General features: G+C 44.4%; 3 protein-coding genes and 1 pseudogene across 5 annotated transcripts; all 4 read left to right on the top strand.

Annotated features, from left to right (window-relative positions):
• The first annotated feature begins 8,556 nt into the window (after positions 1 to 8,556).
• On the top strand, positions 8,557 to 39,813 carry MTARC2 (mitochondrial amidoxime reducing component 2). Its single transcript, XM_061185327.1, has 8 exons — positions 8,557 to 8,828; positions 14,609 to 14,782; positions 20,992 to 21,154; positions 22,141 to 22,281; positions 34,470 to 34,531; positions 34,605 to 34,676; positions 35,379 to 35,517; positions 39,678 to 39,813. The coding sequence occupies exons 1-7, from the start codon at positions 8,557 to 8,559 to the stop codon at positions 35,503 to 35,505; spliced, it is 1,011 nt and encodes a 336-aa protein (XP_061041310.1). The 3' UTR covers positions 35,506 to 35,517; positions 39,678 to 39,813.
• Positions 39,814 to 45,315: 5,502 nt separating this feature from the next.
• Positions 45,316 to 68,266, top strand: MTARC1 (mitochondrial amidoxime reducing component 1). 3 transcript variants are annotated; one of them, XR_009700440.1, is made up of 8 exons: positions 45,316 to 45,744; positions 48,528 to 48,701; positions 52,227 to 52,389; positions 53,259 to 53,399; positions 59,269 to 59,330; positions 59,424 to 59,495; positions 66,650 to 66,996; positions 67,095 to 68,266. XR_009700440.1 is itself a non-coding variant. In XM_061185328.1 (7 exons), the coding sequence occupies exons 1-7, from the start codon at positions 45,470 to 45,472 to the stop codon at positions 66,777 to 66,779; spliced, it is 1,017 nt and encodes a 338-aa protein (XP_061041311.1). In that variant the 5' UTR covers positions 45,316 to 45,469; the 3' UTR covers positions 66,780 to 68,266. The 3 variants fall into 3 exon arrangements, 1 of the variants encoding a protein (XP_061041311.1); XM_061185328.1 differs by having other exon boundaries at positions 66,650 to 68,266; XR_009700441.1 differs by lacking the exons at positions 59,424 to 59,495; positions 66,650 to 66,996; positions 67,095 to 68,266 and adding an exon at positions 53,863 to 54,077 and having other exon boundaries at positions 59,269 to 59,333.
• An 8,676-nt stretch (positions 68,267 to 76,942) lies between these two features.
• On the top strand, positions 76,943 to 77,058 carry LOC133089322 (U6atac minor spliceosomal RNA; annotated as a pseudogene).
• Positions 77,059 to 122,045: 44,987 nt separating this feature from the next.
• On the top strand, positions 122,046 to 127,670 carry HLX (H2.0 like homeobox). The gene is made up of 4 exons (XM_061185329.1): positions 122,046 to 123,190; positions 123,976 to 124,155; positions 124,889 to 125,073; positions 126,824 to 127,670. The coding sequence occupies exons 1-4, from the start codon at positions 122,599 to 122,601 to the stop codon at positions 127,325 to 127,327; spliced, it is 1,461 nt and encodes a 486-aa protein (XP_061041312.1). The 5' UTR covers positions 122,046 to 122,598; the 3' UTR covers positions 127,328 to 127,670.
• The last annotated feature ends 16,164 nt before the right edge of the window (positions 127,671 to 143,834 follow it).

The raw sequence follows: 143,834 nt of genomic DNA on the forward strand, positions 1-143,834 counted from the left end.
TAAAAGAAGTTGCAATTCTCTTCTGCAACCGTGATAATAATGCTTTCTTATCCATTAAGATTGGAACCAACTATGACCCCATACATTGTATCCCTGGTTTAATTTTTCATCAGATTTTGGGTCTGAGGAGTAGTCAGTGCTCAGTTTATTGCTCCAGACGCTGGACTGGCTAGAATGGTGGTTAGTAATGCAGTACAGCACACGCTTCTCTAAAGAACTTCTAGGCTCAGCCTGGAAGGATTTATTCTATAGTCTCAGCTGAGGAAGGGTAAGTGTGAAACAGAAAAATGGGAAAGGTCTCAACACTCAAAAAAAAAAACAAACAAAAGATTTGGAGGTTGGGGATTGAAGCCTGACTGTATTACGATGGTGCGGTGCGATGGTGGCAGTGTGCAACAAGAAGTTAAGTTGTAGCAATGTCAACATCATATTATCATGCAATGATGCCTAGAAGCTGGGTGGGGAGGAGCCTCCTAATGTTCCATCTTCTAAGGGAACACTGTGGGAGAGGGGAGAGGTCAAAGTGCATGTGGAACAGGTCATCTGTTCTGCGGTGTAGGCCAAATATACCTGTAGCCTGTAATCCACCATTCATTTCTCAGTAGTAGTTAAGACTTGGAAAACAAGGGTTATATTTCTGCTATTATTGGATAAAATAAATAGAAATTAAACAATGACACTCAGAGAATGTTCAGCTTCTTACTCCCCAGCATTAAACTCTAAGAGTGAGGGTTGGGGCTTCCCTGGTGGCTCAGTGGTTAAGAATCCGCCTGCCAACGTAGGGGACTCGGGTTCGAGCCCTGGTCTCGGAAGATCCCACATGCTGCAGAGCAACTAAGCCCGAGCGCCACAACTACTGAGCCTGTGCTCTAGAGCCCGTGAGCCACAACTACTGAGCCCACGTGCTACAACTACTGAAGCCCGCATGCAACGAAGACCTAATGCGGCCACAAATAAATAAATAAATTTATTTAAAAAAAAAAAAAAAGAGTGAGGGTTAATACAGGTTGTGTGCTCTGAGGACACAGGAAGTGGTCATCACTAGGTACCCAGCTCCAGCACTTGCTGGGGCCATTAATGGTCTTCTCAGGATCCCAGCACCGTCCCACCTGTGGGAACAGGGGAGCCAGAATATATCCCTACTAAGTATTTAGTGTTCTTGATCCTGAATGTCTGTGATTTAATTCAGATAACTGGAACAAACTGTGACTGTTTTCCTGAAAGGGAAAATCAGATTCATTAATTTCTGACCTCCAAAGTTTACTAGCTAACATATCTGGACCATTTGTTTAAAAGTTTTCAGATAAGCAAGGGGAAGAGTCTAGAATGATCTATACGCAGTGGATTAGAGTTGGAGACATCAGTATGAACTCATGTTTAGCTTAATAAAGATACAGATAGCTATCTATAGAAATATTTATAGATATGTGCATACATGGGTTTAGTACACACACATGTATTTCCTTGTTCTGTCAGCTGGAAATCTTAAAATTCACTTAGTAGATTCGTTGCTGGTAGTGGTATTGTATAACTTAAATCTATTTTGTGTGCCTTGTAGAATATAATGATGTTGTTGGGGACCAGGTTCTCACTGTGGAAGAAATGGGACAGAATATGGAGTGGAGAAAGATAAGAAATTACCCTGTGGTATAAAGTTTATAATTCCTATTTCTGCCCACTGAATGGGCCTAGAAGCAACCCAATAGCCATGAGAACACCTGTAGTCCAGGTCTTGGTTTCTAAATACCATTCTCTCTAAAAGGAACCAGATCTCCTTGAAGAAAAGGTTAATTCAAGGTTTGGGGTAAGGAATGTTAAAGTGAGCCTACAATATCTTATACTAGAAAACAGAAAGTGCTCAAAGATTAATGAGGTCAAGGATCCATATTGAAAGGTCTTTCATTGGTCAAACTTGGTCAATTTGAGCATCAAAAATATTAATGGAGCTTCAAAAATAATCCATGAATCCATAATGCTACCAGAGATAAACGTGGGGGAGGAGAGCTCTTATTTACAGAAAAATAAAAAAGCCAGGTAATAAGTGTAGAAGTGATAGCATTTTAAAAACCACCATTTTATAACTATAAACACAATAATTGTTACAGGCAAGGATCATCAGTGGATGCTAAAACAATTGAGTGAAGCTTTGTTGTAAAACAAAAAATTCAGATAATCTCAAAATGTCAAGTCACAGATTACTTCTTAATTACAATGGACATCACCTTAATAATGGGACCAAACTTAGCATCATCATAATTGGATTAACTGACATTAGATGTCTCCTCATATGATGCAGTGGAAAGTGCAAAATGTCACCTGTACTTTATTCTTACTAAATGTTTTACCTGAATCTAATCATGAAGGAACAATCACACCAATGTAGATTATGGAACTTTTTACAAGAGAATGATTTGGACTCTTCAAAAACATCAATGTCATAATAGACTTCCACCTGCCCCCCCCCCCCAAAAAAAACGGACAGGGGGAGAGGGAGAGAGACACACACACGCAGAGAGACAGAGAGAGAGACAGAGGAGAAGGTGGTGGTGACTATTCTAGATTAAAGGAGACTAAAGACACATGACAACCAAACGCAGTGTATAATCCATCATTGATCCTGAATTTTAAAAAAAAGCTATAAAAGAGCTCAGTAATAATTGGAGAAAGTTGAATGTGGACTGCATATAAGATAATATTATATTAATGTCAAATTTCTTGGGTGTGATGACGGTTTTGTGTTTATGTAGGAGCATGTTCTTATTCTAAGGAGATATTAGTTAGATACTTCAAAGTGAGCGTCTTGATTTCTGCAATCTACTTTCGACTGTTTCAGGAAATATACACACATAGATGGAGGGGGAGAGAAATAAAGAGAAACAAGTGTGGCAAAAGTTAACCATTTATAAATTTAGATGAAGGAGGTATAGATGTTTATTGCATTATAGTTCTAACTTTTCTGTAGGTTTGAAATATTTATGCATTATAAATTGGAATAAAAAAGACAGAGTGATCACCTGGGTTAGTGCAACTAAGGGAAGAGAGAGAAGTGTCCTCAGGGTGCATGGTGCCTTGGTAAGAAACAGTCCGGGGCATGAGGATGGAAACCAGATTGTGAGGGGTAATAAGTGAGGGTTGAGAAAGTGTTTCTAGACGGTGTCTACAGACAACCCATTTAAAAGTGTGATTGTAAAGAGGAGGAGAAGGGGTAGGTCAGGGAGAGTTTTTAAAAGATGAAAATTACTTTAGTGTGTTTAAATGCTGGAAGGAACTAAGTCAGTGAGAGGAGGTTGAAGCCTCCAGAGGGAAAGGTGATCATGTGTTAGTTGGTGAGTCAGTAGATCCCAGGGCAGGAGCAGGATCCCACGCACCAAAGGCTGAATGAGCCTCGGGCAGCAGGGGAGACGTGTGACCCAATGAACAGGAGGAGCGGAAGACGGGTGCACAAATGGGGTGCGTGAGAGTGTGTACATTTAGGGGCTGGGGATTGAGGGAGTCATGTCTGATGCCTTCTATTGCTCTGTGAATTTGGAGGCCAGGTGAGTCGGGGAGGCAGAGGGAGGAGGATGTGAGTGGAGTGGATAGTGATGAGCCTGAGAAATCACCAAGGAGAAAACATGGTGTCGCTAGTAACCGTTCAGTGACCCTCCTTTCCTGTGTGCGTCTCCCATTTCTAATTTCTCAGGAGATCTAATTGGGTCACTTTGTGGCTATCCAATATGGATTTTTCTTATTAAATAAGGTTTTGAGTCAAGTCACTTCACAGATGGTCGGTTCCCTTATTGTTACTTCTGGTTTCGTAGCCAGGGTAGGAAAGGTGATTCCTTCATCCCAGAAGGCAAGTGTAATAGCACATTTGTACAGAAATAACCCCAAGGGGGCCTTTTCTCAGAAAGGGGCTGTGAGTGTGGCACCAGCAGGGGTAGAGAATACTAGCATCATCATTTTCAAATTCCCTCTTCTTGCTGGGAACAGATAGACTCTACTTCCTCTTGTCCTGAACAGCCTGCACACTCTCAATTCTCTCTACCTCTCTACACACGTGGCTGTGGGATTGGCTTTTGGCTCATGGATGTGAGTAGAAGAATGTGCGCCAATATGAAACCTCCCACGCAAGAGCCTTGCTCACTTTCTCCTCTCACTGACTGAATGGAGGGGAGAGCAACAACCTTGAAGGAGCCCGGGTCCTTGAATGACTGGCTCCATTGTTGGTCTGCACTGAACTGGGATGTAAGTGAGAAATAAACTTTTACTTTGTTAGACTGTTGAGATTTTGAGATGGTTACAACATTTTAGATTTTACACTCATAAGATTTCTTATGTGAGTTGAAGGTTGATTATCATCACATTCTGATAATCTTATTTGTACATCTCCCCAGGAGAGATATACTGCTGAGTGGCCCTAATAATTCTGTTGGTAGTTGGGGACCCACAATCCTGATAAAGGCCTGCCTAAGCAAGAGCAATATTTGCCTTTTAGACTCTTTTTTCCTCTGCTTCCTGTGTTGGTACTCTAATCAACTGAGTTTTATTTAGATATATAAGTGCCTCTAGGCAGACAGTGATGTCTTATGAAGCAGAAGTTGTCCCCAAACTGATGAATTAGGGGGGAAGAGTCAAAACCCTGAGTCACATATGCTAAAAGTGTATTTTTCTAAATTTACAAAAGTCTCTGATCAATCAACAAGAAAAATACAGACAAGACAATCTCTGAACTCAACAGGGAAAAGAAAAGCAAATAGCCAATAAGATTAATAGATCCTCCCCCTCCCATCACCTCTCACAAATTCTAGAAATGAAGATGCTAGGGCTGCTATTGTACACATTACTGCTAAGGAATTTCCCTGCTCCCCTGAAATCACCCCCACCCTGAGCTCTGGTGAAACGGCAATCGGGGCAGGCTAGGTGCTAGGTAATGGTGGGTGAGGGTAGCAGAGACCTGGCATTCACCATGGCAAGGTTCCTCACTTGTTTGTCTGTTGGAGCCAATGCCAGCTAGCATGGATTTAGGAAATACAGAATTTTGAGCTGATATCTTAGAGGTCTATAGCCATTATTTTACAGTTGAGGACATGGAGGCCCAGAGGGTTCAAGTTACCTGTCCAGGTAACTATTTCTTCTTCGATGTCCCACATATAACTCACATTCACTGTACACACCAGAGCTCGTCATCTTTCTCCCCATCAACTTCTTCTCCTGAATTCTTTATCTCAGAGAATGGCACCTCCCACCGGTACCCAGACAGCTACGTCAGAGAGCTGGGAGTCACCGTGGACTCCTTCTCTCCCTCAATCACAGTGTTTGTCTGTCACCATCTCTTGCTAATTGTCTCCTTTCTCTCCTATCCACAGCCCCGACTCCATCTTTTTTTTTGGCTGCGCCGCAAGGCTTGTGGGATCTTAGTTTCCCAATCAGGGATTGAACCCAGGACCCCAGCAGCGGAGGCGCAGAGTCCTAACCACTGGGCCTCCAGTGAAGTCCCCCCCATCTCCATCTCCATTATTGTTTTTCCCTGATTCGGGATTACTTCAGCCTGATCTAGGACATTAGCCTCTCATTTAACCACCGTTGGCATTATTCCTTCCCAGAGCAGCCAAAGTGACCTTCTAACACCCAAGTCTGATCACACCTCACTGCTGTTCTGAATCCTGAGGTGTCTCCACATTAAGATGAGACAGGTGCATCTGTGGTCTGGCCCCGCCCACCTGTCTTGCCTCAACTCCCCCTACGGCTCGCATACACAGGTACGTTCTAATAAAGCTGCATTGCTAGTGGCTGTCCAAACATGTCACAACCTCTTGTTCCTTCAGTCCACGTTGTACGTGCACCTTTGGCCCAGGATCCCCTCCTCGGGCCCCTTCTCAAAGACTGTTTGTTCAAGTCTCAGCTCAAAAGCTCCCTCCTCTGAAGACACCACTGTCCTGAGATTTCCCTGCTTTTTCATCTCACTTGCACGGCAACTTGACCGTGCCTGCCCTCCAACATTATCCTCCCAGTCCGTCTTCCAGGGGCTCTGTAAGCTCCTGAACAACAGGGATGCTTCTTCTAAACACTAAATCCCCAGGGTCAATCTAGGGGGAATGATCAATAAATGTGTGTGGAAAGGAACAGATACTTAATCAACAAGATGTTTCTCCTGTCTGTTCCTCCTTACTGCACGTGAGGAGGATGGGCTTATAAGGACCTCATGCTGATGGTAAACTCATGGGGTCTAGTGTCTGGAGAGGCGAAGGGGTCCAGGTGCAAGTTTAAATACACACCTCATTCACAACACTACACTTGAAAAAGAAGTCCAAGTCTTGGCCGCTGAGTATGATGAGAATGTGTGCTCGTTGAAGAGACAGAAGTCCACTGGCCTGGGATTTCAAACAGGGCCCGTTTGCAGGGAGATTTTGACTTTCACTTTGCACAAGGAGCAGCGGAAGGGAGCTTGGCTCTGGCTTCCTGCCCTCCTCTGCTCTCTTCCCAGCCTGGAGGACGGCCCTCTTCTCCAGAGGATGACCAATCAGGACTGTGGGGCGTGGCCTGCTGGTTGTCTCCGTAAACTCTAGAACCGTGCCGCAGGTTAAGGGACAATCTTTGAAAAATAAACAAAATAAACAAATGACCTCAAACCTTAACTTCTCTAAGAAAATCCACCGTTTACCAAAGAGCTTCTGTGAATGGAGCTGGTAAGGAGAAACAAAGCTGAACTTTAGTAAAAACAGATTTTATGCAGTAACTACTGATGAGCAGGGGAAAGAACTGCGCTCCCTCCCCGTGAATGCAGAGGTGACTGGGTTTTAAAGGGTGAATGAGGCGAGGGGGGGCTCAGGTGAAAACTGACAAGGGTTGGGCAGTGGACCTGGGGTCGGGCCAGCGGTACTGATTACAGTTCAAAGGCATGGCTCTCAGGTCCTTGAGAAAAACACTTCTGATTTGTAGGAGGTTCATACACATCTGGAAGGCACAGAGGGAGGACTCACAATGGTAAACCCTTTTGAGTAAGTGCTCTAAGTGAGACAGGCTGGGACCTGGGACCCTTTGCTGCAGTGCTTGCACCTGGACAAACATCTCCTCCAGCGACAAAATACAAAGAAATTATAAGAGACTAAAAATAACTGCGTGCCTGCGCAATTGGGGCAAATTATGAACAAGATACAAAACGAGCAAAAACCCAGCAAAAGCAGGGGACCGCACATGCCCCCTGCACACAGCACCACCAAGGGGGTGGGCAGATGACCTAAGCCACGCCTCCAGCCCTACCCCCGGACCCGCCCCTACACTCACCCCACTCAGGGAGGAAGCAAGGGAACCTGTTACTTGTTTTTGCTCTCTGGTGCTGCAGCTCAAGTCTCAAGAAAGCCTTGCCCGAATTTCTTGCCTGGCCCCTTAATCAGTTTCTATCGATTAAGGAGGCCAAGAACAAAGGTCCGTAACGGAAGGAAAGGGGGTGAGAGGCCGGTCCTGGCTGTTGGCTGGAACAGTGAAATCTCCCGGCAGCAGGGAGCTTTCTCAGGCAGGCATTTTAATGGGGAGCTAGGGTCATCCTTGGGACTTGGCCTTATGCGGCAAGAAGCCACGTTCATATACGGAATCTTAAAAAAAAAAAAAAAAAAAAGGTACTGATGAACCTAGTGGCAGGGCAGGAATAAAGACGCAGACGTAGAGAATGGACTTGAGGACACGGGGTTGGGGAAGGGTAAGCTGGGGCGAAGTGAGAGTAGCATCGACATATATGCACTACCAAATGTAAAACAGAGAGCTAGTGGGAAGCAGCTGAATAGCACAGGGAGATTAGCTTGGTGCTTTGTGTCCACCTAGAGGGGTGGGATAGGGAGGGTGGGAGGGAGAAGCAAGGGGGAGGAGGTATGGGGATATACAGGTATGCATATGCCTGATTCACTTTGTTGTACAACAGAAACTAACACAGCATTGTGAAGCAATTATATTCCAATAAATACGTATTTAAAAAAAAAAGAAGCCACTCTCGAGTTTGTTTAGAGCGCGTAAGTTTCCACGGAGCAGGTTATGGGCCGAAAGTTCTGCAGTTCTCAGAGCGATCTGCCAGTAGGAGCTCCTAAACATTTAAAATCACCCATTCTGCAATCTACCATCCACTTGCACTGTTCCCTGCGCTCCAATCACGCAACAAAGTGGGCAGTACAGGGAGCGAAGGGGCAGTGGAGAGCCGGGTAGCGCGTGAGGGCGGGCGAGGAGTTACGCTGAGTCGCAGGGCCCCGGGAAGAGGGAGAAGTAAGGCGACAGTGACCGTTCCAGAGAAAGTGGGCAGCCAGGCCTCTGGTGTGGGGCCTCCGGAACCGCCCCCAAGGGCACCTGAGCATCCCAGTTCGCTCTCGGCCTCGCTTCTCTCGGTTACCGCCTGGTCCTTGGCGCCCAGTTAGGCGTCCCCTCCCTGCGCACAGCCAGTCCTTTCGGCGCGCGGAAAGGGTGTCAGGGCCGGTGCCTGGGCCAACTCTGGCTCCTCCCGCTCGCCTGCAGCCTTGAGCGCCCGGGCGCCCTCCCCACGCCAATCGCTGCCTAGTCCGCGCTCAGACCCGCGCCCGCGATCGCTGGGTCATGGGCGCCGCCGGCTCGTCCGCGCTGGCCCACCTGGGCCTTCCCGCATCGCCCCGGCCCCGCTGGCTCGGGGTCGCCGCGCTGGGACTGGCCGCGGTGGCGCTGGGGGCCGTGGTCTGGCGTCGCGCGCGGCCCGGGCGGCGCCGGCGGCTGCAGCAGGTGGGCACCGTGGCAGAGCTCTGGATCTACCCCGTCAAGTCCTGCAAGGGGGTGTCGGTGAAGGCGGCGGAGTGCACGGCCCTGGGGCTGCGCAGCGGTCACCTGCGGGACAGGTAGGGCCGGGCGCGGCGACAGCGCAGGACCTGCTGGGGAGGGAGGGAGTGGGGCGGGGGAGCTGGGGCCTGTCCCAGGGTAGGAGAAGAGAGGTTTGCCACGTGCGTGTCCTGGGCTGCTTGTTGGATCCTCTGCCTTTGATCCTGAAGCTGGAAAGGTGAAGCTCGCGTCTGATGCAGATTTGGAAAGGTAGTGGAGGCAAGATGTTAGCGCAAGTTCCTGTGCCTGAAGACACAGTGAGGCCAAACAAACCGAAAGGTTGGAGTTTGGAGCAGAGAAAGGTTCATTGCAAGTCCGTGCAAGGAGACGGGTGGCTCAGGCCCCCCAAGACCCAGAGCTCCCTGAAAGGTTTTGGCAATGCATTTTTAAAAGCCAGATGAGCGAGGGGGGTGTCACAGGGTATGTGATCAGCCTGTGCACAATTCTCCCATTGGTTGATGGTGAGGTAAGAGGATGGTGTCACAGGGGTTAACATCATCATTCCTTAGGCTCCAGGAGGCCTGAGGCTATGCGCTTTTGGTCATCAAGTAGTTAACATCTTCCATTTGATGGGAGGTTGTCACATCTGTAAAACCATTCAGGAAATGTGCATCAAATACTGTTATCTAGGTACTTCAGAGAGGAGCTAAAGCAGAGGGTATGGGGGAAGGGCCTGTCCTGGGAAGGCCTCAGAGAGTCCTGCTCTGTTACAAAGCCTCTGCCCCTCCCTGGAGGGGACACATGGACACAGAATGGTGCAGCTGGATATCGGGAAAGCACTCTTGACAGAGAAGGATGCTAAACCCTAAAAAGAGTGAACAAGGAAGAACAGAACCTCCTTCTTTGCTTCCTTAGGATGAAGATGCTTTCCTGTTTGGCTTGGATGGATTAGCTGTGGTCCTGTGTCTAGTGGGAGGGAGGTTTGCAAATTGGTCATTCAGGAAGCCTTCTAGACAGGCTGTTTGCTGTCCTGAGTTCACTCCAGGACACGTGTGTTCTCTCTTCTCTGAAGACTGCTGTCCTCTTAAAGAAATGTGGGCTCCCACGGCACTGAAAAACTTCAGCTTGTTGTAGAGAACTGTTGTGTGTGCAGACCATGTAACTCATGGGGCATTTTCCATCCCCTTTCACCTCAGATTTCTGATCCTGGAGAGTTTTTTAAGACTATAATTTCCTGAGATTCCCATCCCAGACCTACGGACTCAGAATCACCAAGAGTGAAGCAAACTCGTGTGGGGGTGTTTAAATCTCCCCAGGTGATTCTGATGCTATCAGGAGAGGGTTTTCTCTGTGACCATTAAGAATAAGAGCATTTTTCGAGCCTATTCAAGTGTGAAGGCTTAGAAAAGCCTTCTGACTGCTGGGAAGACTTCAGGCAGAGTGAAGAGGTAAATTCTCAGGATGCACACCCAGAGAAAATGGACTTGTGCTCCTTCCTTCCTCATGTGAAGGACTGAGGTTATTTCACAGAGAGATTCAGTTCTTATCTGTGTTTCCTCTTTTCATCAGAATAACTATTGCTTTCCCACTGCTCATTGCCACTACTTTGCTGTGACTCTTGCTTCCATGGAAAGAGAATATTTGTCCTTTGCTTTTCTGCTTCTGTGGGCATCTGAAAATAGATGGAACTGTATCGACTTTCCCTTGTTTTGAACAATAAATGCTTGGGATGGGGTGGTGTGGTATGGAGACTGGGATGAGGCAGGGAAAAACAATGGAATAAACTTTTAGTCAATGGTTCATATGCAGCAGATGCTTAACAAAGTCCTTTCAACAGATGATGTAATTTAAGCCTCAAAACAATCTTGTGGGCTAGGTATTGTGTCCACTTTGCAAATAAGGTAACAGTATCAGAAAGAATGAGTATTTCACCCAGGATCACAAGACCATTACGTGCTGGAGGGATTTGAACTCGGATCTCTGAGTGCAGCACTCACGCCCCTCCTGTAAAACCAGCATGTGATTTACAAGGGCAAGGATTGTGCCGAGGATCAGGAGACCTCAGGCAAAGTCACTTAACCTCTCTGAGCCTCATTTTTTTTTTCATTTGCAAAAGAGGGTGAACTTGATGATCTCCAAGACCCTATCAAATCTAGATTTTAGTTATTAAAGGATAATTGAAACTCGAAAGCAAGCTGGAAAGAACTCTGCTAAATGCTGTTATTCTCTCAACTTGAGAGTTCAATCACAAAACTACAAATAGTCTAGAATGCAGGAAAAGCCTGCCTTTATTTATTTCCAATTTGAATCTGTGTCTTTGGAACTGTTCTAAGAAGCCGAGAGCTTCCTCTCTAAGGGCTCTGTGCCTTAAATTTCTAGAGCGATTTTGCTCAAAGCCTTTAGCATATTTGTGCAAATGCTTGGCCTGAGAGCTCTGAGCTTTGAGCTCGTTTCAAGTCCATCCAGCAGAAGGCTAACACTGGCTGATTGGTACAGATGCTGGGAGGGCATGACTGCCCTCCTTGACCTTGTAAACCCTCACTCTCCGCAGCAACCGTGTATGACTCGCCCGTTGATAAACCCAGCCCTTCATTTCTTCTGCATAGACTATTACCTCTTGGAGACATGAGTCTGCTAAGTTTATTATCCCAAGTGTCATACCCTCCTGCCCTTACCCTCCAGCTCTCTGTGGTAGGGCTCCTGTTTTCCACCCTTTTCCAGCTCAGTCATTCCTACTTCCCAGGCCAGTTTGCCAGTTTAGAAATGAGACTTTCCAGCTGTCTTGGACTCTGCCTCCTGAACACAGCTGTTGGTTGTTCAGGGCATTGCTGTTCTTTTGGAGACTCTGAGCTCTGGTCTCTGCACTGCTCTTCAAGCCACATACTCATGTTTTCTGTGTAAAACGAAGGTGCTGGCTTTCAGGGTTGCAGACGAGAAAAAATGGGTCGTGAAAAAATCCACACTCCAGATATATCCTTTCTTTCAGATCGGGCAGAACAGAGGTCATTATTCATTCCCTGGGCATCATTTGTGTGCAAGAGGTGAAAAATATCATCATCCCGGTTACAGGGTGATGGGGGTGGCTGGCTGGGGTATGTTGCCGATGGCACCTTTGCATCTTTTATTGTGGTCTTCGTCCTACCACAGTGTTGGGCTGCTTGCAAGTTGCCACCTGCCCCTTCCATTGCAGGATTAGCACAGAACCTCTAGCCACCACTTCTCCTGCTACGTCCCAGGGCTTAACCCCCAGATGATTATACAATAGGCAGGAGCTGGGGGCGTGGCTTGAGAGCCAGAGTGAAGGGCTAAAGTTGGGGGATGGACGGCAGGTGAGAAGACTCAGCCCAGGGACGGGGCTGACTGTTGGAAATAATGGGCCATGGCGGGGGGTGACTCCTGTCTGGACATGTGTCTGGTCGTGTGCAGCTCTCAGGGCGAGCCTTGTCTCAGAGGGGGACGGGCCATGTTGGAAGTTCAAGTGCAGGCTTTGGTGGAGTTCATCAGAACAGGGTCATCCAGGACTCTGCACCCAAGGATGAGGCTGGAAATAAGGAACAGGGCCCAGGCCCGAGGGAACAGGGCTGTAACAAAGTAGACAGGAAATCCCTGGTCACAGAACCCACCCTCACCCCATAGGTGAACGGGCTAGAGAACCCTGGGAACCAAAGATCCCTAGAAAGAAAAAGGTGGCCTCCTCAGAGGGTCGGAGACCTACGACTGCCCAGCATCCTCAACTCCTGGGAAGAGTAGCCACGACAGTTCCTAAAATGCCTTTGCACTCTCACCATCCCGCCGCTGTACCCTCGCACCAACGCACGTGCCAGTTAGCAGGGCTCAGGACCCAGCCCCTGTCTGCTGGCTTGGTTGCAGGGGAGGGCAGTTATCCAGAAGCTGAACAGGGATAGGTTGCCTGACGGGGAGGTTCCAGAGGGCAGATTACCTGCCAGGGTCAGGAGATGGCTTAGACCTGGTTCCCTGCGCTGTGATGATAGCGGGTGTCCTCACCAGGTTATTGTGAACATTCCATCTGGCTCCAGTCATATTTTGAAATGTCTCCCTCCTTCTGGAAGCGGCTGTCCTTTTTAGCCTGCTCACGTGTGGGAGGCCCCAGTGTTCAGTGGTGGCTCACTCATCAGAGCCCGCAGAGTTCCTCACCCACTGCACTCGCTCTGTCTAAAATATTGATGTTGAAACTCATTTCCCCTAGGGGTGGCACATTTTTCTTTTTTCATCATCAAATCATTTGTGCGATGTCACCCCAAAGACACGCTCTACTATCGATAAGAGCATAGCCAACCTAACCAGGTCAGCCTCCCATTCCATTCTTCAGCTCACCCCACACCCCACTGTCCCCTTGGATGTGATACACAGCGTGTGAAAGCTGAGCCTAGAACGGGGGCAGAGGGAGGTGCTCTCTAGAAGGTGAATGGAGTTCCTATCTAACACATGATTTGCAGGAATTTTTTTCTTCTCCAGCTTTATTGAGGTATAATTGACATATAACATTGTGTGAGTTTCAGGTGTACAATGTGATGATTTGATACACATATATATTGTGAAATGACTCCCATGATAAGGTTAGTGATCACATCCTTCACCTCGCATAGTTTCCGCTTTGTTTTTGTTGTTGTTATGGTGAGAGCATTTGAGACTTTTCTCTCTTAGCAACTTGCAAGTAGACCATACAGCAGAGGTTCCCAACCTTTTTGGCACCAGGGACTGGTTTCGTGGAGGACAGTTTTTCCACTGACGGGGGTTGGGGGGGATGGTTTGGGCGGTAATGCAGTCGACGGGGAGCGATGGGGAGCGATGGGGAGCCGCAGGTGAAGCTTCACTCACTCGCCTGCCACTCACCTCCTGCTGTGCAGCTTGGTTCCCAACAGGCCACAGACTGGTACCAGCCCATGGCCCGGGGGTTGGGGACCCCTGCCGTACAGTATTATTAACTATAGTTGCCATAATGTACATTACGTCTCCAGAACTTTTTCCACTTAGAACCTCTTTTTCCTCTTTGACCACCTTCACCCATTTCCTCCACCCCCAACTCCTGGCAACCACCAATCTACTCTCTGTTTCTAGCAGTTCCCCCCTTTTTATATTTCACTTACAAGTGAGATCATACAGTATTTGTCTTTCTCTGTCTGACTTATTTCTCTTATTGTAACACCCTCAAGTTTCATCTGTGTTGTCACAAATTGCAGGATTTCCTTCTTTTTTATGGTTGAATGATATTCCATTGTATAGATATATTTTCTTTTTTTTTTAAATGGAGGTAATATTGGCTTATAACATTATATAAGTTTTAATGTGTGTGTGAAGAAGAAAGGCTGTTTAGGGGTTTCCTGATCAGGGTCCACATGCCCCAGCAATTTAAACCCAGCAGAGGCTGGATTGCATCCGCTGGAGTCACAAACATTCAAGACCTTTCTCTAGAGTTTCAGTCTGCTTGGGCCATTAGTTGGTCAACCCCATCTTGTTCCACAGCAAAAAGACCTGGAAGACATTCTGCTTCAACCAGAGACAGGCTCAGGGAAGTCTCTGACCAAAGCAAAGACCCAAAGTAAGCAAAGTAGTTGCCCCAGCAGTTGAGAAGGTCCCTATACCAGCCTCACGAGAAGGATTTTCAGGACTGGGGATTTTCATACATTGGCCAGATGTTCTTTCCCAGGGCTGTTTGTACCAAACAGCCAAAGAATTTTGGACCCCCAAAATTTGGCTAGACCTGGATACTGTCTGGAAAAAATTGTTGGGTCCTGAGTTGGGGCAGAGGGAGGGTTTTGATAAAATAGAAAGCTAGAGGGAAGCTATGGAGAAGGTGGTAGAAGATTTTCTGAGTGTGCCCTTGTTTGTTTCTTGGCAGGTTTTGGCTGGTGATTAAGGAAGATGGACACATGGTGACTGCCCGGCAGGAGCCTCGCCTCGTGCTGGTCTCCACTACTTATGAGGATGATTGCCTTATCCTCAGGGCACCAGGCATGGACCAACTGGTTTTGCCAAGCAAGCCACGTTCTTCAAACAAGATCCATGACTGCAGGTGCTCTGCTTGGGGGCCTCTGGGGATCTGTGACAACTGATTTCCCTTTAGGCTCCACCCTGTACTCTGCCTTGCTACACTTTGCATGCTAGATGATGAGACTGGTAAAGGAAATATTTAAGAGAAGTCTAGTCTATGTTGGGATCAAGCCAGTGGTCAGGTATGAGTGGGTGAAGCAGAATATTGCATTAAGGATATTTAGATTTGCTTTCATCAGATATGGCAAGACATGCAGATACAGAAATGACGGTCATGAAGAAAGAAGTTTTTTATATTCACAGATCCCTAGAAACAGGAGGCTCATACCATGCAGGGCCACATGGGGAAATACCAGGTCGGTCAGGAGGCAGAGAGGGCAGGGGAAAATGTGAGCACGAGTCTTTATTCTGGTTTCTACAGGCTCTGGGAAAATTGGCTCCGGGGCAGAGGGGCTGTCCCTAGTTGTCTGGTACCTGGTCCTGGGTGATTAGAGCAGGGGACAGTGGCCAGAGTATAAAAGCACAACAGACGAGGTCGTTGGGGTGAGGGCTCTGGACTGGCTGGTTTGCCTATGAAAGCCTAGTGTTTTACTATCTCTAGGAATTGACTAACTCTGGGAGGGGTAGTTCCTTCAGCATCACCAAGTCCCAAGATGTCAAAGCATCAAAAATATAAAAAGTAAAAAGTCATGATTAATACAAATATAGAGAGGATACAAAGGGCCAATCTTTAGGGTTTGTCTCCTTTTATTCAAGTAAGATGGACTTCTATTCAGAATTGCCAGGCAGGCAAGGGCATTAGTGGAGATGTTACCACCTGTATCTCCTGATTGGAGATTGTGTTCCACCTGATTGGAATTGTATTGAATTGAACTTGAGGCTCAATTAGAGAAAATTGTAATGAATTCATATATTTATTTATTTATTTATTTATTTATTTCAACTGTGCCTGGTTCATCTCAGGCACTTAAATAAATGTTAGTGCTTACATAGTTGATATCATCTTTATTGCATAGAGCCTCCCTATCCATGAACGTGTTGTCTTTCCCCACTTATTTATATCTTTTTTCCCCCATTTATTTATTTATTTATTTATTTGGCTGCATTGGGTCTTCATTGCTGCACGGGGGCTTTCTCTAGTTGCGGCGAGCGGGGGCTACTCTTTGTTGTGGTGCGCGGGCTTCTCATTGTGGTGGCTTCTCCTGTTGCGGAGCATGGCCTCTGGGTGTGCAGGCTTCAGTAGTTGTAGCACGCAGGTTCAGTAGTTGTGGCTCGCGGGCTCTAGAGCGCAGACTCAGTATTTGTGGTGCATGGGTTTAGTTGCTCCACGGCATGTGGGATCTTCCCAGACCAGGGATCGAACCTGTGTCCCCCACATTTGCAGTTGGATTCTTATCCACTGCGCCACCGGCGATGTCTCTATTTATATCTTTTTTTTTAAATGACTAATTTACTGAATTGTAGGCTTTTCTTTTCTTTTCTTTTTTTTTTTTCCAAGCTTTTTATTGAAATCGTTTTCAGCTTGTTAGGAAGAAACATCTTAGTTTCAGATAGAAGTGGCCCACACAGTTGCAAGTTTTTACCTTAAACTGTTTCAGACAGGAACTTTTTAATTTATTTAATTTATTTATTTTGGCTGTGTTGGGTCTTCATTGCTGTGCATGAGCTTTCTCTAATTGCAGCGAGCGGGGGCTACTCTTTGTTGCGGTGTGCGGGCTGCTCATTGTAGTAGCTTCTCTTGTTGCGGAGCATGGGCTCTGGGTGTGCGGGCTTCAGTAGTTGTAGCACGCAGGTTCAGTAGTTGGGGCTTGCAGGCTCTAGAAAACAGGCTCAGTATTTGTGGCGCATGGGCTTAGTTGCTCCGCGGCATGTGGGATCTTCCCGGACCAGGGAATGAACCCGTGTCCCCTGCATTGGCAGGTGGATTGTTAACCACTGCGCCACAGGGGAGCCCCTACCCACCTATTTATATCTTATTTTACTTCTTTAAAAAGTTTTATACCCAATCAAAAAATGGGCAGAAGACCTAAATAGACATTTCTCCAAAGAAAACATACAGATGGCCAACAGGCACATGAAAAGCTGCTCAACATCACTAATTATTAGAGATATGCAGATCAAAACTACAATGAGGTATCACCTCACATGGGTTGGAATGGGCATCATCTGAAAATCTACAGACAACAAATGTTGGAGAGGGTGTGGAGAAAAGGGACACCTCTTGCACTGTTGGTGGGAATGTAAATTGATAGAGCCACTATGGAGAACAGTATGGAGGTTCCTTAAAAAACTAAAAATAGAATTACCATATGACCCAGCAATCCCACTACTGGGCATATACCCAGAGAAAACCAAAATTCAAAAAGACACAAGTACCCCAATGTTCATTGCAGCACTATTTACAATAGCCAGGACATGGAAGCAACCTAAGTGTCCATCAACAGATGAATGGATAAAGAAGATGTGGTACATATATACAATGGAATATTACTCAGCCATAAAAAGGAACGAAATTGGGTCATTTGTAGAGATGTGGATGGATCTAGAGAGTGTCATACAGAGTGAAGTAAGTCAGAAAGAGGAAAACAAATATCAAATATTAACATATATATGTGGAATATAGAAAAATGGTACCGATGAACCAGTTTGCAAGGCAGAAATAGAGACACAGATGTAGAGAACAAACGTATGGACACCAATGGGGAAAGCGGGGCGGGGTGGGGTGGTGGTGGGATGAATTGGGAGATTGGGATTGACATATAAACACTAATATGTATAAAATAGATAGCTAATAAGAACCTGCTGTATAAAAAAATAAAATAAAATTCAAAAATTGAAAAAAAAGTTTTACAATTTTCTCTATAATAGAATTGCACATCTTTTGTTAGATTCAGTCCTAGACATCTTATCTTTTTGTTCCTATTTTAGATGACAATTAAAAAATTTTTTCTGTTTATGTTTGGTAGTATTTATTCTTTGATCATTGGTGGAAATTTCCAGTAAAACTGCCTGGATTTTCTTTATAAAAATCCATTCAGGCTTTTATGTCTTCTTATGTATTTTTATGAAGTTATTTTGCTTTATGACTTAGTAGATTACTAACTAATGTTAGTTCTATTGTACTCACACACGGAGATTCCGTTTTCTTCTATGGGGTGTTGATGATAGAACATTTTGTATCAGAATGTGGAAGAAAGTAGACTTTGCATAAAATTCTGAGAGAACTTTTTTTTCTTTTTTGGCCACATCGCATGGCTTATGACATCTTAGTTCCCTGACCAGGGATTGAACCTGGGCCCACGGCAGTGAAAGTGCTGAGTCCTAACCACTGGACTGCCAGGGAATTCCCAGATTCTGAGAGAATTGAAGAAGGTGGAATGGCAGAGGGATAGATAGAGTCTGCTGCAGGGGTGGGAGGGAGGAAGGATTAGGGGAGGGATAAGTTTCAGGAGTGGGAAGGGACACTGGATAATCAGTTTTCCCTTGCCCCACTGGATGCTTTCTACTTTTCAAAGTGCCCACACTAAGCTTATCTGAGTGGATGGAAGCTGAGGGTAGAAGTGTGCGCACTTATACACGAGGGCTGTGGTGAAGGGGTTGAGGGAAGTGCTCAGCCCAGGAACGGATACTTAAGGAGCTGGTGAACGGTGGGATCAGATCTGTGTGAAATAGTAGACTGGTTGGTTGAGGAGAGTTTTAGGGGAAAGGCTGAAGGCTCTGAGAGAGAGGACCATGAGACGGCAGGGGGACCGAGGCCAAACAGCAGCTCCAAGAAGGGGGTTTAGAGAGAAGGAAAAGGCCAAGAAACATCAGAAGAACAGCATGGAGATTTGACAGTAGGTGAGCTAGGTTGTCAGAGAATGAGGCGTGTGTAGCAGTCAGACCAGGACTATGGGCCTCGGGGAGCACAGGGTTGATTCCTGAGCCTCTCTTGGATTCCCTCACATACATCACCCCAGGAGCCTTCAAGCTGGGAGAAGCACTCACGCAGAGAGGTGCAAACACTTCCTGTGGTACTTGAGGGCAGGTAAGGGAATCAATTTCCAGATCCTCAAATCCCATAGGTTCTCCCTCCAACAGTGATCTTAGCTGCAGGGGGCAAGTTCTCCTCTCCACCTCGCCTTTGTACAGATGAAAGGCTTGCCCACCCCATGTCTTAGTAGGGAGCACTGCTCTGGGAGGGGAAAACCTATGGGGCCCAAACAATAAAATATACTGGTGTTGATAAAGGAGAATGTCTCCAGTGATGGGGTAAAGTCATTCTACAAGACAGTGGTAAAGTCATTCTACAAAGTGGGGTAAAGTCATTCTACAAAGACAAAGTCTTTGTCTTACGCTAAAATTAAGGAGCCTCTAATCAAATTTGCTGATAAATTATTAAAAAACACTTTTTGATGAATGATTATTAAGTGCCAAAGATCACAGAAGGGTTCAGAGGATGAGTGAAATTATTATAACTCAACTTCTTCCATTCCATCTATTAACACAGTGGATCCTTAGAGTTCTCATTACAAGGAAAAAAAACTTTAAAAAACTATGAGATGATGACTGCTAACTGAACTTGTAATCATTTCACAGTATATGGAAGTCAAGGCGTTACGCTTTACACCCCAAACTTACGTACGTCAATCATGTCTCAATAAAACTGGGAAAAAAGTTAAAAATAATTTTTAAAATGTGAACCATAAAAGAAACCCTTAATCATTTATTTTTAAAAATAGATTGTTTTTAAAAATAGATATCAAAGTAGCCTGGCATTTGGAATCCATTGCATGCTTTTAAAAGCATAATTTTATTTTAATATAATTTATATATATTTATAATATTAAGACATAGTATATAAATTATGATATAATTTTATTTTAAATGTTAATATTTATAATTCAATGGAAATTTAATCTTTCATAACAAATTAAACTTATAAAAAACATGGACAGACCTAGAGAATATCATACTAAGTGAAGTAAGTCAGACAGAAAGACAAATATTATATGCTAACACGTATGTGTGAAATCTAAAAAATAATACAAAGGAATCTATATACAAAACAGAAACAGATTCACAGGCATAGAAAACAAACATTGTTACCAAAGGGGAAAGTGAGGGGGAGAGGGAAAAATTAGGAGCGTGGGATTAATAGATACAAACTACGGTACATAAAATTGATAAGCAACAAGGATTTACTGTACAGCACAGGGAACTATATTCAGTATCTTGTATAGGGACTTCCCTGGTAGTCCAGTGGTAAAGAATCCGCCTTACAATGCAGGGGACTCGGGTTCGATCCCTGGTCAGGGAACTAAGATCCCACAGGCCACAGGGCAACTAAGCCCACGTGCCACAACTACTGAGCTCAGGCGTGCTGGAGCCTGCGTGCCACAGCTAGAGAGTAGCGCGCACCACAACGCAACTAAGACCCGACGCAGCCAAAAATAAAAAAATAAATTAAATAAAAAAATAATAAATAAATCTTAAAAGAAATTTTGTATAAACTATAATGGAAAATCTGAAAAAGTATATATAAAATGGAATCACTTGCTGTACATCTGAAACTAACACAGTATTGTCAATCAACTATATTTCAACTTAAAAAAAGAAAAAAGTTGACATGCCAACTTGCAATTCTGTGAGGGGTACATAGCTTTTATCTTTTGGGGGCACTCAAGCAAAAAATCCTTGAAGACCATTTTGTTATCTGGTGGAATCTGTGTCCACCGTGTGAGGCAGGTGGTATATTATTATCTCCAATTTACAACTGGAGGCAGAAGGTCAGAAGAGTTTAATGATTTGCTAAAAGTCACAGACTAGAGATGGCAGAGTTCCAGTTTTAGCCGGGTCTTGCCAGACTCCAAGCTCAGGGCGCCTTTACCACACCACCGTTCTTCTCCCCTTCTGAAAGTATCCTAAATCCTTGCTACTCAAAGTGTGGTCCGTGGACCAGCAGCCTAGGCATCCTGAAGCTTGTTAGGAATGCAGAACCTCAGGCTCCAGCCCAACCTCCTGAACCAGAATCTGCATTTCAAGGAGATCTGTGTGAGTTACAAGCCTATTAGGGTTTGACAAGCTCTTCCCTGCTCCCTCCCCCTCTGTTTCTGCCCAGCTTTGGCCCACAGACCACTTACTGGTCTTCTGGGAGAGTCAGGTCCCAGCAGCACAGCTGTTCCCTCTTGACCCCATCACTCAGTGTGTTGATGAAGAAGGTAACCCCACTGCTCTCTGTGACCCTTCCAGGGTGTTTGGTCTTGACATCCAGGGCAGGGATTGTGGTAACGAGGCTGCTCAGTGGTTCACCAACTTCTTGAAAACAGAAGCTTTCAGGCTGGTTCAGTTTGAAAAGAACATGAAGGGAAGACCATCAAGAAAAATTTTCCCTTCTGTTGGCCAGAATTACCAGGTGAGCTTGCAAAGAGCTGCCCTTCACTTCAGGCTTCCTTCTGGGCCCCCAAAGAGCCTCTCTTGGGGCCTCAGTTAGGAAAGTGTAGTGATGGTCCAGGGGAGTGGTACTGAGGGTGTTCCCTGGGCAGGTATCAGGGATGGAGAGGGAAGTGGATGAGAGCCTGGTGGGCTCTCCAGGATGCGTGGAGGATGGAATATGGGAGGAGCTGTGGAGGGAGAAGCCAGGGGTGACTCCCGGGGAGATGGGGACTCAGGAGAGGATGGACTGGGAGGCAAAAGTGAAGTTTGATTGGGACTAAATTCAGGTTTCCTAAAAGCACAGAAGCAGACTTTCTCCAAGTCCTCCCTTCGCAGCCAGTGGGGTGTGGTTGTTTCGGGGGCTGAGAAGTCACCTCCTCCTGTGTCAGCTACAGCCCCCAAACCAAAGCCTTTCATTCTGCCGTGAGATGAGATTCAAAATGCACCTCGGGGAGTCTCTCCTCATGATCCCTGGACAAAAATTTCCTTGAATGCAGGGGTTTTTATCTGCTGTGTTCACTGCTATTTCCCCACCTAGAACAGTGCCTAATATACAGTTGGTGTTTAATAAATGCATGTGAGTGAACGGTGCTGCTGAAGGAAATCATGGCTAGGGTATAGCTGATTGGCAGGAGACCCTTGCCCTGTCCGGTGATGTTGATGATGTGGCAAGGGGCTCACTGCTGGGCGCCTGAAGGAAGAACAAGAGATGTGGCTGGAGGGTAACATTGGACCTGAGCCCGGCTGCTGCCTTCAGTGTGTGGATGGGGAGCCCCACCTGTGTCCAGGGTGGGCAGGAACCCTGACTTGGCCGTTTCTAAGCCCTCAGTGTCACTTATCCTTCCTGAACACCACTCTCCCCTTCTGCGCTCAGGTGGTTTTGCTTCTGGATTTTGCTTAGTTGTGCAGTTGGTCTGAGCCATTCCACGGGCAGTGAGGCATGATCATGCTGTGTCCTTGGCACAGGTGGCCTACCCGGACTGCAGCCCCATCATGATCCTCTCAGAAGCTTCCCTGGCAGATCTGAATACCAGGCTGGAGAAGAAAGTGAAAATGGACAATTTCAGGCCAAATATCGTGGTGGCAGGCAGCAATGCTTTTGAGGAGGTAAGCCGCTTGCTGGTTTTATGCTTGATGCCCAGATGTGCTCCTTAGGCAGTGCCAAGTCAGACCCTCCGAGGTTGGCAGCTGGGGAGGCTCTCCTCCTCCAAGGATCACCTTCGCCTTGTGTGGAGTTGTTCACTTATTACAGCTGTCATCACCTCGCTGGCCTCAGGGGGCTGCTGTTCACTCTCTTCAGTGCTCAGGCCCCAAAGCAAGCAATGGCAACTCCAAATTGTAGCAAGTCTGGGACAAGGCTAGAATGTCTAATCATAGCTCAGAGATAACTAATGGGAAAAAAAAAGATGAAGAGAACAGCCATCTCTCCCTTTCCTGTAGCATCCAGGGGTGCTCAAAGATTTGAGGCTTCTGGAAGCCCCAGACCCCAAAGTGGAGGCCAGGAGGATATAGGAGATCTGCCTGTGAACCAGGACCTGGGGACATTCCATGCTTGGCCTGAGTTCTCTCCCAGAGGACCCATATACTCCCCTATGTAGTTGAAACTAGAAATTTCCACCCTCCAAAGACTCAGCCCCTTGTAGCCGTAAAAGGACAGCCACATCAGAACCCAGCTGTAACCTGTGATCTGTACAAGAAATACATATAGCTGGGCATTGCTCTGTAATAAGAAGGACCAGGAATCATATTAAACATTGGGAGTCAACTCAACTTTGTAAGCACAGGAAAGAACAACAACAAATACCATTTGTTGGGTGTTTACTGGGTGTCAGGCACAGAACCAATGAATGGCTTCATGCAAATTACTTAATTCGATCCTTAGGATCAAAGCCTACAGTCTGTGAAGTCTGTACTATTTTCTCCTTTTTAATAAGGAAGCAGAAGCTTGCAGGTGTTACACAACTTGTCAGGCGTGGAAGTGGTGGCTTTGGATGAGAACCCAAGACTTGCAACTCCAGCTTCTGAGGAGCGGAGGTCATGGTTCCAGTCTAGAGATTCCAAGTAGTTAACTCTGAGGGGAGAGGCTCTTGAATACCTTATCAATTCTTTGCTCCCTTGGGTGACCACACGTTTTTTTGTGTGAGTGAAATGTGCCCCTATTTGCTGGTAAAGGTTGCCTTTTAGGGTAAACCTTTGCATGGAGGCTAGTATAAATCCGTGCACATGGAGGTACTTCATATTACTTGATAATGAAAAAAATAGCAACGTATACAGAAGTTGTCTACTTGTTGATATTATCCTGTTGTTTGTTATCTAATTTCTTTAATTTCTCTCTACATTTTAAAAAAATGTTTCTTAATTGATCATCTATCATGGACCAGGCACTGTGGTCCATAATAAGGGCCCTGGATACAGAGATAAAAAGATACAGATCCTGCCCTTCAGAATTTCCCAACAGGAGAAGAATGGCCAGGAGGCAATGACAGCCCAGCGTGAGGAGTACTTTAATGCACATGATTAGCAGGTGCCAAGGATGCTTAGAAGTAAGGATGCCTAAATCTGCCTGGAGAAGGGGGGTGTGGGGTCAGAGAGGGGTCAAATCAAGCTACCCAGAAGCCATGCTGTGTAGTTGTGTGTGCTGACGAGCGGGAGTGAGGGTCATGGTGGGTAAAGGAGGCCACCAGTTGGGAGGCCTAAAAGCACGACAGGGCATTACATTAAGGGTGCCTGGGAGCATTTCAGAATCATAGGGACACTGGGGGTAAAGGAGAAGTGGCAGAAGGAGGGTGGACCTGGAGCTGCCTGAAGGCCAGCATGCCGGGGAGTTTGGATTTTATACTGTGGTAATGATTTTGAATGAGGAACTAATTATTGTTTGCATTCATCCAAGAAATATTGCCGAATTGCATGGTATTATGATTTGCACGATATGACTCTGGCCACTCTCTAGAAAGTGCATGGAAAGTTAGGGAAACTGAGGCAGAAATATCAGTGCCGTGCTTCATCCCCAGAGGGAGATTAGCAGGACTTACCTGAAACCTGCATCAGAATCGTGATATGCCTGTGACTGTGTCGGCAGCACCATCCCAGGTGAATCTTGTGCAAACAGTGCCTGAGGAAGCATTGATTTAGGAGAGGTGAGGGGGCAAGGGTTACGGAGGGGGTGGGAGAAAAAGGGGTGCTGACATTCTCAGACCATCAGCTCCTTGAGGGAAGAGACGTGATTTCTCCCCAGGAATAATCTAGATTTGGTGTGACCTGAAGTGGATAAAATTTGAGGGTGGTCTTTAAGAAAAGAAAATATCAAAACCAAAATTAAGTGCAGGGTCTCGAAAGGGTCTGGGGCTTGAGGCTCAAGCCTCATTAACGAAATTCCCAGTAAACCCACCTATTTCTCCCCTGTTCTCCTTTCCCATTCTGATGAACAGAGGGTACAGAAGTATGGAGTCATTAGACACTTGTTAAACACCGAATGAAATTAGCCTCAGTGTTAATAATGCAAGTTACTAAAGACTGATTAGAAATTAGTCCAGGAAGCAAAAATTCTTGCACAGGACTCCTGTAACTGGCCCATTCTTTTCTGAGAAACTTTCTTTTAGGGAATACAATTTTTCTTGATTTGTCTCCACTGAAGATAATAATTTTAGTTTAAGATCTTGAACCAGAGGAATAAGAAGAAGAGATAATCCTATTCCCGGCTAAAGAATTTTTGCTTTTCTGTAACTTGTCAACTAAGAATTTTTGCTCACCTCTAACCTGTTAAACTGAACCTAAGGCTGATGTAAACCTAACCGTATTCTCTTAGGCAATTTGAGCGGGTGGAGTCTTTTTTTTTTATTTTATTTTTTTAATGTTAAGTGACCTTGTTCTCCCAAGTCCGTTTGTTTAGTCCCGCATTGTGATGGATGGGCTTACAGAAACAGTGCATAAGGTAGAATACTCTTATTTGAATAGAAGAGTCCTCTGGAAATGCACATTAAAAAATCTTTACTATAAAATGATGCTAATGTTGCTGATTTATTCTCCCTTAACTTAAGAAGACAAAGCGTTAAGGGCCTGATGAGTTAACCTGTCTACCTGGCACCATCACACAACTATAACCCTTCCAATTAGTGGGACTCTGTTAAATATTAATGTAAAATGATAATGCAGGTAAATATTTCATAGACCAACTAATAATAAAAACTATAGCAAACCTAAGCATGGTACAAAAATTCAGGCCATTATCTATTGCAGAGTCACAGAGTGATAAGAGGATGCATTGTGCAACATTTACTCTTTGTGACCCAAAACACTTTGTACTTTTACCGTGTAACTCAGAATAGTAAGCAGATTTTAAAAAGCGGCTTCCTTTGGTCCAGTGTAGTGTGTTTGAATTCTGGGAACGTAGAGCAATCAAGTTTGAAAGTAATAAGATTGACCAATGCTTCTTATCTCTAGTTGACCATTTCCCATATACACCCTGCCCTCACACGTGTAGCCTCCCCCATTATCAACATCACTCACTAGAGAGATACATTTTTTTTTTTTTTTACCAAGGATGGACCTATACTGACATCATAATCACCCAAAGTCCATAGTTGACCTTAGGGTTTACTCTCGGTGTTGTACGCATGTGGTGGACTGCAGGGGCTCCCCTCATCCCTTTATGGCATGCCTTTCAAATAAGGGGTCCCTGTTCTCATCTGGGGAGCTTTTCTGACATCCCCACTTTGATAGGAGCCTCAAGCAAGGACCTCAGGTAAATTAGTCCTGATTTAGAAAAGCTAACATGATGAGCACATGGGAGACAGGAGTCCTGGGTGGAGGGAGCAGTAATACAGTCACATTCCTGAAGAATTTGCCAACGGAGTTAGTGCCTTTACTTAAGGAGATCTCCTTATACATTTGCTTTTTTTGTTTCCATCTCAGTAACTCGAAATATTTGCCACAGAGACTTTTAGGGGCTGAGAAAGAGAGAACAGAAGCATGTGAAGCCAAACCCTAGAGAACTTCGGCCCCTCTCATACCAAGGACAAACTGGAGGATGCTTCTTGGGGCTTCTGTACAGCCTCACAGAGCCCTTTCCATCACTGCATCCACACAGTAAATGAAACACCCCTGAAAGCTGCAGCAGGAAGACAAGTGGACTTAGAGTGGGAGGGAATGTGTAGAGATCAGCTTGGGCTGTGGTTCCCACACTGGAACAATCCCCATCCCGGGTCCCAGCTGCAGTCTGGGCAGAGGAGCTTTTTAAAGCCCCCTGGTGACTCTGGCTTGAGCCAGGGCAGAGACCCTCTGGCCTGGGGTTTTCCTTGGGAGCAAGGTGCTAATCAGCAGGAGCTGCACGTGGCTGGAGACCAGGAGGGCCACATGGTCCTTCTGTCTCTGTGAGCTCGACCTTAACCTCCTTGAGCATCATCTTCTGATCTTAAAGTGGAAAAGTTTTACTAAAGGATTTTAAAGGTTCTTTGCAGCCCTAGAGTTGTACAATTTCTGTTGCCTTTTTCTTCTCTCTGTTAATGTGTGAGTGTGAGTGTGAGTGTGTGTGTGTGTGTGTGTGTGTGGTTAAAAAGGCACTTTACCACAAAGGTCTCTCAGACCCCCTCTCTGACATGACCTCTTTTGTTGGCTTTTTTTATTGAAGTATAATTGATTTACAATGTTGTGTTAGTTTCTGGTGTACAGCAAAGTGATTCAGTTATACACATATATATGTATATATATATTCTTTTTCAAGTTCTTTTCCATTATAGTTTATTATAAGATATTGAATATAGTCCCCTGTGCTCTACAGTAGGACCTTGTTGTTTATCTATTTTATACATAGTGGTGTGTATCTGTTAATCCCAAATTCCTAATTTATCCCTCCCTCCCTTTCCCCTTTGGTAATCATAAGTTTGTTTTCTATGTCTGTGAGTTTATTTCTGTTTTGTAAATAAGTCCATTCGTATCATATTTTAGATTCCACATTTAAGTGATATCGTATGATATTTGTCTTTCTCTGTCTGACTTACTTCACTTAAGTATGATAATCTCTAGGTCCATTCATGTTGTTGCAAATGGCATTATTTCATTTGTTTTCATGGCTGAGTAATATTCCATTGCATATATGTATCACATCTTCTTTATCCATTCATCTGTCAATGGACACTTAGGTTGTTTCCATGTCTTGGCTACTGTGAATAGTGCTGCTATGAACATTGGGGTACATGTATCTTTTCTAATTAGAGTTTTTCTGGATATATGTTAGTTGGCTTTTTTTAAAACAAACACTAATGTTGCACATACTATATTCCAACTTTTAAAAAAAAGTAGGTTAACAAACACATTTTAATCTTCCTAACAATTGCATGAGGTCTATTTCTCAAGACTCGCCTCACTGTGCTTTTTCTCGTTTATCCTTGGTCCTGAATGCACAAGCCCTTGAGTATGTAAGATCTTGTTGAACTGAATTCAACAAGGGGCAGGGATGTGACCATTGAATTTTGTTCATCATATCTTACCCACCTCTAAGTATGTTATTTTTCAGATCAAGGAGGAAATAAAAACCTTCGATGACAATAGTACATGGGTATTCCCTTTGAGCAGGTATGATCGCACAGACATACACATTTGAACATCACGAGTAAGGAGTGGCCATTTGCTTTACAAAACAACCCTAGAGATGAGCCCATCGAATACAGATGTTGAAGCAGAGAAGGTATTGTAGAGGCGGGTAGGAGTCATCAGATGGACCCCCCCCCCCCATACACCGAACCCTTTCCCTCCATGTCCTCCAGAAGGCTGTGATTCACACACCTGCACCCAGATGCTGAAGAGCAGCCCAAGCTGCTGCCTTTGGGAATTGGGGCTGGTGGCTGCCTCTCCCAGACTCTGCTGTTGGTGGGTGTGGGACCCCCAGCATCTCAGTCAGAAGCTGAACCCCAAGGGGAGACTAGGATCTCTTATTGTCCATGAAGCACTGGAATCCTCAGGACCCTAACCTCCCTGAGAGGACCCTGGCGTGTGGATGGGACACGAGCAGCCACAACAGCCCCGCAAAGTATCCCTCCGTGAATACACATCAGAGAGAGAGGAAGAGCGACATCTCAAGGTCTCTTCTTTCCTTTTTTGTAGCCTGTTACTGGTGTTCCGAAAAGTAGGTGACCCCTCCAGGGAACGGAAGCTAGCTTTGCTGGCTTTATCCAGCTTTGGGAAGTCCTTCCTTTCTGCCTGGATTTTCCAAGTCCAGGGGTCTCCAAAGATCAACTTCCTCCTGGCACATATATTATGCATTTAGGTTAACAGAAATGTATATCCCGTAATTCTGTAGGAGCATACACCAGCCGCTGTGAGGATGAAGTGGTTTACTTCTTTGCACGGGGTTGCTCAAACACGGGATCAGGAGAAAGGCTTGAGGGCATCTGGAACCAGGGCTGCAGAGAAGTAGAAAGCTTCTTGATGATTTAATTCAAGAATCTTTTTAAGATACAGTTAATTTTTTTCTGATTATAAAAGTAATTTTTTTAAGTACCACATCCTCTGTGTACAGTTAGAAAAATACAGAAAAATTTAAAGGAATAAAAATCCCTCACCATCCTACTGTCAAAAAGTAGCCAGCAATAACATTTTATTGTGTTTCCAATATTGTTTGTATGATATTGTATAGATAATTTTGAATTCCACCATTTTCACTTCATGGCATATGGCAAACATCTCTTATCTTTACAAATTCCTCATCAGCATAGTTTTCATAGTTCCATATTAGTTCATCACAGAACTATGCAATAACTTATTTAGCCATTCCTGTATCATTGGGCATTTAGGCTATTTTCCATTTCCCCTTACATGAATAATGAACAGCTCTGTAAAACAGTCTCTGTCTACATTTCTAAGTTTACTCTTCAGAAATGCTGAATCAGCACTTTAAAGGCGCTCCATATACATTGCCAAATTGCTTTGCAGAAACCCTGCACCAATCTGTATTCCCCCAAGCTCAGTGGAAGTATGCCCTTTTTCTTGTACTCCTGCCAGCATTGATGCCTATAATCTTTACTTATCTGGTAAGTGAAAAGTCACGTCTCATGTAAGTTGGTAATTCTCAGTGTATGGCATCCAGTGTTAGTCAGTCTGTGAAGGAAGTTTGACCATGAGGTAGAGTTTTACTTCGGCTAAGGAAACATTTCCTGCAAGTTCATATCATAACCAAGATTCTGGAACATTCCTGTTGGCAACAAACATTTATTGAGGGCTTCCTGGGTGCTAATCTCTGAGATGGATGCTAAGATTACCAAAGTGACCTCACTGTGTCTGCCTACAAGGGTCTCAGGACGAAGCAGGATGTAGGGCTCAGTAGGGGAAGGGCTGTGGTACTGGGAACATAACCATGTTACGTTTCTCTGGAGCTTTCTCTGGAGCCCAGAGAAAGGAGCACGCAACGCAAGGTATGTGTGTGTATAGGGATCTCGTTGTAGGAAGAATGCCATGGGGTTTCTTTATAGGGAGATTCGAACAGGACATTAAAGAATATCATTTTGCTTGTGTACCTTAAAAATAGAGAAACAGATTTTGGATTGAGATAGCTTAACTGTGCGGTGTAATGGGAAATATCTATTTGGTCTTTGTCCCCTGTTCCTGTCACAGCTCCTAAAACCCTTGGAATTTCCTGACTGACAAGGGTGATAGGAATGTTTTTTGTTAATAACAAGCCCCTTTCAATCACACCTAAGTTTATGGTAATGAGGTGAGTGTCAGGATGGGTGAGGCAGGTCGATAGCTTCAGGAGGGAGCTTGGTCACCAGAAAGACCAAGACATGATTACAGTGTGGAACTTTCAGCCCCACCCCAGACTTCCAGGGAGGGGAGAGGGGCTGGAGGTTGAGTTTAATGATTTAATCAACCATGCCTAAGTAACGAAACCACCATAAAACCCCTAAACGATGGGGTTTGGAGAGCTCCCTGATTGGTGACACATCAGGGTGCTGGGAGGGTGGTGCATTTGGGGATGGCACAGAAGCTCTGCCTGTGCCCTTCCCCCATACCTTGCCCTGTGCATCTCTTCCATTTGACTGTTTCTGAATTGTATTCTTTATAATAAACTGGTAATTGTAAAGCACTTTCCTGAATTCTGTGAGCTCTTCTAGCAAAATATGGAACCTCAGAGGGGGTCATGGGAACCCTTGATTTATAGCTGGTTGGTCAGAAGTATGGGAGACTTGGGACTTGCAGCTGGCGTCTGAAGTGGGGCAGTCTTGTGGGACTGAGCCCTGAACCCATGGGGTCTGTGCTAACTCAGAGCAGTTAGTATCAGAATTGAGTTAAATTGTTGGACAGCAGTTGGTGTCAAAGAATTGCAGAATTGGTGTTGGATAAGACACCATGTATTTGTTGTCAAAAAGAATCTGAGAAACTTTCTAGACTAAAATGATTTTTTAAAATGTGTTGTTGGGATTATAATGCTTCGTATAAAAAGTAAAACGAAAAAAATAAAAGAAACATTTATTATAAAAAGCAAATAATACTATTTAAACTTGAGGAGCCTTCCAAATATATTGCTATAAATATATACACACAGGTATTTATACAGATTTTTTTTACATAGATGGAATCATCCTACATGTAGTATATATATCTAGGTGTGTTTTTTTCCCTCAGCAACATCTTGAACATTATTCAGCGTTAATAAATGTAGATTCACACCCTCCTTTCTAATGCCCAAACAGTAAGTCTGCATGCATATAGCCAGCCTCTAGTAGATGACTTTCTGAGCCTATGGTAATCTTGTCCAGTCATTGATACCAAGCCAGAAAATTACTTAAAGATTTCTAGACAAAAATTTTGTTTATTTACTTATTTATTCCTTCGAATTATCCCAACATAGCTTAAAACTTCTTCTAACAATTGTACGTATGACACAGTATAATGAACTGATAAGTAGCCATTAAAGAATCAGGAGCAGTGGAAGGAAAGCACCGATCATGTATCTGAGATTTGGGGGGGGAAGGGCTCAGGTGATAGTAGGCGAGCAGGGCCTGAGGTGTAGGTGCCCAAAGGCTCTGTAGCTGTTGGTCTGATTAGAACTGCTGATCTGATCTGTGCTCTTTAGGAGAATTCCTTTGTAGACCACTGAACAGCAGACCCACTCAGGCTTTTGCCCTCTGTCTTTCCTTCCTACTCTCAAATGTCTTGTCTGTCTATGGTTAGTTGGTTATTCAAGAGCTCACCTGGGCTTCCATTCTCACCTGGCACTCTCCTCTCTCTCTCTCTATATATATATATATATCCATAGAAAAAGATGGAATATATAGATATATATCTATTTCCTCTCTACAAATATATATGTATATATCCATGTATACATGTGCATGTGTGTGTATGTATAGCCACAAGTATATATGTATATAATCATAGAACGTATATAGAGAGAACCATAACATATATAGAGAATGATGGATAAATATTCTCTCTCTATAGCTATTCCCTCTCTCTAAATATATGTATATAGCTATGTGTGTATAGCCATATGGAAAGAGAGAGAGATTAATCTCCTGGCGTACCTTTAGTGTTTTGCTGGGCACATGCCCATATGCACTCCAGTGAAGGTCTCCAATAAACAGACATCCTCCCCTGTGCTGTTCTGTGTGTTCCTCAGCAACCACTCCAAACCCTTCTTTTATGTCTTTCTCTGGATGCTTCTTGTGATAGGAAACCATGTAGTCTTAATTTAGTGCTTACAAAATGCCTGCAAATTAATAGTAAATTCTCAGGATTCTTCCACAGAGCTGAGCCCTTTATGTATAGTACTTTCCCCTTTCTCCCTGCTTTCTTTCTTCCTTTCCTTTCTTCTTCCATCTCAAAAACTCTGTTTTTTTCTGTTCGCTCTAAGTGGCCTGGATTTTTCCAGACTGCAGAGAGGCTGCTTACCAGCAGGGGGAGCTGTAAGCTCTTGGAGCTGTTTCTGTGCTTAGGGAAGACACCTCGGGTGTCTAGCAGAATGTAATGGAAAATTTAATTTCCTATATTCTTTAAGTTAAATTTATTTTTTCAATAATTTAAAATGCATTATAATTTTCTCTAATAACATAATTAATAATTTCATTTAAATTAATTTGCTTAGTGCATTTTTTTTTTTTTTTTTTTTTTTTTTTTACTGCAAATTAGGCTTAACACCAAAATGCTGACAATCAGATCAGGATGGGTGATGTTATCATATAAACTGACTAATATTTTAGGAGGTAATTAGAACTGGCATTTGGGGGGCTTCATACAATTCATATGAAAACGGGTAATTTGTTATTCTAAACTGGGTACTTCAGTTGTGTAATAGCGTTGAGCACATTAAATGTCTTGTTAAAGTAGGAAACCTAACTGAACTTTTCAGACTTCCTGCTTCATATCACAGACACAAGGCCGACTTTCCACAGATAACGTTGTTTTGAAATATGAAATTGCTCAGCCCTTGTAAAAAGAAATTGAACGTTGGCGGGGGTGGGGGGCTACTTGGAAAGCTGAGGGGGGGCGTGGTTCGGCCCGGACTGCCTGATGAGCTCACGTTCCTGTGGCCGCAGCGCCCTCGTGTGGCGAAGTGCGTCCAGCCTTTTTAGCCGCTTCCAGGCCAGGGTACCACAAGGCCCATCACTTCCCGAGGCAGGAGCTGTTATTACTGGTCATATTCCACCTTCCTCCAGGAGGTTAGCTAGGCACTATGGCTGTCTTGCAGTTTTGCGTTTGAACATTGCTTGTAAAAAGTCCTGGCTAGGCTATAGAGATTCCATTTTACGTGATGTGGGTTTGCCTTTTAGAAGGGTTACACAGTTCACCCCTCAACGGGTTGTTTGGAACGCGGAGTTTATTTCCGCACAGAAACAGTTTCATAAATGATGGTTGGGAACCCAGGGCATTCACAGAGACCTCCTTACTTCAGTCATATCCCGCAGGAGATTTCTGGGTTGGGAAGACCCAGTTAGGTACTGAACTTCCTTTTGTGCCTTGGCTGAATCACCCCTATAGGCCCTGGGGGGTTAGTGTATCCCTGAAGGAGGACCCTAGCATGATTGGAGCCTGGTCATCAGTGGCGAGGGGGAAATGTTACATGAGAGGCCCCACGCCCTGTTCTGCCCTGCTTCCTGCGGGGACAGACTGCTCTCCTCTGCTGTCCCTGGGGGAGTGAGCCCAGCGGGTGAGAGGAATAGATGCCTCATTGCCTCACTTGGAGGCTGATTTCTCACCAAATCCGTTAGACCCATGGTCTCCGAAAACCTCACTTGGGTTGAGATCAGGAAACAATTTTTCAAGGGTCATTTTTTTTTTTTGCATCTAGTTATAAGTACTGTTGGTTTATGGAGCCTGGAGTGAAGCCCCATTCCCCGATGCCTCCCGCCTCCTCCGGCGGCCTGGACAAAGGATTGTCCTGTGAAATGCAAGCTTTGCAGATAGATGGCTTTCCCGTTAGCAAGAGAGACCTGTAACATACCCTCCTCGTATATATATGTGTATATGTGTGTGTATATGAATGTGTATATGTATGTGTATATATGTATATATAATGTAATCTGTATAACCTCCATATATGTGTGTATATATGTATGTATGTGTGTGTGTAGATAGATATATAGACGGGTATAGTTAGAAGCTGGGTGGTTAAAAGTCCTGCTTCAGAATCAGAAAGGTTTTCAAACCTAGCTGCTGGAAACCTGAGAAAATTTTTTAATCTCTCTTTGCCTCCTTATCTTTGTGTAAAAATGGGACCGTAAGAGTACCTCCCTCAAAGTCGTGAGGTTTGATGGAAGCCCTGAGGCAGACGTTGGCAGGACCTACCACAGTTCAAGGGTGGGAAAGCAAAGCAGGGCCGGAGGCCGTGACTGGCCAGAGCCGGGGGCAGGCTGCCGCTCTGCAGAGGTGGAGGTGCTGGATGGATGAGTCTTAGAACTGACTTTTCTTGGGTCATGTCCCACTCATCAAAGAACCATCAGATTGTAACTTGGCTTCCATTGTAGCTTAGCAAAAGGAAAGAGTGGAAAGTCTTGCAAGCTTTCCGCTTCTCATTATATATCATTAACTTGACCTGGAGTTGTTTACGGTCCTCATGGCAAACTACCCCCTAGAGAAGATCTATTTTTGCTGTGCTGAAAGGGGCAGGCTCCTGAGACCAAGTCAAGAGCTGGATCCTGGTCTCACCAACACACTGCCTCCATTTAAGTCCTTTTGGGGGAATACTTCGTGACATCCTCTTGCACTGCTTTCTTCTGCTAGCTTCATAGGACCAGCCAAAGAATAAACTGCTATAAAGACTGTTGAAGCCTTAATTCAAAAAATAGCTTTTCCTTTTCTCCTAGGACACCTGGGGTGAACTCCTCATTGGCGACGTAGAAATGAAAAAGGTCTTGGCTTGTCCCAGGTAAGGACTCTTTGGGGCGCGGCATGCTCAACGGTTCTTAACTGTCCCCTAACCCTTTGTTATTGTGTGACAGGTGCATTATGACCACGGTGGACCCAGATACCGGAGTGATCAACAGGAAGGAGCCGCTGGAAACCCTGAAAAGGTAGAACATCCACGTGTCCAGTGTATTTTTATATTATCCCCATCCTTTGAACCGCTTGTGGCTGTAGGTGCTCTGTCTGGGCAACTTTCTGCTCTCTGCTCGTTTTGTGTCTGTTGTTTAATGTACGTGAGTACTTGTGGCTTTCTCTTTTTTTTCTAGATGGATCTTCGAGTGCTTTGGACAAATTTTTAATTGTATAATCCTACATTTTGCAATTTTTGTCTCTCTCACATCAATTTTTAATAACCTTTACATGTGTATTTCCAAATTAAGACCTCGAGTCATTTTATTTTTATTGCAACTCACATTTATTTGATAGAATCAATATCAAGAATATGAGAATTGTTGAGGAAGCCTGGAGTTCAGGGCAGGTCCATTTTGAGATTGTACGGGCATTTATTTCCATGAGTTGTGAAGCTGGAAGTACACATGCAAACAAAGTATTTATTTTAAGTAACACGTACAAGTTTCTTCTTTTGGGCTCAAAACGAAGCCATAGAAAAGCTGTTTAGACTCTCAGGATACTTCTAGAAAAACCAGGATTATTTGCAGTTTGACTAATTGCCAAGACTTCTCTGTCCACATTTTAGAAAAGGCTTGCTGCTTATTTATACAGAACCTGAGAATGAACGCTTGAATTCCACTGAGAGCACTTAGATTATTTCCTCTGTGTGCCTAAGGGTGAATTTTTGCTTCTTTCAGCTACCGCCTGTGTGATCCTTCCGAGAAGCCAATTTACCAGTCATCCCCACTTTTTGGGATCTATTATTCGGTGGAAAAAATTGGAAGCCTGAAAGTTGGTGACCCCGTGTACCAGATGGTACAGTGACAGATCCACTAGGTAAAGGGCAATCTTTGTTTCTGGAATGCAGTGCCTTGAAGCCATGGCCACATTTTCTTGTGTTGAGATGCTTTTACGTTTTGCTGCTTTAACTCTTGGGAGAATGAACAGTTTGTGCTCTGATCTTTGGAGCTGGAAAATGCCCTTTATTTTTATTCCCCGCAGCAATCAGTATTCTTGCAGCCTCCTCCACCTCACTTTCCCATCCAATTATAAAATGTGGATGCAGGAGCCCCAGCAGAAAGACAGGTTTGGGTCCCAGTTCATTAGGGAATATCATGAAGGAATAAGAAAGTGAAGGTGAGCGGTTCTGGAGAGTTCTGTATTTATTTTTTGTGTCTGTGATAGAAAAGTGAAGGGGAAATGTATAGACTATTCAAAGTCAACTTGGGGGAAATATGTTAAATCAAATGCTTGTTATCAAATGTATTTTTAAAATATGATTTAAAGTGTGAAAAAAATCGGTGCAACAATGTGTCTGGATTCTGAATCTTAAGGAAGAAAATAGTGTTGTCACGTTGAGTTCCTTGGGCCAAATAAAATTCAGACTCCTGGAGCATAAAGCCTACCCCCCAAATTATAGGAATGGGAAAGTCAGTCAGAAGACCTCAAATTGAAGATTATAAGTAACTCTTCTCATAAAATCCATAACCCCGATCTTAAAGTCCCTTCATCTCCAAAACTCTTGACCATTCTTCTCTTTAATTCTGACCTGGCTTTCACACCTTCTTGCCTGACCATCCTTCAGGACAACGTGGCACAGTGGTTTAGACAGTCTAGATCGATCCTTAGGCAGACTTGGGTTTATAATCCTAGCAGTTCCCTTTCCTAACTCTGTTGAGTTATTTAATCCCTCTATCCCTCTAAGCCTCAGTGCTCTTACCTGCAAAGTGGGAGTAAAAATAGTACTCACCAAAACAACCAATACAAGTTATTTTGAGGGTTAATTCATATGAAGTTGTAGCATTGCATGGAAAGTGGTCCATAAATATTAGCTACGATCTTTATTGTCATCATTGCAACAAGTACTCTATGTAGGGCCCAGTCTCAGGTGCCATAGTGAATAGAAAGATGAGACAGGCTGGGCAAAAAAGAAACTTCTCCTGGCTATGGTCAGGCATGTACATAACCATATTACATCTTTCATATTACATCATACATCCATGTTACATATTAGATATTTCATCAGTCTGAGGATGCCTATTTTCCCCACGTTTTAAAACCTCTGAAATCAGAAAGCTTCTTATAACATTTCAGGGTGTCTTCTAGAAAAACCTTGGTGTGCACAGAATAATGTATCTTAGGGTTGATGTATCTTGGATTTGCTGAAATACAGTAAATGCTAGAGAAAAAAATTGTGAAAGTCCCAAGTGCCTACCATTTCTAAAAGCATCTAGGGAAAACGGACCCAAGCCTGAGTCATCTAGCTTGAGTGGAACTGATCCTGTGTCCCTGCTGGTCAGGCCACCGTTCACAGGACCTGGATGGGTACCTGAGCCAATATCTTTCACATGTTGTCTGCATTTGAAGGACCCAGTGGCCTCTGAGGTACCTTAACAGTTAGGGGTCCTCTGTATTGCTCAGTCTCAAACCTCCTCAAAATCAGATCCTGTTATGTTGCAGTGGACGGAGGTGAGGAACACCCGTGTTTCACTCACATTCAGCCGTTTCCAATCGTCTTGGCTCCCAGAGCCCTTGTGTTAGAAAGCCTAAGATAATGTGTTATCTTTTGTAGTCCTTCTAGGGTCTCTGTGAGATAGATGTGATAATCAGCATTTTCAGGGGCAAGAAACAAAGGCTCAGATAGGTCAGCTGACCAAGAGGAGGCTTGAAGCCTATTATAGGTTCTTGAAAGTTAGTTTGCCGGTAAAGGTCACTGTGGAAACTGTATAAGTCCAAATCATGATCAAGACGGTGTTTTGGAAGATCGTCCTGAGAGCCATGTGTGGAATGGACAGGAGACAGGTGAGAGGGGAGGGGAAAGGCCAGGCAGGGGTGACAGCATGTGATTTAAACGGGGTGGAGGTCACGGGCGTGGAGAGGCAGGGTGGCGTGCCCAGAGGCTCAGCATGACGTGGGTGCTGTTTGCCCTTTGGTCCTAAGCTCCTTTTCAGCTTTTTAAAATCACTTTTCAGCTTTTTTATCACCACTCCCCTGCCAAACCCTGAGCGCTTCCCGATGGCTCTCTCCTGCTTCTCTGCTCTGAACTTTCTTCTACCCCATGAGTGCCCTGAGTGCCAGCCCCTCAGAGTCCCATCCGGGGAATGTGGTCATCCTTGCTGCCCGCCCCCCCAGGGCACCGAGAGGTTTCCTCTCTGGTGGGCATTTCTGTTGGGCTTTACAAATAACAACGTTGCTCCCCTACTTTGATTGTGAGTCTATTGTAGTTTCTGATTCTGGAGGGTCTCCTTTATCCAACAGGTTGATTAAAGCCATTAAGAAAAATAGCTGTTAATACTTGCACCAGGGTTACTTGAGTTGTTTTTTTAAATCCATTTAAAATATAATTATACAAAAGTTTATCTGTTCCGTTATAAATGCAATTCATATTCATCACAGCAAATTTAGAAGACACCAGAAATGTAGAAGAAAAAGTCACCCATTGTTACCACTTGTAAATTTTATTTTGGTTTGTTTTTTGTCTGTTTAATGTAGCCATGATCTATAGTATATCATGATCTGTATGATTATATATCATATATAATGCAGATATATATTATATATAATTTATATATATACAAATATGTATCTGTCGACTGAAGAAAAATACACAACCTAAAAGTTGTGAGTTAAGTCTTATTGGGGGATTTTACTGAGGATATAGCCTGGGAGACAGCCTCTGAGCTAGCTCTGAGGAACTGCTCTGAAGAGATAAGGGAGAAGCCAGGATATATATGAGTTTTTTGCTGGGAAAAAAAAAAATGTAGTCGAACTTCAAAAGATGACTGCTAATAACAAAGAGTAGACATCTCAAGTTAATGATTTTAGTGCTTTTCTGCCTGTGGGAAGGTGCAAGAGTCTGGACTCATTGAAATTATTCCTTAGTTATGCACCTTAATGATCTAGGGCCAGTATTCAAAGCACAGAACGCCTCCTGTTTTTCTCCATCCTGAATTCTCCTCAGGGCACACCTTCCTTGGGCTTCTGCAGCTGCTGATGGCTTGATCCTCGTAGACCCAGAATGGTGGGCAACATTTTTTGTTTACTGGAAGGGCAGGCAACATTCCCTACCCACATATCATATGATATATGTACACACACATATATATGTATATTTCTGAACTATGAGCTTATGAATATGTATCTATGAATTACAAACTAGGTATCATAAGCACTTTCATAGTCCTCAAACCTATTAAAATGTCATTTTTTAAAAACTAAATAAATTTATTTATTTATTTATTTTTTAATTTGGCTGCGTTGGGTCTTCATTGCTGCGCGTGGGCTTCCTCTAGTTGCGGCAAGCAGGGGCTAGTCTTCTTTGTGGTGTGTGGGCTTCTCACTGCGGTGGCTTCCCTTGTGGCGGAGCACGGGCTCTAGGCGTGCAGGCTTCAGTAGTTGCGGCACGTGGGCTCCGTAGTTGTGGCTCGCGGGCTCTAGAGCGCAGGCTCAGTAGTTGCGGTGCACGGGCTTAGTTGCTCCGCGGCATGTAGGATCTTCCCGGACCAGGGCTCAAACCCGTGTTCCCTGCATTGGCAGGCAGATTCTTAACCACTGCGCCACCAGGGAAGTCCTAAAATGTCATTTTTGATGGCTTCGTGACACTGTTTAAACACCATTTTACAGTATTTGACACTCGAACTATATCCAATTTTGTTATCAATAATATTCTAGTATATGCCATTATATGCAGAGCATTTTTAAATTGTTTTCCTATAAGTTAGGTTTCTAAAGGTGGAATTATTGCCTCGTGGGGTGTCGGCATATTTTTTAGCATCTTGACCAATTGCTTTCCAAAGGGTTCTTCCCATCTGCACCCCGACCTGTCATATGAGAGAGAGATCCCTAGCTCTGGCCTTTGCCGAGGTAATTTGGTACAGGACATAGTTTATATTTCATGCATTTTAACCTCAATAAGTGACTGGTTTGTGCATGTTTGAGTTATTTATGACTGGTAAGAGAAACAGCCAGATAAGTAGAGATTCTTACAATTTTTTCAGGTTTCAGCATCCCGGAGGTACTGATCCGGATTTTAATGACCACAGCAGCACCACCTGGGCAAATTCTTATTACCCAGCCTGTGACCATCTTCCTCATAGAAATGAATCTCTTTTTGGAGTTAACGGATGCTCTGAGTTGATGCAAGGAAAGTATGAGAGGTGATTTGGGAATAAGAACATATGTAGATTTTAGATAATGAAGACTTTTAAAATAAATAAAATTGCCGATAAAATTAATGTTGTGGTATCTACTGCACTTCTCCAATCCCTGACATTAATATTGAGGAATAAAGAAAGTTTAAAGGACAAAATAATGCCATTTGCAGCAACATGGATACAACTAGAGATCATCATATGAAGTGAAGTAAGTCAGAAAGAGATAGACAAATACCATATGATATCACTTATATGTGGAATCTAAAATATGACACAAATGAACCTATCTAGGAAACAGAAACAGACTATTAGACATAGAGAACAGACTTATGGTTGCCAAGGGGGAGCGAGGAGGGAGAGGGATGGACTGGGAGTTTGGGGTTGGTAGATACAAACTGTTACATTTAGAATGGATAAACAAGGTCTTAATGTATAGCATAAGGAACTGTATTCAATATCCTGTGATAAACCATAATGGAAAATAATATAAAAAAAGAATGTAAAAAAAGAAAAGTTTAAAGAATCAGCTAAAAAGCTACACAATTTTTTTGAATGTTTATATTTTATTACCTATCGTTCTGTGTTTTAGGAGACATGGGAAACAACAGGTTTCCTGATATGCCTTTACATGTTAACATACAAATTCCTATTAGTGACATGTTAACACACAGATTCTTATTGGTTGGTTTTTACATCGCTATTGAGTCCTGTTGACTTTTTGCTTGTGTGGTTTTGACCCCACCATTATGGAATCGGGTTTTATTTGAGAATGGAAATTATTCTGTAGACTTTGTTTCTATATTTGATTATGCCTCTATTAAGCCAGGTAAAAGTAATTGTAACTGACAGATACACCAAGTATGAATTCCAAGTACAATAAAGAAGAGAATGGGATTTGAAAGAGAATGGAATTTTGACAGTAGGAGTAGGAGGATGGAATCACGAACCTATTCTTTTAGATGCCAGTGATTTTTGAACTATTTTGGTATGACTAGAACAAGAATTCTCACTGATATAATATGAGAATGAATGAACTCACTTACAATTTTGTGGTTTCTTTAATATTAATAAATGTGATTCTCAATTGTACTTTTTCTTTGGTATTTCTGAGTCTGCTTCCAGGGCTTTTCTCATTTTGTATTAAAGCTTCAGTCACTGTCATTTGTTGTTCTTTACCCTTTCTGATAGACTAGCAGAGATGCAGTCGGACTCCACAGATGTTACTTCCTGTCATTGGTGGGGTAGGGCCATCATAACCTACACAGATAGCGCGTCTGAGGCGTGATGGCCAGTGACTGCCTTGGTACTGCCTGGAGCCCTGTGAGGAACAGCTGTTCCTTCCTTCTCCACTCTCCTTTGCTGGGTTCTGGGACTGAAATTCACCTCCACTCCCAGTACCCTGTGAGGTAAAAGTGTTAACTTAGCTATATCCCTGGGTGAAGTTTGGAAATGATGAAATTGAAAAATCATGCTCACTTTAAAGTCAACCGTTAGAGTAGAGAAGCAACTTTTTTTCCTGTTAAATTTCCGAAGAGAAATCAGGGAGGGAAGTAAACAGAAGTAAACAAAATTTAGTGCCCCTGAGCTGCCCTTTCTGTGGCGCATATGGGGCTCAAGTCCTGGCCGTCCTGTGCTGTGTTGCTGTTCACTCTGTCCCCCCAACCCGTCCCCCGCCACCCCGCCACTGCTTCCCCTCCGCCCCCCCCCATGGTGCACATCACCACCAGTCAACCTTTCATCTGGGGAAGCTAGATTCATGCAAGACCCTTCTTCCTCCAGCTCATTCCTGAAAGAGGCCAGATCACTGAAGAGCCCTAACACCTGAAGCAGCACTGGCCTCTGTGCTCTGAACTCAGTTCCTGGATTTCACAGGAGTGGGGAGGGAGGGCGTACCTGGGGTGGGAGGAGGAAAGGAAGGACAGATATACTCTGTTTAGGCCTAAATATTTATGGTGGGGAACAATGTCCAAGGACAGATCTTTGCTCAGCACTGAAAGGCCCTGAGGTGTGTTGCCATCTGGGGAAAGAGGATTCACTGTCCTTTGGAAACTGACCCTTCTGTGATGTAAGACACCCTCTATCTGCATGGATGATTTTGATGAGGTCTTGTACCATCCTGGCCCGTGTGCTAAGCTTGAGCCTGAGAACAACTCTCTCCTTGGCCAAACCTTACTCAAGCTCGTCTGGGCCCTCTTCTCGCCTGGGCCTCCACCTTGGCTATAGCCTTGTCAGACCTGCCTAGCCCAGTTTTAACAAGAATCCTGCTAAGCCCAGTTTTCGAGAGAATCCCTACCTTTGATGTCTCCGCTTAGTAATTTTTCAGCCACTCACCCCTTCCCTGTGCTCCTTGGCTATACATCCCCAGATGTCTTTGCTGTATTCAGAGCTGAGCCCTATTGTAAAGACCTCTATTAAAATAGTTTTATTTTTCTAATTGACATATAACATTGTATTGGTTTAAGGTGCACAACATAGTGATTTGATATGTATACATATAAATGAAATGATATGTATACATATAAATGAAATGATATGTGTGTGTATAATTGAAATGATATGTGTATATATAAATGAAATGATATGTGTATGTATAAATGAAATGATATGTGTGTGTATAAATGAAACCACAATAAGTTTAGTGAACATCCATTACCTCATATAGTTACAATATTTTTTCTTGTGATGAGAATTTTTAAGATCTAATATCTTAGCAATTTTTAAATATACAATACAGTATTGTTATATATGATCACCATGCTGTACATCACATCCCCAGGACTTATTTTTCTTATAACTGGAAGTTTGTACTTATTGACCACCTTCACCCATTTTGCACACCCCACCCCTACGTCTGGCAACCACCAATCTGTTCTCTGTATCTATGAGCTTGGTTTTTTAGATTCCAATTATAAGTGAAATCATACTGTATTTGTCTTTCTCTGTCTGACATACTTCACTTAGTATAATGCACTCGAAGTCCACCCATATTGTCACAAATGGCAGGATTTCCTTTTTTTTATGCTTGAATAATATCCCATTGTATATATATACACCACAACTTCTTTCTCCATTCATCAGTCTATGGACACTTAGGTTGTTTACATGTCTTAGTGATTGTAAATAATGCTGCAGTGAACCTGGGGGTGTAGATGTCTTTTCACGATAGTGATTTTGTTTCTTTCAGATGTATACCCAGAAGTGGAATTGCTGGATCATTTGGTAGTTCTATTTAAAAAATTTTTAGGAACCTCCATATTTTTTCTCAAAGTGGCTGTACCAATTTATATTCTCACCAACAGTGCACAAGGGTTCCCTTTCCTTCACTTTCTCCCCAAAACTTATCTCTTGCTTTTATGATCATAGCCACTTTAACAGGTGTAAGTGATATCTCATTGTGGTTTTGATTTGCATTTCCCTGATGATTAGTGATGTTGAGCACCTTTTCATGTACCTGTTGGCCATCTGTATGTATGTCTTCTTTGAAAAAATGTCTATTTAGTTCCTCTGCCCATTTTAAAAATTGGCTTTTTTCTTTTTGCTGTTGAGTTGTATGCGTTCTTTATATATGTTGAATATTAACCCCTCATCAGAGATATGATTTGGAAATATTTTCCCTCATTATATAGGTTGCCTTTTCATTTTGTTAATGGTTTCCTTTGCTGCACAGAAGCTTTTTAGTTTGATGTAATCCCACTTATGTATTTTTGCTTTTGTTGCCCTTGCTTTTGGTGTTAAATCTAAAAATCATTGTCAAGACAGATGTCAAGGAGCTTACTGCCCATGTTTTCTTCTAGGAGTTTTATGGTTTCAGGTTTTATTCAAGTCTTCAATCTATTTTGAATTGATTTTTGTGTATGGTGTAAGATAGGGTGGGAAGAGAAGTTTCAGTTTCATACTTTTCCTAACACAATTTATTGAAAAGACTATCCTATCCATTCCGCATTGTTTATGCTTGGCTCCTTTGTTGAAATTAATTGACCAGATATGTGTGAGTTTATTTCTGGGCTCTCAGTTGAGCAATTCCATTGATCTATGTGTCTGTTTTTATGCCAACTCTATACTATATTAATTACTATAGCTTTGTAATATAGTTTGAAATCAGGAAGTGTGATGTGTCCAGATTTGTTCTTCTTTCTCAAGATTGCTTTGGTTCTTCGGGGTCTATTGTGGCTCCATGCGAATTTTAGGATAGTTTTTTCTATTTCTGTGAAAAATGCCATTGGAATTTTGATAGAGATTCCATTGAATCTGCAGATTGCTTTAGGTAGTATGGTTATTTTAACAATATTAATTCTTCCGATCCATGAGCACAGACCATCTTCCCATTTATTTGTGTCTTCTTCAATGTGTTTTAGTTTTCAAAGTACAAATCTTTCACCTCTTTGGTTAAATTAACTCCTAGGTATTTTACTCTTTTTGGTAAGTTATAAATAGGATTGTTTTCTTAATTTCTCTGATAGCTCATTGTTAGTGTATAGATATGCAACTGATTTTTGTATATTGAGTTCGTGACCTGCAACTTAACTGAATTCATTTATTAATTATAACAGTTTTTTTTTTTTTTTTTTTCTGTGTGGAATCTTTACGGCTTTCTAAGGCAGCTGGGCACTGTGAAGGCCACGTGGTGCCCGCCCGCTCCTAGCTCCAGGAGAGGGATCTGCCCGCTGCCTGATTTCTAATTTCAAAATTATATTTTGTCCTGAGAATTTTTTTTGTTTATTTTAGGTTAAATAAACAACCCACTGATAAATGGAATATTTATAAATGGTATGGAATATTTATAAATGGCATATTTCCTGCCATATCAATAAACAAAGGATGTCACAGTCATCAACGATTGCAACTCTCCAACGTGAACCTGTGAGCCCTGAGGAAACTCAGGGCTGAAGAGGATCCCTGCCATCTAGCAGCCATCAGACTGCAGTCACTCCCTGCGGTGAGCCCTGAGGAAACTCAGGATGTAAAAATACAGGATCCTGGCCCAGATAGCTGAGGTGCATATCAAAGGAATGATTTCAGTGAGCCCAGTCTCCTGCATCTGCCCATACATAGAAAAGGGGTAAATTCCTTAACTTGAGATAACTGGTTTTCTTTAATTAACAATAATCTTATGACGTTCCACACTACCTGCCCTTTGTTGCCAAACTCCTATATATCCTTGGCTGCCCCCTCGCCTCCTCTGAGCAGTTTCCAGAGTTATCTGAACCGCTGTCTCCCGGGCTGCGGTCCTCATTTTACTCCAAATAAAACTTAACTTGCAACTTTCACCTTGTGCATTTTTTTAAGTCAACGCCACAAATACGTAAATAAATAAACTGGTCACTTGTAGCGATCATGGGGGAGGGCACGTCGCCTAGTAGCAAGCAGGCGGCGGAAGTGGAGGCGGCGGCGGGCAGTAGACCGCGTAGAAGCCGAGCCACCACCTCCCACCCGCAGCGCCCCAGGGGCCAGCCCTCAGGAGCAGGACGCGATACTCCGGCCGGAAGGAGATTCGGGAACCGCCCTGTCCTTGGACTCCCGGTTAAGGGCGGCGCCTCCGCCAGCAGCCCCTGGCGGCGGCCGCGCTCCTGCCCGGCTTGCTTGGCGTCCCGGGTGGGCCCCGCTGGAGTCCCCGGCGCGCCCGCGATCGCTGGGTCATGGGCGCCGCTGGCTCGTCCGCGCTGGCCCGCCTGGGCCTCCCCGCGCCACAGCCCCGGCCCCGCTGGCTCGGGGTCGCCGCGCTGGGACTGGCCGCGGTGGCGCTGGGGGCCGTGGCCTGGCGTCGCGCGCGGCCCGGGCGGCGCCGACGGCTGCAGCAGGTGGGCACCGTGGCAGAGCTCTGGATCTACCCCGTCAAGTCCTGCAAGGGGGTGTCGGTGAAGGCGGCGGAGTGCACGGCCCTGGGGCTGCGCAGCGGTCACCTGCGGGACAGGTAGGGCTGAGCCCGGGAGCGGGGGAGGCCTGCGGAGTCCTTCCCTTACAAAGAAAGTGGGAGCTGGCGGGGGTCGGGAGAGCGGCAAGGAAGAAGAGAAAAGGGGGCCGTCACCTCCCAACAGCAGACCCAGGGTCCCGATCTGCCTTCCGGCTATGGTTTGCGCCCCGGAGGAGGTGCGGCATTGGTCCCCACGTGTCAGCCGGTGCGCAAGCAAACTGACTCAATTCCGTCTAGCGGAAGGGGCGAGCTTCACAGGATTGGTCCCCGCCAGTTTATTCTTACTGTCTCTTGAGAACTTGGGGAAACTTGGAGCCACGGATCCAAACCCTCAAAGAGCTCACCAAGGTGGAGCACATAATCGTAATCACGATTAAAGTTTAAGATTCTTGCAGCTTAAAACGTGCTATTGCATACTTTATTTTCCCTAGTTCTCTCTTGCACCCTTTTATGGATAAAGAAACTGAGGTTCAGAGCCACACAGCAGTGGCATCGGGACTCTTGTTTTCTTTAACACACTGGTGCTTTGTAAATAGGGGTTTTATTCATGCCCTACCTGGGTAGTCTCGACCTGTGTGAATTCCTGGGGTTCTGCGAAGATCTCAAAGGCCCAGAGCAAGCAGCTTTGTCCTATTCTGGGTCTGGGCTTGGCCTCAGTGTAAGGCTGCACTTCAGACTCCCTCCCAGACCAGCCCTCAGTTTCTGTAGGTAACACACAGGACTGATGAGGGCTGTAACTTTTCCCCCTTCCAGTTCCCCAGACAGAGGGCAATTCGTGACACAGTGGAACCGTGAGCTGTTTTTGTCAGCATACTATCAAAAAGTGTGATGGAGAGAAGCGAACAAAGGCTTGCAGTCCGAGGTGGTAATTGACTCAATGTGACAAGTGCCAGGGAGCACAGAGGAAGGAGCATGAGAAACTGGGGTGGTCAGGAAGGACTTCATAGCTGGAACTGAAAATGTGGTATATACACACTTTGGAATATTATTCACCCACAAAAAGAAGTTCTAATACATGCTACAGCACAGACAAATCTTGAAAACATTATGTTAAGTGAAATAAGCCGGACACAAAAGGACAAACATTATATAGTTCCAATTATATGAAATACCTAGAACAGGCAAATTCATAGAGATAGAAAGTGGATTAGAGGTTGCCAGGGGCTGGGGAGAGGGGAATGGAATGGGTAGTTATTGCTTCATGGGTTCAGAGTTTCTGTTTGTGATGACGAAAATGTTTTGGAAATACATAGTGGTGATGGTTGCACAACACTATGAAAGTATTTAATGCCACTGAATTGTGCACTTAAAAATGGTTAAAGTCATATTTTTTTCACGTCCATTCTCTGTTGTTGGAAATTTGGGTTGTTTCTACTTTGCGGCATTGTGAATAAGGCTGCTGTGAATATTGGCGCCCAAGTATCTGTTTGAGTCCCTGCTTTCAGTTCTTCTGGGTGTGTACCTAAGAGTATGCCAAGTATTTTATGTTGTGTATATCTTACCGCAATAAAAAAAATTAAAAAGAAAAAGAAAGGCTGGCATGTGTGAGGGCACAGGTGGTAAGACTGGCTGGGAGGGTAGCCGGGTGATGAAGAGCCTTGCCTGCCTTGCTGAAGAGTTAGAGTTTTATTCTGAAAGCAGGAACCACAGGGCAGCGGTGGTGGGATGCGGTTTGCAGAGGGGGGTGACGTGATCAGATTTGTATTTTAGAAATATCAGACTACCATTATTACTAGGAAGGATTACCAGAAAGAATATTCATGTGCTAGTACCAAGGATTTGGGACAGGGCAGAGCTCTGTCTGTATCCAGGATGAAGGGTTGATCAGAGGGAGTTCCTTCGGGAAAAGGCTTACACTAACTTTATTTTTCTAGCATAGCTGAACAACTCAACCACGATGACCTGCCGGAGGTGATGATCTAAAGTATCCGCCATATTTTTTTCTTATGTCTCTGGATTCCCAAAGCACAAGCTCACTTCTATCATTGTAATCATTCCATTCAGTGTGAATGGAAATGACCAAAATGTCAATGTTTAGCTTCCTCAGTAGCTGAAAGGTCCCCTCTACAAACCCATCATTTTTTTACCGGAAACAGTTCTTTCTATTGCTTTTATTTCTCCATTTATCTTTGTTTTGGGAAGTACCTCTAGACCTTGAGTACTGGGCCAAATAATATTGTCCATATTAACAATAGGCCTTTTGGCAAATTGCAAAAGTCACAGCTCTGAATACTGAAACGTTCATTTTTTTTTAAAGTTGGGGGTGGATTTGGCAAAGTGTAAGCGGCATTGTTTGCTGTTCAGCTTGACTCCACCCTCTGAGAACAATACAGCAACATCTTGTTATTTCCACCAGCAGGAATGCCTCCTTGCGCCAGGCACCATGCTTCCTTGTCTTTCTCCGAGATAGATTCCTATCATCTCTTTAGGGCATGTTTATGAAAGTGAGCAGACTTTCTGGCAACTGAGATGGACGTATAATTAACTTCTTTGATTTCTGTGCCATCAAGGAGCTCAAAATGTTCTGCAGATATTTTGTCCGATGCACGAGTGATTATTAAACACTTTGAAATTAACTGACAGATTCAGTCTTGCTGGGCTGATGAGCTGGTGGACAGGCAGACAGACTGACACACACACACACATACACACACGCACACAAACTCACACACACCAGGCTTACAGCAAGGAAATCAAAGATGACAGTGTATCACTGAAACTCCCCCAGAGACTGGCTGCCTGTCATGGTGGGCCATGCATACCTTGTGTTTTGAAAATGGCAGGTTTTGGCTTGTGATCAACAAGGAGGGGAATATGGTTACTGCTCGACAGGAACCCCGCCTGGTCCTGATTTCCCTGGCCTGTGAGGGTGACACCCTGACCCTCAGTGCAGCCTACACGAAGGACCTGCGGCTGCCCATCAAGACACCCACCACAAATGCAGTGCACAAGTGCAGGTAAGGGAAGGATAGCTCTTAACCCTTGCGTGAGTATTTACTCCTGCAGTTTTAGGAAAATGGGAAATGTGGCGGAAATCCGGAGAAACATTGTCAATAATTAACCATTGATTGCGAATGTACCATATGTAGGGTCAAGTCCTCAACGTCGTGATGATCTAAAAGAAGGTGGAAAAGGGGAGCAGCTTCAGAAATGTGTGTTGACGTGGGGCAGAGAAACATAAAAGACTTATGTAGAAAACAATGGGATCAAAGGCATATTGACATGTCAACAAGAGAAAAATAACACCACCAGAGGATAAAGGACAAAAATGGGGTTGGAGTGAGTGGGGAGAGGGTCCTGGAAGAGGTGAGGTTAGATCAATGTATTACCCTAGGATCAATCTCTATGTTGCCTGGAGAGACTGGGAGTCTTCCAAGACTGAGTTATGGCGGGAGTTGCAAATGGCTATATGACCCGTGATATTTAGTTTAATGAAAGGAAGTTCCAAAATAGAAAAGAAGAGCTGCAACCAGAAGAGTGTTCTGACCTGCAGATGCCCAGGGGTCCCTGTAATAGTGAGAGTGGAGATTCAGCCAGGAGACTGCTCTGTACAGTGTCTTTCCTCAACATCAGAAGGCCCTCAAGAGAGCAATTATTCCAGGAAACTAGCTCTGCTTTTAAGAAATCATGTCTAGAGTTCATTTTTTTAATCTTATTTAGGGAAAGTTAAAATATGGTCTAATTATATTCTTGTTACAGTTTCTGCATTTTGAATGAAAATGCCACGTGAATGCTTAATTAGTCCACAGCCTATCATAGAAAATAACATCACATCAAAAAATGCAGTTACTTGAAAAATGTCTAAAGACCCCCAAAAGTTCGTAAAATGCAGAACTAATATGATTTCTGTAATATCAGAATTTTAAACATAATAATATGTTTTCACTTTAATTTGATGGTTTTTCTGATTATAAAAGTAATACATATTCATTGTTGAGAAATTGGAAAATACCAAAAAAGGGAAGAAAACGAAACCCATCTGAGATAACTATAATTCATATTTTGACATATTTTCTTTCTGTCTCTATGGCTAATACTTTAAAAACCAAATTGAAATAGTACCAAAGAACAGTCTTGAATATGGTTTATATACTTAAGTGTACGTTGAGTCTTTTTTCAGATTGTTAAAAAATCTTCAAAAATACCATTTTCATGTTGGCGTAATGTTTCATTCCATGGGTATCCTCGAATGCATTTTAGCACATCCCATGTTTATACATTTGGATTGTTTTCAGTTTTTTCCAGGTATGAAGAAGAATGTGATGGATAACTTGGCATAAATCTCTGTTCATATCTCTTATTATTTCCTTAGGGAAAAAATTTTAGCAGTGGTTTTGCCAGCGATAGGAGTATGGCTCCTATAGACTTTTGATATATGTTGCTCAATTGCTTTGCAGAATGGTTATACCAGCTATATATTCACCAGCAGTTTATAAGCACATCTGTCTCATCTCATTCTGACCATTATGTTGAAAAATATTTTGCCATTTTTGTGTTAAAAACGGTAATTTCTTATTGATTTAATTTGCATCCATCATTGTCTGAGGCAAACTTTTTTTTTTTTTTTAAGAGAGTTTATTTATTTATTTATTTATCTTTATTTTTTATTTATTTTTAAACTTTTTTGGGTTTATTTTTATTTATTTATTTATGGCTGTGTTGGGTCTTCGTTTCTGTGCGAGGGCTTTCTCTAGTTGCGGCGAGCGGGGGCCACCCTTCATCGCGGTGCGCGGGCCTCTCACTATCGCGGCCTCTCTTGTTGCGGAGCACAGGCTTCAGACGCGCAGGCTCAGTAGTTGTGGCGCACGGGCCTAGTTGCTCTGCGGCATGTGGGATCTTCCCGGACCAGGGCTCGAACCCGTGTCCCCTGCATTGGCAGGCAGATTCTCAACCACTGCGCCACCAGGGAAGCCCTGAGGCAAACTTTTTAATATGCCTATTGCAATTTGTATTTCATGTTTCTCCGTATTCTGGTTCCTGTTTGTCTGCCGCGGTTATGTTACCAAACGCACGTCTGTGTGCCCGATGCACAGTGAGGCCAAGCAATACCAAAACGTCGGAGTTTGGAGCAGAGACAGCTTTACTGCAGGGCCATGCAAGGAGACGGGTGGCTCATGCCTTAAAAAGCCCTGAACTCCCTGAAAGCTTTCAGCAAAGCCCCTTTCTAGGAAAGGTGAGGGAGGGCGTGGTTAGTTGTTGCAAACTTCTCGGGGTCACATCCTTTGTTCTTGAGGTCAGGTCACGGTCAGGTCATGATGTTCCTATAAACCTCCACCAAAACAAACGTTAGCAAATACCAATCAGAAACGTGAAAGGGAGAGACTGAAGCCAATAGAAGCTTTTACCGTAATGGCAGTGTGCATATACTCCAGTTGCTGAGGTCTCCATGGAGACGGCTGCAACCATTAGGTCCAAGCCTGGCCCTGACGGTGGGGGGCCGTGGCGGGGGTGCTGGAGCCCTCAGCCTGTCCCCGGTGCCCTCAGCTCACCCACCTGCTGGAGGCTCTAAGGCTTGGAGGGCTCCGGGGAAAAGGAGCAATCCGCCTCCCATCACACCCCCTGCCCCAGGACCGCTCAGTGTCACCCCCATCCCCGAGGCCGGGCGCTAACAGCTGCGGGCCTGCTCTGTCCCTATTTCACGAGTGTGGCGCCTGCAGCCCTCACTGCCAGCAGCTCCAGGGCCTCAGGCCCTCCACGGCCCGCCTGCTGGCTCCTGGGGAAGGAGTGGCAGGGACGGGACGTGGCATCGGACTGACCGCGGGCGGTTACTCAAACCTGCTGGCCCGGCCCGCTGAGCATGCCTGGCCCCTATTACAGTTGGATATATACCCATACTTTCTTGTGGTTAAAATTTTTTAAATTTAATTACTGGTGCACTTGGAATTATGTGGAAACTTTTTTTCATGGTCCCATACAGGCTTTTGGTCCATGCCCCAAAGACTACACAAGGTCACGTTTGGAAATTGCAGAATCAGAGAGCTTAGATTAGGGTAAAGATGCCAAGAGCCCTTGGGACTCAGGTTTCCTTTGACAACCCCCAAACTATTAGAACTAATAAATGAATTCAGCAAGGTTGCAGGATACAATATTAACATACAGAAATCTGTTATGTTTATCAAGTAGATAAGAAACAAGGATTTACTGTATAGCAGAGGGAATTATATCCAATATCTTATAATAACTTGTAATGGAATATAATCTGCAAAAGTACTGAATCGCTATGCTATATACCCGAAACTAATACAATATTGTAAATCAACTATACTTCAAAAAAAATGGGGGGGCGGGGAACAAGGCTTGAAACTGTGTCTTCATTTTGGGCTTCCACATGGTTCAGAGGCAGGGCCAGGCTAAAGTGACGTCTCCTGATAATGAAGGACTTACAGCGACATCATAGCCTGGTGCAGCCTTTTGGATATGTGTAGGACATGGTAGGGTGTCCAGATCTTCAAATGCCTGTTCTTTGCCTCCAACCCCTGCAGAGTGCAGGGCCTGGAGATCGAGGGCAGGGACTGCGGTGAGGCCGCGGCCCAGTGGATAACAAACTTCCTGAAGACGCAGCCGTACCGCCTGGTGCACTTTGAACCTCACATGCAACCGAGAAATTCTCACCAGATAGAAGACCTGTTTCGACCCACAGACCAGGTCAGAGGAGCATCCCTTGGCTTTGGCCTTTGGTGTGTCCTATAGAAGACAGGCTTCCTTGGAAGGGGGAGAGCAGGGCGGCATGTCTGCTGAGCTCAGCTCTTGTCACTTTGCCATTACTTTTGTCACAAGCAATTGCAAAAAGTAAGCCCCTTCCACTAGGAGCACCATCTGTGTTTCTTGATTTAGGTGACTCTTGCATTTTTGCCTGAGAGCAAAAATTCCTATTTACAGAAACCTTCTGGTGCCAGCGCAGCTTCAAAACTGTTCTAGGCCAGTATCTTTCCCACTCCGTTCTGTAATTGCATGTGGAGTCCAACCTTTTTACACTGTGATTGCAATGGTGTGGCAGCTCACAGTTGGGCCGATGAGCGTGGGTATGGAGATCCACAGATTTAAAATGACCAGACTGGCCCTTAAAGAAATAAGGCTGTAAGAATTCATCATGAGAGTAAAACATACAATGCTATGTAGCGCCATTGCCACGGCCATGCTGAACATTGATTTGCAGGTTGCGTGAAAAATAAGTATCTATGGAATCAGTGAATATTTTTTATCACACAAAATGAAGCCATCAAACCTTAACAAAATAAATGTGTGAGAGTTTGGAGGATGAGAAAGGAACAGCTCTAAGATTCTGAGACCATGTTCTCTTCACTCCATCATGTAATTCCTGGTATCTGCAAGACTATTTAAAGCTTCTGAATCGCTGTGACTTTTCTGTAAATAGAACTAGAGAAATACTTAGAAAGATTGTGTGAGGAGGTGGGGTGGGGGAGGGGTGGAAGGTTCCAGGAATCAGACCCACGTGACCTCTGAGAAATGCCTCTGTGTGCCTCACGCTATAACAGCTCCTATTTTCTCATCAGATCCCGTACTCAGACGCCAGCCCCTTCTTGATCCTTTCTGAGGCATCGTTGGCAGATCTCAACTCCAGGCTAGAGAAGAAAGTTAAGGCGACTAACTTCCGGCCCAATATCATAATTTCAGGGTGTGATGTCTATGCAGAGGTAACGCTATACCTTTCTTGCCCCTTTCCTTGGATTTAACTTTTTTTTTTTTAAAGGTATGAGAGTCTTTGATGTTGGATTAGATCATTCAGAAGGATGCATTATGTATTGGCTGTGTATTATGCAATGATTCAAGTTTTCAATTTCTTGAGCATCTGATCAGTACAGACTTCTGTGTGGAGGATACAAATATAAATGAGGCAGAGATGCTGGCGTCAGGGGGCAGTTCAGGGTCTGAGACTTCTAGGGAGAATTCCAAGGAGGCAGGTTAATTTTGAGCCAGGTGTACTTAGCATAGAATACATGATCTGTGTGGGCCACAGAGCAGGATGTGGAAGGTGGCCTTCCTGTGTAGTCGAGGGCTCCCTTGGGAAGACAGTCATTTACAGCAGGGCTGCTGTGGGTGGGTGGTGGAGGGACACTGTCCCCAAGCTGAGATGGCACTTCCCTAAAACTCTTCCAGTGCCACCTTCAACCTGAGTGAGATGGCTCAGCCAAGGGCTACCCCACGGCAAGAACCCAGACTGCACCACAGCCCACAGGAGCTCTGAGCATTCTAGGGGCCGGGCGTTGGGTCAGGACATCTGGATCTGAATCCCCCTGCTTCAATAAGTGGCCGTCTGACCCTGGATAAGTCCTGGAACTTTCTGAGACCTCTGCTTCTTGCGTTTATAAAATGTGAGTAATTTCAGCTGATGCCTCCCCCAAAAGCTCCAAGATGTAGAAAGTGCCCAGAGAGGTGGGCAGTGGTTTCATTGCTATAATCAAAGTAAAGAAGCTTGGTTCAGGCCATCGATCCCTCCCTGACTGTGGCCCCCTTTAAGCTTCCTCCCTTCCTGGCTTTGGTCTTTGTATCACGGTTCACATGGAAGACATTTCCTGCCCCACGGTCTGAGATGGGCAGATGAAGATGGGATAAGTTAAGAGGGGATGGCCCAGAGTAGGACCTCAGATTTAGGAGGTTTCTTTGAACTGACTCTTGTCCTAGAAGGCTTTCTCTCTGACTCTGAGTGTTCCCTAATTGGGATTCTTTCATATTTTAAGTTGGATGTTAATACAACGCTGCGCTGAGCTGGCCTCATTTTCTGGAATAATGTTTCACGCCTCACACAATGGGTTAGTGCCCCTGTGTACTATGCAGTGTGAATAGACCTGTAGGAAAACCAGGATTGAAGAAACAGCTGCTTCTCCGAAGGAGTTCACAGCCCAGGTGATTAGAATGTGAACAGGTAGTTACAGCCACGTAAGACGGGCCAGGAAGGTGGTGAGCCGAGCGTGGTAGGTGACCAGCCACCCAGCTTTTTTTAACACAGACAGGAGAGGGGGGCGACTGGGCAGTATGGGCTCAGGCTCATAAAGAATGGAAATTTATTTCTCACAGTTCTGAAGGCTGGAAAGTCCAAGATCAATGCACCTGCAGATTCGTGCAGGTGTCTGGTGAGGACTTGCTTCCTGGTTCATAGACGGCTGTCTTCACTCTGTGACATCATGTGGTGGAAGGGACAAGGGAGCTGCCTGGAGTCCCCCCCTTTTTTGTTTTTTTTAAAGATTTTTTTTGATGGGGACCATTTTTAAAGTCTTTATTGAATTTGTTGCAATATTGCTTCTGTTTCATGCTTTGGTTTTTTGGCTGCGAGGCATGTGGGATCTTAGCTCCCTGACCAGGGGTCGAACCCACACCCCCTGCATTGCAAGGCAAAGTGTTAACCACTGGACCTCCAGGGAAGTCCCCTGGAGTCCCTCTTATAAGGACACTAATTCCGTTCACAAGGGTACCACCCCCATGACCTCATCACCTCCCAAAGGCCCCCTTCTCCAAATACCAACACACTGGGGATTAGGTTTCAACATGTGAAGGTTGGGAGGACACAGACTCTCAGTCTGTAGCAATCTCTGTCTCTACTCATGCCCTGGTCTGTGTTTTTCAAAACCTTCTCCACACTGAGGACCCCTTGACTAACATCTTTACACCAGCACTCTCCCTCTGCCTTCTCTGTATTTCCACTGGGGTATCTCGTCTCAGATTGAGGATGTCCAACACTGAGGGCTGAATTTCCACTCCCAAGTCTGCTCTGCTCAGCCTTGCACATCTCAGTGTATGGCAGCTCTGACTTCTAGCTGCTCAGGCCCCAAAGTGGGAACCACTCTGTGTTCTTCTCTTCCTTCACCTCCCACATTCAAATAATCAACAAATCTTGGTGGCTCTGGCCTCTTGCCATGCTCCTCCACTTCCTCTCTGGGCCAAGTCGCCACCCTCTCTCGTGTGGTTTGTTGCAATAGCCTCTCTTCACTGGTCTATCCTTGATTGACCCCCACCACCATACAAGGTCTATTCTCATCACAGCTAAGGTCAAAGTCATCCTGTAAATGTAACTCACATCATGTCCTCCTTCTACTCAAAACTCTCTCTGTGTTCTCCATCTCTTTTCAAGTAAAAAATGGGATCCTTATAATTGCTGTCAAGGCCCTGTGTGATGCCACACCCTCCTAGTTCCAGAGCTTTACTTCCTGTCACTCTTCCCTTCTTTGTCTCTCTGTCCCTTCCTCCCCTGGGACCTTTGCTCTTGCTGGTGCCTCTGTCTGGCATGCCTTCCCTCAGGTATCTGTGTGATTCACTCCCTTACCTCTTTCACTTCCCTGTTGAGGTCTTCCCTCCCCTTCAGTGAGGCCCTCCCTGATCACCCTATACCCTGCTTGGCCTGCATGCCCTAGTCCCCCCCAGCACACATCCCCACCTGGCACACCATGTTTACTGGGAGATTTGTTGTCTGTTTCCCCTACACATGCTTTCTGAGGACAGGACTTGACCATTGTTGTCCTCCCAGCTCCTAGAAAAACACCCAGCATGAATTCTTTGCTAAGTGAATGAATGAGCCGAGGTTGGCCAGGTGACGCAGAAGGAAGAAGCACTGAGGGAGGGGGCACAGGAGCAGGGCTGCGCTGGCACGGAGATAACTGCTGTCTTTTACAGCATCGGCGCTCAGGGAGGGGGGTTGAGAGCCAAGGTCCTTGGTGTCAAGGGGTATCCCCTTCGGAGGAAGGGTCTGGAAAGGACTTTAGGCAAGAGAGTGACAGAAACCAATTTGCACTGTGCACGTCTGCCTGCGGCAGGGATCTGGAGACGATTAGGGCAGGTGGTGCCGGGTGCAGTGGGCGAAGCAGACTGTCCAGAAGCTGAGGACCCGCACGGAGGCTCCTGGGAAGTGAACACCCTCCTCATTCCAGAACCTGCCTCTCGTGGTCGTGGTCCTTCTCTGCATCCCTTCACACCCATCATCTGCTCTCCTCACCCTCACTTCTCAAAACTTCACTTCAGCCCGAGGCTGCCCTTCTCCCCTCCCTCATTCAGAGACCTTTTCCTGGTCATCATTGCCCTCCCCTTGGACCAATAGGTACCACTTCTGGAACTTTCTCTCCCTGGCTGCACTGCCCTTGTGCCTTTGCTGTTTCTCCTTGCACTCCTCACTCAGGTAGGGGCTTCCAAAATTTCTGGCCTTGACCCTTCTCTTTCTCTACCTTCCCTTGGTGATGACACCCTCTCCTGTAGCTTCACCATCTGTCACCCTTAGGTGGGTCCTTCCCCAGTGTCCAACCGTGGATTCCCCCTTGCAGTGCTGGGCTCACATTTCTGACTGTCTGCTGGGAGTTTTCATATGTTCTGTGGACCTAGCAAACTTGTCCTTATACGCTCCCCACCCCATACCCCCACCTCCCCAAACTTCTCCTCTTGACTTCACAGCTTCTATCCTGGCTACCATATTCCTTCTTTCACCCTGGCTTAGAGCTTCTAAGTCACCCCTGACTCCTTCTCCCATGTTCCCCTCATCCCCGGCCCCATCGGCTCCCTTTCTGTTCTCAGTCGCCAGCTAGATCACCTTTGTTGTCTCAAGTCTGGACCACTGAGTGGTCCTGGATGTTGTCACAGCCGAGCCTCTCAGAGCACCAGAGTGATCTCTTCTACTCTAAAAGTTTGTGACAGTCAGTGTTGCTGCCTTGCTCAAAAGCCTTCAGTGGCTCCCCAGTTCTCAAAAGTCCCAAACTGCCCACTCTACCATTCTGGTCCCTCCATCAACTTGCCACACTTTGCTTTCCCAGCCTTTACTTCCAGTAAAAGCTCCAAGCTACAGACTGGACTGAGAACCTAATATATTCTCTTATCTCCTGCTCACCCCAAGTCTTGCCTCTTACCCCACTTAGAAACTCCTGGCCTTCTTTAAAAGCCCAGATGAAAAGCCACCTCCCCTGAGAGGTCTGCTCTGATTGCCAGACCTGTAAGAGCTGCTTCTCTTTTCCAAAGCCACACTGTGCTGTGTCTGTGCCTCTCCATATCCAGCTTCTCCTGTTTCAATTTCTTATCACCTCAAGATAACATGTTCTGTAGGACGATTTTCATGGGCCCTTCGCTAACGTTTAATACGGTTCTGGGCCCATAGTGTGCATTCAACATGTAAATAGTTTTCTCCTTTTCCGCCAGTTTGCCAAATAGATACTTTCCTGATGGTGGAATTTTTAACTTATTTATCTGTGACTCAATCCCCAACAGTTTTTATTGCCCATAAAAGGGGCTCTGTAAATATTTCTTTAATTAATAATAAATTAATTTCCTAACCAGAACCTTCATTTCTCTCTCTCCTTTTGGATCTTTTATGTTTTTTGTGACCACAGTGCCTCCTGGTGGAGAAATGTACACAGAGCAGGCTGGGTTGCTCTAATCCCAGGTGTCCAGCTTTTTGGACTGTTGTGAAACATGCCGTGAAGAGACTCATTTTATGATTAAAAAAACAAAAACAAAACCCTGCAATACACATATCAAGAATAATCCACACTGTCAGAGTTAAAATTCTGGGCCTGGAACTTTCTCTCTGGCTTTGATCAACAAAGGACTGGGCAGGTTTGTTTTAACTCATGGATTCCTGTCTTTGGCTCTCAGGCACCTTCTCTGTGAGGTTAGGAAGGTCAGGACCACGATCAAATGTCCTTCCTTCTTGTTATTGCCTGGAGTCCCCTCACCCTTCTTTTGTGCCTCTCAAAGTCTCCACCCTGGAAGACTCAATTCAGATCCTACCTTTACCTTAAAACCTCCCCTGCCCAGAGCAGCCTAAAAATCTCTTCTTTTAAGCCACCGGCACCATGCTTGTCTGCAAAGTTCAACCAGCACACAGGGTGCTGTCTTGTAAAGCTTTTTCTCAAATTTTCTGAAACTTTTAAAAGGAATATTGACCATTCACTTTTCATGTGCGTATGTTCTATCTCCCCTTCTGGATTTGAGGGACACAGTCCATTGATTTGATTTGTCCTGAAAAGTAAGCACCAGTGACCCAGGCCGTAGACAAATGCCCCAGGAGGTTCCTGGGCTGGAGAGCTTTGCGAATGCTCCCGTGGAGATGCAAAGGGAAGTAAAGCTACTGGGCTGCTCTGGGTTTGTTCCTATCCGGCCAGGGGAGCTACAAGGTAAACAGACACAATGATTAAGGAAATTCATCCACCTTAGGCCAGCACGAAGGGATCTGATACAACCTAGGGTAATCCCCCCTCTCCATACCCTCTCCTCTCTTTCACCCGCTCCCTCCATCAGCCCAACCCTGGCCTTCCACACCACCTCCAGTCAAGTGGGGTCAGTCAGGGAGGCTTCCTGAAGGAGATGAGTTTCAATTCCAGCTTTACAAGTGAGAGGAGAGGGAGCATTTCATTTCAGGGGAAAGAATCAACAAATCAAAGGCAGAGGGAGGGAACAGGGAGGCGTGATGTACAGTTGGCCATCTTTGATGGAAGTGGCTTCATCAGCTGTTGAATCACGCGAAGTCCCTACACGGGTGGGTCAGGGCTGGGGATCCAAAGTGCTCACATGAGTTCCGTGCTTCGTCCCCAGGACTCATGGAATGAGCTTCTTGTTGGTGACGTGGGACTGAAAAGGGTGATGGCTTGCTCCAGGTGAGGTGCACGCGCTGCTGTCCAGGAGACGGAGGGGAGGGTGAAGATCGTCTGTTTTGTCCCGTGTATGATGCCCTGTGTGTGTGTGTCCAGGTGCATTTTAACCACAGTGGACCCGGACACGGGCGTCATGAGCAGGAAGGAGCCTCTGGAGACCCTGAAGAGGTAAGACTAAGCGATTTAATATCTCTGCGAGGAAGCAGGGGAACACCACGCAGGTGTATTCTTGAAGTGGAAGGGGGTCCTGGTGACTGGATAATTTGGGAAACATTCCTGGGTGCTTTGGTCCCCAGAATGCCTGCTTGCACAACTAATTTTATTTTTCATTTAGAATTCATGATCCCAACACACCGATTACAACCACAAAACATGGTTTAGATGTTTTGGCAAACTTTATTATGGACTGAGTATTTGGTGACATCACAGATTCATTAGGTGTGATAGGGGCTTCCTGGTGCTATAAGAAATGCCTATATGTTTTAAGAGAAGCATGTTGAAGTATATAGGTGTGAAGTGATGTGATATCTGGGGTGTGCTGTCAATTATTTTAGCAAAAGAACACGTGGAAAAATGTGTCAACTCTTGATAAATAGAATCTGGGTGATAATTATGTGGGGATTCATTGCACCATTTTTTCTACTTTTATGTTTATGTTAAAATTTTCATAATAACAATTTTTTTCTTGGCCGTGCCGCATGGCATGCGGGATCTTAGTTCCCCCACCAGGGATCGAACCGGAGGCCCCTGAGGTGGAAGCGCAGAGTCTTAACCACTGGACTGCCAGGGAAGTCCCATAACAATTTTTTAATGAAAGACAATGACAGACAATAAGTTTAAATTGCATGGAATGATATTTAAGATAAGATTCATTTTAAAAAGCTGATTACAAATTAGCATATATAGTATTGACTTTTTTGTTTATTTGATTTTCCTTTTTAAAATATATAAATGTGCCTGAGTAGCTAAGAGCCTGGCAGGCTGTAAACCGAAACATTCATGGCTCTTTTGGTAATGAAATTATGGAGAAAATATATATTCTGGTATGTAGCCTCTAAACTTTCTATAATCAACCTGCAGTACTTTTGCTAAAACAACAGTTCATGATTCACACACTTCTGTGCTGTTATCTGCCAAATCTATGGCCGGGATATTGCTGAAACCCTGAAATGCTCGTCTTCACTGGTCCCTTCCATGTTGAATGCAGGATCACAGGTGGGGTGTCAGGTCTCATCTCTGCAGCCCCTGAGACCCTCGGCTTTGACCCTGACATGCGTCCTCGGGGTATCACTTGCAGGGGGGAGGGGGAAGGCAGGGAGGATGGTGGCCCCTGCTTTAGGCAAAACCCTGGAAGACTTGAGGAAAGAATGCAGTGGAAGTTTGGTCATCTGACATCAAAGCCCTCATGAAAGAGCACATTAAGGGCTGGTTATGCTTGGGCTTGTGTGACCAAACTTGTTCCCCTGGAATGGGAGTCTCTTTCGTTCCATCTCTCATCAAGCTCATGGCCCTCTTTGGACCAACAATCTAATCTCCCTGGATCAGCACCCACCCCTCTCTGCTAATCCTGCTGTCCCAGAAGCTACTAATCTGGCCCCCTCCCTGGCAGGCTGAAGCCTGGGGCAGGTGGCTCTGTCCCAAACAGCACGTTGCCCCCAGGCATGAAGCCGGCACCTGTGGTCCATGGAGACCAGTGTTGTGCATCAAGGCCAGGCTACAGTGAGGTAAACAGCTGGCCTTCCAGGGGCCAGGCCACATGGCAGAGAGAGGGAGGTCAGGAGCAGGCTCAAACAAGGTGGGTTGGAGGGAGGTTGGGAGGCGAGGTACAGAGAGGAATTCTTGATGTGAAGGGCAAATGGCTGCTTTTTACAAGAGTCCCCACCATGGGTTGTGGATTTGTGGGACTATTCAAAGAGGGGGCTACAGACCAGCTTAAGGCAAATCCCATCATTTTGAGGGATGTTGTGTATATCTCAACACCCAGAACAACATTAATTTTCTGTAAAAAGTTAATACGATGGAACACTTAAGATTTGTACATTTCACTCCGTGTAAATTTTATCCCCTGCCACAAAGTTAAGAAATTTTAACCCTAGGAAATGATTTGCCAGCTGAACTGTTTAGAGGTGAAATTTACTGAAGTCTGCAACTTACTTGGAAATGGAAAAAAAGTTACGATGGACTGATGGATGGATAAATACGTGATAAAGGAAATATAGTAAAATGTTATATGTAGGATCCAAATGGTTGGTAATTGGATGGTCTCTTTAAAATTCTTTGAACTTGTTTGCCTGTTTGAGGATGGTCACAATACAATGTTGGGGAAGAGTTTACTAGATGTGGTGGGACATTCCAGGGAGGAGAGGTTCTGAGAACCGGCAGCGATAGACTAGCGATTCCTCGGAATGTTCTGGCTCACTCACCACGAGAACAAATCAGAATTTGGTCTTCCCACTTTCCTGCGCCCGCAGAGGAGCTACACGGAGGACGAAGGCAGGGTGGACCCGGGAAAGCGTCCTGTCGTGGGTGTTGGGAGCCCTGATTCTACCAGGTGATCCGCAGGCCCCCCCCGGCTCAGGCCCTGGTGGACAGACCTCGATGGTTCTGTGTGCAAACCAGACAGGTGATTTGGGGAATTGACCGTCATCCTTTTTTTTTTTTTTTTTTAAATATTTATTTATTTGATTTACTTGGCTGTGCCAGGCCTTAGTTGCGGCACGTGGGATCTTCGTTGCCGCGTGCGGGATCTTTTTAGTTGTGGCATGTGGGAGGTAGTTCCCTGGCCAGGGATGGAACCTGGCCCCCTGCATTGGGAGCATGGAACCTTAACTACTGGACCACCAAGTCCCCGTCATCCTGTTTTTTTTTTTTTACATCTTGTTCTTTCTCTCTTCCCAACACTGTGCTTGGAGTCTGGCACCTTTCCCTCTGGATTCACAAAGTGCCTGTGTTTGGGCCAGTCCTCTGAATCTTCAGTGCCTCCCCCCAGCCCATCGGGAGTCTGTGTTTATAGAAGGAGGATAATTGAGCCCAACGCAGAGCCAGGGCAGGCAGGCAGGGTCTCCGGGAGCAGCACAGCCCTCCTGGTCTCCTGCAGGCTCTCAGGAACCGTCCCAACCTAATTTCTCCTAATACCCCAGGAGATGGGTGCCAGCCTAGGTGTCTTCTCCTGTATCTTACTGAGATTTAAATTGCCATAGATGCAGTAATTTATGTTCTCCCCAGGACAGGCGGCCATAAGTCGGGAAGAGAAAGGCCCCGGCTGCCTGACATAAATCACGGAAGCGAAGCAAAGTGGTGTCAGGAGAATCCTCTCTGCTCTCCGGCTCTCCGGCTCTCCGGCAGGATGCTGGGAGCCGCACTGCCTTCCCTCTTCCTGGGTCCCCCGTGCCCAGGGCTGTGCTGCTTCGGGAATGCAAGTTCTCAGCAGGGAGACCACTGCTGAATGGCTGTGGGCCTCAGGCCCAGCGGAGCCTTTGTCTGGGAAATACTCACAGCCCGCAGCACGGTGGAGGCTGGTCTGCTGGCTTGAAAATATGAAGAGGGAATTATTCTTTTCTTTCTGAAGGGAGAGTGGCTCCCACACTGATCCCACAGGAGTGGTGAGGGTCTATCGCTGTTGCTTTCAATAGAAAGAATAAAGCTCATTTGTTCTGTGGATGCACTAGTTTTGTTGGATGCAGGAATACTTGGACAATAAGGGCTTTCGCCGCTCTCCGCTTGTGTTAGGCTGTGCTGTGCCGAGCTAAAGACAGAAGGATTTAGTGGTAGTGATGCCGTGGAAGGAGACAACCGCCCCCCAGCCAGTCTGGCTTTATCACCTCCCAGTAACTGTGTGACATTGTCAAGTCAGCTACGTTCTTGATGCTTCAGTTTCTTTATTTGTAAAAACTGGGCTAATAATACATCTCCTGGTTCACACTCCCCCTTGATCAGAATAAAGCAATAAATACTGTTTTTTTAATAGATGATAAAATACATAACGACCATGTAGGCTATGGTTATTGATAGTCTCAGCTTATGAACTTGACACCTTCTGAGAGAAGGAAAATCCTGGAGACACTTCTTTCCATTTTCTGAGGCTGCATTAAATGCAACGCAGCCCCACCTGCTCAGCCTTTGGCTCCTCCTCTCCGTGGTGTCTTCACGGTGCTGTTTTATTCCTGATCTGGCCGTATACATAGCAGGTTGGGAGGTCCCAGAAGTGGCCTGTGCCCCTCGGTGGGGACCCAGCGGTGATCAGAGACCCTGCCTGCAAGTCAGGGTCTGGGCATTGACCAGTAAATGAGTAAACCAAGCAGCCCTCACCGGTGCACAGCACTTTATAGGTAACAGTTTCCACTCACACCGCGCCCTTAAGGATGGAGACCTCTGTTTAAGGTAAACAAAACGTCTTGTGTCTCCCATTAGAGTCAGTCGTTGTTTGCTTCATATTTATTGAAAGAGAAAATGCACTAAGAAAGGCGCTTTTAAATGGCTTTGTAATTTATTAATCCCATCGTCATCAACAGCAAAATATATATATTTGGAGAAAAAAAATCATAGGAGATCCGTGTATGAGGTAATGCCGTGTTTTCCGTCTCGAACAAGGCTGGGTGTGCCCGTGAATTCACAGACCGCTGACAATACCTTCGCAGCCCCACAAGGGGTCGCCGTTGATCTCGTTTGTAGAGTCTCCCCCGTAGCCCTGCAGGGACGCTGTCAGCAGGAGCGCAGGTGGGACGGAGCTGGGGCGGCTGGCAGGACAAGCCGGTCGCCTCTGCGACTGTCACCTGCGTTTGTCCCTGCCCCCCCCCCCCAGCAGGTTAAGGCCCTGGGCTGGGAGGGGCGACGGCTTCTGTGGGTCCTCCGCTCCTAAGTTACCTGGGGTGGGGGGGAGTAAGTGTGTGCCTGCGTGGCTGATGGGAAGGGGCAGGGGAAACCGGCGTGTGGCCGAACGTTCGTGTAGGAGAATAAATATTACCTCCCTCAGCTCTTCTCAGGCCTGTGCGTCTACTCAGGAGGTATAAGGAGGACCAGGGATCACATCCCTGGTGGGAAAAATCCTGACTCTGGAGTGAGCCAGACCTCAGTTCCGGCCCCAGCCTGACCACTTAGATCTGTGATCTTGGGCAAGTCCGTCACTCCTCTGAGAGCCCCCCTGTAAAGTGGGGACGATACGCATTCCCACATAGACTTGTTGTAAGGATTAAGAGATAATCTGTGTGACGTTCTTCATAAACTGTCAGTGTATGATGCACAGAACTCCAACTCTCAGTTCCCTCCCTGAGATAATCAGAGCCTCAGGCTACCGAGCTGGCAGCAAGGAGAAATCCCAAGCCATAAAAGTAGCCGATCTGCCCGGATCCTGAAGGAGTCACCCTCCAACAGACACAGATCCCCAGATGTCCTTGGTATTGCATGCTGACAGAGGAGAGGCAGGCTAGGAGAGGTGCCAGCTTCCCAGGGTCCAAGGTCATTGCAGAGACCTGGCTACAAGACCGGCTGGATCAGCGGTTCATCCAGACTTATTTGGAGTGGCTACAACGTACCAGGTGCTGTACCAGGCTGTAGGCATATAGCAATGACCAAAACCGACATGGTGCCTGCAGCTGGGGAGGAGCTGAGGGTCTCCAGAAAGAAGCTCTAGATTTGACCCTCTCCATTTTCTCACTAGCCACTTCTGATTTGAAGAACAAAAGTAGGACTGATCTGTTGCAATAGTTTTTTTTTTTCCTCAAAGCACAGTAGAATGAAAACAAAATGCTTGCCATCAAAATGTTTTAAATATAAAAGTGATGTAAAATTGGAGTTAGCCTTTGTTATAAAGCAGAAACTAACACACCATCATAAAGCAATTATACTCCAATAAAGATGTTAAAAAAAAAAAATTGGAGTTAGCTTAAATGAGAAACAGAAGGAAAACATTCTCCTGGGGAGGTGGGGTGAGGGAAAATGTTGCCATGTCATTCACACACATCTCATGTACACTCTTCCTGGGGATTCTTGTGTTTTCTGCCCGACAAAGATATGATACTACTTTTAACAGAGGATTTTACTCACCAACACATTCATCTGTTCAACAAATGATTGTGGGTCACCAGTGACATACAGTGCCCAGCACTGGGTGTGAGTAGTACAAGGGAGTTAGTTAGTCACATTTCCTGCTCTCTACGGACTCTCTGTCTTGTACAGTAGAACAGATAGACACGTGCCCTGACACACCAGGACACGGCATGTGAGTGGCAAGGGGCAAGCAGAGAAAATTGAGGATGGGGAAACCACTCCTGGCTGGGGGATCCTGGGCTTCCTTCCTAGGAGAGGTGGCATTTGAGTTGGACCTTGAAGAAAAGGTAGAATTCTAACGTTTGGGTAATGGAGGGAGGGGATCCCACAGAGGAACCACCGAGCCAGGAAAATGCAAAGCAAGGTGAAAGGACATTGAGGAATCCAACAGAGCACTGCAGAGGTGCACAGAAAGGGCAGAGGGTGACAGGTTTTGAAAAAGCTGTCTGGGGCCAGGTCAAGAGCCTTGCATGCCAGGCTGAAGACTTGGAATGTTATTCCTCAGGCACTGGGGATCCACTGAAAGTTTCTGAGCCTCGGAGTGATAAGACCAGAGCAAAATTAAGAAAGTAACGTAGGGTAGTGTTAAGAGTGATTTGAAAGTGGAGGAGGAGAGAATGAGGAAGATTGGTTGGTTAAGAAGTTATTATAGGGGCTTCCCAGGTTCGATCCCTGGTCGGGGAACTAAGATCCCACATGCTGTGCGGTGTGGCCAAAAAAAAAAAAAAAAAAAAAGAAGTTATTATAGTCATCTGAGGATGCTTGAAGGGAGATTGTGACAGTGGGAGAAAAAGTGAGCAAATTCAAAAGATGTGGTACAGGAAGAACCTCAGGACCTGGCAGCTCTGGACAAGCTGTGGAAAGTGAGGGAAAAGGTATAAAGGATGACTCCAGGGCTCTGAGCCTGATGGACCGGTAGGGCTGTGGTTCTGATGATAGACATGGAGAGATGCCAAGGAAAAAGGGAAGTGATAAAGTATGTCTGAGCATATCGAGTCCCTAATCTCTTAATGCTGAAAAAGGGAACATTCCAAGGAGAAAAGAGGTGGGAGTATGGCCATTGGTTTGCCTTGGTAGTTTGTGCATTGGGCGGGCAGTTTACTGTACAACCCCAGGAGGCGCTGTTGTATTAGTCGGGGTGGGAACAGTGCTCGCTGGAGCTGGGCAACCCGGCGGCCTTGTGTGGGGCGGATTCTTCAGCCGAGAAGAAATCACCTGCTGTTTGAGCTCTTGCTTCTGGTTGCCTGTGACTCCTTGTGTTCTTTCTCCTGTTGCAGTTATCGCCTGTGTGACCCTTCTGAACGAAAGTTATATGGAAAATCACCTCTCTTCGGACAATATTTTGTTCTGGAAAACCCAGGGACCATCCAAGTGGGAGACCCTGTGTACCTGCTCGGCCAGGAATAGGAATCATATGTCCTGGAATAGCAGGTGTCTTTAAAAAATGTCCTCAAAAATGCCAACACCTGAAGCACAGTATTTTGGACCTGACACCTCGGCATTTTCTTTCGATCTGTGATCTCCAAGTTTTTCGTCTTTTGGACTCTTCCTTGTGTCTCAGTGCTTCCAGCGTCCCAGTGCACCAAGTGAAGAAAGAGAGTTTTGATAACTTAATAGGACTTCAGTAAGTCACTTAAATGACAAGGCAGGATTCTAAAAATCGCTTGTTTAACTGTGTTTGTGGAATAATTCTTTCTCTTTCTTCTCCATTCACCTACCCAGAGGGCTATCTTCCATCATCTCATTGCTACTCTTTAAGGAAAGAGGAGAGAAGAGAAAGAGTAAGAGTGGGGGAGTGAGAAGAATGTTCTGGAATCTTTTAGTACCCCATGCCCGGGGCATGCAGTGGAAATTAAATAGCTCTCCGAATAAGGCTGGACTGTCACTTCACTCTTCTCCTCAAGCCCTAGACAAGCTTTTAAAAGGGCATAAGGAGCCTGACCTTCAGGAAACACTTAGGATGTTCATTTTCCATAGATCATCTTGGATCTGGCACCGTTGTCTCTCAGACAGTGTCCAAGAGGATTTGACGGATCTTCATAGCATGCAGTACCTCTGGGCTGTAGGACAGCAGAGATGTCAGGGTAGAAAATCAACTCATGAGAGCAGCGTTGCAGTCAGACTCTGATATGCAATATGTGGAAAGCAAGACAAAATCTTCCTTGCCTTGAAACGGAGCATCAAATATATCCCACTGGTGAGCCCAAACTTTTCCCAGTGTATGAGAGTGAACAGTAGCACTAAGTAGGGGAAGCACCCTTGCCTGATGTGGTCTGTTTGATGCTGTTTGATGTTGTTGAGATGCTGTTTGATGTTGCCCAGGGAAACGATGGTGCCCGTCTTAAGAGCAAAAAGAAATAGTCTGAAAAGGACATGATGCCACCTAGTGGCATTGAATGACAGGTCAGCCTTTCTCAGCTTTTCAGCTGTTGAAGAGAGGGAAACTTGTGGATGGGTTTTAGTTTTCTATCCTAGAAAATTTTTTTGAAAGAAAGTGGGGTACCCTCCAGGTACTCTCTGTTTCTCTGCTGTGGGCATTTGGTTCTAAAAGCGTGGCTGTGCTGTCACGGGGTCCTTCTGGATCTCGCTGGTGCTATCAACTCAAGACTGCTTGCTCCTCCTCAAAATCAGGGTGAAAAAGTTCTGAAGTCCATGGATGAGAAGAAACGTGATTGTGTGATTTGAAATAAACGACTTTATTTTAGGTTTTGAATAAAACCTTTCAAAGGTGAAAAAGAAAACATATGCCAATTCACTTAAAAACTAATATCTGATTTTTCTCCTGATCAGATTCTATAACTCTAAGATCTGATGAAGTATATCTGTCGTTGCCATTTTGCCCTTTGACTGTATTAGGAAGCTAAGTCATGAAAAATGTGTTTCAAAACTGTAAATAAATGGAAGTTACTTTGACTACTTTCAGATCGTACTCACTTCTTGGCAGGAAGTCAGACTTTGAAAGCTGACCGATGTGAATGGGCAAAACCAATCACCCTGTCACCTGACACATACACACAGCATCCTCCAGCGAATGCCCGTCTTTGAAGGGCTGTCAAGTAAACATGCTTTTTACCAAAAGCTGTGCATGTTTCACTTCGGTTTTATAAAAGAGGTAGTAATCATTGGAACCAAGCCTAGCTCTGAGGTAAAGTTACAAGGTAACAGGTGCACATATGTATTCTGGTTGGTGAATTATTGCAATTTGTTTTTCACACACTTGGCGTGAAGTGCAATTAGAATAATTAATCAGTTAACCTTGGCCCATCACCTTCCCCAACAGATCCACTTTATGCTGAAGCTACAGATAGATTAAGGCAAAAATAAAGAGTTCAGCAGGTGGCATTACTAATGGGACCTCGTGAACCCATGGCAGAATGCACACAGGATTTAGGAGACCACGTGAACGTCGGTTCTCTGAGAGCAGCCAACAGTTAGGCACTGATGAGACACTCAAGGTTGGTTTGGTGGATACCCCGAGATATTTATAACCAGTGGCAAGCTGAATGCCTTCGACCTGAACTTCTAACCCCTTGTCAATAGTAACAGCCACTTCCCCAGGGGCTCAATCTCTTTCCAAGGCCACACTCACGCAGACCCTGTCCTTCTGTGCACTGCAGGGGACTCCTCCAGTGGAAGGAGACTCTAACCCTAACACCTCCCTCATTTGTCTGGAGTCTCCTGCTACTCAGAGTGTGAGGAAGATTCCAGTTTAGAGACAGAGGTTCCAATGACCTCTAGAATCTCAGAGTAGTTGCCAAGCTTTCTGTCAGTGAGATTTAAAAGCCATTTACTTGTGTTTATTTTATATTTAATGAGTTGGTTAATGCCAAAGGCAGGGCTGATGTCTGGTTTATTTTGGATACTGAACCTCTGCACACAATTCCACTTGAAATATCGGGTCAGGAATATAGACCGTCGCAGGCCCTCAGAAAGGTCTCCTTATAGCTGCAGACGATGGACATTCAGGGTCAGGCCAAAACATCCACCGTCGTTGTGTGTTTCATTCTGGGTGGCAACGTCTCGCTGCAGTCACAGCGGAGAGTTACAAACCCACAGCTGGAGATCTTGCAAAGAACCACGTGGGAAAGAGCCTAGGCAGACTGCTTAAAGGCTCACTTTCCCAGCTGTTCCCCAGAAAACGTGAGAACGTCACAAATGGGAGAGAGAAGCAGCAACTTACACACAAGGGCAAGAAGAAATCGGGAGGGGGGGGGGCCTGATGGAAATTAGGCAGTTGTCCAGCAATGAGAAACACTCTCCTTCTGCCCTTAATGATACGGGGTGAGGAGATGCCCTTGGAGGAGGGCTGCCAGTTTGCTAGAACTGTGTGCAGAGGCCAGGCGAGCTTGACTAGCCAAGCGTGACTTTGAGAAGCCACCTATGAGGCTGTCACCAACAGTGACCGCAGGCAGGTACCCCCAGAACTCTGAGAGTGTGACAAATGCAAGCAATCCGTGGTGGCCGAGAGCAGATATTTTAGTCACTCAAAGATGCCAGAGTGGCTCTCAGACCTGTTGATAACATAACACTGCCCTTCCCTAAGTTTTACTGGTCCAGGGTGTTCTGAAAGTTTGCCTGCAAGGATGCTCCTAAAAAAAGAATTCCATGGACCAATACCTTTGGGAAGTCCTGCACGCCTCACTCCTCCTCCAAAGGCCCAGCAGCCTGTAGAAGGCTCTAGATTGACCTGCAGTGAAGAATTCTATTTGTGTTTAACACTGTCCTCCCTAAAGGTCTATTTCTGGTCATCTTTTGGGAAGCCCTGCATTGATCTCTAGAGGGAGCACCAGCCAGGGGTGAGCGGTCGTGCTTAGCGGGAGAGGTGTGTTCGTGGGAAGCGTGAAGAAGATAAAGGGCTCCTGCCACGTGGAGGAGGCCTCTCTGGTGGTTCCCTGTCATGCTCCTTTACCTTCATTGAGCATCTTAGACGGCTCTTCCCTGTGTCTCCCTCTTAGACGGTTCTTCCCTGTGTCTCGCTCATGAAGCCCACAGCCCCTGATTCTTCCCCTTCATCCTCTTCTCTAACCCCTCTACTAGTCTCTGACCTGTATCTTCAACGGTTCAGACTCCATCCAGTCTTTGTGGAGCTTGGTGGGATCTAAGTCAAGTCCAAGTTCAATGTCTCCCTTTGGCCTTTGCTGGGAGTACTATAAATAAAGTATTGTTGTCATAATTATTTCCGATAAATATTTTTACACCTAATAAAGTCTCAAAGTGGGGGGGGCGTTTACTTGGTCTAGGGGAGGGGCACCTTCCAGATGACTTGCCAGCAATTAAAGCAGCTTGTTAGTCGGAGGCCCAGGACGGCCGAGGACAGCTGGAGAGCTCTTCTTTGCAAGCAGCTCTGGTTAACATCAACCAGGAAAGCTCTTTGTAAACACATGAATAATTGATCGTCCCGCGCTCACATAGCTACCGAGGATCTGAGCCCGTATGACTCATTTGAGAGCCATCCCTGTCGTCTGGATGCCATAACATTGGAGGAATGATGATCGTTTCTTGGAGATTCTTCTGTGGCCAGAGTTGCCAAGACCAAGGCTGTAATGGTTTGTTATGATGACCTTTGTTATTCCATTAGGCTCAATTGCTTTAAAAAATGATGTGTGCATACTTTCGGAACGTTTTTACCCTTTACGTTGACCTGACATCATAGTTTATATTACAGAATGTATTAATGACAGAGGAGTGTTTTCATGTCCCAAGGACAAATTTTAACAACCATAATCTGCCCTTAGTCATCATAAATATAAATGTATTGGTCAAACAGATCTCGTTAATGTGGCCAAGATAAATGCAAGCCTATATTTTAAGGCAGCTGAAGTCCTAGAGAATATATTTGGAGCTTTTTGTGGGGCTAAGAGATCTTGTATAGTGCTATCAGAAGGCTGAGAAAATTAACATGTTTCCCCCTCTAGTTTGGCGTTGGACAGATATTAACGTCTTGGGGATGTCAAGTAAGATTGCTCACATAGTTTCTGGACACCATTAATGCCTGGTGGGGTGAATCTTAGTTCTTAAAGCTGTATTCTCATTATGCTCCCAGGGCTTTTGAAAAGAAAGAAGATACAGATTTCAAGTCTGAACCATGTGTTGCTCAACTGTATTTCCCTGTATCACACTGTGTCTTAAAGTTTTAATTATATTAATCCTCCTGCCCCAACATCTTGTTTCCTGTGGGAGGAGGCCCTTTTCCACAGATGTGTGTCTGACGTTTTGCATATTCCAGTTGGCAATCCATATGTTGGCAGATAATGTTCTGGCTGTGAGCTGTAGGACGGGTCAAATACTTTTCCTCTTCGTTACACTACGTTCAGAAGTGTGGGCCTCTATTGGCAGTATCCATGTTTCAAACTTCTCAGGCAGAAAATAAATGCTTGTTTTAAGAAACCCTTTTTAATCATGTTTTTATTTTGAACCATGAAAATGTGTTTCAGGCAGTAATGTCTCACATGCTACTCTCTGAGCAAGCAGACTGTTTATAGGGGTGAGTTCATCTCCCCCAGATTCGGTAAACATGGTACCATCATTAAACTCCATGTGGATTACAGTCACCTAGCAATGATTGATGAGCACTTCAGATAAAACCATTTACCCTTCTTCCCTTAGAGGAATCTTCTGAGAAGGATCTTCCCTTCTCAATCTGCTATAGCCTTTGGCAAAAGCACATATTGGGCTTTGGAAATGTGATTTTTTGCCTGAAACTTTTCTACAGGGGATTGGATTATTTTCTAAATTTATTGGTGTGAAGACAGTGCCATGATAATCTCCTGTGTGGTCTAAACTTTTTGGTCTTTTTAAAAAGTGAGGCACTTACCCCCATGCTCGTAGCAGCACTATTCTCAACAGCCAAAAGGACGACCGAAGTGTCCATCGACAGACAAATGGGTAAACAAATGTGCTATATCTGTACAATGGAATGTTATTTAGCCTTAAAAAGGAAAAAAATTCTGACACATGCTACAGCATGGATGAACCTTAAGGACATTATGCTAAGTGAAATCAGCTAGTCACAAAAGGACAAATACCGTATGATTCTACGCATATGAGGTATCTAGTGTAGTCAAATTCATAGAAACAGAAAGAAGAATTGTGGTTGCCAGGGGCTGGGGGAGAGGGGATGGTTGTTTAATGGGTGCAGGGTTTCAGTTTTGCAAGATGAAAAGAGTTCTGGAGATGGATGGTGGTGATGGTTGCACAACAATGTGAAAATACTTAATACTACTGAACTGTACACTTAAAAATGGTTAAGAGGGTAAATTTTAAGTTATGCGTATTTTACCACAATTTAAAAATAATAATAAAAAAGAAAAAAAAGTGAGGCACATGAAAGGCTTGGAGTTGAATTAATCCAAACTCTAAGACCCCTTCCTGGAAAGCCAGCCCAGGCTATAGCTGCTGACAGCACCTCAACCCCACCCAGGACATCAAGAACTCTTCTTGCTGAGGCTAAAGAGAATAAGAAATGGAAATGGAATGTCTTTGAACTTGATCTTGATTGAGAGTGAGATAATTTAACTTCAGGCTTTCATTTCTTCTTTTCACTTCTTTGGATCTTGTAAGGGGATTAAATTTTGGACCTGGGACTCCCTGGTAATTTGACACTGAGAAGGTTAAGTTCAAGTGTAGAACATCGTATTGTTGGCATTTCATTTTTGGGGTACTTTTATGATATCGTAAATTATGATATCATGATTTTACTGCCTAACCTCTGATAGGCTATGTTGGTCAATGTAGCTCGAAATAATTTGAGATGGAAAATTGAAGAGAAACTACCTTTTTCTTCTTGACTATAGAAAGGCCTTGAAAAACATAATGTATTTCACTGACCCAACTCAGAAACTTATAGGAGAAAAATCCACACTGCCTGCCCAGGAAGATCTATAGTGGAGCAGTGGCTGGTTTGGGGGTGGAGGTTGATTCCCTCTCTGAAGATGTGGTACCCCTTCTGGTTGACCATAGGCATAATGATTGAGCACAATGGGTTCAAAGTACAAAAAGTTGAGTAATTTGGGGGCAGAGATTGTAACTTCCCTCAGGCTGCTTGAGTATTATAATCGCACTTATCCCCAGTGCATCCAACAAAGGGGCATTAGTTAGTCTTGGCCCCTTCCCACTTCCTCTCATTCTCCTTCTCAGGAGAGAAATGCTTGGTAAATTTGGGGGTAGCAGTTGAATTCTGCTTCTCCTCCCTCTTCCTTCCTGGGATCTGCCTGCCTTCAAGCTGCTGGAACTCAAGTCTCCTTGGTTCAAGTGGTGAGCTTGGCAGAAAAACCCCTGCCCTAGTCGGGAGAGACCCGTAACTGTCCAGTGCTGTCTGAGGCTTGGTGGATAAATTTTAAACTGAGAGAAAAAAAAAAAAGAAATTCCATTGTTTCTATATTCCTAAACCACACCCTCCAGCCTAGCCTTTATCAGTAATAAAACAGATTATTTGACCTCAAAAAAAAAAAAAAAAAGGACTTTTCATCTGAAACTATGTCCACACTCTTAATTGTGCTGTGCCTTTGTCAGGTGCCATGAAGTCTGCAGAGAGAGTTCATCCACTGCACGCTATTTAATCCTCCTGACAATCCAGTGAGGTGGATGGATGGGAAAGCCTTTTGTAAGCTGTTTCAATATTGTAATCACACTTGCCCCTAGTTGCATAACTCAATGTCAGGGAGGTTTGAAAAGGTTAAGTAACTTGCCCACGTTATAGGTGATGGGCTAGAACAGAACTCAAGGCTTTTTGATTTCTGGCAACGTGCTGCTAAAAATCTGTTAGCAAGAATTCATTCAAAGAGCGGTAGTATCTTGAACTGGAACCTGGTTTAATCCTACAGTCTCGTTTTGGTGTATTTGCTTACGACTTAATGAAGGGAACTTTAAGACCGGTGTGTGTAGGCTGCAGTGTGTATGTGAATCACCTAAGAATTTTGCTCAGAGTGACTATTCCTGTATCTGACCCCCTGATATCCCAAAGTGGCAGGTCTGTAGTGGGACCTAGGAATCCTCAGTTTTATAAGGGCCCCAGACTCTTCTAAACTCTTAACTGATTCCCTGCAGGCTAAGTTCTCACTGACACCTTCTCACCCTACCTTAACGTTGGCATTCTCTTAAATGGTGTGTAAAGAAATACTGGAAGGACAAATCCTGGCTCTCCTTGAGAAATGGAACTCACTAGAATGCATTGCGGTTTAACATGACGCACCCACGTTGGGCGATGTGCTCACGCTAATCCAAACACGCATCCCCCAGCCCTCAGAGGACCGCAGAGCACCCACATCTGGATGCCACGGAGGACCACCTGTGCCCTGAAAGAGAGCCGAGCCCTGAAGACACAACCTGGATGGACCTTCGTGCAGCTGGTTAACTCTCCAGGTCAGTAATTAATCCTGAATTAATTAGGCAGGAACCGGCAAGGCTTGGGGCAGAACAATTGTGTACAGACCTGTGACAAATGCCTGCGTGGGAATGTATGCGTGGGGGAATAATAAGAAAGTATGCTTTGTCAGAATATTTGTTTCTTTTAAAAATCAATTTGTGCCTTTTAATGAATCAACGAGTAAGAAGGAAGCCCAAAATACAGCATTAACAGTGCAAAGAACATGGGAGTCAATGGTATGGTTTTTGTGTTTGTTTGTTTGCTTTGTGTTTATTTTGTTTTCATTTGTGAGACAAGGTAAGAATTAGGAATGCTGGTGAGTGATTGCCACATTCTCTAAAAGCTCTGGGAGATTCTGTCAACTGGTTTTCCTCTCCTTCTACCTCCCAGCCAATATTCAGAGGAAACTCTTTTCATGTGAACTGGAAAAGATGAATTTCAAGCTTCATTGAGAGCTTGAAAACCTTAAATCCTTCTTGAAAATAACCTGCCTCTCAGGAATCTTTGGTCCCCAAAATTAGAAACCTTCTTTCTTGGGCTGTGGAATGGCTGCATTATTAACTATGATTATAGAGTCTCTGAATGGAAGGATGTAATAAATCTGAAAGTATTTGTTCTGGTTTGTGACTAAGCAAAACTGTATAATATTAAATCAGATGTTGCTATAAACATATGAAATGGCACATTTTTTTTTTTTTTTTTTCCAGCTTGGGGCATTGTGGCATGAAGCTGCTGGGAATCTAAAACGAAATGTTTTTACATTCTTGGATACTGAGTCTGGTTTCTGCTAGGTTTTCTTCTTTCTGAGCATGAATGCTAAATAAAAGTGTTTCCGTTTAGAGCTCTGTGTTTTCCCAGAGAGTTAGCAAGGCTGAGTAGAGGTGTTCTCACTCTTTTTAGACTGTTCTATGGGGTGGAACGGAAGACCCGGGCTCTGTGTGTGTGTATGTGTATATGTGTCTGTATGTCTGTGTGTGTCTGTTAGGTGGAAGGGATGAACGACATCCTAGTACCCTGGCATGTTTGGGTTGGAAGGAATCTTAGACACAAGCTAGTTCACAAACCTCCTCAAGACTCTGGGGAAAGCTGTGTTGTTGCCTCTGGTAAATGGTCGTACTGGCCTTCAGTTTCCACTTCAAAGTGGTGGTAATACCGCTGTATGGGGCACAAAACGATAAGAAAAAACTACAAAGAAGTCATGACATACGGAGGGTCAAAAAGTGATTATAGTTTTGCTTGTGCTGGTGCTTAGGGGTAATTTTTCTTTCCACAGTTTCCAAGTATATTATTTTTCATAATGAAGAAAATAAATTTGTATTAAAAACAAAACTGTAGCCTCAAAATGTTTTAGTATTTAATAACCACCCTTAAAAAGATGACTTGGCATATTGATAGCATTCTACAAACTGTTTAGAGCCACACCACCTAACACAGTAACCATTAGCCACGTGGGGCTTCTGAAATGTGGCTGGTCCAACGGAGATGTATGGTATGTGGGAGATACACACCTGATTTCAAAGACTTAGTGCAAATGAAAGAGTGCAAGATAGCTCAGCAATCATTTTTATAATGATGACGTGCTGAAATGATAACAGTTTGGAAATATTGGATTAAAGAAGTTATTTTTTAAAATGTATTTTATTGAAGTATAGTTGTTTTATAATGTGTTAATTGATGCTGTACAGCAAAGTGATTCAGTTATACATATATATGTGTCTATATTCTTTTTCATATTCTTTTCCATTATGGTTTATTACAGCATATTGAATCTAGTTCCCTGTGCTATACTTTAGGACCTTGTTGTTTATCCATTCTGTGTATAATAGTTTGTATCTGCTAATCCCAAACTCCCAATCCATCCCTCCCCCACCCCCCAACCCCCTTGGCAACCACAAGTCTGTTCTGTAGATAAGTTCCTTTATGCCATATTTTAGATTCCACATATAAGTGATATCATATGGTACTTGTCTTTCTCTTTCTGACTTGCTTCACTTAGTATGATAATCTCTGGGTCCGTCCATGTTGCAAATGGGAGCAACCTAAATGTCCATCGACAGATGAATGGATACAGAAGGTGTGGTGCAGATATACAACAGAATACTACTCAGCCATAAAAATGGATTAGGTAAATTATTAAAATTACTTTCACCTGTTTCTTTTTACCTTTTTAGCATGGCTACCAGAAAATTTAAAATTACATGTGTGGGTCTTGTATGAGCGAGAGAAGATATGCATTCCTGTTGACAGGACTGGAGGAGGCCTGGACAACACACACATAGTTAAGGCATTGCCACCTACTTGATGGCATCTGAACGTGGTTCCGAGGAAGGAGAGCGACTGCTTAATGAGTATGAGGTGTCCTTTTGGGGTGACACAAAGGTTCTGGATCCATAGAGTGGTGATGGTCGCACAGTATTGTGAATGTACTAAATGTCACTAATGGTAAATTTTGTCATGTATATTTTACCGCACATACACACACACACACACATTACAAATGTGGCTTATGTTATACTTCTGTTTTCAGCGGGTGTTTAAAGTAAAGAGGTGGGGGGTACAGCTTTGCTTAAAATAGCATCTCCAGAAATAGAGAAAAAAGGGAAAAGAGGCAAGGATGGGCTGAAGACGGCTGGGAGCGGTTGGAACTCTTTTCTCTCTCCCTTTGGTGAAAATGTTAGCATGTGTTTCAGTTTCCTGCCATCTTTGTGGTCCCCCTCCCCCTCCCCCCACCCCCCCCCCCGGAGGCCTCAGCTTCATGTGGTCCCTATCTCTTCACAACGCCTTCATCTTATTTATCTCATTCCACTTTTCCTCCACACTTGGCATGCTGCCCACTGCAGGGTTTCTCACTTAGATAACTCCTTCCCTAAAATTCCTCACAGTTATGTGGTGTCAGGGAATTAGGGATCCTGACAGTTGAAAATAAAATAGAACACCCAGAGCAGGCTCGACAAGCCTCCTGCCTCCCAGATATTGTTGATGGAGAAAAATTAAATTCTTGTCTGTGCATCTCTGGAATCCAGCTTCTTAAGTGTAAAACCCATGAGGCAAAACTGATGTGTGGTGTCAGAAGTTGGGATGCTGGTTGCTGGGAGCTGGGGCTGGAGGCGGTAGGCAGCGGCCGGGTCGGGGTATAGGAAGGGGCTTCTGGAGGTGGGAAACCTTCTGATCTGGGTGCTGATGACCTCAGTACGTCGTCCACGTTGTGAAACTTGATTGGGCTGCCGACTGGCGCACTTTTCCGAATGTGCATTACCCATCCATACAAAGTTAAACAAAAAACAAATCACCCTGTGAGGCGGATACTTCTTTGAGTGTTGAGTGAACGGTCCTGGAATGCGTAAACGCAGTGGGGTGGGTGCGTGTTTCACGAGGATGTCTGCCGGGGATGCCGTATCCCCTTCCTGTGGGATCTAGATTGACAAGGCTTGTGATATGATGGGGGCCCAGACGGGGAGGCGTCCGGAGGTCCCGCCCCACGACCCTCGGCCTGGAGGTTTGTGGGTGAGTGAGCCACCTCGGCTAACTCACCTGTGTACCTTATCTCTCGTCTCTGCATTTGAGGAGACCAGGGAGGGACGGGTGTGAGGGTGAGTGATCTTACCAAGAGGCTGGCTCAGCTGTTGGCGTAGGTGAGATGTCTAAGGACGGTCACATTCTTGGGGGGGGGATTGGAATTCTTCCGCGGCTGTAAATAGACCCCCATGAGGGGAGGAGGGACAGCGCCGGAGCCACCAGGCCCTGTGGTTATCACCTACGGAAATCCTGTGTGTGGGTAAATACAGCCTCAGCAAAGCCTGGAGAAGAGATTGCAGGGGGAACCGAGGGGGGCTGAGCAGGCTGATGTGGGAGGTTATTAACCAGATAGTGGCGGGAAACCAGAGGCCAGGGGGATTGAGGCTGGAGGAGCACCAGCGGAAACGAGGGAGGAAAAATAAACAACTGAGAGAAGCAAGCTCATTTGCTTCCTCCACCCTTTTATTTTGTGCCGAGACTGAGGTCTCCTCTTCTGGGGATCACAGGCTGGAGGCTGATTTTGAAAACCAGGCCTGGCTCCTGCCTTCTTGCTCTGTACCCACCGGCCCCTACTCCCCGCCCCGGCAGTGACCTTCCACCCAGAGCCAGCCCGGGGCTGTGTTCCCACACGCTGCCCCCGCCCCCTCCTCTGCAAGTGCAACGTGCCCAGGGCGACACGCCCAGCTGGACGCCCCCATACCCCACACACCAAGGGCACCAGATGCTGGGGCCCTGTCGGCGGACTCCATAACAATGTTGTTGGCCCACGGAGAGGTTTTCCTTTCCTTGATCACAACCGGAGACGATCAGGTTTAATCCCACGCTCAAGGGCTAACGTCCAGGTGCCCCGGCCTGCTGGAAGGCAACACTTCAGTTTCCAACATCAACTGGTTCCCTTGGAAAAACCTCAGCCTTATAAGACAGGCAAGAGGGAACTGCAGGTGGCCGGGACAACAGCCCTTCCAGGCCCCAGCTCTGGCTTGAGCTGGCTGGGTGACCAGGGGCAGGCTTCCTAAACTTTGTGGGCATTCGTTGAAACAGCCATAAAATAGGTATGAGGACGCTAATACCACATACATCATACGATGATGATAATGCCTCATGTATATGCGAGGATCTGATAGCAGGTGTGTAAAAAGTACTTTGCAAACTGCAGAGTTGCCTCCCTGGGGGGTTGTTAGCCAGCGTGCTCTGGGGTGTGTGGACAGAAGGTTGTTACCGAGAACTCACGGAACTTCAGTTTGCAAATGGTTTACTTTTACATTAGAGAATCTTTAAGGAGAATCGACACCCTGGTGAAATCAGCTAACACCCAATACTTGCCCAGAGCTTGGGCTGTCGAGTTACTTAAGAGAGAAGCAGCTCAACAGAGAACCAAGTCCTTGGGATGGCATTTTGGGGTCACATCTGAAATCACTCGGTTCTCAGTTCACTCGTGGGTGGGGCCTTTCTCTCCTTCTTAGACACATGTCCGCACCGGGGAGGGGGTTCCCTCACTGGGCTCACTCCTTGCATGGCAGTCAGTGCCTTTAGAAGTCATTTCTGCGTTGCTTGTTTAGACCCAGTCCAACAAACTCCCTGTCTGCTAGGCCTGCCTCTTTAAGCAGTTTGAAGATGTGATGTGCCAGGGTAGTATCGGGAGGGAGGGGAGGCCAGGAACAGCTGTACTGAAAGCCTCTCTCCTGCTTAGCTGCCCTCTGGACGGTCTCCATAAAGATTATGAGGGATTAGAGACAGGGAAGATGTCCTAAAGCCTTTCGCTAAATACTGATTGAGTGTCTACTATGGGCTCTACACTGTCAGTCATGAGCGAAACAGACACAGACACCGTAGTCATTAGTGGAGCTCACCCTGCAGCAGGAAAGCCCGGCAGAAAGCAACTAATGACACAAATAATTAATTGCAAGTGTGATGCATATTACGATGGGGAAGTTCAGGGTCCCAAGAGAACATTTCAGCTGGGCCCTGAAGGATAACTGCCTCAGCCCATTGAAGGGCGTTGGGATGGTTAGGGTCGGATGTGGGGAAAAGCTTTCCCAGCAAAGGGAACCTACGTATGTACGTATTCTTCCCTGGGAAGGGACACTATGCCACATGTGCCACATATAGTCTACCTCCTCCTCCTCCCGCCAACCGCAAACCCAATCCTACTCATTCTCCTAACACCTTTTTCCTCTGGAGTTCTGCAAATATAGTTTCTTTTTTTCTTTTTTGTATGTCTTGACAGCTTATTTATTTACTTTTAATGAATTTATTTTTAGTGGGGTATAGTTGTTTGACAATGTTGTGTTAGTTTCTACTGTAGAGCGAAGTGAATCTTCACCAGACCCAGAGAGGCTACACTTAATTATGAAATTATCCCAATTTGTACCTTTTCTTATTTTGCTAGTAAAACTTGCCTATTCCTTTTTGCTGCCCCTTCCCTGTCTCTCGCATGACTGCCCAAAAGAGAAATCCTAAGAAAACACACACTCCCAGAGTTTGTTACAGTTATTATGACTCAGACAGCTCTGAAGACTAGAATTTAATGGCGGTTTTCTTAACAGTCCCTGGGGACTCGAAGGACTTTTTTCCCACCAGCCATTGAAGTCGGATTATAAAAACACATTTCTTTCTTGAAAGAAAAGAAGAAACTCTTTGAATTCAAAGTTCTGATTACCCTAAAAGCAGAGCACTGGTTCATATTTTTGTATCTCCTCACACCTGCCTTTTCTCCCTCCTTCTCTTTTTCTTTATTTCTCCGGTGAAGGAATAAGTAAAATAGAGCAGGAGTTGGCCTTGCTCCCAACCTTGCTGTATGATTTTGGCCAAGGCACTTCCCCTCTCTCGGCCTCAGTTTCTTCCAGTGCAAAATGCAGTGGTGAATCACAGGACTCAGGTTCCCTTGGAACTCTAGCAATCCCTACTTCTCCTGAAAGAACCTCAGCAAATGGGCACTACATTTCAGCAGCTCCAAGCCCCGTATGGAAACCCAGGGCTGATTGAAAATCTCCTTTCTCTATATTTAAAATAGATAACCAACAAGGACCTACTGTAGAGCACAGGGAACTCTGTTCAACATTCTGTAATAACCTAAGTGGGAAAAGAATTTGAAAAAGAATAGGTACATGTATATGTAAAACTGAATCACTTTGCTGTACACCTGAAACTAACACAACATTGCTAAGCAACTATACTCCAATATAAAATAAAAATTAAAAATATATACCAAAAAACCTACCACTTGTTAAGTCTGGAGTATAGTATTAAAGAAGGACAGCCGTAATTATCTGAAAAGGCTATTAAAATACTCCCCCCTTTTCTGATTCCATCTCTGTGTGAGTCTATTTTCTTCTTATACTTCAATCAAAACAACGTATCACTATAGACTGAATACAGAAACAAACACCAGCTGTCTTCTATTAAGCTAAACATAAAGATATTTGCAGAAATGTAAGATAATGCCACTCTTATCACTAAAGTTTTTGTTTTAGGAAAAATAAGCATTTTGTAAAAATACGTTTTTCATGTTAACATATAATGAGCTTATTATTGCTTTTTAAATGACTTAATAAGTGTGTTTTTAAATTTTTTTATTTTTATTTTTATTTTTTTTTACAGGAGAAATATGCAGTTTATTCAATTCACAAAGGAATTCTATTTTACATTGTCTTTTCTTTTTTAAAAAGTTTTTATTGGAGTATAATTGCTTTACAATGTTGTGTTAGTTTCTACTGTATAGCAAAGTGAATCATCTGTAAGTATACATGTATCTCCTCTTGTCTGGATTTCCTTCCCGTTTAGGTCACCACAGTAGGTTCTCACTAGTTATCTATTTATACATAGTATCAATAGTGTATATATGTCTGGGATTGACATATATACACTATTGAAACTATGTATAAGATAGATAAATAAATGTATTTTTAATTTCTCAAAAAAAAAAAAAAAAAAAGAAAATCTCCTTTCTCAAGAGGGAAACTAGAGGCATGGCCACCTCATCCTCAGCCATTACCTAGCCAGAGCTCCCACCTTTAGTATTTAGGATCTCCTCCCCCCAGGTCGGCCTCCCTCTCTCCAGCTTCACATGCTGCACTTCCGAGGACCCCTAGAACTCCAGAAATCCTTCCCTGGTTCCCTCAGTTATACCTGCTATTCCCCACACCGTTCTCCACTCCTGTGAATGTCAAGACCCAGAATCAAATGCTTCCAGGAGCCAAGTCGACAACACACGTGAAAGCAGATGTCTGGGTGAGGTGCACAGGCTCACACAGTATGACAGGTGGGGACACGGCCACCTCAGGGCTTGTGCTCAATAGGAAAATGTAGGTCCCACCCAGCGCCAACCAGTCAGTATTCTGGAATAAGTGTGCAGTGTTGCCAGATATTCTGCTGATCTTTGAAGAGAAGTCCAACATCAGTATTTTAAAGTCCAATGTAGTACAAAGTTTTTAAAAATCACGATATGGGCCAGAGACAAAAGTCTGTGTCAGATTGAACCTGTGGCTGCTGATGTGCTACCTGTGTGTGTAGGCAAAGTATTGGATCCTTTATACATTCTACATGGTATTTACAAAACCTGAAATACTTATCTATGCATTCATTCATTTGATAATTATCTGTCACCTCTCGTGAGCTGGTACTACACAGAGAGCTAGGGAAAACAGGTAACTGAGATGCAACATATTCGTAAATAAGGAATGCCAGCATGACGTGGTCCATGCCCGGCTGGGTCTACCTCTCCTCTCCTCCCACAGCCTATCTGTGGATCCTGTGCTCACCTCCATCACGGCACTGAACACACTGGCTGGAAATTCACGGTTTGCTGGGCTGTGTCTTTCTAGCTTCCTGACGTCCTACCTACCTGCTACCTGAACCATATACTTCAGTTCTGTACCCCCAGCATGTAACAGAACTTGACACATCGTAGCAACTCCAGAAAAGCATAATGACTGACAAGTGAGTAAGCAGCCCATTAATTGTGTGTCATTCAGGGTGGTGAAAGCAAAGGATGGTCTCCCTGTACCCAGCTTCTATCTTCCCCCTCAACCCCAGCTTTGGAAACCCTTTTGCCAAAGAAAGCGCAAATGCTAATTGTTCCAAATTAGGCTAATTTACTTCTACCCTTTACCCACCCTCCCCATGCCAAGAAAAAAATAATGTAAAGAAGCAAAAACCATAGAAATCAATAAGAACAAAAGTATTATCTCTGAGAGTCAAGGTCATCATTCATTCAAAAAATGTCAAGATGAGTAACATAACTCCATTGAACAGAGGAGACCCTTAGATGTTAGATTTCAAAAATCATTATTAATGTGAACTCTCAGTGTCATGGGAAAGCCATTGATTTAGGAGGCAGATCACCTGGTTTCTTGTCTACCTCTGCAAATGTGAGATCTGGAGCAAACTACTGACCGCATCTGGGACTCAGTTTCCCTCCCCTGTAAAATGAGAGGTGATCAGAGGATTTCTAGTGTGACTTCTGGCTTTCGTGGTCTCTTCTGAGACCACCTAGCTTGGCAGGAAGAAAAACATAAAGAAATCTGTCAGCCAGACTACGCCTTCCTCCCTCTCCAAGAGTGGCCAGCGCCCTGCTCTCCACAGGACAGAAGAATGAATAATGGTGCAGTGGAATTCTCACCTCCTTCCCTCTTCCTTGAGAACTAAGGGACTGGCTCAAACATATTGAGATGCAACATAAAACACAAACGGACCACACCAGAGCCCTTCTCAAGGTTTTAGCACACTTGGATGCTTGGCATATTTATCTGGATTTTGGTATTTGTGGGCTGAATCTCTGTACCTTTCCACTGACCCTGCAGCATTCTCTAACTGGGGCTTTGGAGATGTCTATCAGGAAAAAGAGCATGGGTGAGCAAGGGGTGTTTGGATGAAGAGCTGGGAAATGCTTCCTCAAGGAAGGGGAAATCTGGCACCGTCAAGAACGTTTAGTCTATAAAATCATTTTCCTCTGGGATTAAAAGCTTGCTTGATGGACTATATTTATCACGCAGTGAATCTCATTGTCTTATTCAGAATTTCCACTTCCTATAGTTGATTTATTTTTGCCCATGACTGTCATATTTCTTATAAGGCTAGTATATTGAATTTTAACCATTAGCACTCATTTATTAAAAACAAAATACAAATAAAATTGCAACCAATCAAACAAAACTTGGGAAATAACAAGCCCATGTTTTCCTCTAAAATTTCTTTAAGATCAGAGAAGTGTTTTAAAAGTTGCTAATGAGGCTTCCACACTTTTTAAAGAAATGTCTTGGAGCAATCCCACAATTTGGAGTTTCCTAAATAAGGTAACAATTAAATACTTTGGAAGCTTCCTATTCCACAAAAGATGGTAAACTAGCAAAGGGTGCCAGCTTCCATTCAGAGCCCAAATTGGAGAAGTGAGAGGAAGTTGATGGATGCCAGAACCTAAGAGAGAAACTGTAGGGACAGACAGGGTGTGATGATTAATTTTACGTGTCAGCTTGATGGGCCATGCAGTACCCAGAAATTTCGCCAAAGATTATCCTGAATGTATCTGTGAGGATGTCTCTGGATTAGATTAATATTTGAATTGGTAGACTGAGTAGCAGATTACCCTCCCCAGTGTGGATGAACCCCATCCAGTCAAAGACCTGAATAGAACAAAAAGGGTGAGTAAGAGGGAATTCCTTCTGCCTGACTGCTGAGCTGGGACATCAGCCTTTTCCAGACTGGAACTGAAACATTAGCTCTTTTTGGGTCTTGAGCCTGCCGGCTTTTGGACTGGAACTTAGACTATTGGCTCTCCAGGTCCTCAGGCCTTCGGACTTGGACTAGAGCTACACATCAGCTCTCCTAGGTCTTTATCTTGCCAACTGCAGATTTTGGGACTTGTTAACCTCCTAATTTCAAGAGTCATTTCCTTATAATATCTATTTATCTATCTATCTTCTATTAGTTTTGTTTCTCTGAGAACCTTAAGGCACTGGGGCTGTGCCTGGAACATGCTTTCCAGTTGGGTTCTTTTCCCTCCTTCATATTTACTTGGATAAATAACTGCCTGCTGCACAGACCTTAGGACAGAAAAATAATCATGAATCTCAAAGGCAGCACAGTGAGATCCTAGATCCTGCCTGGGGTTGGCTAGATAGCCCCCTTTCAGTATTTCTTCACAAAGCATCCCTGTTGATACTTTGGGCTTGGTGATTAACACAGAAAAACAGCTTCTGAAAAGGAGCAGGGCCAGGGTGGAGGTTCTGGGCATTTCCTTGAGGGTCAGGTTTGCACAGATAGTGATTTTAGTGGAATTATAACATCACCCTGAATTGCCTTGAAGTATTCTCCCTCTCCCAACTCACTTGGAAGTCATAAAATCTAGATACAGGCTTTTGGAGTCTCCAGTGGATATGAGTTCAAAAGAAAAATTGACAGCTCCAAGGAACACAAACATCAGGAAAGAAAGGCCAGAACTGGCCAACATATGCCAGAGGAAGCAGAATTAATGAACTGGAAGAACAGGAATGGAAAAAAGCTTGATAAATATCTTCAAAACCCTAATAGAGGATATTGGAAACATGAAACAGGAATAATAACTTATGAATATGAGTCAAATGTACATACTGAATGTGAAAAATATAATAGTTGAAATAAAGAACTCAGTGGTTGGATTGAAAGTACTTTTTTCTCTTAATTTCTTTAAAACATATATGGGGGTTTATAATATAATGACATGTATGTATGTAATATGTATTGACAATAGCACAAAGGTTGAGGGGGGTGGATGAATGGAACTATGCTGTTGCAATGTTCATATATTTAATGCAATATTGATTCTAAGTGACTAGTTAAAAAGCCCTAAAACAACTACTAAACAAAAACAAAAGCAAAAAAAAAAAAAAAAATGCAAAGAGGTAAAGCTAAAAAGCCAGTAGAAGAATGGCATGCTAAAATATATTCAATTAACTGAAAAGAAGACATAAAAGAAAGCATAGAGAAATAAAAAACAAATGGAAGAAATAGAAAGCAAACAGCAAATGGTAGACCTGAATCCAACACATCAATAATTAAACTACATGTAAATGGGTAAATTTAATAGGAAGATTTTGTTAGAGTGGGTAAAAAAGCAAGACCAAAACTATCTACTGTCTACAAGAGAGGTACCTTAAATATAAGAACACAGATGGATTGAAAGTAAAAGAGTGGACAATGATATACAAGGCAAACAAAAAGTATAAGAAAGTTTGAATGGCTATATTAATAACAGGCAAAAATAGACTTCAAGGCAAGACATAGTGTCAGAGATAAGAAAGACATTTCATAATAATAAAATGGTGAATCCATCAGGAAAACATGATGACCTTAGATATGTGTTGTGTGATAACAGAGCTACAAGATACATTGAATGAAAATTGGTAGAACTAAAGGGAGAAGTAAAAAATCCTACAATCAAAATTGGAGATACTTTTACCTCTCTCTCAGAAATTGATAGAACCACTAGACAAAAAACCATTAAGGATACAAAAGATCTGAAAAATATTATCAACACACTTTGATCTAAATGACATACATAGAACATTACAACCAATATCTGTGGACTACACATTCTCTTCAAGTGCATGTGAAACATTTATTAAGATAGATTATATGCGGAACCATATAATACATTTGAATGAACTTGCGGAGTAATTTTCTATCACACCATAATTAGTTTATAAATTATTATCAATTATATAATATGTTATAATTAAATTTCTAATATACATTACAATATGTACATAGTTATAATACATACACTGGGAAAAGACCTAATATAAAACCTAAGTTTTCACTTTATGAAACTAGAAAAAGAAAAGCAAATTAAACCCATAGTAAATGGAAGGAAAGAATAGAGAATAAGAGAAAAAAATCAATGACATAGAAAAAAATAGAAAAAAAAAGAGATTAACAAAACCAAAAATTGGTTCTTTTAAAAGACTGATGAAATGACTTATATGTCCACAAAAAGACTTTTGTAAGACTGTTCATAACACGTTTAATTATAATAGACAGTAACTGGAAAAATCAAATGTCTATGAGTAGAAGAATCGATAGATCATTGTATTATCTTCATACAATGTGATACTGCTGAACAATAAAAAGGAAAGAAGTAGTAACACAAGCAGTAGCATGGAGGAATCTCTCATATATGCTGAGCAAGAAAAGCCAAACATAAAGGAGTAGATGCTATATCATTCCATTTATGTGAGATCAGGAAGGGACGAATAAACAAAAATCTATGGTGAAAAAGAAACCTAAAAAAAATGGTTGCCAGTGGTGGGAAGGTTGTTGTTGACAAGGGAACTTCCTGGGGTGATAGAAATAAATTATATCTTGATAATTGCATGGGTTATCTGGGTGTATTCACTACTCATTGAATTGTACACTTAAGATTTGTACATTTCACTCATGAAAATTTTATATTAAAAAGAATTCTAAATAAATATTAAACCAGTTAGAAAGATTGCTCATTGAAGTGGTTTGGGTTAGCAAATTAGTAAATATATTGAAGATAATGGAAACCAGGTTTCCTGTTTTTTTAAATTGAAGTATAGTTGATTTACAATACTATATTAGTTTCAGGTGTACAACCTAGTAATTCAATATTTATATAGAATATACTCCTTTTAAAGTTATTACAAAATAATGGATATATTTCCCTGTTCTGTACAATATATCCTAGTTGCTTATTTATTTTATACAAAGTAGTTTGTATCTCTTAATCCCATATCCCTGTCTTGTCCCTCCCTGCTTCCCTCTCTCCACTGGTAACTACTAGTTTGTTCTTAACATCTGTGAGTCTGTTTCCATTTTGTTATTTATATTTGTTCTATTTTTTAGATTCTACATATAAGTGATAACATAGAGTATTTGTCTTTCTCTGTCTGACTTATTTCACTAAGCGTAATACTCTCTAGGTCCATTTGCATTGTTGCAAATGGCAGGATTTCATTCATTTTTATGGCTGAGTAGTATTCTATATATATATATACATATATATATATATACACACACACATACATATATATATATATATACACACATACATATATATATATCACATCTTCTTTATTAATTTATCTGTTGGTGGACACTTAGGTTGCTTCCATACCTTGGCTATTGTAAATAGTGCTGCTATGAACATTGGGGTGCATGTATCTTTTTGAATCAGTGTTTCTGTGTTTTTCTTATTTATTGCAGACCTCTCTCTTTTTTTCTTGGTGAGCCCAGTGCAAGATTTATCAAATTTGTTTAGCTTTTCCAAAAATCATCTCTTGATTTCATTGATCTTTTATATTGTTTTTTTATCTCTATTGTATTTATTTCCTCTCGGATCTTTATTTATTTCCTTTCTTCTGCTAACTCTGAACTTTGTTTGTTCTTCTTTTTCTAACTCCTTTAGATGGTAGGTTAGATTTTTTGTTTGAGATTTTTCTTGTTTCTTGAGGTAGGCCTGTATCACTATAAACTTCCCTCTTAGAACTGTTTTTGGTGTCTTCCATAGATTTTGGAGTGTTGTGTTTCCTTTTTCATTTGCCTTGAGGTATTTTCTGATATCCTCTTTGATTGCTTTATTGACACATTGGTGTTTTAGTAGCATGTTGTTTGGTCTCCATGTGTTGTGCTTTTCTCATTTTTCTTCCTGTAATTAATTTCTAGTTTCATACTACTGTGGTCAGAAAAAAATACTTGCTATCATTTCTATCCTCTTAAATTTGTTGAGAATTGTTTTGTGGTCTAGCACGTGATCTATCCTTGAGAATGTTCCATGTGCACTTGAAAAGAATGTGTATTCTGCTGTTTTTGGATGGAATGACCTGTAAATATCTATTAAGTCCAATTGGTCTGTTGTGTCATTTAAGACCACAGTTTCCTTATTGATTTTCTGTCTGGCTTTTTAGGAAATAAAAATAAAAATGTTTAGGGATAAAGGAGCCTGATCATATCTCCAACTTACGCTTAAATGATTAAAAAAATTTACACTTATAAATAAAGATAAATAGATAATGAGAAAGCAAATGGGACAAAATGTAATCAGTTGGTGAATTTGGGCAAACTAATGGCGGTTCTGTGCACTATTCTTTCAACTTTTCTTTAAGTTTCAAATTATATTAAAATTATAGGGGGCGCGGGTTTGATCCCTGGTCCAGGAAGTTCCGCAAGCCACACACAGTGGCCAAAAAGGAAAATAAAAGAGGAAAAAAAAAAAAAAGAGTTCGGTTTCATTATTGCGATGAAGAGTGGCCCCCGCTTGCCACAACTAGAGAAAGCCCTTGCACAGAAACGAAGACCCAACACAGCCATAAATAAATAAAATTAAAAAAAAAAATTATAAGTTATCAACAAAATAAATGGGGAAAGGATTGATTGTTAGTAAGAGTAATTAAAATCGTGGGTAGGTAAAGGCAATCTTATGTCCATTCCTAAGGGAATGGATAAGTGTAAGATCATATACAAAAATAAGGGACTATAATGCAGTAGTCAGAATTAAAAACATATATATACATGTAACAGCATGACTAGATCTTTAAAATATACTATTCCATGGCAAAAGTAAGAAATCTAATGAGATACACATAAATACTAAGTGTAAATTAAACACACATATAAAATAATGCCATGATATTTACAAGTATGCACATAACTAAGAACATAAATTAGATACTCTGGTGTGGGTGCTTATGATGGAGAGAGAAATGGGATTCAGGCTGGAGGAACAGAGGGAAGAAATAATAAATTAGAATTAAAATAAGAAGGGAGCCTTGCAAGGATTGATGATGATGGTATGACATGGACAGAGAAATAGGATTAAATACCTGCTACTGGTGTCCAAAACAAAACAAGGAGTTGATGGAAGAAATGCTGGGTCCTTTCAAGATGCCTCTTAGACTTATGTTCTTATTCATTGATTCATTCATACAACACATACTGACTGTGTATGAAGCACCTTGTTAGATGCTTGGTAAACAGTTTGAATAAGATAGGAACATTTCTTCTCCTCACTTTACAGTTCAGGAAGTGACCTGGAAAAGTGAGTCTTAATCATATGCCACTAGAGAAGGCTATAAGTGGTGTCTGAGATGAAGAAAAGTTCAGAATAACCATTTTTTTCTGAGTTTGCACTATTCATTCTGTTTCTATGAATGGATCACAAGAAGCCACTTTATCATTTCCCCTCAATTTATACTTCCTTGCCATTTGGAGTATTCCCTCCTAATTCCTGGTGTCCATAACGTATTATCAGTTTTGTTTTGATTAATTTGATCTGTTAAACTAGCCCTGTGCACCATTAAGCATGATCTGTAGAAATGTGAGGCCTGAGGGTCTAAAATACACTTGACCTTTACACTCATTTTCCATCCTGTTCATCAGGCCTTTGTTACTATCCTTTACTATAGTCTCTGGTAGACACGTCTGGCCCTTCCTATAAGAATGTGTAGGCTCCTTTTACTCTCCTTACAGTTACAATAATACTCAGTTGTACTGAATTAATATTAATCAAAAATGTGCTAACACTGAGTCTGGAATAATCTAGTTGCAACATCCTGACCCTTGGTTTCTACTGATGCCCTCAGTGAGGTCCAATCAGGGCTATCGTACACAATTTAGAAGAAAAAAGAATTTAAAGTATTTTTACAAACCTTAGCATGAATTACTATGTCGTCATTTTCTCAGTCTTCAGCAGCTCAGGATCCAACTAATGAGAAATATATTTTCCCACAGACAATCTAGGATGCAAAACACATTGTTCAAGCTTTTGAGAAGAAAAACAAATAATAAAAATAAGATATTGTGAGAGCTTTGAAGTGCCTGGGGCACAATGGTAGGTTCCTTTGTTGAACAGCGGATTTTCCTAATGCCACTCAGCTAGATTCTTATCACACATTTCTGAGCAGGAGACAATGAAAATGGCCCAGCATGAATAAAAGAACAGATGAGAAATGTGCTGAGATAAAGGCTGAAAAGGAGGCCTGGCAAGTGCCTGGGTCCTCACTGAAGACAAATAGTGAGGTGGGGAGAGAGGTACACTTTATCTTCGGTGTTCTTTTTATAGCTCTGATCCAGAGTTGTTTTCCCTTGAAAATGAATGGAGTGCTGGGGGAAGCTGCTTGGCCTTGTTCTCTGGCCTTTTCATTGCACCCTGCAGCCATTTTAATGAGTTATTTCTCACAGCCGCCCTACCAGGCAGGTTGTCATCAATATCCCTGCTTTAGAGGCAGAGCTTAAGTGAGGCAAGAGCTGAGGGGTGACTCAGTAATGGGTTTTAACTATGTGAGGGTCATGTGGCTGAGGATGGGGAGCAGCTGTCCTTGGGAATCTCCTGAGTTCAGAGCAGAGGGTGTGAGTAGAACTTCAGCAAGGAGGGACGGATATTAGTTAGAGTGAGAAAGAGTTCCTGGTCTAGGGGAGTAGTGTTCCCTGTCAGATCATGAAGTTTTCTGAGGGAAGGAATCTATCTTCTCCTTCTTGGTTTGCACCACCATAGCATCTACTAGATACATGTGTTCCCAGAAAATTAATGTTCAAATGTCTTAATGTAGAGATCTTTCAACAAAGGCTAGAGACACATTGATCTTGGCTGACTTGCTCTACCAAGAAGGAAGGACCCAATGATCCTACAAGGTCACTACTATTGCTTGGGTTCCATAATTAGCTCTTATCTGATATTGGCTCTGTCCAAGTCAACTGAAAATTCTGTCAAGCCAATATTCTTGATCATCTACTATGTGGAAGGCAATAGGCAAGGCTTTGGGTGGCTTGCAGAAATGAATGTCATGGCTCCTGCCCGCAAAAAGCAAAAGGTAGATTGGGAGGGAAAGAAATGCATACAACTTCTTATAATATGCTTGTTTAAGAATATAAGAAGTGCTATCTTAGAAGTCCATCAAAGCTCATGAGACCACGGAGAAGGAAGTGATGCATTCCAGTTTGGTAATTGGGAGAGGAAAGATAATGAAAACACAAACTAACATTACTGTGTACCATGCAGGTGCTAAGTGCTTTACTTGGATTATTTTATTTAATCCTTACAATAGCAGTATACAATATGGACTAATGTTATTTTCATTTTACTCATGATAATATGGAAACAGAGCAAAGTTAAGTAACTTACTAGCAGGCAGCAGAGGCAGAATCAAAGCTGGCTTTCTGACAGAGCTTAAGCTAAGTATTGTAGAAAATGGACATATTAGCACATGCTAGAGTCCAATCTCTGGGCCAGGTGTTTCATATAGATAATTCACTTACTTCTCATGAAAACTCTGGAAATTATATTATTGTCCCCGTTTTACAAATTTGAGACTCAAAGAGATTAAATGACTTGAACACTTACATGGTTAATAGTCAAAAGAGGCATTCAAACCCAGGCTAGTGTGGTCTCAAAATATATCATTTTTCCCACTATCCACAATGCTACCTCAATAAAAAGAAATGGCCAGTGAATGGTCCCTTAGGGCCTCAGGAACTCAGGAAGGCAGTCATGTCCAACTGAAGGCATTGAGAGATCTCAGGAATGGATCCTGAAAAGCTTTCAGCCCCCTGTAGGTGTGTCCACATAGATGACCTGCCACCGGTAGGCCTGCAGCAATAGCAGACTTCAGGTAGAGCGTCCAGCATTTCAAAACTGGTCAAGTTGTCTGTAGGGCTTTTGTATTAGTCAACTATTGCTGCATAGCAAATTACTACAAATTTAGTGGCTTAAACAATACCATTCCTATCTCACAGTTTCTGTGTGTCAGGAGATTGGACACAGCTTAGCTGGGTCCTTTGCCCAGGGTCTCACAAGGCTACAATCAAACTGTTAGCCTGCTGCATTCTCATCCGGAGCTCAGGATCCACTTCCAAGGTCATTCAGATTGTTGGGAGAATTCAGTTCCCTGCAGCTGTAGGAATCCTCAACTCCTAGACTCTGCCTTCTCCTCAGGAGTTCACAGCAGAACTATTTGCTGCTTTGAGGTCAGTAAGAGAGTATCTCCTGAGGAAGAACCCAACCCCCTTATACGGGCTTTCACTTGAATAAGTCAGATCCACTCAAGATAATCTCCCTTTTGTTTAATCAAAACTAACCAATTTGAGATGTCAATTACAACTGCAAAATCTCTTCATCTTTCCTATATAATGTACCCTAATCACAAGAGCAATATCCCACCGTACTTACAGGTCCTGTCCACACTCAAGGGGAGGGGATTATACAGGACATGTACACCTGAGGAGTGGAATTTGGAGGTCATCTTAGAATTCTGCCTGTCACTTGGAACTCATTCCTGGTGTCCATGGGTGCGCTGGCCTCCCTCTGGTTAAATCAGGACCCCATTATCTAGGTGGGGTCAGAGCAGAGTCTGTCTATGGGTTGCATGTACTCTGAAATTCTTTGTCTCCATTTCCCCTTGTGCAGGGCCCATCTACCACCCTTCAGTCAGTTTTGGCAATGGGTCAGCATTTCTGATGAAAGATTTCATGAGAAAGGGGGGACATTTATGTCAAAAGTTGATTTGGTGATTAGCTTTGGTGAATATTTTTTAATTAGCTCTGCTTCCCCTCTGTCCCATTGTTGACAGTCAAGAGGTAGTTGTACATATTATTTATTAAATGAGCTAAAGAGCAAAACGTCAAGGCTAAGGCCAAATAATTGAAAGGAAGCAACATGTCTGAGGACATCTAAATGTCATTTGATGGAATCAGCTTCTAGACTTGAAGATTTTATCTTTAAGCAGTCTTGGGAAACTGCATTTTAATTCAACCAAAAAACTCTTATGAACGGAATTGGATTGCTTTTTTGACGATTGTCTATTGAGACCCCACCTTAGGTTTTTTTCCTTGGTTTTATTTTGTTCTGTTTACCATTTTCACGCATACACACTTAGCTCCAAAAGGATTGGACAATGATGAAAGCCAAGCCTGTGACACTGAGCAAATTTGTAAGAAAGTAATTTAAGGATTTCCATCTCATTTAAAAATGTCCAACGTTTTAATATCCTTAGTTCATGCCATAGTTCTGCCAAAATAGGGACAACTTTTTCTCCAAAGTCAACCCTGATGGTGAGCCAGCTTTTATGGAACAGAAACAAAAATAAAACCAAACAAACCTCCCCCACCATTGTGATCAAAGGTTGATCTTTACAATGTCCTCAAGACTGAAGAGGCGTTTATTCCTACCATCCTCCACTGCTTCAATGATTGTCTGCTCAGAACACAATCAGCTTACAAAGGCTCAGCTCCTACAGCTCTTGAGTGTGAAAGGCTTTGACTAGACAGCAGGGCAGAGGGATTTTTGTGGGCCCACGTCTGGGCCCAGACTGGGACCAGTGTGAGTCTGGAATATTCTTTCAGTCCCCATTCCCTCCTCGGCACCCACCCATTTCATATAGCCTCAGCCTTGAAGGCCTTGATGACTTGAAATATCTTCCTGGGTCTGTAGTGAAGATGCTTATAAATATTACAAGAGATTTATCACTTCGGTGTGAAATTCTCTGATACCAGCAGGGAGTTTTTAAACACAACTGGCAACAAGAGGCATATGGTCAGAGATTCAAGTTACTGCTTTTTTTTTTTTTTTTTTTATTGTTGTCTGCCAAGGACAATATATTTTTTTCCCTTCTTCAAAATAAACATTGTGCAGGAATGTGCCTCAACAAATGGCTGGGGTTCTATTATATTTCATGCAGCTTTCTAAACAATTTCCAACCCTGGGCTGGCCTGGTGTCAAACAGAAGGCAACCAACAATAGCAAAATCCCATTAAAGCTGAGAAGGTTCCTTCCTGAGGTGAGCCTGGCCAGAAATAGTCATCTTGGCTCATTCTCCAGTTTGGCACCAGGGACTAATAATGCACGGTCTTCTAATGGAAATTATCTAATTTCATCCAAGAGCTCCTCCAGAGAGAGCCGGGCTGACGCACTAACAGTCAATATAACAACATTCTTCTTGAAGTGCTGAACAATGGGTCTTTGGAGAGACTGTGATAAACCACGTCAGACTCCGGACAAACACGAGTGTAAAAATAGGCATCAGAGGCACTGACACAGCCACCTAACTTCTCAGGAGGGAGGCCCACAGAGGAGGGTCTGTTCAGAGTGCTTGTTAGGAAGACTTCATCAGACCTGGCGGGAGAAGCATAGTGGGGAAAGAAAGGAGAGGGCGTGGGAGAAAGAAAAGACAGAACAAGATTAAGAAGGGGGGAGATTAAGAAAGTGATAAATGAAAGAGAGAAGAGTTAATTCTCCATCTGTGGTACAAAGTATTAAGCAACTGTACATGGTCGGTTAACATAAATCATACTTTGGGTATGATTCCCATTAACATCAGGGGGCTGTTTTTCAAATGCTACGTGTAAGGAACGGCCAGCAGGAAACAATGTTCCATTTAAAGATATAAATGCTCCATTTAAAACTAGTAGTTCTACATAAAATATAAAGTGCTAATCCCATTACTTAAATGTTCTTCATTAAAATATTTTTATGCTTCCCAGGTATTAATAAATATTGAAATATATACAGGAAAAAGAAAATTTGAGTTTCATATAAGGAAAAGAGAGATATATTGGAGTTCTGTGAAATATATAGACACACACACACACACATACATATATATATTATATAACACTATATATTATATGTTATATATAGAATATATCTATAACTATATAATTATATATATGTCTGTCTAGTTAGCTAGCTATCTAGCTATTCTATAAACTATCCCAATAGCACTAAGACCAACAGGATCATCTTGAAGCATACACTTGGTTTTATGTTTTTCATGTTGTTATTTGTTTCATGAATATTTTTAGCCCCATCTAAATTTTAAGTTCCCCAGTGGTAAGAACTGGCTATGTCTCTAATGGTTATCCACATTAAGACAAATACGCTTCAGTCAAAACTGGTGGTTGATTGATCAATTAATTGATTGAATCATATTGTCTTGAAATGTCAGAAGGTCTGTCATGTATAGGCATTTCAAGAAATAAAAATTGGAAAACTTCTTCAAGATGAGTAAATTTAAGGCTCAAACCTATGTCACACTTACATGCCTACTACCCTTTTCTTCCCTCCCCACAAGGAAGAAAACAGTCTAGGGTCAGGAATATGGAAGGGCTTCCCTAGACCACAAAGCTCAAAGTGGATAGATCACAAGAAATTCTCTTTGGGTCTAACGTGAGAATTTGCAACTCTAGACTGATGCAAGAGAACATATGTAGCTGAATTCCCCCCACTGGAATAATATTCAGAGACTGAATCAAGATGGCAGCTTATGCATGTGAGCCTGTCTCTCTAGCCCCTCCCCAATCCAGATATATATTTAATATACTGATAACACTTGTGTCTGGGGAGGAAAATTCTGTGGCTTGGGAAAGCCAGAGCGAAAAGGCAACTTCTCTGAATATGCTTTTGTTTCTTTTCAAGGTTGGAATATATAAGTATAACACTATTCAAAAATTTTAAATTAAATTTAAATAAGCTAGTATTAGAGTCTTAATATGAGACAAAATGTAATTTAGGGCCAAAAGTATTAAAAAGAAAAAGAGATTCATAATGATTAAAAGTACATTCCACCAAGAAGTTGCTAACCTCAACATCTAACAACATCAAAATATACAAAATAAAACCAATAAAAGTGCAAGAAGAAACTGATAAAGACATACAAAAGCATGAGTTTAAAAATATAAAACACATATTATTTTTAAAAATATTAAAAACAATTAGAACATATGTTAAGCCACAGAGAAAATATCAACACATTCCAAAACGAATGAAATCATACAGGTTGCATTCTCTGTGTGCAATGTAATAAAAATAAATATTATCAGAAATGATTGTCACATACACACATATAAATCTCTCCATTTGAAAAATGTCTTACATGTCTTTCTAAGTTCTTGGGTTTGAAAGTAAATCGAAATTATTTATAAATAAATTATAAGAAGGTCAGTTATCAAATGATATATGGCCAATACTCAGAGGAGATTTTGTAGCTTTAAAATGCATTTATTCTTTAGAAAATGAAAGATTGAAGAATAACCAAAGCATTTTAGGACTCTGCACTTTCACTGCCAAGGGCCTGGGTTCAATTCCTGGTTGGGGGACTGAGGTCCTGCAAGTTGGTGGTGAGGCCAAAAAAAAACCCCAGAGCGTCCGCTCAGGAATAATAGCAATAACAAAGCCAATAAATATAAAAGAAGAAAAAATAATAAAATAGAAAAATATTAATGTGCATATATATTCAACCACTTTATAAAGAAGCTATTGTCTTTTGGGGGGATTTCTTCTACAGAATACATTAAAATGGACCTTGTTGAATATCTGTTTAAAGAAAGAAGCAGTAAGAACAATTTCTGGTGTGTTTTGCATAAAACATTGTTAGAATTAAATGATATAATACATGTAAAGGATTTGATGCAGTGCTTGGCACCGAATAAGTACACTTTAGTTATTGTTATTACCATTAATTTTATGTGTGTGTGACAGGGAAGTCACAAAGAAGATCAGTTTGATTTTTTAAAAAAATGTTTTTGATTTACTGGACTGAAATTTGCTTTGAGATTACATTTCTTTCATTGGCACTGTTAATGATTGCCTCCACTTCCTGTCCCAACTCCCCCAGTTTCGAAACCTAGAATCAATCTACTCTCTTTTATACAGATGCTCTTTCAAATATATGGCCAAATAAGATGGCCATCATGCCTGTGCATGGTTTTTGCTTCTCTTATTGGGCTTAACATGCCCAATTATTTATCTTTTCCTTATGTGAGATGGAATCCCAGTGTTTTATCATCTATGTTATTCCCTGAGCCCTCTGTTACTTGCCGTTGCCTTTCTCTTTTTGTAAGAATCTATTGGTCAACGTACAGTTCAGAGAATTATATCTTCACTTAATGTTTTAAATGCAATCAGTTTTCTTTGTGTTGTTAACTCCTTTATTTATCATTTCAGTAGCACTGTTGGCTCAATAAGTCATTGAAAACCACTTACTGAGCATCTGCTGTCAGTCCATGTGCTAGGAATGGAGGATACAGAATGAATAAGACAATCGCTGCCTGGAAGGGACTCTGAGCTAGGTGTGTGTGTACAAGGGCAATTGTAACATGGGGTGACAGGGGCTGTGACCAAGGTAAACACAAATGGCTTTGGGACTCCGGAGGAAAGTTCCCAGCATGGATCAAATAACGAATGGAAATGAGGTCAGGGAAGGCTTTTGGGAAGAGCTGTGATGTGGGCTGAGCTCTGGAGGATAAGCTGGAGCTAGCCAAGAACATGAAGTGCAGGGTGAGGCTGAAGAATGCTCCAGAGAGAAAATACAGTATGTGAAAATGCAACAAAATGAGGGGAAACAGCTTGCTTTCAGGGTGTCAAGCAGTTGGCTCACAGAATCTCCTCATATAAATTCCTGCTAAAGCAAATTGCCCGAATCTGTACTTGTGCAGGTGGTTTTTAAACTGAAATGTAAGCCTTAGCATTTTATTTTAAATAATATTTTTATTGGTATTTAATTTACATACTGTAAAATTCAGTTCCTTAAAGTGCATAATTCAGTGGTTTTTAGTATATTCACAAAATTGTGCAGTCATTACCACAATCAGGTTTCTTCCCTCAGCCCCTGGAAAACCACTCATTTACATTCTGTCTCTACAGATATGCTTATTCTAGATCTTTCCTATATACTGAATCATAACATGTGGCCTTTTCATCTGGCTTCTTTCACTTAACACAATATTTTAAAGGTTCATCCATGGTGTAGCATGTATCAGTAATTTAGTTCTTTTTTATGGCTGAATAATACTCCATTGTATGGATATACCACATTTTGTTTATCCATTCATCAACTGAAGAACATTTGGGCTGCTTCTGTTTTTTAGCTATTATGAATAATGCTGCTATGAACATTTATGTAAACTTTTTTGTATGGACATATGTTTTCAATTTTCTTGAGTAAATACCTAAGGAGTGGAATTGCTAGGTCATATGATAACTGTTTAACATTTTGATGACTGCCAAATTATTTTTCAAAGTGGCCTCCCCATTTTACAACCTGTCAGCAGTGTATGAGGGTTGTGATTTCTCCACATCAACAACCCTTGTTATTTTCTGTCTTTTAAAAAATTTTAACCATTCTAGTAGATGTGAAGTGACATCTGTGGTTGTGATTTGCATTTCTGTAATGACTAATGATGTTGAACATCTTTTCATCTGCTTATTGGCTATATGCTTATCTTCTTAGGAGAAACATCTCTTCAAATCCTTTGTCCATTTTTAATTGGTCTGTCTTTTTATTGTTGATTGTAAGAGTCCTTTACATATTCTTTGTAAAAGTTCCTCATCTGACACATGATTTGCAAATATTTTCTCCTGTTACATGGGTTGTTTTTTACTTTATTGATGGTGTCCTTTGAAGCACAAAATTTTTAATTATGATGAAGTCCACTTTGTCTATTTTTTCTTTTGTTGAATGTGTTTTGGTGTCATATAAGAAACCATTGCCTAATACAAGATCACCAAGATTTAGTCCTATGTTTTCTTCCAAGAATTTTATAGTTTTATCTCTTACATTCAGATCAATGATCTATTTTGAGTTAATTTTTATATATAGTGTGATGTAGGGCAACAGCTTCATTCTTTCCAAATAAATATCCAGTTGTTCCACACCCTTTGTTGAAGACTATTCTTTCTCTATTGAATTGACTCAGTACTGTTGTCAAAATCTTTTGACCAGTGTAAGGGTTTATTTCTGTACTCTCATTTCTATTCCATTGGTCTACATGTCTATCTTTGTGCCAGTACCACAATGTCTTGATTAATGTAGCTTTGTATCAATAGGAAGATTTAAAGTCAATCTTGAAGTGTGAGCTCTCCAACTTTATCTTTCTTTTTCCAGGCTGTTTTGTCTATTGAGATGATCATATGCTTTTTCCCTTTTGTTCTACTAGTAGAGTATATTATGTTGCTTGATTTTCATATGTTGTACCAACTTTGCATTCCTGGATTCCACTTGGCCATAGTGTATGATTCTATTTATATGTTGCTGGATTATGTCTGCTAGTATCGTGTTGAGAATTTTTGCATTTATATTCATGAGGGATATTGTGTACTTTTCTTGTGATTTCTTTGTCTAATTTTGATATCAAGGTAATATTGATCTCATAGAAGAAATTGAGAAGTGTTACCTCCTTTTTTATTTGTTGGAAGAGTTTGTGAAGGGCTGGTGTTAATTCTTCTTTAAAGGTTTGATAGAATTAATCAATTAACCCATTTGAGTCTTTGTGACAAGTTTTTTTGGTGACAAGTTTTCTTTTTTTTGTAGGAAGTTTTCTTATTACCAATTCAATCTCTTGACTCACTATACATCTATTCAAATTTCTATGTCTTCTTGAATCAGTTTTGGTAGTTGTGTCTTTCTAGGACTCTAGCCACTTCACCTATTGTACCTAATTTGTTGGCATATAATTGTTCATAATATCCCCTTGTAATTTTTAATTCTATAACGTAAGTAATGATGTCACCTCTTTTATTCCTGATTTTAGTAATTTGAGACTCTTCTCTTTTTTTCTTGGTCAGTCTAGCTAAAGGTTTGGCAATTTTTATTGATCTTTTCAAAGAGCCAGCTTTTGGTTCATTGATTTTCTTTATTATTTTCCTAGTCTTTATTTCATTTTTTTCTGCTCTCATCTTTATTATTTCCTTCCTTCTGCTAGCTTTGGATTTAGTTGCTCTTCTTTTTCCTTATGATGAAAGTTTATTGATTTGACATCTTTCTTTTTTTAAAAAATAGGTATTTATAGCTATACACTTCCCTCTAAGCACCATTTTTGCTATATCTCATAAATTTTAGTATGTTGTTTTTTCATTTTCATTCATCTCAAAATATTCTCTATTTTCCCTTGTGATTTCTTTTTTTTAATCCATTGGTTATTTAGGAGTGTGTTGTTTAATTATCACATGTTAGTGAATTTCCCAAATTTCTTTCTGTTATTGATTTCTAGTTTCATGTGGTTAGAGAACATACCTTTTATGACCTATGTACTTTTAAATGTATTGAGACTTGTTTTATGGCCTAACATGTCTATCCTGGATAATGTTCCATGTATACTTAAGAAGAATGTATATTCTTCTGTTGTTGGCTTGAGTGTTTTATAGATGTCTATTAGGCCTGGTTGATTTATAGTGTTATTCAAGTCTTCAGTTTTCTCAATGATCTTCTGTCTCATTTTATCCATTGCTGAAAGTGGGGTATTGAAGCCTCCATCTATTACTGTTGAATTATTTATTTCTTCCCTCAATTCTGCCAGTTTTTGCTACATGTATTTTAGGGCTCTATTGTTAAGTGCATATGTGATTATAATTATATCTTCTTGATAGATTGACACTTTATCATTACAAAATGTCTTTCTTTAGCTCTAGTAATAATTTTCGCCTTAACACCTGTTTTGTCTGATATTAGTATAGGCATTCCCTGTCTTTTTTGGTGCTGTTCACATGATATATATCTTTTTCAAATTTTTAACTTTCAACGTGCTTGTGCCTTTGGATCTCAAGTGTGTCTTCTGTAGACAGCATAGTTAAATCATGTTTTAAAAAATCTATTATTCCAATTTCTGCCTTTTTATTGGAGAGTTTAATCTATTTCCATTTAATATAATTAATGACAAGACAAGATTTACATCTCCCATTTTTTTTGTTTTATACATGAGTCGAGTTGTATCTCTTCATCTATTCCTCCATTACTGCCTTATTTTTTGTTAGACATTTTCTAGTACACCATTTTAGCTCTCTTGTCCATATATATGTTATTTTCATATATTTATAGGTGTTATTTTCTTAGTGGTTGCCTTGGGGATTACAATTAGCATCTTAATTTATAACAACCTAGCAACCTAGTTTGGATTAATACCAACTTAATTTTCAATAGTATACCAAAACTTTGATCTTAAATAGCTCTCCTTTGTGGAATCATTGTCATATAAATTACATCTTAGACATTGTAAGCCCTGCAACATAGCTTTCTAATTATTGCTTTATGCAGTTATCTTTTAAATAAGATAGGAGGAAAAAGTTACAAACCAAAATTACACCTATACTCTCTTTTATATTTATTTATGTAGTTGCCTTTACCAGTGCTCTTTATTTTTTTGATGTAAATTTTCAATATACATGAAAAAAAAAGTCTTTTATTTTAGCCTGAAGGACCTCCATTAGTACTTTTTGTAGGGCATGCCTGCTAGCAATTATTCTCTCACGTTTTATTTATATAGAAATGTCTTAATTTCTACTTAATTTTAAAGGATATGTTTGCTTGACATAGAGTTGTTAGTTGGTAATCTTTTTCTTTCTACAGGATGAATATGCCATCCTACTGGATCTGGCCTTCTGAATAAGATGAAACCAAAGAGACACACACCAAAACACATTATAATTGGAATGGTAAAAGTTAAGCATAAAGAGAGAAACCTAAAAGCGGTAAGAGAAAAACAAGCGATTACATACAAGGGAGACCCCATACAGCGACAGCAGATTTTTCAGCAGAAAACTTACAGGCCAGAAGGGAGAAGCATGACATATTCAAAGTTCTGGAAGGAAAAAAAACTTCTAACCAATAGTTCTCTACCCAGTAAGGTTATTATTCAGAATTCAAGGAGAGACTGAGAGTTTCCCAGATAAGCAAAAGCTAAAGGAGTTTACCAACACCAAACTGACCCTACAAGAAATATTAAAGGGACTTCCTTAAGCTGAAAAGAAGTAGCACTAATTAATAATAAGAAAACATAAAAATTAATATTTCACTTAATAAGGTAAATGTATAATAAAGATGGTGGATCAATCACATTAACCAAATGGACTTAACAGATATATGTAGAGTATTCCATCCAAAAAAATGGCAGAATACACATTCTTTCCAAGTGCACATGGAACATTCTCCAGGATAGATCACATGTTAGGTCACAAAACAAGTCTCAATAAATTCAAGATTGAAATCACATCAAACATCTTCTCCAACCACAATGGTATGACTAGAAATCAATCACAAGGAAAACCTGGGAAAACCCACAAGAACATGGAGATTAAACAACATGCTACTGAATAAGCAATGGATCATCAAAGAAACCAAAGGAGAAATCAGAGGCAAATGAGAACAGAATTATGATATACCAAAATGTATGGGATGAGACAAAAGTTGTTCTGAGAGGAAAGTTCATAGCAAACAGGCATACCTCAAGAAAGAAGAAAAATCCCCAATAAACAATGTAACTTTACACCTAGAGGAACTAGAAAAAACACTCAAAGCCCAAAATTAGTAGAAGGAAGGAAATAATAAAGATCAGAGAAAAAAATCAGTGACAAAGAGGTTAAAAAAATAGAAAAGATCAATGAAACTAAGAGTTGGTTCTTTGAAAAAATAAACAAAATTGACAAGCCATTAGCTAGACTAACAAGAAAAAACAGAGAGGGCTCAAATAAATAACATCAGAAATGAAAGAGGGGAAATTACAACTGAATCCACAGAAATACAAAGGATCATAAGAGACTAGTACAAACAATTTTATGCCAACAAATTGGACGACCTAGAAGAAATGGATAAATTTCTGGAAACATACAATCTTCCAAGACTGAATCATGAAGAAATAGAAAATCTGGATAGACTAATTACTAATAATGAGATTGGAACAGATCAAAAAGCTGCCAACAAACAAAAGCCCAGGCCTAGATAGCTTCAGTGGCAAATTCTACAAGGCATTCAAAAAAGATTTAATATCTATCTTCTCAAACTCCTCCAAAAAATTGAAGAGGATGGAAACCTTCCAAACTCGTTTTAAGTCAGCATTACTCTGATAAAAACCAGACAAGGACATGACAAAAAGAAAACTACAGGCCAATATCTTTGATGAACATGTAAAAATCCTCAAAAAAATTTAGCAAACTGAATCCAACAATCCATTAACAGGGTCATACACCACAATCAAGTGGGACTTATTCCAGGGATGCAAGAATGGTTCAACATCCACAACTCTAAAAACATGATACACCACATTAACAAAATGATAGATAAAAGTTGTATATCTTTTCAATAGATATAGAAAAAATTGACAAAATCCAACACCTATTTATTATAAAAAACTCTCAGTGAAGTGGGTATAGAGGGATTGTACCTCAACATAATAAAAGCCACATATGACGACCCCACAGCTAACATCATATTCAATGGCGAAAGCTTAAAGATTTTCAGGAACAAGACAAGGATGCCCACTCTCACCATTTTAATTCAACACATAGTATTAGAAGTCCAAGCCACAGCAATTATGCAAGAAAAATAAAGTCATCCAAATAGGAAAGGAAAAAGTAAAGCTGTCATTATTTGCAGATAACATGATATTTCATGTAGAAGGCCTCTCCACCAAAAACTTTTAGAACTAATAAATGAATTCAGTAAAGTTGCAGGATACAAAATTAATATACAGAAATCAGTGGCATTTCTTACACTAATAAAGAACTATCAGAAAGAGAAAGTAAAAATACCATTTACTATTGGATAAAAAAAATACCTAGGAATAAACTTAACCAAAGAGGTGAAAGACCTGTATACTGAAAACTGTAAGATACTGATAAAAGAAATTGAGGAAGATATAAACAAATGGAAAGATATACCATGTTCATGGATTGGAAGAATTAATATTGTTAAAATTTCATACTGTCCAAAGCAATCTACAGACTTAATGCAATCCCTAACAAAATGCCAATGGCATATTTCACACTACTTAAACAAATAATTCTAAAATTTGTATGGAACAAAAGAAGACCCCAAATAGCCACAACAATCTTGAGAAAGAAGAACAAAGCTGGAGGTATCATACTCCAAACTTCAAACTATAAGCTATAGTATCAAGACTCTATGGTAGTTGACACATAGGACAATTAATCTATGACAAAGGAGCAAAGAACATACAATGGAGAAAGGACAGTCTCTTTGATAAATGGTGTTGGGAAAACTGGATTGCCACATGCAAAAGAATAACACTAGACAACTATCTTACACATACATAAAAAGTTAATTCCAATTGAATTAAAGACTTGAATGTAATACCCAAAACTATAAAATTCCTAGAAGAAAACATAGGTGGTAACATCATTGACATTAGTCTTAGTGATTTTTTTGTGGATCTGACTCCAAAGACAAGGAAAACCAAACCAAAAATAAACAAATGGGACTACATCAAACTAAAATGTTTCTGCACAACAAAGGAAACCATCTTCAAATTGAAAAGGTTTGAATGTGAGAAGATATTTGCAAATCATATATCTGGTAAGGCATTAATATCTAAAATATTTAAAGAACTCATACAACTCAGGAACAAAACAAACAACCCAATTAAAAAAATGGGCAGAGGATCTCAGTAGACATTTTTCAAAAAAACCCCATACAAATGGCCAACAGGCTAATGAAAATATTTTCAACATCACTAATTATTAGAGAAATGCAAATAAAAACCCAATGAGGTATTACCTCACACCTGTCAGAATGGCTATCATCAAAAAGTCCACAAATAACAAATGTTGGCAAGGATGTGGAGAAAAGGGAACCCTTGTACACTATTGATGGGACTGTAAATTAGTGCAGCCACATTGGAAAACAGTATGAAGATTCCCCGGAAAATTAAGAATTGTATTACCATATGACCCAGGTATTCCACTTTTGGGTATTTATCTGAAGAATACAAAAACACTAATTCAAAAAGATATCTGCACCCCTATGTTCATTGCAACATTATTTACAATAACTAAGATATGGAAACAACCTAAATATCCATCAACAGATGAATGGATAAAGAAGATGTGGTCTATCAATATGTGTATATATATATATATATATATATATATATATATACAAAATATATACATATTATATATATACACAATAGAATTCTATTCAATCATAAAAAAGAATGAAATCCTGCCATTTATGACTACATAGATAGACCTTGAGGTTATTATGTTATGTGAAGTAAGTCAGATGGAGAAAGACGAATACCATATGATTTCACTTATATGTGGAATCTACAAATAAAACCTACAAAACCAATGAACAAATGAAATAAAACAAAAACAAACTCATAGATACAGAGAACAGATTAGTGGTTACCAAAGGGGAAGGGGGTTGGCGGGGTGGGCAAAATGGGTGAAGGGGGTCAACCGTATGGTGATAGATGTTAACTAGACTTAGAGTGGTGATCACTCTGTAGTATACACGGATGAAGATCTATGATGCTTTATACCTAAAACTTATATAATTTTTTTTAAAAGAGCAAATATTAGAAAAAAAGGTCAGCCCTGTGAGTGGAGGTTTCCATTGAACTGCCAGAGAGGTCAAATAGTGACATTTCTCTGGGGATGGGATTTTGGGGGAAATCCAAAATTATTCAACTTAGTCTAATGGTGACTAGGCTGCTGGCTTTCATTGTAGTATGACTGTGAAATTATTGGTTTTCATGGCTACTGCATAACTGGGGAGAGGGGTGTCAAAATGGGGCAAGCTGAAGTGCCACAAAGCACACTGTTATTAAAAAGATTCAGCCATTTTTCTCAAATACTGTAAATATTTCTCAAAGTGTTGCAAGGTTTTGTTTAATTTCTAGAGTTCTGAAAATTTTTATTTTGACCATTTTTGCCAGTATTCTTATTGTTTTTACAAAGGAGTGAATTTTCAGAGGTCTTATACCATTATTTTGCCCTTTTTTGGTTTTCTATTGGTTTTGTCCAATTGTTCTTCCTAGCTTTGTTGCACTGCATCCTAAGGTGCTTTCTACATCTCCATCCAAATCATAGATGCCAGTGTTGATCAGGACTGGACCAGAAACAGTCTGAGGCATATTCTTCAACCACCCTGTCTTTCTGTCAACAACTGTGTGTCAGGCTTGGTTGAAAAATTCAATCGGCTAGCATCACATCATTAATCCACATTTCACCTTCTTGTCCTAAAATATATTATGCAGCCACTGTTGAATGTTTTGCTTATATCAAAATGCAGTTTTCCAGTATTATTCCTCTTACGTTTAACCCCTTATCCAGCTTTATTTTTCTCCACAGCATTTATCACCATTAACATATGACATATCTATTCACTTTTTGCCTGCCTCACCACTAAGATGCAAGCTTCTTTAAAGCAAAGACTCATCTGTTTTCTTCTGCTAGGTTGCATAGAAGAGTTCCTGGTATGTAATACCTGGCTTAATAAATATTTGTGAATGAAATGAATGAATTATTCTATCAACTTAGTAACTTTTAAGGAAAAAAAAAGCTATTAATTTGACATGATTTTTTCTTTTAAAAAATCCATATTGCTTCAGTGGAATCCGATATGTTTTTCAAAATCAGTCAAATTATCAACTGGATATTCCAACCCAGAACTAGAGAACATCATCATCTTTACCAGTTTAAAGTTTAAAAATCCTTTAAAATTTGGCCTAGTTTTTGCCTCTAGGTTTTGGTACCTCTCCCACTCCTCACAAATTCCCAAAGATATAGTTAACAATTAATCTAATATCATATGTGAATGCTTTTTAGCACTTTGGGATATTGTGACTCTGAGCTCAAGAACTGAACTAATTTAAGGTAACTGCTTCTTTTTAGTCCCTACAAGGAAGAAGAGATAATAGAAGAGTATACTATATTGGAATACCAAATTTACATTGCTATTAAAAATTACTTGCAATTTGAAAGCCATTCTCCCTGTAGAAGACAAATAAAATGAGTTGAATAATTCTTATTTCTCTTTGTTATCAGCTGATATCACATGATTTTCACTGAAGCTGGGTGCTTTTTAATCCTTTTTAGACATAGATTTAGAAGTCCTATTTTTTTTTTTTAACCGATCATGTATGGTAGAAGTCTAACTTCACCACAGCTCTAGCCATTCGGCAACTACACTTAGAGGTTCCTACCACTCTTTTGGTCTTGATGTTGGTAACTTCAAGGTTTGGTATATGATGTTTTAAAAACTGAAGCTTATTGAAGAGCATCCCTCCTCCCCATACACCCATGTTGGCTTCTTCCCATCTTCCATTGGGTTTATGTACAATTGTTAAGTGTGGAGTTTGCTATGTCAAACTCCATATGTCAATATGTCTGAGACATATTTCCCCTTTTACAGTCTCTGTTCATAGGAGTGAAGTTACATTGTTTCCTATGATAGTTCTATAAACACCTACATTTTTCTGTGTTTATTAGATAATGTCTACATTAACAAAGTGTTGAGACATTCCTGCTTCAAAGAAGCAAACAGCCCTCATAGTGAAGCACATATTGAGAGCATTAAAAAGAATTACTTAAAATAATTCAATAAACACAAGAATAACATTACAATCAAATTTGCTAAACAATTGAACTAAACATATATTTCAAAGCAACATGTAATGAGTTGTGACCACCAAACCCTGCTCATCAAAGGATTGGCCATAGATTTTTGGCTGGGGATAGATTAAGGGTCACTATCCCCTCCCCTCTTTTTACATTTTTGACATGTTCAGCTCAGCCTTGAGGGGGTTAACTGAGAATAGCTGAAACTAAAACTAAGCAGAGTAAAGTCTCAGCTGCCAGGAAAGCTAGGTCTGCAAGTAGACACAACAGGCTATTGCTATGTGCAGAAGGCATAACCTCAGATTATAGGTGGCAGCACAGGAAATCTGGCATCACTGGACAAGTCTGACAAGGAGTGAGGGGGTTGTCCCCCAAGTGTAGGGAGCATAGCAATGGCTATAAGGAGGATGTGGACACTTTGACATCTAGGCCTGTACAGCAAAGCCCCAAGTTCTCATGGAGGTTAAGGGACAGGGATAAAGCAAATCAAGGCAAGCCACAAAACTGGGATAAAGGAACTATGACAAAAAGTCATAACACATCTTCAATATACAAAAGTTCACAACTACCAATAAGAAAAACATTAAAGTTTCATCAGAAAGAAACGAATGAAGATTAAGAAAAGACAATTTAGATAAAGAAAACTGAGAGCCATGTGAAAATGTCAATTCCATGAAAGATCAAATACAGAATTAAAATAGTGGTTTTGAGAACCAGGTTAGCCTAATAAGAGATGCTTTGTTTTAAGCCAATAAACTGGTGGGAATTTGTCATGTAGTATAGAAAACTAACACATGACAGGTTTGAGAATTCAAAGGTATGGATAAACTCTTTTGATAACTACAAACCTATATTTTCCTTTTAAACTACCTAGTATGTCTCATCTTCTTGGAATATTTGGAGAAAGAGCACCCCTAAGAAACAGGATGTATAAGACAAACAATGGCACATACGGAATGGCATCTGAAAAGTGACACATGAGAAAGCAGTGAGCATGGAATCAGAGCTCCTGTAGATTTTTAGAAAAGGGACATTGAACAGGTATCACTGGGAGGGACTAATCAAGATGATCTTCATAGCATAAGTGAGCTTTGTTCGAATTGTGAAAGAAATAGTGGATGTAGATTTGGGAGGATGAAACTATTTCAGTGGGGATGCTAGAATGAGCAAGACACTAAGATGCATTCTGCTTATCAGTCAACCAACAAACAGTTATTGAACATTTACTACATGCCTGGTGCATTTATAGAAGAGCAGTGGTGACCCTGCAGATAAAGACTTGTTCTCATGGAGTTTACAGGTGAGTGGGGATAGATAGACAATAAACATGTGTGAAAAACAAATAACAGTTCCAGTTGTTTATGAATGCTCTGAAGAAAAGAAGATAAGACAGTGTGATAGAGAGTAACAAGTGGGTTTCAGGGATGACCTCTTTTACAAGATAACAGTTGAGTTGAGCTCTGAATAACACAAAATAGACAAGTCATGCAAAGCTCAAGGAAGAGTGTCCTAAGGAGATGGAATAGCAAATGCAAAGTCACTGAGCTTAGCATGTTGTAGGGACAGAAAGGGCTGTGAGGCTGAAGCACATTTAATGAGGCAGAATGAAAGGAGATGAAATCGGAGGGCCAGATCAGGTTGGAGAGAGTGGAACAGAGGAGAACAGAGTTGATTCAGTGAAGGGAATCTGGCTGAGTCAATGGAGATGAAGGATTTCAGAGGCGAAAGGCTGGAAAGGATTCTTGAGCAGGGAGCTACTGTTCAAGAGGCAGTGGTGCGTGTGAGAGAAATTTATGGCTCATTATCTATAGAAGGAACAAGAAAAAAGAAAGGCCAAAGAAGAGATGAGAATGGGCCCTAGAGGCCAAAAAAAACCAAGTTCAAAACCAGTGTGCACCACTTACTAACTGTGACCTTAGGCAAGTTACTAAACCATTTAAAACTCTGCTTTCCCAAGTAGAATGGAAATACTAATGGCAGCTCCTTACTGGGCTTATTTTCAGAATCAAGTGAGATAATGTCTATAAGGGCTTAGCACAGTGCTGGGCCCTAGCACTCACTATTTGTGTATATCTAGGCATGAAGCAAGCAGACCCTGACCCAGGGAGGTTGGCAATAGGTTTGGAACATTTTAAGAGAAATTTCAGAAGATTCTCCATGACTCTGATGATTAAACTATACAGGTTATGGAGGAGGAGAGAGAAGGGCAAAGGAAGGGGGAGGGTAGCTGAAACATTTTTTTTACCTCCCCGCAGATTGGGGTAACGGTCCATGCTGTGCCTGCATCGAGGTCTGAGGCTCGCTGCCATCCGGGATGCTTGCTTCTGGGCTCCTGCAAGGAAACCTCTTAAAATCCACTCCCAGGCTTCTTGGGCTTCTGCTCCTTGAGCACCTCAGATTGCACCTTTCCTGTGGAATTCTCCATCACACGTGGCTGCTGGGGAGAGAAGGGCAGGGTGGAGAGAGGAGGGAGAGATGCTAGAGAGAGGAGGAAACATTTGAAGCTGAGAGGCGTTCTCAGAGCCAGAGGGTCATCGAGCTGGAGTTGGGGCTTTGCTGGCAACCAAAATAGACTCCACTTTCAAGTTGCAGTGGAAAAAGGTGACCTGGATGTTAAGATTGAGGGCACGAGTGGAGGGTCAGATGGTTTGGATGAATGCCTTCCTAGGCCTGTTTCCAAACCATACCTAGTCGGTTAAATATTTTAAGTATTCAGGGTGATTCCTTTTTAGTAACGCACAGACACATGAATATAAACTGAGGGATTTCATTTCACTTGTGAATTGGACACTGTCTTTTGCCCTCATTGAATTCTGATCATGGGCAGCCTGATACCAAAAGTGGGAGGCAAGGAAGTGTGTACATTGAGTGCTGGAGAGAGAAAGTGGGTTCAGGTTAGTGTGGAGGGCTCATGGAGTTGGGATTTCTCTTGACAAGGGGATGTCAGAAACAGGGGGTGCTTGAAGAGTTATTGCGTTTTTACCAATTAGAGCTGCAGAAATTGAAGTCTGTGAACATCTACTGTAGGAAAATCGGGCACGCTCATGAGAAGTTGGGGAAATGTGAATTGAAATAATAATGAGATATCAATTTATATCCATCAGATTGGAAGAAATTAAAAGGACTGATAACATCTACTGCTGTCAGGGTTATGGGGAAGAAGGGTAATATTATAACTAACGGTGGAAATGTGAATTGGTACAGCTATTTTAGAAAGCAATCTGACAACATCTACTTAATATATATATACAGATATATATGCAGATTTAAATATATAATAGTTTTAATTAATTATTAATTATAGTAATAGCTAATTAAAATATAATTATATATTTATGTCCCCTTTAACCCAGCAGCCTTACTTTTGGGAATCATTTTTTTGAAAGAAGTAGCGTAACCAGTATATAAGGACCAACACACAATAGTGCTTTTTTGCAGAACTGGTATTGATCATAGTGGAAATAAACTGGAAACCTAGTAAATGCCCATCAATACAGGGATGATATATTAACATACATGCACATTACGAAATGTTACGCAAATCAAAAGCAATGAGCAATGAAGGAAAAATTAAATGAAAGCCCACGACGTTCAACAGGAGCAACAAAGCCCTGGAAATAAATAGCACAATAGTGAAGTTTGCAAAGGGAGGCTATCAGCCCCACCCAGCAGCATACAGAATGTCAGATGTTGACATCAAGCCTCCCTCTCTCTCTGAGTTCTTGGCTTGTTTCTTGGATAGGTTTTCTCCTCTTGATGGCACGATCCAGACATATATTTTCCTCAGAACTGGTAAATCCAGGGAAAGGGAGAGATCCTCTCTTTTTCACCGGCTCTATCCATCTTGAAGAAAGACTCTGATTGGTCCCACTCCAGTCCCACTCTCATAAGCTTGTCACATGTCTGCTCTGACATACTTGTCCTGTGCAGGGTCCCATGATTTACAACCCAAGCTCTGAGGAAAAAGGTGGGTAGTTTCCAAAAGGAAGCATGCTAGGTTGATAGAAAAGATAAGAGATGCCCACTATGATATCTTCCTAATCTTTTCTCTATGCATATACATGTATAAATATAGTTCAGCTTATACTGCTAATGAAAATATTTTAACATGTATAGCACTTTCCTGTACTACTGAAAACTTTTCATAACCTTCAATTTTCCATGATATTGACTGCAAAGAGAGAAGGAGACTCAACCTGTTGTCTTCCACATTTCTGCTATCTATTGATACTGCTATATAAAGCCAGACGTCTTGGGTAAGAGGAAGACCCATGCGTGAGGAAACAGGTTCTCCCACTACATCAACAGCCCCATTCAGTAGTAAGAACAAAGGAAATTGTCAAGTTACAAGTAAAAGGAGTGAAGAGAGCATTGTTCCCCACTTCTCTGTCTATTGATTTAGGAGGGGAAGATAGGCAAGAGAATATGTGGGTGGCAGTAGATGGGAGAGTCTAAGATGAATCAGCCTAGATATGAAATCAAGGAGCCAACTCATTATTTCGACCATGAATTTGTCCACAAATGTTTCTTGAACACCTAATATGTATCGGGCATTTTGCCAGATATAGAAACATAGGCCCTGCCCTCATAGGAGAGACAGAGGACAGATAGGAAACAAATGATTACAAATGTGATGAGGACCACTTCCAAGAGGTACCTAGAACTACAGGCTGGAGCAAAGAGGGGCAGACCTGACTTGGCTGGGAAATCAGGGGAGGCTTCCTTGAGGAAATGTCCTTTAAACTGACAGCTGAAAGAGAAATGAGTTGGCTACACAGAGGGCTAGCCAGGAAAAGGTCCTGCAAAGGCCCCATAGCAGACAAGGCACGGTGTGCTCACAGAATCTAGAGAAAGCTGACTCAGCTCCATCCAGAGAGTGAAGACGGTGGAGCCAGATGGGGCTAGACCAGTGCCCAGGGCCGTAATCATGCACAGCATTGTAGGTGATGTGCTAGATTAGAGACTGTATGCTAAGGGTGGTGGGAAGCCAGTGTTGGACTTTGGATAGAGGAGAGATATGATTAAAAATGAGTTGTTAGTAGGTCTCTTGGTTTCCAGAATAGAGAACAGATTGGAGGGGGACAAGCATGGTTGCAGGGGGGCCCATTAGGAGGCGCCATAATATTTCAGGGGAGGATGGATGGCGGTCTGGACTGAGGTGGGGGCCAGGGTACAGAGAAAAGTGGAAGGATTTTTGATATCCTTGAGAGTTGGAAGACTGATTAGATGTGGATAGTGAAAGAAAGAGTCCAGGATGATGATCAGATTTGGGCTTAAAAAACAAAACAAAACAAAGAAAAACAGCAAGGCAGTGGTGCCTTTACCAAGAACCCCGGAGGAGAAACAGTTTGTGGAAGTAAATGAAGAGCTCAGTTTGGGACGTGTTCAGTGTGAGGTATAAATGAGTCAAACAAGTAGAGAGTTTGAGTAGGTGCTCCATATACATGGAGAAGTCAGGGAATCATTCACATGAACTCAATGCCAAATCAACTTTTTCTGAGAGGTTGGGCCTGAATTAGGTGGAGAATTGTCAACCATTCACCTTCATCCATGTGGGGAAGGAAGAGTCACCTGTGTGGGCCAGCTTCATCTTTGTGTTCATTTTCTGCTCACATGGTTTCCCATTTAGTGATATGAGTGAGCATCTGAAATGTTGGTATTCTTGAAATAAAACTTCTTTCCTTTGTGGATTCTGAAAAACACAATGAACAAACAACCCAGTGAGGACCATTGAGGGACTGAAGGGAAGAACTAATGCTCTAAAATGGCAGTTGGTTCTGTGATGGTTTTCTTCTCCATCACCAAGAGGCCTCATACATTCTGAGTGGCGGGATTTCTCATTCTCCTGGTAAAGCACTGTTAAGGCTAACCACTAAATGAAAAATAAGATAAACCCCCTGAAGATTAAATGTACCCTAATTGTGTTTTATTTTCTACAAAGGGAGGGTATTGAAGTACTATTATGTTTCAAACCTTGCCTTCCTCAACAGGCTCATGGCCATCCCAAATCGCCAAATTGAGTTTTTGTAAATATTTCTATTTTGAACCTACCAGCTTATTTATGTGAACCTAATTACAAACAAACACAAAAAATGAGCCCTGAGTTCAAAAGTATAAACTCAAACACAACCGATCACTTGGAAGAATCATGAACATTTTGTTAGCATCTCCCAAAGAAGGAAGCAACCACACAAGAGAAAACAAACCATAAAGCTGAATGTTAAATTATCATCAAGCACTCCATCTACAAATTTGTGATTGAATGTGGTTATATCCACGTTCTAATACAGTATGCGCTCTTAACAGGGACTGTTTAAATGAAGTCACTGAATATCCTGTCCATTCTACCTCCTAAACATCTGGAATTCTTTGCCTCTACCCGCCATCTACACCTGTCACCCCTGCTTTAGTTTAGGCTACCCCCATCTCTCTCTCGGGAGTAAAGTTTCTGTAACCAGACTGAGCTGGGTGGACACTGGTTAACAGGAAGATCCCTGTCCCACTGAGGTCTTGGTGACCTCGGGCTTGCCTTTCTATTTCTTTACGATTCTGATTTTCTTTTAAGACCCATGAAGACGAGTATTATGGTCTTTTTTTTTTTAAATAAATTTATTTATTTTATTTATTTATTTTTGGCTGCTTTGGTTCTTCGTTGCTGTGCGCGGCTTCCTCTAGTTGCAGCAAGCGGGGGCTACTCTTCAGTGTGGGGAGCGGGCTTCTCATTGCGGTGGCTTCTCTTGTTGTGGAGCATGGGCTCTAAGGCGCGTGGGCTCAGTAGTTGTGGCGCATGGACTTATTTGCTCCGTGGCATGTGGGATCTTCCCCGGCCAGGGCTCGAACCCATGTCCCCTACATTGGCAGGCAGATTCTTTTTTTTTTTTTTTAATAAATTTATTTATTTATTTATTTATTTTTGGCTGTGTTGGGTCTTCGTTTCTGTGCGAGGGCTTTCTCTAGTTGCGGCGAGCGGGGGCCACTCTTCATCGTGGTGCGCAGGCCTCTCACTATCGCGGCCTCTCTTGTTGCAGAGAACAGGCTCCAGACGCGCAGGCTCAGTAATTGTGGCTCACGGGACCAGCTGCTCCGCGGCATGTGGGATCCTCCCAGACCAGGGCTCGAACCCGTGTCCCCTGCATTGGCAGGCGGATTCTCAACCACTGCACCACCAGGGAAGCCCCTGGCAGGTGGATTCTTAACCACTGCGCCACCAGGGAAGCCCCTATGGTCATTTTTAATACCTAAGACTCAGACAAAAGAACCACTGTGCCTACACGAAATAACTATAATACAGTTATACTACTGTATAACTATGAGCTTCAAAAGTGAAAGGTTATTTTTTTGTGTGTATTTCAGTTGGGCATTGAAATCTTATAAAACTATTTGGGGCTGATGGGGGAAAATAAATGCCACAGTGCTAGGGTTTGGAGTACCCATCTTTGCTCCCCTCTCATTATTTAGAGAACTTGTGGACAGAGGACAGACCCTAGAAAAACTCTACAATGCCATCCTGCAATCTCCCTCTTAAGTTCCCTGCAAGGAGACCATGCCCAGTGCTCTCACACTGCTCTCTCTGCCCCACAAAGGCCTGTGCCCTTGGCTGCTTCATGCTCAGAATCTCCTTCTGTCTTCTCCTGGTCAAAACAACTCCTTGCCCTCAGGTATATGCACAATGAAAAGGATCAGATACATGAATTCATAGTATGATGTCTCATCTCCAAAGAAGGAATCCTGCAGGAGTAGAATTTCAGCTACCTCGAGCAGAAGGGAAGGGAAACATTGCGAACCTAGGGTCTCCCTAATACCTCTAATCACAAACTGGTGATGTGATCACCAGTCTGTCCTTGTTTAACAGTGTTCCTATGACAATCTCTGGGTTAGACACAATTCTACTCCCCAGCCCCTTGCCTGCAACAAATGCACATTTTGATTGGGAGGTGCAGAGAGTTTTCCCTCTGAATAAACTGTTTCTCCTAAAGAAATTGACTGAGTGGCATAGCTGATGAGTCAGAAAATGTAGCCTCTGCTCCCTGCAACACCATTTCCTAACTATGTAACCTCAGACAAGCCACTTAACCTCTCTGAGGATCAACTTCCTAAACTCACATCGGGTAATAATACCTCCCCTTCATCTTTACAATAGATTATTTTACAGAATAAGTAAGATAATAAATGTGAAGTTGGCCTTGAGATCTGTAAAATGTAAGGTTTTAGTACTGAAGGATGACAGCTTCCCTCACCCTGTCTGGTGATTTCAAACACATAATACAAGATCTTTTCATATTGTCGGCAATATGGAAGGAAACAGCTGCTGGTCCAAGCCAATTTTAGAAACCTGCGTTTTCGCAAAAGGAAGAGTCAACTTTCATCACAGCAACATCGCTGGCACAGAATGGGTGCTGCCAGAAAGCGATGTAAAGATGGCCCAGCAGGTGTCAGCAGAGAACCAACTTTTGGTACTAAGCAGGCATCTTAGGGATGAGGAGATGCAGGGGCCTGGGGAGCTGAAAGGGGGCTGGCAGGATTCTGCCGTTAAATCCAGAGCTGTCCCAGTTCTGGAGGGGTGCAGTTGGGCAGGTTGGAATCACTGAGATGGGGGCAACCCTCCGGCTCGATCTACCTTGGATTGAGGATCTTCTCCCTCCAGAGGATTCCTTCTGGTTCCCGCCTCTTAGTCTGGGTCTGAATCCCTCCTCTGTTCTTAGAACCTGTGCTCTAACTTGGGGAACTTGTCTCAAAGGAAAGGAAGGCTTTGTTTGTTTAGATAAATATTGTTTTGGGAGTGCCTTTCCTCTCTCTCTGTCAACACCAGAGTTGTTTGGAATATATGATTTTCACCTACACCTGCTTCTCCTACCTTAACGTTCAACTCACTCACTAGAAATAAAACCCCAGCTATTCAGATTCAATAACTCAGGCAGCACATCCAGCTTCTACAAGACAAGTGACTAATATGTGGAGAGGGAGTGAGAACTGGTTCCAGCGACCAAATAGAAACCTGTTGAATGAAGTACTGAATCTCTTCCATGTTAAAGACGGTCTCTCATATTTTATTCTTATGAGGACATGATTTCACTGCAAATATGTGTGAGTCTGTGTTACAATGTGCCATGTGGAAATGGGTTCTATGAGGTCTGAGGTCTTTCTTGGCTAGGTGTGGAGAGGTGACTTGGAGAGACAGAGATATAGCTTTTTGCAATGGGAGCAAACCCCAAACCGCCTGTCCTGCCCTCCTCCCTAGTCTCTAAGATCCCCAGTGATGGGTGTGTGCACACATGTTTGTGTGTGTGTGTGTAAGACAGGAAGAGGGAGAGAGAAGGTACATGTATGTGAAGTGGTATATCCTATTAATGGGGAAAAAGAAATATGTGAGAAACTCTGTGAGGAGAAAGGGCAAATGGGATCAGACCCGAAAAGCTGTCTGCAGCTCTGAAGCCAGATCTGTTGGCAAGAGGTCAAGGGCAGGGCTATGGCCACATAAAGAGATGGCCACCTGTAAGTCTGCCTCACCTGGGAAATGAGAAAAGGGAAAGCAATAAATCAAGGGGCTATGGACCTTGCGGTCCTACCACATTGTTATTCACCTTTCCTTCCCCCTATCAAAGTCTAACTATCTTCAAAAAACTCAGGAACTTTATTTACTTCTGGAATAACTAAGGTCGCCAGGAAAAGGGAGTTGTGGCCTACTTAGAATAATCCAAGGGGTGTGTGTGTGTGTGTGTGTGTGTGTGTGTTTGTGTGTGTTCTCTAGAGTCCTAAACTCTAGTATCTAGCATCACAAGGAAGAGAAGGCCCGCACTGACCGCTAAATGCAAGCACTGGGCCCAGCAGTCTGTAAATCTTCAGCTGGCAGAATGACAGGCAGAATATACTCAGATTCCTACATTGCTGCAAACCTCTCATATCCTGATAGCTAGGTAAGCTGCTTCCTCCTCGTTCTGACTGAATATTTAATTATTTCCATCTCTTTCTTTGTTTGAATGAATATTTGAAATTAAGGGTGTGTGTTGGGGGGTGTAGCTTGTACATTATTTTTTTTCCAGAGTCCAAAAGCAGAAAGCACATCTGGACAGGTTAAGCCCTTGAAGAGTTATGTTATGTAATAAGCAAAGCTCAACATTCACTCTCCTTGAGCTTTTATGCTCATTTGGTGTGTATCTGTGTTCCCAAGCATTGGTGATTTAAGGATGGAGACTCAGAAGACAGGACAACCAAAGGGTAATGAGACCCATCTCTCCCTTCAATGCATAAGCCTCTGATTTAGAAGGGGAGGGTGTAAACATTAAAGACAGCCATCAGAATTGATCTGAAACCCCTGCTATTATGGTATCTCCCCATCTAGCGCGCCCCACACCCAAAGCTGTTTAACCTTTCAGTATAAACGACTACCTCTGTTGCTCTATTGTCAACTGTAATTTGCCGGTGCAGCTATGCAACCTCAGACAAAGTCGTCTTTTCGTCTGAGCTTCCTCAAAGGACGGTGCAGCCACATTTAAGCTCAAGTTAATTCGGCTTAGTCAGGCCCTCTTCACTCCTGCTGGAGCCCGGAATCCGCGGCTACCAGGCCCCCGGAGCCCTCGCCTCTGCCCCCAGGGCCTCCCCCCATCTCCCACCCCCCCGTCTCAATTGCTCTGGACCAGTTCATTTCGCCACAGCCCGGAGCCGCTCGGAAAGCAAAGATTAAAGGGGAAAGTCGCAGCTGTATATTTATATTTTCATTGCTAGAAGGGAATTGATTTCCGCGCATTTATTTTGGTAGTTGTAATACACAAGGGCGGATTTGCGTCACCCGAGCAACTTGTCGGTGGAGATAAAGTTGCACAAATATTGAAAGGGGAAGTGCTAGGAGTCATTATAGAGTTTTTCTCCGGAAGAAATAAGGATTTCTGCAGTATCCTAAAATACTAAGGGCGCTTCTATTTTGAGACCAATCTTGCAGGCACATCCGCTCATTTAGTCCGAGTTTGAGCCCATCAAAAAACAGGAGATGACCTGAACTCCGGCGAGTCCAGGGTTTCCTGCTGCTTTCTTGGTTCTGAGGGGTGGGGGGGAGTAAGGAGGAGGAGGGGATTCTGCGGACTCAAAAGAGGGAGAGGGGCCCGCAGAGCCGAAGCCTGGGCCTGGGAAGGAGTGTGGAGGGGAGGCAGGAGGTCGTTCCAAAGGTTTCCTTTTCCGCGTTTCCCTCCGGGAGCTCCGGGTGGGTCTGGGTGGTGCTGATGCGGTTGCAATGAAGCCGAGAGTCTGGGAGAGCAGAGGGGCGCGCGGGCCAAGTTGCAATTTACAATCAAGCCGCGGGTTTTGCCGGGAGAGAGGAGCGGGAGGCGGGGCTAAGAGTCTGCGGGGGGAAAAGTCGGCCTCGGGCCTCGTCCTTACCCTTCCTGCCTCCTGCCCGGGGCCTTGAAATGCTGCAGAGGCGGGTAGTGGACGCCGCTGGAAAGACTGAGAGCCCGCGTTCCGTCCAGCCTGTACCCCGCACCCACTCCCGAGGGTCGCGTCTTATTTGCCGGCCGGCTGCCGGAGGTGAGGCCTAAATATTAGCGCCTCTTTTCGAACTGTGAGTTTGTGCTTAGGCCGCGGTTTCAATGTTTGCAGCGGAATTGGAAGTGACACCAGAAAAGAGAGGAAGAGAGGGCTTAAGGCCACCCTTACCACGCTCGCGCTAGTGTTTTCCCCCGAGGGCAGTGAAGTTATACTGAGGCCGCGCCCTCCCACAGGAGTCTCGCCAGAATCCTCAGCCTTTTCCTGCAAAGCCTGCACTGGAGCCTTTCAAGGAGGGTCCAACACCTCGAGTGGCTTTATGCCTGTCTACCCCTTGGCCTCTGGCTAGAAACAGAAGGACTGGTCTTCCTGCGTTTCTCTCGCCCCAGGTGCCCTTCACCTCAGCAGATCACCCCCCTCTTTTCCATCTCTGGACATAACACCTCTGTCGGGGCTGAGGCTGCACGAAGCAGGGCAAGAAACCCCATTAGTAAAAGAGGGAGGGAGAGACAGACAGAAGCTGGTGTGTGTGTGGGGCAGGGGGGGCGGCGGTTGTTCTCAGTGCTGGCTGGTCACAAATGATTGATCAGTGATTGATACTTTCCAGGACATAGTCAAAAGTTTAAAATGACAGCATCTGCAACCAGAGGCTAGAAACCAAATTCATTAGCCCGAATCCTGAACTCGAGATAGGCATGGCAAATTCAGTTGCCTTTCTGGATTTCTTCGGTAAGACCTTTAAATACTGAAGTGGGAAAAAAAAAAAAAAAGCCACAGAAGCTTTATTGCAACTATATTGAAAGTCTGGGGAGGAAAACGCCACAGAAGATGCTGTTCTGTTAGGAGATGCTTATTAGGACAATTGAAAACAAAAGATTTCTCTGTTTCAGTATTATTATTATTATTTTATTTTCTTCCTGAAAATGTGCGAGAAGAGCTCATCTAGGTGGCCTGTAAGTTTGTTTGGGAGAGGGGTGGGGAAATCCACTCTGACTATAATTTAAAAGAGAACGAATTCTTAAAATAGAGATGTTGGTGTTGCAGAAAACCCCGCGCTACACCCACTATGCGCTCTGAAGACCCGAAGTCCGAAGTGAAGACGTCGGTCACCACTGCAGGTTCTCCTGCGACCAGGCCCAGGGGGGTCCCTGGAGAAATAGTCACAGCATTGAAAGTAGTATTTAACCCCAAGGAAATCTACTCTTGTGGGCCCTTGCAAAACAATGGACCCCACGTGATCGGGGATGTGGCGGAGGAGGGAGAGTGACATTTCCTACAAGGTGCAGCAAAGGAGGGGACGCGCGTGCCGCTCTCCCGGGTTTCGGACGGCTGCTTGTTTTGTTGTCCCCGAGGCTCAGGTTGGCTGCGTCCAAGAGAGACATTCGGAGACATCCATCTTATTTTGTTTGAAAAGTTACTGGTTCAAGTTGTCAGTGTGTGACAGCTCGGAATACAGCTAATTTGCGACCGCCCCTCCTCTCTTCCCTGAGGATCTCCGAGGCAGGGAAGCGGACCCAGTGCCGCCGCATTCCCGCGCGAGAGCAGAGCAGGGCAGCGTGGGGGCGGGGACGCACGAAGGACGGAGCTTTGTAGAAGACACCGACTCTCGGGATAAAGGCCGACTGGAGAAAAATCTGGCCCGAGTGATGTAAACAGGAGGGAAACCTAGGGCGCCGCCAGCGTTCCAGAAGGCGGGCCTTGCACCCACGATAATCTGCGGGAGCACCAGCTTCCCTAGGCGCGAGCTCCAGGAGCGCTGTGACCAACGCTCCACGCCTGGTGCCGGTTCGGAGCTGCAGAAGTTAGTAGGAGTTAGAACTCCCTGGAGCCGCGATTCGAGGTCCCCTACCCTTTGGAGAAGGGCGCGCCCGACCAAGCACAGCCCACGCGGCAGCAGCAAACAGTTTGGCGTGGCCGGGGCGTGGCCGAAGGGGCGGGCCACGCCCTCTTTCCCAGTTCCCCTCCACTTCCCGCTCCCATTGGTCACCAGGATGGCCAATGAGAGCTCGGATCGAGGTCCTACCCTGGGTCTGACTCGAAAGCTCCTGCCAAAACTTTGGGAGTTTTTAGAGAGGAGTTTTTTTTTTTCTTATTACTTTTTTTTTTTCTTTTTAAACTAACGGACTATTATTGTTTTACATTTATCTGTTAAGGCTTAGCTGTTTGAGTGTTTCTTTCGGTGCCCGGCTCCTGTCTCCCCGGCTTCCCTGGCGTTTGTGGAGCCGCGGCCCCCGCCCGCCTAGCCGCTCCAGCGCCCCTCGCTCGCCTACAGCTCGCGGGGAGCGCGGGCGCCGCGCCGCCTTTAAAGTGAGGCCAGGGGCCGAGGCCGTGAGTGGCCGGGATCCGGCCCTCGCCTCCTCCCTCGGTGGCGCTAGGGCTCCCTGGCCTCCCTTCAGTTCGGACGGAGAAGAGTAAGCGGATCGTCCCCGGCTGGGCTGCCGCCTCCGCCTGGACTTAGCGCGCCCCTCCCCGCGCACCTACCCACCCACCCGGCCCGGCCAGGCCGCGGCGGCAGCTCCGTGCACCCCGCCAGAATGTTCGCCGCCGGGCTGGCTCCCTTCTACGCGTCCAACTTCAGCCTCTGGTCGGCCGCCTACTGTTCCTCCGCCGTCCCGGGCGGCTGCTCCTTCCCCCTGGACCCCGCCGCCGTCAAGAAACCCTCCTTCTGCATCGCGGACATCCTGCACGCCGGCGTTGGGGAGACGGGGGCGGCTCCGGAGGGTCTGGCGGGGGCCTCGGCCGCTGCCCTCACCGCGCACTTGGGATCGGCTCACCCGCACGCCTCTTTTCAAGCTGCCGCCAGATCCCCGCTTCGACCCACCCCGGTGGTGGCGCCCTCCGAAGTCCCGGCTGGCTTCCCTCCGCGGCTGTCCCCGCTCTCAGCCGCCTACCACCACCATCACCCACAACAGCCACCGCAGCAGCAGCAACCGCAGCAGCAACAGCCTCCGCCTCCACCCCGGGCTGGAGGCTTGCAGCCCCCGGCCTCCGGGTCGCGGCTGGTCCCGAATCCCCACCATAGCGCTTCCGCCCCGGCCCCCTCCAGCAAGGACCTCAAATTTGGAATTGACCGCATTTTGTCTGCAGAATTTGACCCAAAAGTCAAGGAAGGCAACACACTGAGAGGTAGGTCTTGGGCGAGAGGCTGCAGGCCTCTGACCAGGGCACTGACGCACTCCCCGATCCCTGGGCCATTTGGGATTCCTTTGAGTGTTTTTACAATTAAGGACAAATCGGTAAAATGAGGGAGAAGAAAATGAGTTGTAAGGAGACTATGAAACATTAGGTTTAAAACTCACCTGCTCTACATTAAAAAAAAAAAGGAGGAAGAAGAACCCAGAGATGCTTTAAAAACACATGTCACAGAATCAGTATTCATAAAAACGGTTGGTGTAAATATTAGCTAAAATGACTATCATCTCTCTGTCTCTTTAATCACGTATCTACAAAGAGAACTACATTATTTGGCAGGAAAAGCCCTTTTGGGGAACACTTTCCCGTCCATTGGTCTGATTTCTAGTGAAATTCCACCCAAGGAATATAGATGAACAATATTGACTCTAAATTCCCAAGAGGAGAGAGCAGGGTGAGGGATCCTTTGGAGGGACAGTTTAGGTCTGTGGAATTCTTGGAAGGCACCTGAAAGTGACTTCGTTCAGGCCTCTTTACCTGAAGTCCTTCCTAGCTGTGTGCGTGGACGTGGACCTGTGGGACACACAGGAACATTTCGTGCAGTGCCCCTGGGCCACTGTCAGGAGAGAGGCGTCTCGGCGGCGCGGAGACAGAGGTCTCTCACCACTTCCCTTCAGGAAAACGGAACGGAGGGGTGGGGGAGGAGACGAACAAGTCCCAGAGAATGTGAGTGTGGGTTTGCCGGAGGGGTAACAGCGCTTCTTTTCCCTCGTCCCCAGATCTCACGTCGCTGCTAACCGGCGGGCGGCCCGCGGGGATGCACCTCCCCGCTCTGCAGCCCTCCACCGGCCAGTTCTTCGCGTCTCTAGATCCCATTAACGAGGCTTCTGCCATCCTGAGTCCCTTAAGCTCGAACCCGAGAAATTCAGTTCAGCATCAGTTTCAAGACACCTTTCCAGGTACGGAAACCCTCCTGAGCGACGGCCTAACGGGCAGGTCGACTGCCAAAACACTTAGGACTGGAGTATCACGTGGCCACCGAGGTGTAGCAATCCCGGAGTTGATGCGGGAGGCTACCACGTCCGGAGAGAAACCGAAAGATTTCTCAGTGAGCTAGCTTACTCTTCGGTCGGCTCCCGGGGTTAAGGGGTGGGGAGCCTGGGGAGGGAAGAAAGTGTGGGCGAGTGGGTGGGCTGGGGGGTTTTCCCTAGTCTTTTCGCCCGAGAGGGTGGTTTGAAAATGCAGCAAGTGGTGGTGTTATTAACATACACTCATTTTGGAACGACCTCAAACATTTGCCGGAAGGTTCCGTCTGCGCCGATGGGCATGGATGCGAGTACACACACACACACACACACACACACACACAGAGTGGCTGTCATCTTTAGATCCTTTAGGCCGAGGCGCATTTTCGCCTGCTCTTAGCATGCATTCGGTTTACGTCTTTACTTTGGAATTAATCGATGCAACGCCGGGCTTCTCCACTCCACACTCGCGTTAGGCCTTCCGCCTATGGTCTTAAGAGCCGTACATTTCCTCCTTAGAGAGGCCATTCTGTGTCTGCGTGAAGGGCTTTCAGAGCCGACTGTTAACGTAAAACAAGTTTAGGCATCACGGTGAGCCCCAGGCGCGCAGGCCGCGGAAAGGGCACTAACTCGGTCCTCCTGTCTTCTTGCTCTCGCATGGTGGCAGGTCCCTACGCTGTGCTCACGAAGGACACCATGCCGCAGACGTACAAGAGAAAGCGCTCGTGGTCGCGGGCGGTCTTCTCCAACCTGCAGAGGAAAGGTCTGGAGAAAAGGTTTGAGATTCAGAAGTACGTGACCAAGCCAGACCGAAAGCAGCTGGCCGCGATGCTGGGTCTCACCGACGCCCAGGTAAGCCAGCTCTGGCCCCGACGCACAGCCCCCTGGACGGGCAGCAGCTCGCGGCCTAGCCCCAAGGCCCCCTCTGCCGGCTGACTCTCCTTTTGCGGTGGAAACACTAGGTCTCGAATTTCAGGAGACTTAGTGGACTTCTCAATTTGAGACAGGAGAGAGGAAGGGGTGGGGGAGAAGGACGGAAAGAATAGCCCATCCCCAAAGAGGTTTGTCAACAAGCGCTGCGTGTTTATTTTGGCCAACAAGTGAAAGCATGTTGCCGAGAAAGCAAATAGGCAGCAGGAGATAATAATTATATACTCGACTGTAGCACAATTTGCTGTAGGAGGCAGTTTATTTCAGAAGAGATAAAAATCCAAAGTCAAGAGATTGTTGTTGTTTTTTTTTCCCCCTCCTGTCCTCCCTCCCTCCCCCTCCTCCTGCTGCTGCTGGATTGTGAAATCCCCAGTTGTGAGGAAGTGAAAACATTATTTCAAACGGAATTACTTAGCCCCAGTAGGGCAAGAAGTCCACTTGGAGCAGCCACAGTCAGTCCGATTTTCTAACGGCATAATGGGAGGGGGAAGTGAGGAAGGGAAAGAAAAAGAGATTTTCTTAGAACGCTCAAGAGCATTTCACCAGGTTCTGCCTAGTTGAGTTTTTTTTTTTCTCCAAGAACAAATCTTCAAATAGCAAATCTATTGTGCCTGAATTAAATATTTTTTTCTTTTCTCCAGTTCAAGACCTTTTTTTTTTTTTTTTTAAGTTTTGAAAATAGAAGAGTCACCGTTCTCGAACACCTCACCACAGTGGCCCTTGCTCCCTGGGTGCTTCTGTCCTCCATCACACAACTCCCCTCCCCAGCACACACACTGGAAGAGCCCAGCCGTTTTCCACCAGCTGTGGATGTTATTTTTAAAAGAGAAGCTGGAACTTGTGTGAACGCATTGGGTCCCCCAGGGGATTATATATTTATATAGATTCTCCTCCCCATCCCTACCCCCTTCCTCCACTTAGCACAGGTTTAATTCCAGTGTTCTCTGAGCCCACAGAAGGATTAGTTTATCCCGGGCAGGGGCAGGGTCCTTATCAGCTTCTGAGTACACACATGCCAAGAAAATGCTCTTTTATAGAAGGTCCATTGGTGCCCCACCCCACTGGGATTAACTCTTTGAACCCCCTTCCCCCTTTGTTTTCCACGGTTGCTCCTTAAAAAGAATTGTTTTTGTAGGGACTTGCCTTGGGTAGTGGCAGTAGAGGAGGGGGCCAACTTAGCAGGGATTCTTAACATTGGGTCACCAAACCCTTGAAACTGTGTGCAAAATCTTGGGTATATGTGCATTTTTCTGGTCAGGGGTCCATAATTGTAATCAGATTCGTGGGAGGGGGGATCGTAGCTCAAGTGGGGTTAAGAAGCATCGATTTAGAGCATTGATCCTCCCTAGTTTGAGGGCAAGGTGCAGGGATCTGCCTTTGCAACAGGCATCCAGGTCACTGCAGGCTAGAGGTCGGAGGGCCACATTTTGAGAAACAGTCCTAGTTGCTTCCCTAGGCGAGGATCTCTGGTGATCCTCGTGGTTTCCCTGGGCTGCCTCTCGGTCCCTGCTTCTAGCACAGTACCTGGCCTGTGGTAGAGGTGCTGGGGACCACTAGCGACGCTTTCCCGCCTTTGGGAGTGCTCCGGGATGCGCGCAAGTCGGATAGGAGCGAGCCTGCGTCTCACCTCCGTGTCCCTTCTTGTCTCCCGGTGCGGTGCGGCGCGGCGCAGGTGAAGGTGTGGTTCCAGAACCGGCGGATGAAGTGGCGACACTCCAAGGAGGCCCAGGCCCAGAAGGACAAAGACAAGGAGGCTGGCGAGAAACCGTCGGGCGGAGCCCCGGCTGGCGACGGCGAGCAGGAGGAGCAGAGCCCCAGCCGCTCGGAGGGCGAGGCTGAGAGCGAGAGTAGCGACTCCGAGTCTCTGGACATGGCCCCCAGCGACACGGAGCGGACTGAAGGGGCCGAGCGGTCTCTGCACCAAACGACGGTCATCAAGGCCTCGGCCGCCGGCGCCCTCCTCGCAGCCAGCAGCGGAGGCAGTGCGGGGAGCGGCGGCGGCGGTTTTAACTTCGGCGTCCTCAGTAGCGGCAGCACCGGCGGCGCCGGGAGCTCCGGCGGCCACGGCAGCTGCAGCGGCGGCGGCGCCTCGGAGCTGCTCCCTGCGCCCCAGCCAGCCCTTGGCAGCGCCCCCAAAAGCCCCGAGCCCGCCCCGGCGCCGCTCGGCGGCCTCTAGACTGGACGAGGTTGGAGGAGACGCGGGGCCCTTCGTGCAGGCTCCCAGCCTTCCAGTGTGGGCTGGATTCTGTGCCTACTTTCCAGTGGCGGCGGGGCCAGGGCCGGAGACTCAGCGGCGGAGTCCCAGCTCGCGCATCGCTGCCCCGGCCGGTGCAGCCCACCCCGCCCAGAGCCGAGGGGAATCGGAGTGCCTCTCGCCAGGCTCCCAGCGCCGGCGGAACACTTCTGCCTGGATACAAGCAGCTCGCACTGTGAAGCGTTGGACTAAACAGTCCTCCCCGCATTAGGGGTCGTGGCGGAAAGACGCGATGCACTTAGGATGCCACAGACTTGTAAATAAAATGTTTACTATGGTTTGTAAAGGCCGCTTGGCTTGCTGGGGCGATGCGGTCGTTAGGGTCTAGAGTCTCGACCCGGACCTTAGCCCCGGGACCCTGCAGGTCCCAGCAGCTGGAGGTGGGGGACTAGAGTTTCGGGGGGACATGCTGCAACCTCAGAGCCACCTTGCTGCAGAGATCGGCGCCGGGGCTTAGGGGTTCCACCAGTTCAGAGGTCTCGTAGGCTGCGCTAAGCACCTCTGATCGGGCGAACCGCAACGCTGAGTGTGGCCTGAGAGCTGAGTCGGCCATGGAATCTGTCAGGCCTGTCGGGCAGATGGCTTCCCCAGCTGGAGTCAGGACGCGAGGAGGGTGCACACCAGCCTTCCGCAGCTCCAGCTTAAGCAGAGTTGGGTGGAGAAGACAGTGGTGCGGGACAGGGTCAGTCTAGCCACAGCTGGTACTAGAGAGGCAATTCCAGCGCAAACTGCCCCTTGCCTGGGGATGGAGTAGGGGGACGCGGCAGGTTTGTAGTGTCTGGAGAAAAGGATAGACAGAATAGACAGATCACAGCGGTTAGGGCTGGAAGCCTGAGCCTGAGATAGCTTTAAAGCTGCTAAAACATTTGCAGGGCAGGATGGTGATCTGTTCAAGGTCCCTTCCCTTGTCCAAGGTTGAGGAGGAGCCCAAACCAGAACTCTGGAGCTCCTGGCTCACATTTGGCCAGTGAAGGATCTGCTAAACCGCACACCATCTGCCCCCCATTGGTGTGTACACACACACACACACACACAATCTTCCTTTGCAGTTGGGCCGCTACAGGTGTCCAGTTGAACTCTTACCCCACCCCAAGCTGGGGTGAGATGAAAGACAGTTTCCCCATCACACTGCAACTGGAATATAGCACATCTATTTTGCCTCCATGTTGCTACTGGCATGGACCATTCCATTTTTTTTCTCTTTTTTTGAAATCTTGAAGCATCAAATCTCTCTCCGAGACACCCATGCCCCCTTCCCTGGAAACCACGAAATGTTCGGAGTTGGTAAAAAGTGATTTCAGGAGATTTTAGAACAAATAGACATTGTGGACAAACCTGATCACCCGGGTCTATTTGACACTGAGCTGGGGCAAAGCCACAGGCCTCTTACAGGCCCATCATCCATTATGGGAAGCCGGTTGTCACATGGAACCCGTTGGGGAGAGAGAGTGTTGCTCCTGTGTAGATGCTGAGGCCAGCAAGCCTAGGACCCACTCCAGACCCCTGGCCTTATCGAGAAGGCTCCTAGCAGCTCCCTGGTGTGGCTTAGCTGTTTCCCCATTTTGACCTATTTGCTTGAGCACAAAGACGTCTGTTCTAGACTTCCGGTCCCAAGGGCAGAGTAGAGGCCTCAGATTTAGCCTTCTTTGGCCTGGCTCAGCCGGTCACCTGGGCAAGTCCCAGAGTGCAGCCCAGGGATGTAAGTTTGACTATTCCCTGCTGAAGTGAACCACTCAACCCGCCAGTGGAGCTGAACCCCTAGAGAAATGTGCACAGTGGGGAGGAGAACCACCGGGGTGGTCTGGCCTAGGAAAGATGAGAAAGGTAAAGTGCCCCAGAAGGGACCTCAAGTTAAATGGGGACACCAGCCAGCTGTTATCCCTAAATGGAGCATATGTTTTGGGGTGATTGCAGTCTCCACACTTGCTGTGAGTCCCAGCCCTGGGTTAGGATGACTCCTCCTCACCACAGGCTTTGCTACCTGAACTGTAGGAGTCTCTCTGTACCTTTATTTTGCCTTCACTTCCGAAATTCATTTCCTCCCACTACAGAAATACTGAAACCAGGACATCCCAGGAACATCGAATTTTGAGGCACTAGAATTCAGTTCTGGCTGGGAAGGCAAGCTGGGGAGGGGGTGGTGCTTTCTGCACATCGCAGCTACCCCTCCTCACGAGGCCCGAGAGGCACTCATGCTCCCAAACCCGCGCTGCATTTTCCTGCCTGGGTCCTGGGCTTTTGAAACTGAAGGAAAACTTCGCCCAGGGACTTCAGGCATGTGATTTCAGGTAGAATTCGCCCTTATCCCAGTCAGGTTCCGCCAGACTAGAGGGCATGGTGGAGCTGAGGGGCTGGGAATGAAATGGGCCATCGGGAGTCAGGATGCTCCTGGGGTGCGGGTAGTCACAGGAGGCGCCCCTTCCTCAGCCACCCCGGTCTCTCGTTCCTGCATATTTTCCCCGTGAAACATTAGCGGGTCTATGCCCTGGGCTGTGGAGTTCTTCCACATTTTCATCAGGAACGGAGTATCATAAGCCCGGGAGAAGTTTAAAGTTCATTTTGAAGGAAAGCTGCCGGGTCGGAGGGTCTGTCTAGGCGGGATGGAAAAGCAGCATTTCGGGCCAGGCCGCGTCATCCCCGGGACTGCTCACTCGGCCCCGTGTAAGGGGATTTTCCCGAGGGCGCTCGATGCTAGCAAGAGTGGCCAGGGAAGCTAGAAATTCTTGAACTAAGACCGAGATTTCGCAGGCACGGAAGAAAAGGCCGGGCGCGCCGGGCCCGCGGACCCCAGGCCGGCCCTGGCCCGCAGAGCTGGGGCTTGGAGGAGGCGGGTGCGCCCGGGCCCCGGGCCCCAGAGAAGAGCAGAGCCGCGACCCCCGCCCTTACCCCCGCGCCCCCGCCCCAGGCTTCGCCCTTTGCTGAAAGCAGTAATAACTCTTTGCCCAGAGCAGGGCCCCGCCTCGCCAGTTCCGGAGTCCGGGCGGCGCCAAGCCCTCCGAGCAAGGTTACCTCTGCGCAGCTCTGAGCGCGCAGAGGGCGGGCGAGCAGCGCGCGCCTCTCTGGGACTCGAGGGGGATCGGCTACGCCCCTCGGGTGCACGCACGCCACACACACCACTCTTACACACGTAGGTCAAATACAAATATACAGGCCCTCAGGGCACACAGAAACGCAGACGCGGACGGGCTAGTTCAGCACTTTGTGGATAAACCACGCAAATAAAGTTCCACGTTCTCCTGCAAATGGCAAAGCAAAGTGAGGAGACTCACACCGCCTTCCTCTGCCAGTGTGGGTGCCTGGGGCGCTTGTCTCTAGAAAAGTTTTCTTGAGCCAAGATTCGCTGACTAAGCCACTGAAAGCAGGCGCCGCATTGCCCTGCGCTTGTCAGCCTCAGCCGAGGGTGGGCAGGGGCCGCGATGCCGGGAGTTGTTGGGAGCGTGCAGCCGTCGCCGTCCTGTCCCCACTGAGGCTAAAACTGTCCCATCCTGCGGCACTTCAAGGAGAGGTCTTGCTTCTAACGGAGGCTGTGGCCCGCATACCCTCCAATGGAGATCATCCCTTGTCTCCACCCGCCCCCCCTCCAGCAAGGATTCGCTCGTATGGTGGAGGTGGGGGCAGTTGCTCAAACTCCGGTTGTCACAGATCCTTCCAAACTTCAGGGGGAACGAGCGGCTCTGGGATCTTTTTGTGGCCACTCCCTCTAACTAGGGTCTGAAGTGGGGTGTGGGCAAGGGTTCTAGTTTGCGGCCAGCTTGGCGCAGATGAGCTCTGAGTGCCGGGCTTACTGGTCCCTCCTGTTCTAGGTACCAGAAGCCGACATACCGGGAAGGTGACCTCGGGTTCTCCCGTAGCCACAGCCTCCGGGAGCTTTGGGGTGCCCTGCAACAGGGGATGTTCTGCGGGCGTTTTAGACTTGAGCTTTAACCTGTTGAGCTTTAACCTATTCCCGGATCTGACCCCACCAAAGTCCTCAAGCAGTGGCGGACTTTAAACAGACTCGGAGTGCAGGATGCGCCTGGCGCAGCTCTGGGGCCAGAAATGAGAAGTCAGAGGCTGAGGTCGAAGCACCCTCCTCCGGTTTGCGCGCCCTAGTCTCCCCTCCACCTTCGTCCTTCTTTAAGAAGGAAGAGCTGGTAGAGGGACTGAGAGCTCAGGCCTCCCCGTGCGACGCGGTGATACTACTTTAAAGATGCTCGAGAGGGCCCTAAAGGCTCAGGGCCCTCAAATCCCCCCCCCTCTTTAGCCTGGGGTAGGGGTAAGGGGGTTGCACACACTGTGGTCTTTGTGAAGATGCAACTGCTGGGTTTTAAGGAGGACTTTAACGGCAGGTGTTCAGGCTGGGGGTGATACACCCCGATTTACTGTGCTTATGTCTGGCTCACAGCCTCACCTTTGAGGTTGTGATGGGATTGGCCGGAGTCCCAAAGACGAACGATCCGCCTTCTCCGCGGCTTCTCACACACACGGATATTAGAACCTGCAGCGCGCACCCCTGCAGCGGTGCCTTTTGGGAATCCCAACTACTTACACGGGATGTACTTTCTGAGATATCAGTCCACCCGGGTTCTAACGGAGCACAGGCTCTGCCAGACGGGCTTGGGGGGCCTCTGAGCTTGGAGAATCCCCAGGTCCCTGGGTTCCTTAGCTGCCTTGCCCTCACTCACTTTAGGAACGAAGATTAAATGTCCCCGCAGATATGATTACTTCATTTTAAAGGATGAGGCAACGGAGGCCGGGAGTCTTGACGTTTGCCCAAGTTCCTCTAGAGAGTGAGTGCCAGGACTCGGTTGGGCCATGGCGTTAGTGTCTCTGAGGTGCCAAAGAAGGAGAGGGATCCTCTAGGAATCGCAGGCCTGGGCTTCCCCCGTGGTTGACACACCTGCCCTTCAGCCTGCGCCCTCTCCGTATAGGTTTAGCTTTGCTAATAGTGCCTAGGGCCCGGGCCACACCCTGCTCACAGGAGTCTGCGTCATCCTTGGTGCTTTTCCGTTTTCGTCGGTCGTTGCTGATAGTTGGGGTTCTGGGCAGGACGCGGGGTGCGAGGCCTGACGGCGCCTGCCCCGCAGCCGCCACGCCGGCTCCTCTCTTCCCTGCCCTTGGCCGGGCCCCAGCCGCGGTAGATACTGAGCATCCTTCTTTTGCGCAGTCCACAGATCAAGAACAGCGGCTACATCACCTGGCACACGCTCAGAGCTCGTGGCTTCGGTGACCCCAACGACTCTTTCTGGGGAGCGGGTATGGGAAGAGGCCGGTTGTGGAGCGCGGAAGCCTGACCCCAAGCCGGAATAGGGGAACCCAAGCTAGCCCAAGAAGCATTCATTCATTCACCAATTACCGCGAGACCTTGGAAAATTTATCTAATCAATTGGCTTCAGTGTCCTCACCTGTATAGTAGGAAATAATCAAAGTTACCTAACTTATAAATTGCTGAGGGTTAATTGTGTTATTAAACGTGAAATGAGAATAGTGGGTAGCATACAATCAGTGCTGTAGGCTTAGATGTTATTAAATTCATTCATTCGTTTATTCACTGCAGTATTTGAGGTGCTTATTAGTATTTGCACAGTTGGAAAAAAATGCATGACAATCCTTATTCTCCAGGAAATTAAATCCATACATGGAGGCTCTTTAATGTGTGCAGTCACAGTGTCCCCCTGGGGGTGAGGGGCGGGAGGGAAAGCCTTTAAGGAGTATCCCAGAGTGCTTGGACCTGTTACTGGATGACAGCAGGGGTTGCCTCGCAGACCCAGACTCCAGGAGATACCCATTTGCACTTCTTCCTCTTGGTACTCCTGGCACTGTCCTCTGTGCCCACAGCTGTGGTTGGGAGTTTTCCTTGGGAGTTGGAAGGGGACGAAACTAGAATTTTCTGACACTTTGGCTCTGAGGGAAGCTTAACCAAGTGTCAGGGGCCCAAGGAGGGAAAAATATGTGCCCGCTGCTGAGATCATGTCAGACACATGGCACTTCAGGAATTTTATTAAGTTCTTAACTAATCTCGTAGAGGGAGGGTGTTCGAAACGGAAATACGATATCAACTGCCCCTTTAAGTGGCGGAAGGCACCCTCTGCGCGTGGTTGGAGAAATTCTAGCACCTAGCGCAGCGCTCGGCACAGGGAAGGCTACTCAGAAAATGTTTATTGAATAAACGAATAACGCAATTACTGTGGCCCCTGTGGTAATTTATAGTCTCAGTAGAGTCTCAGGAACAATATGATCGCCTGGTTAGCACTGTAAACACAGGAGGACGCTAAGAACAAAGTACAGAGCTACCGACTGGTGACCCCAGGAGATGTGGACTTGGAAGCCACCAAGCATCTGGCTGAGGATACCCAAGGGTCCCCGATACTAAGGCCATCACAGAGCAACGAGAAAACGAATTCACAAGCTGTGCTCAATACAACTGACGAAACGCTGTTCGCGCAAGTTCATCCTAGTGTTGAGCGTAGATGGGCACCGTTGGCCTTATCTTGTAAGTTGAATAACTCGTCCACAGTCACGTTGCTAGCGGTCGACAGAAGGACCAGGACTGAAGCCAAAAGCTTTCTGGGCTTTCTCCGGACCCCACTCCGGCCTAGCCGCGCGGGGCGCTGGGGCTGCGGGAGCATCTCTGGGCGCCGGGAAGGGCAGTGAAGAGCCGGAAAGAAGGGGCGATGAACTGGCTTCAGTGGGTCTGCATCTCGCCTTCTCCGCCTGCTGCGTAGCAGCGCCCATTTGTTTCGCCGGGTTCCGCAGTTACCCTCACCGCGCCCCCACCCGCAAGTCGCCTCAGGTGATTTTCGGGTCAGTGAATTTCAGCCTCACTTTGATTAGTCAGGGCTGTTTATTTGTGTTTGTCGGTATGGGGTGAAGAGTGCACACCGCATGGTTCCCAGCACGTGATGGGAGCTCAGGAAATGAGCGGATGACGAAATGAACGAGCAAATGAACTAATGCGTGAATAAGACTGCGTTATCTCGCGATCCCCGCAGGCAATGGTCGCTGCATCCGGCCATTTTCTGGATCCCTCTATGGAGAGAATCACAGGCCGTGCACGCCCTCCAAGGGAGTGCCCAGGAGGCTCAGCGCTGTGCGATCTCCCCGCCACCCCCTCCCCCAGCGCGCAGACCCGGCTCGAAGCCTCAGGCTTTCGGGGGTCGCCTGACTCCGCCCCGTTCGCCACTCTTTTGGGTCTAGTGTAGGGTCCCGGGTCCTCTGTCTTCTCAGATCCTCAACCCGCCGGCCGAGCACCCAGTCCAAGGTCAGTGTGGGCCCTCGGGCCTCGACGTCGCCGGGGTTGGTCCAGACATCAGCACCGCGCGGGTGGGCAGCGCCCGGGAGATCATCCCTGTAAGGCTGCTTCGGGTCCTCCGCAGCGATCTAAGCCAGACCCCCTTGTCCCCGCCTCCCGCAGAGTCCCCGCTGCTTGTGCTGACCTCTCTTGCGCGCCGAGAGGTCAGCACAAGCAGAGGTCAGCACAGGCAGCAAGAGGTTGTGGGTGAACAAATGGGGTGAAAAGCTAGAAAGGAAAGGAGTCAGATACACAGTTTAGACACTGAATGACGAGTGTGATTTAAACTTTCCTATTTACTTCGGTCTTCACTCTCCCTTCTCCTCCTCGCTTGCTTTGGGCATCCCATTTTTTTGGTTTGTTTTTCCCTCTCCTCTTCCTGCGCTCGGGTCTTCCGTTGCTTCTGAGATTGTTCAAGGTTCCAATCAGGTCTTGAAGAGGAGCTGGGCCACGCTGGCTCAGTTCTGGGGCGATCAAGGCGGACAACGTAAGGGGCAGGGTGTGTGACTTTAGAGGAGCGACCTGGCTCTTCCAGAGGTGGTGGACTCCAGCCTTGTCTATGAACCAAAATGTACCGAAAGGCAGTGGTTTACTTTATGATGTTAAAAATGGAATGGGCCCCTAAAAACAACATAAAAGACCCTCAAGGGCCCATCCTCCCCAGAGGCATTGTTCAGGAGCTGAGGGCGATGTGTCTGTGACCCACGGGCCACCCGTAGCCTCCCTGTCATCCATCAACGCACGCGCCCATGGTTTGAGCCCCGACTCCGTGCTGGGCGTGTTCTGGTTTAGGTATTGGCGGCGGCTCCGGCTGCAGCGATATGAAGGCTCCCGGAAGTGTGTCCTCCGAACCAAAAGTTTTAGCAGCCGGAACCTTTCTTTCTCGTCTCTTTCCCACCTTTTTCGGTTTTCCTATCGCAGAAGAATGGTCGTAGGGAGACCCATCCTGCTTCCTGAATCCTCTTCCACGATGCCTGCCAGTCAATTTGCTTAGCAACTTGGAGGCAGTTCAGTATCCCCTCTACTTACGTTAGGGAAACATACCTGACACAGAGCAGGGCCACAGTGATCCTGGTAAACAGATTCCCGCTCAAGAAGCGGAAATTGTTATTAAACTATCACCACTACTACCATCATCACACCGCTAATCTCTCCTGGTTGGGGACGCGCCTTTATTCGCGGTTTGAAATCACCCACGGTGGGAGCGTGCAAGTGAAAGTAGAGGAAACAGACACGGTCCTCTTCCACTCTTTAAGCGGGAATTGAAAATCTTGTATCTCATTTAACCTTCACAGCAACGCTGGGCGGGAAGACACTATTCTTCCACTCTTAATGAGTAAGAGGTAGAGGTTGGGTAATTTGATCCTGGTACCTACTCAGCTGGCAGGGGGCGTGGCCAAGCCTCTGACTCAGAAACCCACAAGTTTCTTGCTACAATTCCTGAACTGGTGGGCTTCTGTGAGTCACTCTACAAAGAAAAAGTTCAAAGTTCAAAGAAAAGCTTTGCTCTCTTTTTTGATGACCTTTTCGGATCATTCTATCAAATACCCACCTTAAATTGTGAGTGTAGATGCAACCACATAGAAATCTATTAAGAATCCAGTCGCTTCACCCCCAGGGAGAGCGCATTCCGGGTAGGCAGAGGATGACCACCGCGGGAGGTGAGGGCCTACTACAAAAACATCTTTAAGCGACTGGTTGCCACGTGCACTGACTGTTCCCTCCACCTCCAGCTGGACAGACGTGAGCGGTCTTGAACTCAAAGGCGCTTTCCCCTCCGCGCTCAGTCACCTCTTTCTCTTTCCATCCTCTCCTGGCCTCCCCCAGGCCTCGCCTCCTTCCCGCTCCGCTCCCTCTCTCCACCGCAACCTCCTTGGCTGCGGAGAGGAGCCTCCTGCAGGCTGTGGCCGGACTCCTAGCGCTGCTGTGCTGCCCTTGCGGCGACGGGACAGCGAGGCGACCCGGGCAGCCGCCGCCGCCGCTACCAGCAGCGCTCTGCCGCCCGTCTCAGCCACCCGGGCCCGAATGAGGGGCCCGGCGCCAGGAGGCGGCGGGAGGCGGGCGGACCCCGGCTTCTGAGCGCAGCGCCGGGCGGGGCGGGAAATTTATGGTCTGTGTACACTTTCTGGCTCCAGAGGCCCGCGCACCAGCAGGATGGGGCCACAAGAGCCGAGGCCGCGAACTGGGGCCGCAGGCGCTCGGCCATGTATGGTGCCCACGAGTCTCTCCTTCCTGCCCCGCTAAGCCCATAAACCTCCCTGGAGGGAGCGGCTGAAAACGAAAGTCCGGGCGGGAGGTGGGCTCAAACCTAGGAAACCTGCTCAGAGGCCTGCGCCGGGGGCGCGTCTATACTGGAGGCTGGGAATCGCGCCCTGGGTGCGGGTGGGATTGTAAACCCGGTGTAGGGCTGCGTGGTGCGCAGTGCGAACAGGTCACCGGTTCCAGGTGTCGCTTACGCCCGGTGTCACGTCGAGGCCTAGACTCCGTCTTCGGCCCTTCCACCGATGACAGATAAAAGGGCCCATCAAAAAGCCAGATTGTAGAGACACAGACGTAGAGAACAAACATATGGACACCAAGGGGGGAAGGGGTGGTGGTGGGATGAATTGGGAGATTGGGATTGATATATATACATTATGTATAAAATAGGTAACTAATGGGAACCTACTGTATACGGCAGGGAACTCTACTCAGTGCTCTGTGGTGACCTAAACGGGAAGGAAATCCCCAAAACAGGGGGATAAATGTATACGTAGAGCTGATTCACTTTGCTGAACAGCAGAAACTAACACAACATTGTAAAGCAACTATACTCCAATAAAAATTAATTATAAAAATAAAAGCCAGATTGAATGAGAACTGGGTCCTTGGGTGTCGGTGGAGGCGCGAAGATGGTCTGCGACCAGCCGGGCAGGCAGGCCAACGCGGGGGCGACTAGGTAGAGGTCTGAGCGCTCACACTTCATTGCTGCGTGCTTAGGACCGAATGTGTCCACAGTTTCCCAGGCCGGACCATGCCGGCGCACAGGAACTGTGAACACTGAGGCCAGAGCAAGGCAGGTCCTTTTATTCATGTTGTCACCTGGACTGGTGTCTTGCAGTGTAACCACATAACCAAGCTCCTGTAAGGACAGTTTGGCTTAACACAGTTTAACCAATAATACCGGGCACAACTTTACAATTGACACATAGTAAATTGTTGCGTTGCTTCTGTGTCAGGCACTGTTCTAAAAACTTCATATGTATTAACTCACTTGCTTTCTACCAAATTCCAGTTAGGTGATGTCTTACATTATCCTCATTTTACAGATGAGTAAATGGTGGCAAAGAATATTTAATAGACTCATTGAAGGACACGTGTTTAGCAAGTGGAGTCGGGAGTAATTTACATCACCCTCTCTCCATAGCCTACTTTATCTAAATCATCTATAGTACCAATGAAACAAGTATTTATCTCGAGTATTGAGTCATGCAGGTGCGAGGGCGCTGAATTCACACAGAAAGTTAAGAGTCGGTTTTCCCACTCCTAGTGCTTCTGCGGAGGGGTGAGACACTCACCCTGGCGGTGGGAGTTTGGGGCCCTCCAGGTCAGGCGAGCAGGGTGGCAGAGTCCATAAATACCGGCCATCTAGCAATTACCCGCGGGGCGTGTTAACTGCAGTAGTAATTGTGAGTCTCTCTGACACCGGCTTCTCTCCACCCTCTGCTTTCTTTTGATTTACTGTTGGGCCTGGGTCTCTGTACCTGGAAACTCTCCGAGACCCCAGGCTTGGTTAAAACGCACGCTCCGGGATGCAGAAGGCCACTTAGGCAGGAGTGCCTTGCTGTTACAGCGTCTCTCCAAGGACACCTAATTATTCTTGTCAGTGGTTCTTTACTTTGCATGGGGAAAGTGAAGAGTCGCACCTCCGAAACTTTAGCACCTTGAATTGGGTGCGTCCTGGGATAGGGACATGGTGTTGACAAAGATAGCAATTTATTGGAAAATCGGTGAAGAGGTAGGAGTAAGAGGAGCGGGGTGGAGTATGAAAGAACAGAGTGAAAAAAGAGAGACGAGAAATAGGAGGGAGAAGATGGCAATCAAGAAAATAAGTGGGATTTTTAAGCATTTCTCACATTTTTTTTTTTAAAGGGGTGGGCAGGGTTGACACAACTGGTTTGGGGCTGGGCCATAAATTAATAGATTTATTCCTCAATCAGGAAAAAACCATTAAGATTTTCTTGGCTTCGTCTGTGGGAAAATAATTTCTATGATTGAGTTGCCCCAGAAGACCCTCTGAAGTCCTCTCCTCCCCGCCTGGAACAGTCTTCTCTTTCCTGCCTGCCGGAAGGAGGGGAGAAGGGGAGACCCCAGGGAGAAGAGGCCTTTCCATCTTTTCCAGCATCTTGAATTTCACTTTCTGCGTTTCTTTCTACTTCTTGATTTGATCCTCACTGCCTTGGAGACTTGGAACCTCAGAGGGAAAATTCTCCTGCAGCAAGCCCGCCACCGTCTCTGCTCTCCTTCCCTTAGGTCCTCTGTGTTGATCCAGACTGGGCCCTTGGTCTCTTGCCTGCCTGCTCTAGCACATTGAGGACTTTGGGTCTATGAGCAAGAGAAACCAACTGCGGGGGCAGGGATGAGGCAAAAGTCTCCCTCAAAGGGAGGGCGGAGCCCCAGAGTAGGGTGGATGAAGCATTGTTCCTCCCGAACATGGAGGAGCTGAGCTCTTCTTGTCAGTTCTTTAAGACTCCAAGTGTGGTCCCAGGATCCTTAAGGGTCTCTGAGACCTTCTCAGAGAATTCCTGAGGTCAAAACTATTTTCACAATAAAAGGTTATTGACTTTTTTGCCAGTGTACAATGGAGTTTCCCAAAAGTCCCATTAGGCATGGTGACGTCATGGCTCTGATGGCCTGTGGAATGTGTTCATGTTCTAGTACATTTCAAGATGTACTTCTAACGCACTTAGTTTAATATCTATACCTGTGCTGTGTGGTTATTTACATTCAAATTAATTTAAATGAAATGAAATATTCATTTAAATATTTCAGCCTCACTGATTCATTTCCTCAGCCACACCAGCCACATTTCCATTGTTCAATAGCCACATGTGGCCAGGGACTCTCACATTGGACAGTGCAGATAAAGAATATTTCCATCATCATAGGAAGTTATTGGACAGAACTAATCTACAGGTAAATATAAATACACACAATCACACAAACAAATGCCCTTTAGCATCCTCAGTTTTTAAGATGGTAAAGAAGATCTGAGGCCAATACTGTTTGAGATTCTTCCCTTACAGTATTTTCAAGGTCACACCTTTGACATAGGTGTTGGAACTAGAGAGACTAAATTTGCGTCTGGACTCTGCACTCACTATCTTCATGATCTTGGTCCATTTTCTTAACTCTGAGCATCAATTCCTGCTTCTGTAAAAAGGGGGTAATAGTTCCTGATAATAAACGGTGGAGAGGCAGTTCATATAGCTGGTCATGAAGAGCATAAACTGAATGGGCTCATAGCTCAGCCCAGCTCAGATGACTCTGGGTTAGTTTGAAAACTTCTCCATGGCTCAGTTTCCTTATCAGGAAATTGGAATAATAATAATAGTAATAATAATAATACCTTACCTATAGGGTTGTTGTGAGAATTGAATTAGATAAGTGAAAAGCACTCAAGAATGAGTAACTGGCACATTGAAATTACTACTACTGGGGCTTCCCTGGTGGCGCAGTGGTTAAGAATCCATCTGCCAATGCAGGGAACATGGGTTCGAGCCCTAGTCCGGGAAGATCCCACATGCTGTGGAGCAACTAAAGCTGTGCGCCACAACTACTGAAGCCTGTGCTTTAGAGCCTGTGAGCCACAACTACTGAGCCCACATGCTGCAACTACTGAAGCCCGCGTGCCTAGAGCCCGTGGTCCGCAACAAGAGAAGCCACCGCAGTGAGAAGCCTGTGCACCACAACGAAGAGTAGCCCCTGCTCACCGCAGCTAGAGAAAGCCTGCGCAGCAATGAAGACCCAACACAGCCAAAGATAAATAAACAAAATAAATTAAAAAAAAAAGAAATTACTACTACATGTGTGTTGGATGATATTATTATTATTATTATTACATATACAAAGTCCAAACCTTACTTGGTGACAATAAAAGTTAATTCCCTTCCCCTTTCAGTTATGCACACAGACACACACACACACAAAATTGTGGTAAAATACACACAACATAATATTTACCATATTAACCATTTTTAAGTGTACAGTGCAGTAGTGTTAAGATATCCAGTTTCCATAATTTTTTCATCTTGCAAAACTGAAATTCTATATCCGTCAAAAAGAACTCCTTATCAGTAATATTTTATGTTGATTGTGAATTAGACTCCAGGCTTTAGAATTTTAGTCGATGCTTTTGACTAAGTACTAATGATTCAGTTAAGAAATCAATTAGTCATTCAAAATAGCTGAATTGGTTGGGAAAGGACAGCCAGAGTCCCCCAGATGTAATCAGTCTCCCTTGAATGTGCATTTTCCATTGATTCCTCTGTCTTTAACCCTTTGGATCCCAACAGCCCCCTCCTGACTAAGCACTGAATACAGCCTAGAGGTGAAGATGATGTGATGTCCCCCAAATGACTGCTCATCCTGGTTCTAGGGAGTTAATGATGGCTGGTGGGTTAAGTCACTGAATCTTTGAAATACTTTCCAGGAAGTATCTGAAAGCTTGATGTTACAATGGCAGATAAAGAAAAATAAGCTCAAGATTAGTCTCTGTTTGCATCTCTAGGGCCTGGTGAAGGTTAATGATCATGAGAAGGACAAAAATCAGAATATTTCACGATCCTTTTGGTAGAGTGGGCAGGAGGAGAGAAAAAAATATTCCCTAAAATCATGGTAGTCACTAAAAAGAATTCAGTGCTTCCTTTGGGTAGTGTTTATCTCTCTCCGAGGATTTAGTTTTCTGCACTTTTTTATTGAAAAAATAAAATTTTCAGTGTGGATTTTCAATCGAAAAATGTTAGATAAATACAATAGCTATACTGTGTAGGACGCTTTCAGATGCAAGTAAAAGAGAACTCAACTTAAGCTAGCATAACCAATGGAGGAAATTTATTGCTTCCCATGATTGAAAAAGTATAGTGGCAGAGTCAGTTTCATGCCTGGTTTGATCAAGGCTCTTGTTCTGTTTTCTGTGGGTTTCTCATCTTCTCGCTGTATTCATTTCATGGTCAACCTGGCCACTCTCCTGGTATCAAGGCCTCCCTCATAGCTGTACATACTATACTGTGTTGAATAAGAAACTGTCTGTAACCCAGAATTCCCAGAAAAAGGCCTGGTGGGGTTGGCTTAGTTCACACACTCCTTCTTGCTCCAGTCATTATGGTCAGAGGAAGGGAACATCTGCTTGCATTTGCCTAGGTGGCTTCTTTAGTCCTGATCACAGGGATCCCTGAAAGCACATTGGGAGGGAGGGTATTTGGAAAGGCGAACAGAGAATGGAAACTGAAGAGGCAACACAGGAATCCACTACTGTATGCATCTTCGTTTAGGGCACAGTTAAGTTGTCATCTTATTGTTCATGATTAAGATCACTTCTTTTGTCGTATAGCTGTGTGCTCTCTGGTGTAGAAGACAGTGCTTGGCCAAGCTGGAAGGGTATTCAATTGCAGACATCTTTCCAGCCTTGAGATGACGGCTCCTTTTTTCACATCTTTAACATTGTTCCCATTGTCAATGATTCCCATGTTGTGTTCTTATCTTATACATGCTGTGACTTATCTAATTCATCTTGGATATTTGTTAAAATCCAGATTCTTACTGCTTGTCTGCTGGGTTCTGCTTTGCTAGGTCTTGGATAAGGTGATGACTAGATATTTAACAAGGTATCTAGGCGATTCCTATTATCAGGCTAGTTTAAGAAGTAGTAAACTAAAATTGGTTGTGCTTTTTCTCTTTGCATTGGCTGCTGGGGAGCTCAGCGGGCTAATTCCTGAAAAGTGTTCAGGGCTGTATGGTGTGAATTTTGCATACTAATATTAGTCTTGGCAGCATTTTTCTTTTATCAATGTTTTCTTTCTTTCTTTTCTTTCTTTTCTCAGTGAACAGGATCTTATTGTACCATATATTTTTTGATATTCTATCTTAAATTCTTTTTGAGTGCAGTAGAATATATCAGATAGGATTCTGGCAGGAAACAGAAGACACACTCAGCAGATTTTTGAAGAGACTTTTTCAACAGGGACTATTTACTGTGGTGTGGACAGGATTCAGGGAATCCACAAGAGATGTGGAGGATCTAGTAACAGGTGGGAAACCATTCTGATCCCAGGTCTAAGGACTGGGGAGGTGTACTTATTTCCTAGAGCTACCGTCACAAATTACTACAAACTGAGTGACTTCAACAACAGAAATTTATTCTGTTACACTTCTAGAGACCAGACGTCTGAAATGAGTTTCTTTGGGCTAACATCAAGGTGTTGGCAGGGCTGGTTCCTTCTGGAAGGGCTCAGGAGGAAAACCCATCCATTGCCTCTTTCAGCTTCTGGTGGCTGCTGGCATTCCTTGGCTTGCATCTGTGTCACTCCAATCTCTGGTTTTCTGGTCACACAGCTTTCCTTCTGCATCAAATTTCCCTCTGCCTTCCTCTTATGAGCACACTTGTTGCATTTAGTGCCCATCCAGATAATCTAGCATAATCTTCCACTTCAAGATCATATCTGCAAAGTCCCTAATACCATAGAAAGTAGCATTCACAGGTTCCAGGGATTAGAAACTAGTTATCTTCAGGGGCCATTATTCAGTCTCCCACACAAAGAATGGTGCTACTGGAGCCCAGAGCTGGCGAAGAGAGCACACTCAGCTGTGGCTGTAGGTAGAAGGCACGGCCACCTTCACAATGTTGTCCCCTGTCCCTGGAGGGAGGTGGAGGAAGAAATACTCTCACCTCTGTTTTCTCTCCCCCGCACCCCTGCCCTGACCTCCTGCTGCTGCATCCCATCAGCTAAGCGGGGAGATAAGATTCATAGGAGTCAGCTCCTTGGGTACAGGGCAGGGCAGAGCAGAGAGAACGGGTCTGGAGAATAACCAGCCTGCAAGTGCACTGAAGTACCAGCCCACCGCTGAGCTGCGGGTGGGATTGTGGTCCTGATCCCTGAGCCGTGTTTCTCAGAGGAGGGT

This window comes from Eubalaena glacialis, chromosome 3, assembly GCF_028564815.1.
Source record: "Eubalaena glacialis isolate mEubGla1 chromosome 3, mEubGla1.1.hap2.+ XY, whole genome shotgun sequence".
NCBI classification, from domain to species: Eukaryota; Metazoa; Chordata; class Mammalia; order Artiodactyla; family Balaenidae; genus Eubalaena; species Eubalaena glacialis.

Excerpts from the sequence above, each read along its gene's own strand:
- MTARC2 (XM_061185327.1), top strand. The coding sequence starts at position 8,557 with ATGGGCGCCGCCGGCTCGTCCGCGCTGGCCCACCTGGGCCTTCCCGCA. Across the intron at positions 21,155-22,140 it reads CTGTTGGCCAGAATTACCAG|GTGGCCTACCCGGACTGCAG; the intron begins GTGAGCTTGCAA and ends TCCTTGGCACAG. Across the intron at positions 22,282-34,469 it reads GCAGCAATGCTTTTGAGGAG|GACACCTGGGGTGAACTCCT; the intron begins GTAAGCCGCTTG and ends CTTTTCTCCTAG.
- MTARC1 (XM_061185328.1), top strand. The coding sequence starts at position 45,470 with ATGGGCGCCGCTGGCTCGTCCGCGCTGGCCCGCCTGGGCCTCCCCGCG. Across the intron at positions 52,390-53,258 it reads TGTTTCGACCCACAGACCAG|ATCCCGTACTCAGACGCCAG; the intron begins GTCAGAGGAGCA and ends TTTTCTCATCAG. Across the intron at positions 53,400-59,268 it reads GGTGTGATGTCTATGCAGAG|GACTCATGGAATGAGCTTCT; the intron begins GTAACGCTATAC and ends CTTCGTCCCCAG.
- HLX (XM_061185329.1), top strand. The coding sequence starts at position 122,599 with ATGTTCGCCGCCGGGCTGGCTCCCTTCTACGCGTCCAACTTCAGCCTC. Across the intron at positions 123,191-123,975 it reads GGAAGGCAACACACTGAGAG|ATCTCACGTCGCTGCTAACC; the intron begins GTAGGTCTTGGG and ends CCTCGTCCCCAG. Across the intron at positions 124,156-124,888 it reads GTTTCAAGACACCTTTCCAG|GTCCCTACGCTGTGCTCACG; the intron begins GTACGGAAACCC and ends GCATGGTGGCAG.